This window comes from Neopelma chrysocephalum, unplaced genomic scaffold (genome assembly GCF_003984885.1).
Source record: "Neopelma chrysocephalum unplaced genomic scaffold, ASM398488v2 Primary Assembly neopelma1_96814, whole genome shotgun sequence".
Lineage (NCBI taxonomy): Eukaryota > Metazoa > Chordata > Aves > Passeriformes > Pipridae > Neopelma > Neopelma chrysocephalum.
Window position 1 is genome coordinate 712,910 of NW_020925458.1, and position 144,179 is coordinate 857,088.

General features: G+C 38.7%; 1 protein-coding gene across 3 annotated transcripts; it reads left to right on the forward strand.

The window, feature by feature from the left end:
• The first annotated feature begins 2,541 nt into the window (after positions 1-2,541).
• On the forward strand, positions 2,542-121,309 carry SMARCA2 (SWI/SNF related, matrix associated, actin dependent regulator of chromatin, subfamily a, member 2). Of its 3 annotated transcripts, none has more exons than XM_027709658.1 (34): positions 2,542-2,704; positions 15,101-15,361; positions 23,171-23,294; positions 33,862-34,191; positions 35,066-35,167; positions 37,374-37,623; positions 46,089-46,215; positions 47,538-47,711; positions 47,937-48,110; positions 53,278-53,448; positions 57,293-57,346; positions 58,832-58,962; positions 59,143-59,203; positions 60,564-60,664; positions 60,961-61,108; positions 62,728-62,891; positions 64,356-64,422; positions 64,995-65,105; positions 66,509-66,751; positions 67,057-67,170; positions 68,413-68,520; positions 70,882-70,968; positions 71,874-71,920; positions 73,359-73,525; positions 76,738-76,901; positions 77,286-77,513; positions 80,953-81,030; positions 83,695-83,913; positions 100,749-100,966; positions 112,265-112,370; positions 113,597-113,698; positions 118,340-118,472; positions 119,594-119,736; positions 120,365-121,309. In XM_027709658.1, the coding sequence occupies exons 2-34, from the start codon at positions 15,137-15,139 to the stop codon at positions 120,398-120,400; spliced, it is 4,707 nt and encodes a 1,568-aa protein (XP_027565459.1). In that variant the 5' UTR covers positions 2,542-2,704; positions 15,101-15,136; the 3' UTR covers positions 120,401-121,309. The 3 variants fall into 3 exon arrangements, with proteins under 3 accessions (XP_027565459.1, XP_027565461.1, XP_027565460.1); XM_027709659.1 differs by lacking the exon at positions 2,542-2,704 and adding an exon at positions 4,031-4,144 and having other exon boundaries at positions 120,365-121,266; XM_027709660.1 differs by lacking the exon at positions 15,101-15,361.
• Positions 121,310-144,179: the final 22,870 nt, after the last annotated feature.

The window sequence follows — 144,179 nt, forward strand, 5'->3', positions numbered from 1 at the left end:
GCCTGCATCTTTTTTTCCCTTTGCTAAGCTAGATAAATTAATAGGGGGAAAACCAATTTATCCTTTAGCATGGGATTATTCATCACATTTAAATATACATATGCACGAAGCTTCAGCTACTCAAGTCTCATAGGGATGCCTTATTGACCCTACCAATTAAGACTTTCATTTCAGTTGACTATGCGACCCTTGAAAAAAAAAAAAACATACGCGTTCCCATCCCCTCAGTACAGGTTACAACGAGATTGAACGGTACTTCATCAAAATGTAAAAAGCCTTCAGATTGACACCAGCAACATCCATGTTCATGTTCTCCCAAAATTAAATTGGATGCTGCAACCTTCCCAAAAACACACATAATAATTAAATAAATATATGCGGTTTTATCCCAAAGTCAAGTGAACATTTTTTCTTTTGCCTGAAAGATTTACTTAGTTTCTTCTTTCTTCTCTGTATGCTTTCTAACAAAAAGAATGGCTTGACCTGGTTTAGAATGGTTTGAGTGCTGCCGAGTCCAACAAGCAGTTGAGCTGTCTTGAAAGGAAGCTTCCCCTCCATTATTTAATGTTTGTTTTCTCTTCTGCAGGCAGAAAAGGCAAACAGTCCTCAGATTTACTCAAGGGAATAGAGAAGGAAAAACAAACCACAAACTCAAATGACTGCCTAATGAGAGTTTCAGTAGGGTATTAAGGGGAAGAAAAAAAAAAAGAGTTTAAAAAGGATCTCTTTACCACTTTCATTTTCATTAGCGTAATTTTCCGAGAACGTTAACTACATTCTTTTATCTCTTAGACGCTGGTTTGCGACTCATAGCTTAAGACAAAGCTAATACCAAAGCTATAAATTACACGTGGATCAAAAGATTTACATAATGACATAGACTATTTTGTATACACAGATTTGAATGTTTCAGTTTCTTTGATTTTGTTCCCAAGTAAATATTTTTCACAGACATGGGTGAACTGAAAATGTAGTCTTTTAAATTTTTTATTTTATTGACACTTAGTGCTGTCCAGTTAGCTCTGATTCTTACACACTTGTCTTTCCGCATTTCAGTAGTTGACTTTACATAACAAGTAAGATAAACCGAACGACTAAGTTGGAAAACTACAGAAACAGCAGTAATTAGGACTGTATTGCCAGCATTGTAACTTGGTGATTACTGCTCCTATTCGAACCATGAAAAGTGCTCCAAGCTAAACACCACGTAAACAATAGCTGTCACTTAAAGACCACAAGGTGTATTTGGTGCTTCCAGCACTGCTTCAGGTCCTTAATTAATCCACTTGGCCACAGCAGAGGAACTTCATGTTAAACTCAGTCACCTAAGCATCTGTTGTAACTACTGATTTTAATACTGAAGTTCCTACGAACATTTTTACTCCATAGTAAAAGAGAGAGACGCTAGCTTCAGAAGGACAAATACCTTTTTTTAAGACAAGGTCTTAAAAAAATATAACTACACGTACAGTGGTCTGGCTGTACTTTTTTTTTGTCTCTAAAACTGGTATTCAATAAAAAACCCCCTTTAAACTGGCGGGCTCAGTGCTTTAATGAAGTACTTAATCGCCTGTTACACGAACTGCTAGCTTATGCAAACAACGTGAGAGCTCTGCAGTCCCTGCAAACCAGGTAAACGATGTACACCATAAAAAAAACCCAAAACCCCAAAAAACCAAAAACCAACAACAACAACAAAACCAAACCCCATACACAAAAAACCCCACAACCACAACCAACAAAAACAACACAAAAAATCCACACAGAAATACGGCACCAGCACGCGGGGCAGGAAAGTGTACTTCTATATCAGCTGTAAAAAGCTCCGCGGACTAAAGCAAGCAAGACGAAACAAATATAACTGCACTATAAGGAGAGATCTCCCCTCTCGCTCGGCTTTACGGTCTCCGCCGACATTCCAGCAGCTGCCCCGGCGCTGCCGCTGGAGCCGCCGCCCGCCTGAGAGACCGGTTCAGCTGGAATGCTCTCAGCATTCCTTCTCTTGTCCACGACAGCACCCTCCGAGAGAGAGGGCGGCGGGTGTCTAAGTTTTTATTCCCGACTTTTTTCTTTTTTTAAAGGCAGGGAGACACCCGCCCTGCACACATACACACGCACACAGCCCAACAGCCAGGTACTGCAGACCTCAAGCCCGTCAGCCTGGCCCCCTGCCCCCTCCTTCAGCGGGGCAGGGGCACGGCGCAGTTCCGGCATCTTCTCCACCTCTTCCCCAAACTACTCCCGCGAGTGCCGCCCGCGCCCTGCTGCCGCCTCCGCACGGCAGGCGCTGCTCCCCTCTCTCCCCCCAGCATATACGAGACGGGGCGCGGCGGAGACAACCGGGGCACAGCGCCGCACGGCGCAGCACAACCTCCTCCCCCTATCCCCGCACCGCGGAGCCGAGCGGAGAACAACCCCCCCGGCCCCCCGGCTGAGCAACAGTCGCCGCGACCAATAGAACAGTCCTTTCCGCGCAGGGGGGCGGGCACTCCCTAGCCGGCGGACCAATGGGAGCGCCGCTTCCTGAGCAGTGGCGTCCGCGAAGGGGGGCCGGAGGAGGGGCAGGAGTTTAGGAAGAGGAGGGAATGGCTGTCACCAGTGAAGTCATGTTGGTAATCTAGTCCCTCGCTCCGGTTCCGGGCTCGGTGACTCACCGAGGTGGGAGAGGAGCGATACCAAGCACGGCGCTCCGCCCGGGCGGAAGGTAAATACAACTTACAACTCGGTCCGCCCCCCGTCCGCTCCCCGTGGCCGGCACGGTCTTTCATTGTGGGCGGCCGCGCCGGCTCGCACCGTGCCCACCTTCCCTCTCTCCGTCCCTGCCCTTCCCCGCGCACGGCCCCGCCGGTCCCGGCCGCCGCCGTGCCACCTGCTTCCTCTCCCCACCTTCCCCGGCGCCCGGCCCTCCCGAATATTTATATGTCCCAGTGGGTGGAGAGAAGAAAGTTTTGATCTGGTATTATTTTGGAATAATCATGATGCGGATCTCCGGGGCGGGAGCGACAGAACCCCCGCGGCGTCGCCGGTGGCTGACTCGTGAGTCAGCGGCACCCTCGGTCTTGCCGCCCAGCGAGCGTGTCACGGGCTGCGGGCGACGCGGACACGGCAGAAACAGATCCGTGGGGAGAGACAGCCCGCACGGACGGGCCATGGGGGCCCCGCCGCGCCTGCCGGGGGTCGCAGGGTGAAGTTCACGGTGTCCGGAGGCGGCAGAGCGCGGCGCGGCGGGGCTTTTTCTCCGCCGTGGCACACGCTGGCGCAGACCCAGCCGAGGAAGGGGAAGTGGGGAGGCACGGGCAGGGAGGAAGATGGTGCGCGAGGGAGCGGTGTAGCCTGCGAGGAGAGTAGCGGCGTTCCCCGGCAGAGCCAGGGAGGCCATGATCCGGATCATCTCCCTGCCTTTCTGTCACAAGCACTGCACACAGCGGAGAGGGGGGAGCAGCGGGGGCTGAGACTTCGGCCGGCGGACTGCGGCTCCTGTTGCTTTTAGGTCTCCTGTTTTTAACTGTGCAGTCACTCCTGCTGTAAAGGTGTCGCGGTTCACTTCCCAAAATAGCGTGTGTGTCGTCGTAGCCCTCCCGTTTCCCCTGCAGAAATCCCGCCCTCTCCCCCCCCCCCCCCAAGCGGAGTAGCACAAAACATGCGCTACAATTTTGGAATCGCCTGCCAAGCAAAAAAGCGTTTTATTTCCGGTGTGCGAGGAAATTTATTTTTTTTAACCGGGCCGGGCGGGAGCGAGGATGCACGCGCGCGGATGCTCAGGTATCCGCGGATCGGCTGCACCTATGTCGGGAGAGGGGACGGCGGCGGTTGGCACCTGGAAAAGTTCTGTGCCCTGCCGGAGGCAGGGGCGGGCGCCGGGGCGCTGCTGCAGACACTGCCGGGCGGGGCCCGTGGGCAACGGAGCCCGTCCAAGGGCCGCTGCGGGGCAGAGGGGGAGGTGGCAGCGGGGGCGGGGGGTGGCCTTTCCCGTCCCTCCGCCTGTGCGAGCGGCGGCGGATCAGGAAGTCACCGCCGCCACAGACAGGCGCACAGACATGTTTGGTCGGCGTGACATGGTGGCGGAGGGAAGGAGAGGCTGGCAGGCGGGCCTGGCCCAGCCCTGAGGCATGACCCGGCTGCCCGCCCGCCTGCCGCCTCAGAGGTACGGGGGCCGTGCTCGGGCACCGCCGCCAGCGGCGCAGCCGCTGCTTCGGGGATGGGCGGGAGAAGGCGGCAGCGGGGCTGCATCTCTAGGCAGGGGCGTTTTACAGCCTGTCGACCGGGGAGAAAACTTTCCAGAAAGGCCGGAGGGGGAAAACAGGGCCCTTCTGGTTGTGCGCGCCCGCCCCGGCGCCTCTGTGGGGGAGGCGGCGGGTTGCCCGGCGCCGAGGCCTGCGCGCCGCCCGCCCTGCAGGGCCGGACCCCCGCAGGCACAGCGGTGCGGCCGCGCACGGAGGGAGCGGCCGCCCTCGCCCCGCCGCCCCCCGGGGCTCCCGGGTCGTGGGTCCTCTGTCGTTGTGCCCACGGTGCGCGGAGAAATGGAGTTTCTTATGTTGTCTCCTCCCCCTGCCTCCTTTAAATTTATGATGGTGGAACAACAAACTGCGCACGGCTGGAAAAGTTACAGCTCTTCTAAACTCCATCTGAAGTTACAGTTAACTGATTGGTTTGTTTTTCTTTCCCCCCCCTCCCCACCCCAAGCGTGAGTTGTGGTCAAGTAAAGGGAGTGGCTAACTGTCTGCATGACTGCACAGATCACCCAGATTTTTTTTCTTGGTACCTGCTGCTCATGTTTGATATTCAGACTTAGAAAATTTTATGTTAACGCTGCTCTTTTTAGGATGTATTTTTATGAATATTTAAATATGAGTAAGTAAGTAACGAATTGAAGAATTGAAGAGATAAGGTTGTTGATGGTTTTTCGTTTGTTTGGATTTTTTTTACCGTTTAAGTATTCTGCGTGCTTTCAGTGAAAAAAATTGATCTGGGGTCTGTGACACGGCGTTGTTCCGTTTGCATTCTTTTCCGTTTTGCTTTACCTTTCTGAAGGGTTACTTGGTTTTAACCAGAGCCCTTAAGGCTCAGACGATAAACTCTCTACCGGAATTTAATTCCTTTGGTAGTATACCAGTTACATGTTCGGGGTGGAGCAGTCTCTTCTGTGTAAGTTACTATTGTTGTGCAAATACAGGCACACTTTCTCTTTGGGAACCTAATTGCCCTATTACTGTCTTTGACTTTGTTTCTTTTGTCCTTTTGTTATTCTAAGGAAAAAAGTTGTGTACCAGAAGGATAGGGTTGCCTTAAGGCGGGTTTTTATGTCCATATATATCAGTAATAGAAAGCAAAAAGACTGTATGGATAGTGAGCATTTAAAAATTAAAGAGTATCATACAGCATATGTGGACTTACCAGAGGTGAGAGTAAAAGCTTCATTATATGCAGTCGTTCTCTCATGAGTTATGTCTCAGCTTTAGGACTGGTATTTCTGTGGCGTTTCATAGAACGTGTGCCAGAAGACTGTGTTCAAAGCAGTCTTAGATCTTTTCTTTTATTCATTTCTGAAGTAGTCTGTGAGCGTTTCTTGTCAAATTTGAAAAATGCTTTCGCCAACATCTGAGGCCTGAAAATTGACAAGAGAAAACGTCCTCCAGCTAGCATACTTACATTAAATATATTCTTGACAAAGGCCTGTTTGAAATTACTATCTGCAGGTATATTTTCTCAGGTTTTGTTAGATTTTTGAAGCTAAGGTCAGAATGTGCACAGTAGCAACTTAAAAAAATGTCTCCACTTTTACCTGTTTTTCATAGTCCTAATTAGTAATATTGCTGTGAATTAGCGATCCTTTTCAGAAGCAGACTTTTCGTATGACTGAGAACATTTTTGCAAATTACTTGTCAAAATGCCTGTTACGTTTCTGTGTGTTTTGAGCTGCAGTTGAAGTTCTCTATGTGTAAAGAGTGTTTCCTGGAGCTCCCTCACTTTTGAAGTGTATCTGAGTAGTTTTTATTTTTTTGATCCTCTAGTGGAGTAGGAAACACAATATTGTGACATAAAGATCAGCTGCCATAAAATTGACAGCAGAGAAAACTCATGCCTTATTTCCAAGATAAAATAAGGATGGGCGAATAAGGGAAAGAAGTAAGGCTTTCTTAACACAGCTTTGGTAGTTTGTAAATGTAGCAGAATAAGAAGAATAATACTGCAAAGTTTCTTTGTTTCTGACACATGTAAAGTCATTACTTCTCAGCTGTAAAAATTTTCCTGTTTGTCTCCACTTGGCAGAGAATATTTCCTATGTATCACTTCAGGGTTTGAGCACCCAGATGCATCATTTAGAGGTAGGGCCTTTGAGAAAATGTTAAAAATAAGTCTGTTGTTACAGAATTTACACATTTTTCATATTTTCATTGGTATTTTACTGTAAGTAACTTGTATTTAAAACAATCTTCTCCCTTCTTTCTCCTCTTCTTCCCTGTTTAAGTAAAGGCAAGGCCTTTCAGGAATATGGTGCATTCCTTTACTTCTGCCTGCCTCTCATTATGGCTTTTGTTTCTCAGAATCAAATGAGAAGACGATATTCAATAACTGTGATTAATACCTGTAGTAAAGCTCATGGTATGAAAACTTAATTTATGACCACTCAGTGGTGTCATGTATCAGTTTTCTGTGCCTGAAAATGGAATTGACATATGTAGCAAACATGGGCTTGATCTTGGACATTGCCTGATGGCAGTTAAGAGTTCTCAGTGCAGCTATCTGCTCTGTTTTCCTCAAGGCTACTGTCTTCTGCAGCAAAGCCATCAGAAAGGATCGTATGTCTGTGCTGTAGTGTCTGGCAGCATAGCTTAGCTTAACTTGAGTGAACTCTGATTTGTGATTATGCCTTTTGACAGTCTGCAGTACATTCACCTCCCAGCTTTTAGGCAGTCATTTTTTGATGCCGATTTTAGCATTTTGTAAGAGGGTAGTCTGTAAGTTAGAGTAGTTGAGAAAAGTTGAGCTTTGTGAAAAGCTGGAACATCTACACAGGAGAAGTAAGAATTTCTCCAAGAATATTTGAAGGTGGGGAGTATTAGACTGTCGTCCTAAAGTAAACTCTGTGCATGCGAAAAGGGATCTTACACTACTCCACAATGAAGTTTCTGGTATAAGCACACCACTCATTTTGCTGCCTCTGCTGAGGTGCATGCAACAGTTTTTGGTAGATAGCTAGACAAGCAGCTAAAGCAGTGTGCAGAGGTTTTTTTTTTTCTCTGGCCTAAGTGTCTGGATAAGTAATCAAGGTGCAGCATTTCTGGTTCTATGTTTTGTAGTTTAAACTACAAATTCCGTTACAGAAGGTTTTCAGGTTACAGTGAAGTTACTCAGATGGGTATGGAAAGGCAGGATCTCAGCTGTTAGTGTGTTTGGCTTCTCTTATGTGAACTGAATAACTGGTATAAGTTAGTTGAAGATTTCACTCTTCTCCTCACAGGTTTTTTGTTGTTTGATGTAAACCTGTTTATTGATCAGATGACAATAGTTAAAACATGATAAAAGTTAATGAAGAGTGTTCCTGTGAGGTTGTACAATACAAAACACAAAGCAATAAAAATTTACTTCTAAGCGTGATAAGTTATTTAGTGATGATGAGCAGCTGTTGTTACTAACCAGTTCTTTTACTTTGAATGTATTGATTTGATTAGCAGATTAAGCAAGTAATACAAATCAGTGACAGTATCATTTTATGCTTTCTGTGGTAGTATAATAAAGATAACTCCTTTAGCCTGTAGCATATCACAAGTACACATATCTTTTCAAAACCACCTGTGAATCATGACCAGTTGGAGGTGTGTGGGAAGAAGTAGACTGTGATTATTTTTCCATGAAGACAAAGTTACAGTCAGCTTTGCAGTATCTCTGTAGCTGTTGTGTGGGTCCATATTTCCTTTTCATCAAATCTAAGTGGTACAGTTTCCTTACTTTCCACTACGTATCTGAGGCAGGGGATCTGGCCAAAACATCCTGGCTGAAGTTCAGTTTAGGCTGACAGGAAAGGCAGAAGTTATATTGGATGGTGAAGGGAACTAGCTAGAAGAATTATAAATACTTACTGCTCCATCTGTTCTTGGATTCGGTGTGTGCCCTGTCAAAGCAGTCTGTAATCCCTGGATCTGTTTGGGTGTACAGCTGGTCTTGAATTCCAAAGTAATGCGAATGGTTTGTTACCTGCTGTGTTTTAGTTTGGGATCTGCTAATATTGCATAATTTCCCATGTGAAAAAAATCCATACCTTTGTTACCTTTGTGTTTGTAGCAGGTTTATACCAAAATATATATGTAATAGAAACACTGAATTGATGGAGACCCTGTTGTACATTGAATTAGCTACATCTACAAAACTTTCTAGGTGCATATGAAATGATAATGCAGAAACATTTATGCTTAGGGAGTGTTATTTCAGATTCTTTGCAGATATTGACTGTCCTAAACCATTTGATCTAGAAATAGTTGAGCAAAGATCCTAAGTCTCCATCTTCAGCTCTTGGGTTTGTGGCACTTCTTTGTATTTGGATCTGGCTAAAGTTACCTTGACAGTTGATAGATGCTTTTTTCCCTTCCCTGTCTCAACTTTAGTTGTGTCCAGAAGAGGTGGAGAAATTCTCTCAGACCACGGGAAGAGGTGTGTGATTCACCACAGCTAATTCAGTTGCTAGTAGTTTCATTTGGGACTGTTTACAAAAGAGATTTGGTCATGTTGATTTAAATGAAAACTGAGAAGTGATAAAGGCTTACAGTTCAGGAAAAAATACATCCTTTTTGAAATCCCATGAATAACAGTACTCTCATGAGGGTTTTGAGGAAATTGTAAGATTGGACACTTGTGAAACAATTAAACAACATGTAATGCATTTGAGAATGAGGGCCAGCAGCCTTGTCATTTGGAACAATAAGATGGATTGTTTGTTTTTTCTTTATTTTACTGTAGCCTTTGTAATCTGTTGGAAACATTTACTTTTTTTTTTTTTGCCCCTTCTTCCCCCTCACTTTGTAGTTCTAACAGGCACTACTCATTAAAAAGTAGTCCAAACAAATAGGTCAACACTGACTTTGGCAGGGAGTTGACTTCATGCTGCTTTTTTCATTGCTGGCACCAGAATTTAGCCAAACTAATACCAATGCTATCTGCATGGAACCTGGCCAGTGTTGCACCTGTTGTCCTTTTGTAGATTTTTGCTTTGACTTTAATGAGACTTTGGTAAGGGCCTAGAGGAATTAGATACCTAGCTCTTACTGAATTTTAATGAGAGCAGGGCGCCTAGTTTCCATGGGTTTTTTTTTATATTCTCAGACTTAATAAATGGAAACTAAGCTATTTTTGAAACATATTAAATCATATTAAAAGAGGTACGTTCTGGGAGCAGATCCTTAGTTGAGAGGGCTATTTATGATGTGTTCTGGCTTAGAGCAGTGACTTTTTTTAATTTTGTGGACTACTATTGCCAGAGAAAATTGTCTTGTCTCTTTATTTCCATGGCTGTCTTCAGATAGGATTTATTACTTGCAATTAAGTAGTTTTTTCCAATGGTTTATGTTCCTCTGATATAGATCTTATAAATTACTTTTTTTTCATGAAGTATGTTCTTTGACATACAAAATCTCTGAATACGTGGGTGTTTAAGACAATTCAGAATTATGTGAGATGGGGTGAATTTGTCTTCTCTCAAAGAAAGATGGTGAAGGAACTTGGTCTGGTGTAAATGGTGCAACATTCACCTCTGGTAATTATTGTTTTTTACAGTTTGTGCACTTGCTATTCCTATGAAAAAGAATTTAAAAATTTTCAACTTTGTGTACAGAACATGTTTAATGTGTATGTAAATGGCAGTGTAACTAGTGGAGCTGCAACTGGACCCAGTTTTTATGGAAACTGGCAAGTTGATTTTGAAGTAGACATGAATAGAGGAGTAGATTTTGATACCCATTTTAATGCATAGGTGTAGGTAGATGTCGTTTGTGAACTAACATTTTTTCGGATACTATATACTGATAGCTTTGTAATTTATTGTGCTGTGGTTCTGGATACATTTTTCTGGGGGGGGATGGTGCTAGGTATCTGCCTTGTTAAATGGATTGAATTTGGCTTATAACATGTAGAACAACTCAGTTGTGAGAGTGTCAGTCTTAGATTTTGCAATGTATTGTGATGATTGACTCATGTAAGAACTATTTGTTGTTTGGAAATATGTGTTGTCCTTCATACAGCTGAACAGTAAGTCTCTTAGAGGAAGTTATGGCATGGTATTTGCAGTTGTGAACATTTGATAACTTGATTCCTTTTGTGGTAGTGTTATGGGGTTGTAGGGAACTAATTAGTGACTGTAGTGTTTTGAACTGAGAACCTTCACAGGCACCTCCATGACTTACCTTGCAAGAAAACAGGATCCCAAGGTTTCGAGTCATAGAAGTACACGATCATAGAATATCCTGAGTTGGAAGACACCACAAGGATTATCCTGCACAGAGCAGCCCCAAGAATCATACCATGTGACTGAGAGTGTTGTCCAAGTGCTCCTTGAACTCTCTAAGGCTTGGTGCTGTGACCACTTCCCTGGGGAGCCTGTTCCAGTGCCCAACCACCCTCTGGGTGAAGAACCCTTTTCCTGATATCCAGCATCCAACCTTCCCTGACACAACTTCATGCTATTCCGTTGTGTCTTGTCACTGTTCCCCAGAGAAAAGAAATCAACACCTGCCCCTCCACTTCCGTCATGAGAAAGCTGTGGATTGTAGTAAGGTCTCCCCTCAATCTCCTCCCAGCTGGACAAGCCAGGTGACCTCAGTTGTTCCTCATACAACTTCTCCTCAAGGCCCTTCACAATCTTCATTGCTCTCCTTTGGATGCTCTGTCATAGCTTTTTGTCTTTCTTATACTGTGTCTCCCAAAACTGCGCACAGGACTCGAGGCTGCCCCAGCGCAGAGCAGAGCGGGACAATCCCTTCTCTTGACTGGCTGGCGATGCTTTGCCTGATGCCCCCCAGGACAGAGTTGGCCCTCCTGGCTGCCAGGGCACTGCTGACTCATATTCAACTTGCCATCCATCAGGACCCCCAGGTCCCTTTCCATGACTCTGCTTTCCAGCATCTCATTCCCCAGTCTCTATGAACATCCAGGGTTGCTGCAGAATCTAGCACCTTTTTTTGTTAAACTTCACATGGCTGGTGATTGCCCAGTCCTCTAATTTGTGGAGGTCTCCGTAGGGCCTGTCTGCCTTTGAGAGAGTCAGCAACTCTTTCCAATGTTGTGTCGTCTGCAAACACTCAGTCCTGCAGCCAAGTCCTTAATGAAGATGAGCAGTGTGTGCTTGGAGCCCAGAAAGCCAAGCACATCCCGTGCTGCATCAAAAGAAATGTGGCCAGCAGTTTGAGGGAGGTGATTCCCCCCCTCTACTTTGCCCTCTGCCTGGGCACTACCTGGAGTGCTGTGCACAAGAAAGACATGAACATTGGAGCAGGTCCAGAAAAGGGCCATGAGGTTGAGGAGGGATGGGTGGAGCACCTCTCCTGTGTAGACAGACTGAGAAAGGAGTGGTTGTTCAGCCTTGAGAAGGAGTTTTGGGGGCACCTCATTGCAGCCTTCCAGTACCTTAAGGTGGCTTATGAAAAGGAGGCAGAGTGACTTTTTATATGGGCAGATAGTGACAGGACAAGCAGCAATGGTTTTAAACTGAAAGAGGGCATGTTTAGATTAGAGCTTAGGAAGAAATTCTTTATGGTGAGGGTGGCGAGGCACTGGCACAGGTTGCCCAGAGGAGTTGTGGATCTCCATCCCTGGAAGTGTTCAAGGCCAGGTTGAGCAGGGCTCTGAACATCCTGATGTAGTGAAAGGTGTGCCTGCCCACGGCAGGGGAGTTGGAACCAGGTGGTTTTGAAGGTCCCTTCCAACCTAAACCATTCTGTGATTCTGTGTTGAAGAGTGCTGGGCCAAAGATAGAGCCCTGTGGAACTCCACTAGTGACAAGTCACCAGCCTGATGTTACCCTATTTACTGCAACTCTTTGTGCCCGACCTGTGAGCCAATTGCTCACCCATCACACGATGTGTTTATCCAGCTGTGTGCTGGATATTTTGTCCAGAAGGATGCTGTGAGACACAGTTTCTAAAGCTTTACTCAAATACAAAAAGATGACCTCACCTGGTTTCCCTTGTTCAACTAGGTGGGTGGTCATAAAAGGAAATTAAGTTTGACAAGCAGGACTTTTCCAGCATAAAGCCATGCTGGCTCTGACCAGTGACTGCGTTATCCTTCAAGTGTTTTTCAGTACCTCTCAGAATAATCTTCTCTGTAATTTTGCTGGTCACTGAAGTGAGACTGACAGGCCTGTAGTTTCCAGGATCATCCTTCTTGCCTTTCTGAAAAATCAGGATGTTAGCCAACTTCCAGTCAACTGGGACCTCTCCAGATTCCCAAGACTGTTCAAAAATAATTGAGAGGTGCCTTGCGATGTCAGCAGCTAGCTCTTTGATTAATCTCAGATGAATTACATCAGGCCCTATGGCGTTATAGGGATCCAGCTGGAGTAGCAGATCCCTCATTAACTTCAGAGTCATCTGGGAGTTTATCATTCTCACAGTCTTGGTCCTTCAGCTCAGGGCATTGTGACCCCCCCTTAGTCCATCATCAGTGTTGAAGGCAAAAAAGCATTACACATCTCTGCCTTGTCTCTATCCCTGTTCGTGAGGTGACCATCCTCATACTGTAACAAGCATCAAATCAAGGAGGGCATCTTTCCTAGTCAGCTCCCTTAGTACCTGAACCACTAAGCAGCATCCAGCTGTTTTAGGAATTTTCTGGACTTGTTTGTGCCAGGTGTGTGGTGTCCTCAGTTAACATCTGGCAAGTTGAAGTAACCCATAAGGACAAACTTGGAGGTGTCCCTTAGTTCCTTGAAGAATTGGTGTCATTGTCTTGGCTAGGTGTTCTACAGTAGACTCCCACAATGACATCTGCCTTATTTGTTTGTCCCACAATCCTAACCCAGGGGCTCTCAATTGTGCCATTGCCAGCTGTAAGCTCCATACATTCCGGCCCCTCCATTACAAACAACAGCACCCCTCGCTTCACCCACCCTGACCTGAGGAGCACGTGACCATCCATCATGGCACACCAGTCACAGGACTCATCCCATCAGGTCTCACGCCAGTGATGTCATATATCTGGGCCTACACTTCCTCTTGCTCATTCCTCATGCTGTGTATGTTGGTATAGAAACATCTCAAGTATGGTTCATTGTAGCCAGCACTTCGTGAAGCAGATTGGTCTTATTAGCACTCAGTTCCTCAGCTTTTGGCTTGCCATCCCATTGCTTATCACTGGCAGACCTGGTTTTGCCCTTTCCCTCCTTCCAACCTAGTTTAAAGCTCTGTCAATGAGCTGTGCTAGCTCTCATGCTAAAATGCTTTTTCCCCCTTTGAGAAAGTTATATCCCTTCAGGTATCAGAAGACCAGGTGTTGTACAGACCATGCCATGATCAAAAAACCACAAATTCTGCAGATGACACCAGCTTTGGAGCCACATGCCCCTTGGAGGCATCAGACTTCCCTGTGATTTTGGTCCAGTCTGTATAGCAGGCCCTCCGTTCCCCTTAGAAGGGAGTCACCTGTGACAATTACCCTTCTTATTTTTCCTAATAGGGACAGTTGTGATGAGGGGGGTAGGCTGTCTTGCCCCAGGTGGCTCCTCCATTGCAGAAGGACCTTTGTCTGCCTCATGATTTGACTGTTGTTCCAGTTCCAGGGCCTCATGCCTGTTGTAAAAGGTATCAGTCCTATCTGTCATCTTCAAGTTTTCAGGAGGAAGAGCCTTCCTTCTGCTGTGGGCAGTAACCTCTGACTGACCACATCACAGGATTCTGAGTCCACCTGTGTCTTCACCTCAGTGGAGGTTTGAAACTCCTGAGACTGTAGCATCTCTGAGAGTTACATGTCAATCTCTCGCTAATTCTCACGAATACTGCGCAGCTTTTTCACTTTGTTGTTTGGCTCCTTAACCTGGCAACACAGCTCATTGACAACAGCACATCTTCTGTGAAAGGAATGATTGTCAGCCACAGCCTAATGGAGAGGCATTAGGCACTCCTAGCAACCTGGGTCCCAGAGAGCTACATCTACCATGAGGCTGACTGGAGGGTTCTGACACTGCTGGTTTAGTGACTGGTGCAGTTATGGGGAAATGAGCTCTGTGGCATGTCAAAACCATACTTGTGGGAATGGTTACTTGTAGTAAGACTGCACTCTTCTTCACCAACTGCTGGGTGTGTTCAGAGCCCTGCCAGTGTGCCCTGGTCGCTCTCACTGTCTCTGGGCCCCTTATGAGAGTGGGAGCAGCCACCATTCTTGCTGGCTCCACTCACATCGAGTTAGCCGTTCTAGGGCAAGCTGCCAGCTTCACATGGGTGTTGGCGCTCTCCTGTGCTTCTCCTTGCTCCAGCCATGCTTGCTGCGATCCATGGCTCTGCACCAGAGCTGTTGGCCTTGGTGAGGGACGGCTGGGAGCGGTTAGGCCATGTTTAAATCTGCTGCTGTCAGTGCTGGCGCTGTGTGGGTCTCTGGGGCAGACGAAAAAAAAGATCAGAAAACAGTCTTAATAACCCTCTTAATGCTGGTTTTGCTGCATTACCGTGAGTTTTATAAGTATGGATTTCAGGGCAGTTGTCGCTTTTCAGGGAGAGATTTTTGAACGCATGGGTCACAGAGGCGCCCAGCTCTCTTGCCTGCTTTTAGTAGTGCGGTGCTTGACCCCACATGACGTGTCTGATGATAGCAAGTCAGTTCAACTGCCGTTGTTTCTGGTAGATGTTTCTCATAGCATGCCAACTGTTTTGTTCTGTGAGTAACATACAGACATCGAGAAATGGATGGAACTGTCAGGATCCTTATCCTTCTATTGAGCTTGTAGAAGAATGAGCAAGCCAGTGGGCAACATTAAGGATCATTTAAGCATTTTCTGCTGATGACAGCTTGCATGTGTGTGTGTGTCTGTGCGTAACAATTTTATTAAATTTTTTTCAATGCCCCTTATGTCACATAGAAATTGTGGTTTTGTTTTTGTTTTGTTTTCTTTTGTTATTAGACCTATTCTGCTAATTGAAAAGGAGACAGAAAATAGATGTCCACGCCTACAGACCCTGGCACCATGCCTCATCCTGGTCCTTCTCCTGGACCAGGACCTTCACCTGGACCAATTCTAGGACCTAGCCCAGGACCAGGGCCATCTCCTGGCTCCGTTCACAGCATGATGGGGCCAAGTCCTGGTCCGCCCAGTGTCCCGCATCCAATGCCAACAATGGGGCCTACCGATTATCCACAGGAAGGCATCCACCAAATGCATAAGGTAATAGCTTACAAGTGAACCTTATTTCCCTAAACTTCTCTCCACTGATCAAAAAAACTACTTACTACATTTAGAACCTGCATAACTGCTGTTACACATTGTGTATCACCTGCAAAACTTCAGCTACACTCCTACTTCTGTTTTTATTACTAAATATTAGTCATGTATGAGATTAAATACAGTTTCCTTGTTCTTAGTAGACTAGTTTGAGCTATAGTGTTAGTAGTTTGCAAATCTTCATTTGTAAACTGTACTTCTTAGTAAGATAGACATTACTAGGGAGAAAAAATGAATTACAGTGTTAAAACCCTAAGGTAGACTATTCTAACCACTTTTTTTTCTTTTTTTCCCGCTTGTCTATTTGTACATACCATGTTTTTTGGGATGGTTTTTAGTTTTGCGTGAAATTGTTATTCTTTAAAAAAAAACCCCAAAACCAAAACCTAGTATTTTCGTCTCTTAAAGGGTTTGTTCTCTACAAATTTGTTTACTCTTCCCTACTGAAAATGTGGTTTAAAAATGTGGGTTTCAAGCTATTTTATGAAGACTCCATCTTATAAAGGATTATGAAACTATGTCATGTAAAACATGTGAATAATTGGACTTCAGTGGTGGTTGTTAAACATTTAAAATTGCATGTGTGCTTAGACTGTCATTAATCGTTTTTTACTTTGAGGAAATGCTTGCTTGTGTGGAAATTCTTTTGTGAGAACAGTCTCTTTCCTCTTGTCATTTTTGTTTGGTGTATACCAGAGATTTAGAGTTTAGGAGAATTTCATTTGCGATGTTGTTCTACTCAGAAATATGTATTAGCAGCTTACAGAGTAAAGATATTGAAAACATTTTGGTAACTATTGTTGATTCCACTTAGAATTGTTTGTGCATAAAGAGAAAAGAAATTTATAATAAAAATAGTTTTAAAGTACTATGAACACATTTTAATTTTCCTCATGAACTGGCATCTTATTCATGTTGACATTTTCACATACTAACCAGTTTCATATATTAAAACAACGTTCAGTCAGGAGGGACTACTGTCTTTTACATGAAGAACTATGTATTTTTAATAGCACAAAGACAGCTGAAAGAAAGGAGGCCATCATCCAGCTGCCCATTTGTACTGAACTGTGTAATCTCTTGAGAGTACATGCAGTAACTATAACTTTTTCATTTGAATCTTGAAGCATGTGATTTAGCTGTTAGCCAGATTAGACATTTGCAATTGGCATTTCTTTGTTTTGGGGGTCAGTTACAGCCCAGCTTTCCAGAACTCTGTCTTCAGACTTCATAGCCAGGGTTCTTACACCCTTCAGTTCTCTCATTTCTTTCTGTTTTTAAGTGATTCCGTACCTGTAGAAGAAGAGGGTGGCACCAGGAATTTTCCATAGAATGGTTGAATGCCCCACACATTATGTTTTTAACTGATACATCCTGTTATATCAGCCATTTAATCCTATGTCAGAATTAGAAACAAACCAACAAATGTCATCCCACAAAGTTCTTTCAGAGACTTCAGAAGGCATCTCACAAGGTTCTGTGAGCCAAAGTAGAAATTCTTCCACTGAGGTGGCACTGAAATGTTTTGAAAAATGCTCCACAAAGAGTCTGGATAGCTAATTCAAAGATCATCAGTCAGTATAGCTGTAGTAAATTACTCTACCTTGATTGTGATATTGGAACGAAGACTGTAACTTCATAAGTCTCGCTTCACAGCCTTGCTGCCCTCTAAGATTGCCCATTCACAGGTTCCAGCATGTCTTCATGTGTATGACTGAGCAGATGGGTCTGTTGAGGTGATAGAAGTGAAAAAAAGAAAAAATGAAATAAAATTTTGGTTATCTTTTCAGTCTAGATGAATTTTCAGGTCTGTTTTCCTGTGCAACCCCAGAAATAGTGTATTGTGATGACTGATGGAAGGGTCTGTTTAAGAAGTGCTGTGGAAGGGGGCTTCTAGACTAATTTGCAAATATTATTTCAGTGTTATTCAATGTAATTAAAAAACTAGTTAGCCACCTGCAATTTGACCAAATAAATGTTTTTTTATACTCGGTGCTATGTAAACCAGTTTGACTTCAAGTCATGATGTAACGTAACACTTTTTTTTTCCTAGTAAGATGCAGTAAAAAATGGGAGATGGCACATAAAGCGTGTCAGTTACACAATTGCTTGTGGGGTACACATCCAGTATATGCAGTGGGATGTGGTTCTTTTAAAATGCAAAAACTAAGTAGTGAAACAACTTTGTTCTGCGTTAGATGTTTGTCTAGCTTAAAAACAATAATATGATGCATAAAAGTTTTAAAAATAAATCTAAAGTATCAGTCAATAGCTAAAACACTGAAACAAATTGATATTAATAAATCATAATTCTCAAAGTATGTTTACTTAACGACTGTTAATATGAAAATGAAGTACTGTATATTCACTTAGTAACCAGAAAACCCTCCACAGGAAAATTTACTATAGATTTACATAATGCAGTTTGGATAGAAACAATAAAGTAACTATTTTTCTTGATAGTTTCTTAAGTAGTCTTTTGACTAGCAATCAAATTTTCAGGAAAATACTTACAGTTCCAAATTTTACTGAAGTGTATCTTGGATGCATGACAACTACATTTAAGGAGAAGTACTTAGGAAGTCTCTGGAGGGTACCACTAAATGGACAAACCATAACAGTCTCAGAGAGTCTTGTGAGGAAAAAATACTTGGAAGCATGAAGATATTAAAAGAAAACATTGTTACATTGGTTGCCCTAGTCTTACTTTTTCTCAGCATCCACATAGAAGTTCCTCTGGGGGCAAAACATCAGGTTATATGATTTTAGTCTGAACTGATCAAGCCTTTTACACAGTACCCCACAACATCCTTCTTTCTAAATTGTAGAGAGATTAATTCAGTGAGTGGATTGTTAGATGAATGAGAAAGTCATTGGACAGCTGCATCCAGAGGGTAGTGATCAACAGCTCATTAGGGACAAGTGATGTCCCTCAGGGGCCCAGTGTTACTTAATATCTTCATTAATGACATAGAAAAAGGGAATGAGTGCACCCTCAGCAAATTCGCAGGGGACAGCAAGATGAAGGGTGCAGTTGTCACACCTGAAGGATGGGATGCCATCCAGAGGGACTTGGACAAATTCGAGAAGTGAGTCATGGGAATCTCGGGAGGTTTAGTAAGACCAAGTGCAAAGTGCTGCACGTGGGTCAGGGCAATACAGGTATCAATACAGGCTAGGGGGTGACAGATCAAGAGCAGCCTTACTGAGAAGGACTTGGGAGTGGTGGTGGATGAGAGGCTGGACATGACCCAGCAATGTGTGCTCACAGCCCAGAAAGCCAGTTGTATCCTGGACTACATCAAAAGCAGTGTGGCCAGCAGGAGAGGATTCTGCCCCTTTGCTCTGGTGAGAGCCTGCCTAGAACACTACATCCAGCTCTGGAGTCACCAGCCCAGGAAGGACAGAGGCCTGTTGGAGTGAGTGCAGAGGAGACCACCCAGATGATTAGAGGGTTGGAGCACCTCTCCTGTGAGGAAAGGCTGAGAGAATTGGTTTTGTTTAGCTTGGAAAAGAGAAGGCTTTGACGTGACCTCATTGCGACCTTCCAGTAGCTGAAGGGAGCCTACAAGGAAGGTGGAGGGGGGCTTTTTACAAGAGCATGTAGTGACAGCGCAAGGAGGAATCATACCAAACTGAGAGTAGGTTTACATGAGATAATAGGAAGAAATTCTTCACGTGAGACTGCTGAGGCACTGGAACAGATTGCCCAGGGATGCCCCATCCCTGGAAGTGTATGAGACCAGGTTGAATGGAGCTCTGAGCACCCTGGTCTAGAGAAAGGTGTCCATGTCCACAGAAGGAGGGTTGGAACTAGATGATCTTGTAGGTCGCTTCCAACCTGAGCCATTCCATGATTCTATGATACAGCCTTCTGTATGCTCTTTACACAGTAGCTGGGCCCCACGATTTTAACTGCTTAGTTATGTCTTAGTTATGACAAAAGTATAGCTTTTTAAGTTGCAGGGTTCTCACTTGAGGGTGGATGTAGCACTGTGAACTCTTGGTTTATTTTCTCTTTCAATTAATTGTAACCTGATGATAATCACTTCTTTTATGAATTTGTAAAGGGGTGTAAATGATTACTGACTGCGGAAGAATTACTGTGATGTCATGGACAATATTACTGGTTTTGGTGAATGAGAGAAAAGGGGAGAGAAAAAGTTGTTCACAAATACGGTAGTTTTTAGTAAATACGTTAGATGTTCCATTAAAACAGAAGGCAAATGGTTTCTCATTTCAAATATTGTTGGCTAACAGATGTATGCACAGTAGGCGTTCTGAGAATCATAACAGTTCTGCTGTGGTTCTGGAAGTAACACCTTATTTGTTAGCAGACATGTTCCATGCATTGTTTTGTTTGTGTCTACATTAGTGAATAAAGAAAGGAAATATCAATGTCAACTTCGAAAAATCAAGAGAACTCATGTAAAATGGTGATTCAGTGATTTGTAAGAGGTTAATGGAAATGTTGACCAATTCCCTACTGCAACCACAGTCAGACTGGTTGTCCATCAGTGATGCATTCTGTGTAGTTATGTGTAGTTATGTGGCAGTTACATGACAATGCATTGCTGTTTGATCTGTGTAATTTTGTTTGTTTAGAGATGATTTAGAAGAAATCTAGTTCAGTACTCAGTTTTTGATTTTAAGGCTGTTTTCTTGGTTGGTTGGTTGGTTTTTAAGAAGGTGGATGGAAACAAAGAAACCGTAATCAGACAGTTTACCTGGAAATAGGTCAAACCATGATGTGGTACTGTCTGTTAAAAGACCTTTGTTACTAAATTCAGAATAAAAGCACTGTAGGCAGAATGCTTCTTATGCATTAGACATTGTGTAAGTCTACCAAGTATGTAGGTGTGTGCTTGCATTCAGTTGAAGTTCATCCCTCACTCTATTTTCTAGAAGCATTGTTTATATATCTGGCCTGTTCAGTGCTTGTCCTTACTGGGACCAATCAAAACAGTAATGTCTACTCGAAGTTGAGTATGTCTCACATTCCTGTTCTCCTTCTGTCATATTAAAAGAATAAAATAAAACAAGTATCCCAGTGGGCTGGTAGTGCTTTATTGGTATCCCAACAGTGTCATTGTGGAAGATAGCTTTAATAATTCATAGAGGACTGAAGAATTTGCAGAAATTACATCGTGTGTAAGGTTCCTTCTGTAATTTTTAACCTGTTACATAGATTTGAAGTTATCCTCTGACTCTGTAACTATACAGTGATTCAAAAAGTTACAGAAAATAACTGTTTTTCAGTTCTTTTGGTCCACTGCTGTTCCCTACTGAATTGTCTTCCCTATTTTGGATGTTTTGTCTGTAGTCAATAGAGGTGCTTTTAGATGAAATATATTCTTGGAAATACCAGTCTCTGCATACACTAGGAACAGTATGATCATTAAAACTATTTTTGTCTTCAGAGAAATATATGCTATCTTCATATTTTGTAAAAAACTGATTAATGAGTTCTAATTAATTTAGTTTTCATTTTTTTTACAGCATAATTTTTGCAAACACACAGAAGCAAACCCCTTTCTTCCTTTATTTAGACTCCTTTCTATTAGACTTGAAGCATTTCAGTTTTCTACAGTTTTTTTAATGTGGATAAACCTTATCTTACAAAATCCTGTCCTTTTGATCAATTCTTTTCATAGAAGCATTCCTTCAATTCATGTTTTATTGTATGATCATGTTTCTTTACCTCTGTTCCTGTTCGATTTTTTTTTTTGAGTTCTCTTTATGAAAGGCCCCATATTTGTTTTTCTCTTCACTGCTGTTCTTTGTTAACACCAGCTCCTTTCCCCACCCTCTGTGTGCTGGTACTTCTGATGTATGCATGCTGTGTCCCGTCGTAGTCCCATCCAGAGCTGCCAGGATTCACAGAGGTTTCATGGCTGTCACCTACTAGTGCCATGAAACCCATCCCAGCAGTCACACCACAGATGTGTCCAGCTAGAGCCTTCTGTTCTGGAAATCAGATCAAATTTCCCTTGCAGTTTTCTTCTCCTCTTGATGGCTCTAAAGATTTAGTCCTCGACACATACCATGACAAAATGTATCCAGCTTTACCGTGTTTTGGTTTCTGTACTACTCAGCTAGTGCAGGCAGAATGTGAACTGAGTGTTCTCTTCTGTGTTGGTTATCTTTGTAAGTCAGGGCAAAGAGAGGGAGGGATCTTCATGCCTCAGAAAAGGGCATTGGGATTTACTTGGTTAGCGAAATGGAACTATTTTTAATGTGTCAGTCATCTGTCTCAATGTTTCTGCTCTGTATCCCTAGTTCTTGTAATCAAAAATAACTTCTTGAGTAGTGGGTGTTTTTCAGATACAAGTTCTTTTCAAAAATATTTTTATACTGTCATGACAACTAAATGAATTAATGAAACATGAAAAATCCATTTTACTTCTCCTTTTTCGTAACTTTCCTCCTTTTAACCCATAGTTCTGATACAGAAAAATTATAGTGAAATCCTTAAGAAATGTTGATAAACAACAACAAAAAAAATTCCATATGTTTACAGGTGCTTGCAGTCAAATCTGGAGATTGCAATGGAAAGTAGAAAATTTATATGAAGGGTTTACAAATTGAAATTTAGAATTTTTTTTTACTTTGTAGAAAGCATAACCTATGCTTAGTTCTGTTTAAAGTGAGTCATGTGAAACAAATTACTCAAAAATAAGAAATGTGTCACTTTTTTTTCCTGAGTTGACATAGATAGCTACTTGCACTCTCTTTTGGTTAGCTCTCTGTATTTTCCACTGTAGTAAGTTATTTTATCTCTCATTTTATAAAGAATTCTCAATAAATAGGTGTGCATTTAGATGAAATAGACAGCAAGATCTCCATTAACAGTAGGGTTTAGTAAGAGCAATATTTAGCGTGAGTTTGCGCGTGTGTTAGAGAGAGGCAGAGCTGCGTATTTCTCTAGAGAGTGATGTCAGGCTGTTCTTTCCTAATGCAAAGCCTTGCAGAGCTCTAAGTTAGAAGTTCAGGAGCTTAATCTCTTCCCTAGTTAGGGGTATGATGTAATTTTTGCTTTTAGGTAAAACTTAATTATTTTCTTAAGACATCTTCTTTCTGTTGATATTTTTCCCCTATTTTCACTTTCAGATTCCTTCAGTTTCTGTAACGGAGCCTTTTTTAGTGCCCAGCATGCATTCAGTGTGTTTTTTGGGCACTTGGACCTGTTTTGCATTTCAAGTACCTTGGGAACTGTAATTTTTGATGAGTGAATGGGGTGACAGGAGCTACAGAGAGCACAAGTATTGTTTTCCCTTCCTTGACTGCCTATCCTTGTTTTTGCCGGTAAAGATGAGGTTGTCTCCTGCAATGTTCTCCTTGTTTTTGAAGAGAAACAGTTTTTGGGACATTCCAGTAGAGCAATGACTGAAAGGGCAAAGTTTGTGCTAAAAATAACTCAAGCCAAGCCACAGGCTGTACTTTCATAAGTTAGTGTGTGTTACACTGCTTTGTAATATGAGCCCAATACAGTTTGTGTGTTTGTATTTGGACACTTTGCCTCTCTGCCATTGCCAAACAGTTCATAAGGAGAGAAAAAAAAAAGGGCAGAAAAGAAACAGGAACAAGCAGTCTAATGGTGTTCTGTGCTTCCTCAGATGTCTGATTCCAGGGTAAAAGTTTTCATTGTTTTTACTCTTCATGTGTATGTTTAGATTTTGAGTTAAAGTCCTTCCAATTTTTATAGTGGATTTGTATATTATCTCTGTATAAATACTTATTTTGTTTTCACAGTCTATTGATGGCTTGCACGAAAAAGGAATGGTTGAAGATGTTCATTGTGGCTCCATGAAGAGTATGCGACCTCCTCATCCTGGAATGGGCCCACCTCAGAGTCCAATGGACCAGCATAGCCAAGGTTTATCCTTACTGTGCATGCTGTGTGATTTTGGGGTCTCTTTGCTCCACAAAGAGCCTGTAGTTGCATGTAACAGATTTCCAATTATTTCCTTTCAGCTTTGTTTGGAAAGGCTAAACAGGGCAATGAGAATAACTGAATCCCTTTGCTTTCTGGAGTGTCCATCAGTCATGTGGTGGAAAATAGCTAAGGTTCAAGCCTGTGGCTGGGACAAGTAATTCAACAAAATCTATCACAGATTTCAGTTCACATCTCTAAAAAAACCTCCATCTAGTTATCTCCTATCTTATGTGGCTATCTTAAATGTAAATGCATTGAATATGATTAATGCTTTGGTGAAGAAGTTATGAGAGAGAAGAACTCAAGCAAACCTGGAGAAAGTTATTTTAACACTTTGTTAAAGCGCTGATCAAAGTTCTTTCCAATGTTTTTTATGCCAGAAAATAGAAACTCCTTTTAACACATTGCTACATGCCTTCTTTGTGTCTTATAGTCTGCAACATAAAAGGACATGAGCTGCCTGGTATGTTGGAAACACCTGCTACTATTAATAAGTTCAGCAGATAAGGCTTTGTATATTGCATGGTTAATTATGTTACAGCAACATCTGAAGAATCCCAAATGAAATTAGGCTCTTGGTGTGACACACTCTACACAGATGTTTGATGTACTTACATGTTTGTATTACATAGGATAGGAGAAATGTTGAAAGGAAAAAACCAGATACAGATCAGCAAAATAACTGAGCCTGAACTGCTTTGTGACTTTTCAGTGGGATGTGACTGAACCACTAGACTTTAATTGGTCAGCTGAATCCCATTCTGGGACCTTGATAATTAGAAAGTAAATTTTCTATTAACCCTTTCAATATCAGTTAGGTAAAACAACTGACTTTGCAGAGGCAAATTCTTCATCAGGTGAAATTTTCTCATTGATTTCAACAAGATGCAAGCATGATCATTTGAGAGAAAATTTTACTTGGCTTTGCATTCAGAGGACATTTTACATGTGATGAAATGAAGAGAGCATTTAGTCTGATGATGAAGATGGGTCAAATTCAAACATTATGTGCTGAAAATACAAGAGCATGAATTGTAAATGCTTCAAATACAAGCAGCTTCTGAGTTGTTTTCTTATCTGTGCTGGCTGAGATTAGACTGCCAGGTAGTTTTGCTCTGCAAAAAGGTGATTGTATTTGTAGCAGCTCTGCCAGGCTAAAGACTGCAGATCCCTGCTCTCTTTTTGGTGTATGCTGTCAACTGTTACAAGGTAAATAGACATTACTGTAATGTGGAGCAGGCTTTTAAAAGAAATGGTCAGAAAAGCCCCCACATGTTCTAATATTTCAAATACTCTTCTTGGCATCATAGAGGAACGTTTTAGCTTTCTTTGCCTCTGTGTCTCCATTTTTTATTCTTACATAATTATCTTTTCCACAAAAAATGGCGATGGCACTTGAAGCTGTTTTGATACCAGTTGGGCAAAGTCCCATTTGCTGACTTCATATTTTCTCCCCGTTAGTTTACAGATCCAAGACAGAAAACCAGGTTCCTTAATAGACTTCCAACCAACTGGATACTTTTTGTCTGATATCCCACAACATTAGGGTTGTGTAGGACACTTGTGTTTTTACAAGTTTTGTGGAAATATGCAAGGTGGTAAAAGAGAGTGAGTTTAACGATGCCCACGCTCATGGCAAAAGGACAGTATCAGTTCTTTGAGAATCCATGGAAAGGTGCCTGGTAACTCTTCAAATCCTGACAAAATCTTAAGTTATGTATGGTACATTCTTAGAAAACAAGATTTACTATAAGGTTCACTTTCTTAGAAATATCTGATTGTTGAGCTTGCAGTACACAGTTATGTACAATTTTTAACAACATGCATGTCAAATAGAAATTACACCTTATTAGTTCAAGATCCATTTTTTTCATGGCTTATTGTTTGCAGGCCTCAAGTTGAAGTAGCTAAATATGCACCAAGTAATATTTTTGGGGTGTTTTGGGGAAAGTAGATGAAGAAGTTTAAAACCTCAGGAAATAGATCACTCTAAACTTTGGCCATTAGTTTGGAAGCATAAGCAGAATGGCCATTTATCAGTTAAATATTCTAAGTAAAATCAAAGAACATTGTCTTTTAATTTTATGTGGCATTGTCTATAATTCAGGTATTTGACAATAGTTTTATGGAAAAATCACAGAATCATAGAAACATAGTATGGTTTGGGTTGGAAGGGGACCTTTAAAAGTCATTTAGTCCAACCCCCTTACAATGAGCAGGTACATCTTCAACTAGATCAGATTGTTCAGAACGCGTTCAAACTGACCTTGAATGTTTCCAGGGATGTGGCATGTACCACTACTCTGGGCAACCTGTGCCAGTGTTGGACCACCCTCATTAAAAAAAAGAAGTCTTCCTTTTAGCTAGTCTGAATTTACTGTCTAAAACCATTCCTCCTGTCACTACAGGTCCTTAAAAGTCTCTTTCCATCTTTCTTGTAAGTCACTTTAAGTTTTGAAAGGTCGCAATAAGGTCTTCCTGGAACCTTCTCTTCCCCAGGCTGAACAACCCCAACTCTCTCAGCCTGTCCTCATAGAAGAGGTTCTCCAGACCTCTGATCATCTTCATGGCCCTCCTCTGGACCCACTCCAACAGATCCATCTTTCCTCTGCTCAGAGTTCCAAAGCTGTACGTAGTACTCCAGATAGGGTCTTAGAAGAGCAGAGCAGAAAAAACCTTCTGGTCACGCTGCTTTTGATGAGCCCAGGATGTGGTTTACTCTATGGGCTACAAGTGCACATTGCCAGGTCATGTAAAGCTTCTTGTTCACAAGCACCCTCAAGTCTGTCTTGGCAGGACTGCTCTCAGTCCCCGCATCCAGCCTGTATTGGTCCTTGGGATTGCCTTGACCCTTGTGTGGGACCTTACACTTGGCCCTGTTGAACCTCATGAGGTTCTCGTAGTCACAATTCTTGAGCTTGTCCAAATCCTTCTGAATTGCATGAAGTCAGCCTTTAGATTGACATTTACTATTATATATTATGTAAATATAATATTACTATATTATTTTATATGCTGATCAAACAAATCTCTTATTTTTGAAGAGATCATAAACTAAATTGATTTATTAACCTGTAGACAGGTGTGATACATAACTTAGTGCAGTACAGTATTTGTACAGTTGTCCGGATAAAGGATCCTGGCCTGTGAATGGGCTTCTCTATTCATTGTTAAAGCTAGTAGCAGTAAATGATAGAAAAACCTTGACTGACTGATAGAAGTTAGATAGAGTTATATAAAGGTGCTTGGCTTGTCACTGTATATCGCTAGGTATCACTAGGTAAAAGCAATATAATCTACACTAATATATTAAGCTAGTTAAGTGACAGATTATAAGCTTAACTCTAACTAGATGATAATCATCTGATTGTGGATTTTCTAGTAGTCTTTCAGAAAGGTTCTGTTTTGCTTCAGTGCTGTTCCATGTATTTGTGATCTGGAAAAAAGTTTAAAATCAATGCTGATAGAATTTGCAGATAGCACAGGGGTTTGGCACTAAATAATGAATAAGTTTGTTACAAAGGCTGATCAGAGCCTGAGGAGAATGTGCTTATTTTTCTAGCATACATTTTAGCACAACCAACAACATTGTATATCTAGGAGCAAGGTAGTTTACTGTATAGTGGTATAAACTCTTATCACACAAATGAGAAAGATTGAAAAGAGTTTTGATTATTTTATCAGACTTAAAAGAGTATTGTCATGTACAGTTTTTCCAACCATGAGGTGGAATGTACTACCTGCATACAGAATCAGGAGGCTATTAATTAAGGAATTGCATCATCTTTTCTAATGAATTAGCTGAGGGCTGTACTTTGGTATTATATTCCATTCTAGTATCTGCAGTTCAGAAAGTTGTTGAGAATTGTTTAAAGTAGCATCAAATATGTGAAGCATCTTTTGTATGAGGAGAGACTGAGTGAGCTGAAACTGCATAGCCTGAAAAAAAGAAGACTTGGAAATATCTGATGGGACAGAGTGACAAAGAGGAAGCCAGAGTCTTTGCAGTGAGTATCAGTGACCAAAGAATAGAAAGTGGGTATAAACTGAACACACGAAACTCAATTGGGACATATGAAAACACTTTTTTTCTGTAAATGTGACTGAATAATACAGTAGGTTGCCCAGAGAGTATGTGTAGTTGCCGTGCTTGGAGATAGATAGTCAAAACCCAACAGGTAGCTGACCATTTGAGCAGGGGATTGGTCTGAGTGGCCTTGAGAAGTCCCTTCCAGTCCTAATGATTCTGTAAAATTGCACTTTACTTAAAAGACAAATAAAGAAATTACTTGAAACTTGGAAGATGGGTTTCTTTTTAGTTTTGGGTTTGGGTTTTGGAGGGTTTTTTTGTTTGTTTGATTGTTTTTTTTCCTGGAGAATGTTAAACTCTATTTTTTATTCTTTTTGAGAGAGAATTAAAAGAAGATTTGATCAGTCTGCGCATTCCCAGATGGTAGAAAGGCTTGCAGTAGATGGAACCTTTATCTTTAAGGGAGAAAAAAGTGTGTGTGGAAGGGGAGTTGGGGGGGATAGTGTAATTCAGTTCCTGCAAAGTTAAATTAGGTGAATTCAGACTGTATTAAATATCTGTATCTCAATGAAGATAATTTAACCTTTTTGGAGAAAGATTACCAAAGTATTTGTGGTAGGTTTTGTGTCATATGAAAGTTAAGTCAACACTGAATGTCTTTCTCTTCTGTTCAATAGACCAAAGGGAGAAGTTTGTTTAGAGGCTAAAAGTCTGGTCTGTTTTAGACAAGTTAGATAGACTGTTGTAGCTGTAAGGGTGCCTTTTTGACAGAAATCTTCCTGATTACAGGCTCCAAGATTCTGAGAAGAACTGGTAAGTTAGAGTAGGAAACAATGGAAAGAATACGAAGATGGATAGTCTTCATAAAATGCTCCAGTTCTTAGAGATTTGAGTGGAACAGTTGTGATAAATGTGTAGGCCGCAGTCCTTCTGTATGCAGTTTACAGTTGGAAGTGATCGCAAAATGAGATTTCATTTAAATGTCAAATGTTCCAATAACAGTCTTTTTAGTATTTTTTTAAAAGAAGAAAGTCTTGCAAAAGATTGTCTCTAAGTAAAAAGCAAGTTTTTTTATAAAATATATGCTCACAAATTAGTGAGTGATAAATTAGAAAGAAATTGGCAAACTGCACGTACAGTTGTAGGTATGATTTATGTAAATCAAGCATTCAGTTGTGAATGAACAGCAAGAGAAAATTTTGGAAGTAGTGATTCTTATGGTCTATGTTTTTTGAGGTGAGATGAGTGATGAGAAAATCAGAAACACTTCAGAGGTTAAATCTGCAAAAATTTTGTAATTTTATTTAAGTGCTTTTACACTGTTTGAATGACAGTTACTGTTCTGAGATTTTTACCTTTTTTTAACAATAATTACTAAGTTAAGGTATGCAGCTTCATTTCATGGATTTGTATTTTCTTGGTGCTCAGTGAGATGCTAGTCATGCAGAAAGAAAGTGTTACTATCTCAGAGAGATTGGTACATTTTTATTGCTTACTGCAATAGGATGATTTTCAGGAGTCTGATGTTAATTTATGGGGAAAATACTATGAATTGGTATCTTTCTCCTCAACAGTTAATCCTTTCCACTCCTAGTGCCAAATTGGACAAAGGGTAACATTCCTGACTGGTTTTGGTAGCAAATTTTCATTTCTTGAAGTTACACACGATGTCCCTGTTGAGTCTTAATACCTTTCTTTTGATGCTAATAGGTTAAATGGAAGGAAAATCCATCACTCCAACTTCATATTTAGCTGTTTAAGTAGTAAACTTACTGCATTTAACTGAATCTGAATTGTGTTAGAAACTGCCTTCAGCCTCTGTGAATCAACTGTGCTGAAATTCACAGTATTTATATGAAAAATATGAAATTTATGGTAAATTGTTAAGCTGTTAAACAGTTATTCAGAAGATTAAAATTATGGTTAGACTTGACTTTGTAAGAGGACTGGGAGAAAAAAGACAAGCCAAATATTTATATTTATATAAAATAAAATATATTTTAAATAATTCATAAAAATATATGAATGGACTGAAATTAACAGTTTCTGTATTTTTCCAGGTTTTGGAGCAAATTAAATAAAATCACTGTGATATAGCAGTGAAATACAGCACAATTTGAGTTGTTTGGCTGTCTTTCCTTGCTGTTTGTACGTGGAAACATAAGGGCTGCATAAATTTAAGATTCTGGGACTTGATCTGTATTTATTTTTTATCATCTTGCAGTATGTATTAAACTTTTCAAAAAAGTTTAACTTACAGAATTCACTAAGGTACTGCTACTTCACAGACAATGTTCATTGTCCTTACTTAAATTAGTTACACTTTCTCTTCTGAATTGTTTCAACCTTTTAAAGATGAGAAAAGATCTGTCACCTTATTCATCTGCCTGCCAGTGTAAGACCCCTCAACAGTTTATTTCTACAGTCCTAATTTTAAGTGACTTGCTCACATGTGACCTTTCTCTTTGTTCAGAGTTTCACAAGAACTGTTAACCCTGGCCACACTACAGACAGGGAAATGCTATATTTTGCTTACCTTAAGAAACTTTGTAGCCTCAGTCCAATAAGGAGGTATTTTCCACTGTGTTCCAAAATGTTATGCTTTCCTGCTGTGTGTTGTGGAGATGTATTTGGTTCCTTTTTTGTTGTTTATACTAACTTCAATTGATGGTTGAAGTGATTGTTAAATGAGTTACATGACTATATTTCTTCAATCCCATCTGTATCTTCCTAATCCACAGATTCTCTTATGGTCACATTCTTGAGTAAAAATGTACCCTTGCTAATGGTTTTAGCATAAAAATGTGACATATATGATCTTCAGACACTTTCATTGTTTAAATCTTCTTAATTTTTAGTGGCAAGTCAAGATCTATGTTCAACATTCCATGTTGGACTACTAAAACCTTGACTCCTTCTGTGTCATACTCATTACCAAGGTCTAGAATTCATTCAGATGTGTTCTTCTCTGTTGCATTATAGTATTAAAAGTGAAGAAAAAGGTCTCTCAGTTTTTAACTCTCTGGTTCTTCAGCTTTAAAACAGATAAGAAAGATGTTACTTGTTTCTGTTAACTAAAGTGAGAAAGCAGTTAGAGCAGAAACTTTGCATACAGTCTTCCCTCCAAAAATACTTGGGTTTGGTAATGTGTTAGGACTAGGATTTCTGCCAGTGATAATATTAGAAAGAATATGCATTGTTTATGACATGCTGTGATAGTGTGTTGAACAAGTTGATAGCAAGGGATAAAAAGAGTGATTATGTTGCTGATTATGCATACAGTTAAGAAAACAGAGGGGCTTTTACTGCTGAAAACCTGAGATTTCTGATGTAGCCTCTTCTATGACCCATTGAAGCATTGTGGAGAATGCAGACCAGACTCTCCTCAGAGGTGCATAGCAAAAGCAGAAAAGTAATGGTCGCAAATTATGTGAGTGAGATTCTGATGGGACTTAAGGGAAAGGAAATTCAGAGTGATTAAGAATCACTGTCATTGGAGGTTTTTAGAAGTCAAACAAGAGAAACCTGTTTCTGGAGAAACCTGGTACAGCTTTAAACAATAGGTTGGACTGTTGGGCCCTCATTTCCTGGGTGACTTCTACTCTCTATATTTTTCAGAATTATAGGTTATGTATTGTCCTTTGCAAGTGTATAGATTTCTTCTGTTCTGTTGTGCACGTTGTCATTCAGTGCTTTTGCCATCTTCCTTTCTGAAGGTTAAATTAAACAATGATTCATGCAGAATAGAAGAGAAAAATTTCTGTGGAAGATGTAGAAGAAGGGGTGCTTGGCAGTTCAGCAAGTAATAATTAATTAGCTAGGTATTTAAAAACCTGCTGAATATTTACTTTGGAAATTCATGTGTGCCACAGAAAAATGCATTTGAAAATCTTCATAGCAGATGAAAGCATGTTTGCAGAGTTCGAAAACCTCTCTGTCTTTACCTGTATATTAAGCATTCCAGTGGACTGTGTCTTACATTTTTTTCATTTATGGTATATGGTGGTTAAACTCAATATTAGTGGATCTTTATGGGTGCATGCTCAGCTGTATTGGAGTATGTGTAATAGGACAGGAAAAAAGCAAGTAGGATAAACACTTTATTAGGACAAGCTTATGGCTATGTGTATTATCACACTGTCTTATGAAAGTTTTCAGACTGTAAAGGAAAATTTCCATATGCTATAGCAAAATTTACATTTTGTAAATGCCACATTTTAACACCTTTACAAGAAGTTTGGAAGGTTCTGACGTATTTTATGGGATTTTTTTTTTCATTTTTCCTCTTGTCAAGCATAGTTTCCTGTTTTAGGAATCCTAATGCAGAGGACTTTGAGGGAGAGAGAAAGTGTAAGTAATAAGTATATATCTAGAAAGCTCAAAAAACTTCTGAAAACTCCTCTTTGCAAAACATAATCTCAGACTTGTGCCTCAGACTATCAGGACTGAAAACAAACACTCAATATCTTACACCACTGTTCTAAATTTTTATAGTCCAGATGGATTTCAAGATCTTGGGTCTGACATCTGTCAATGATTAAGGAATTTATAACTTGGGCAATATAACTTGAGGAGGGAAAGAAACCATTCTTTGAAATGTAGTTTAGAAAACAATGTAGTTTGAATTAGGTGCCATTTAAAGTTAATCTTGAGATTTAAAAATGTAATAATGGATAAACATTGCAATAAACCCCATTTTATACTATAAAACAGTAATGTAGTTGTATTTTTTTGTTGTTGTTTTTGTGGCATAGAGGTTGTTTTTTTAAAGCAGTGCGCTCGCCAAGAGGAATCTGTAGGTTTTCCCCTATTTTCTTTTTAAAAAATTAGGAGAAAAAGTAAGTTAGTGGAAGGAGATGAATAAATGGAATAAATTTACAATTATTTACCATTCCTTTTATCATCACCAAGGGATGTATAAACAATTTTTGTATTGAGCTAGTAAGTAGCTTCAGTAATTATAACTTTCTTCCTTTTTTTTGAACTCCTCCCCTCACTTTCTCCTTTTTCTCTTAAACTGTATAATTTTTCATACCCTCACCAGAATCTTCTTCCTTTCCTGTCATCATCTTCTTTAAATTGAACTCACTCTGTTTCTGTCTTGCCTGGTCTTTCCCCGGGACAAAACTATTTTTTTCCTACTGCACTTCCATCTCGTTTTCCTTTTTAGAAGAAATGAAATCCTCTCTTCTTTGTCTATGTTATATTTACAACCTTTACTTTGTTACATTTTTATCCCCAGACCTCAGCATCAATTAGCACGAATATCAATTCTCTAGGACTCTTATTTCTCCACTTCTTTAAGTTCTAGTGACTTACAGCTCCTGTCATCCCAGAAAAGCTGAAACTACTTTGAGATTTTGCCTGTGTTAACTTTACTGAAGGGTCAGTAGGAACAGTGAAGCTAAAGAGAGGGCAAAATTTCTTTCTTCCGTGATCTGGACCACATATAGATGAAATTGACCTAGTTTCACTTGAATGTGACAGGAAGTGTGAGGGAAGATTTGTTCTAGATTTGGTGTCGCAGAATGTGGCATGAACTTAAGAGTTCTGTTATCTGTAGCTTCCTAACATGGAATATGTAAATAAGCCAGAAGATTTCTAGATTTTTTTTCATTATTTTGTAGGCTTTTCCAATTTTTAAGAACATTATTTGTGTTCCACAGTATCAGAGTGGAAGTGGGTAAATATCATTACCTCTTTTTCACTCTTGGTGGACGAAAAAAAGCAAACTTGCTATCCGCTATGCATTGTGAAGCTTGAGCACATACATAGTAAGTGTAATTAAAATTCAAGTGCTTTAATATTCCAGAACTGTAATTGCTCTTCTGGAACTTTATAGAGTAGCATAGTCTTCAGCAGCTTTTTCAGAGGGTGATTTTTGTGCTTGCAGTTGATGTCCCAAATTGTTGAGCACCCAGATGGCAGAAGGTATCGAGTATTCTTTGTCTGGCTCAAACATTTAATCTCTATATATTAAAGAGCAATTTTATAGAAAGTGAATACAATTTCTTTCTATTTCTGTATGTTGGTGAGTTTTGGCCAAGAGGGCCTGTAGAAGTGAGTGGGTATTCCTTAATGTGTGTGCATCAAAATAGAGTATTAAGCTGTAAACTAGGCAGACTTCTCTGTATGTGTTCCACAAGGAAACACTTATTCAGAATTCTAGTAAACAATACCATATCCTTATGCTTCGGTATTGTATTTCATGTTGTAGTTTGTCTTATTCCAAATGTAAGACAAAGGGTAATTGTTATTTTTAGGAAGTATTGGACTAAATAACTGTAGTTCTTTTTAAAGAATAGCTCCTGAGACTATCTTGATATCCCAAGACTGCACCTTGTCATTGCAGAAAATACTACAGCTATCCTGACTTGAGACAGACATTTTTATACTCTGTGTACTGTTAAAGAAATTTGATGGAATTTAGATTGAACTAACAGAAAGGTAAGTTTGTGATTCTTTTACTTGTTCTAGGTTATATGTCGCCACACCCATCTCCACTAGGAGCACCAGAGCATGTGTCCAGTCCAATGTCTGGAGGAGGTCCAACACCACCTCAGATGACTCCTAGTCAGCCAGGACCCATTATACCAGGAGACCCACAAGTTATGAATCAGGCTAACAGAGGGCCTTCCCCTTTCAGCCCTGCACAGCTGCATCAGTTGCGAGCTCAGATTCTGGCATATAAAATGTTGGCTAGAGGTCAACCTTTACCAGAAAACCTCCAGCTTGCTGTTCAGGGCAAGAGGACTCTGCCTGGCATTCAACAACAGCAGCCTCCCAGTGCCTTCAACAGACAGTCTGGTAAGTGAATGCCTGGTAAGAGTCATTGCTCAGGTAATTCTTGAAGGTCTGCCTGTGGTAGATTAAAAAATGGGTACTGTACAGGGCTATAATATGGGACTGTACTCCGGCATGAAAGTGAAAAGCATGGCCCTTGATTTTAAGTTTGAACAAGTTCATAAAACACATCTATTATTAATAGGGTATTGTCAAAACTGAAATAGAAGTTATTTCACTGTGCAGTACTGGGTCTGTCCTAATTATGCTTGCCAGAATGTTAATCATACTTTACTGATAGCAATTTCACTGTTTTTCTTAGAGTGAAAATTCAGTCTCCTATCTTTATGCAGGAAAGTAGATAAATAATCTGGAATGAGTTGCCTGATTATTTAGGTTGTTGAAATGAAAACAAACTATCTGTAGTGTGCTGTCAAGTGAAAGACATAAGGAAAAGAAAGTGTCCTTATTTTTTTCTCCTAATGGTAGTAGATGTTACACTGTGGTAAGCAAGCACATTGCTCCTAAGAAAACTGTTACATTAATCACCCTGCACCTGTTAGTTTCAGAACACTTCCGTTAATGACTTTGCATTAGAAGTCGAGGGTTAAGATAATACTATTTTCTTTTAAATAATTGTTTTAATGATTTCACCATTCACTCAATTTCTGTGGATATGGCTTTGCTACCACATAAGTTGGGATTTTTTCATAAAACATGATTTTAATATGCTTCATTACATATATTTTTTCACAATAAAAGCTACTTAAATCCTTATATAATGAAGAAAAGTACTAGTTGCCTGAATAGACTGTCATGTTAGAAAGAAGAATGACTTTTGAATACTTGAAAATGCTTTGTGTCTTAACAAATTTTTTTTTCCTCTGTCAAATTGCAGGTATTGGATTACATGCAATGAGTGGTGCTGCAGCTGGACCAGGGTCTGCTCCAGGGATGCCTGGACATACAACCGCCATTACCCCTAAAACTTGGCCTGAAGGTATAGTGGGGAAAAGGTGCAGGGGAAAGAAAAAACAGAAGGTAAAAAGGCACGCAGAAAAATAGTGTAACCTTTACCGTGTCTAAGATTTTAATCAAGGAGAGTCTAACTTTTTATTCATCTGTGAATAACCCACATGAAATTACTGCAGTTTTTAGGCAGACTGAACATGAAGCATCTTTTTGCAATCAGAATGAAATGTGTAGGCTGCCTGTGGGACAACCAGAAAACCTACTTGATAAGTAGTTTTCTGAGCATGCTTAATTGCAGCAAGCTTGTCTTTCACCTCTAGTCTTTGCTACTGTAAACAAAAGTTTTCAAATCATGATAGAATTAGGCTGCTTTCTTTTTTTTTGTCGTTTGTTTGTTTGCTTGTTTTGGACTCATGTAGCTTTGAATGATCAGTGTAGTCTTCGAGATCAAATGAGCAGTGTAACCTTTTCCCCCATGTGATAATCAGGTTTTGAACCAAATCATTCAGATCACATTTGGGTTTATGGGCTGATTTTGTTGCTTTAAAGTAGAGTGGAAGAAGTATTGCATTTAAAAGAATTAGAAATCCTAGAAAAACATAATGTTTGAAGTTGTGGAGGATATTTTAGAGGCATTTGAAAAAAAGTATAGTAGTGCAGACTTGTGAATAATGCAGGCTTCTCATATGGTACAGGTATTATGTACGTAATGTTTCTTGTGGGTAAATCTAGGGTCAGTGGTGACTCTGTGATAGTTAATGTCATAACAAAGTCTCTGTCATTAGTTGGTAACTTAGGGCAACATAAAAAGAAAATGAAATAGTAGTGTGTAATCAGAAGTAGAATTGCTTTTCTTGGAGTACTCCCAATGAATACTTAAAATTTGAGTAGAATAAAAAAAGGGGTAGGTGTTTCTGGAGAGGTTGTGTATATGAGTTTACAAGGCACAGGGCCTTCTAGCTCAAATGCTGCTGCTAAGAAATGCTGGCAGATACACAGAATTGCTAGATGGATAGTTGTAGCTAAATAATCCAGTATGTCATCATAATATGTCTGTCCTGTTTAACTACAAGCTGCTTAGTGCTTGTCTTTTCATTACTGTTTTTTTTAAATAAGAAAAAATTCATTTGTCCTTGCTATATCTTTTTGGAGGTTTTATTTGATGTATTTTTAAAGACTGTGCTTATGTCTTCAAATTTATTTGTCACTCATTACACAGTCATTCAACTTGCATGATTCCCTGAAAACCGAGGCTGCACAGAGGCTTTTGGTGGGGTTGCTTTTTCCTTATTTTTTATAAGCTGAAGTGCAGTGTTGCTAAATACAGAATCTACAGCTTGTGCTTGAGTTCCTTTTGTGAAGTTTGATTCAGATGTGTGAATGACAAGTGGTGATCTTGAAGAAATCTTTTCATGCAGATTTCAGGATTCTGGGTTTGAATTAAGGTTGATTACAAGATTGAGATGTACTTTGTAATTGTTTTCCCTAGCATTAAGTGACTATGACTCCTCAGAAAATTAAACTGCATTTTTATTTTAGCAATGTGTGTTGTTAGTGAATTTGTGAACATCTGAATACATAGGTAATTCGTCATAATAGCATACTGAAATCTATGACCCTTAGTGTCTATAAATGACAGGTACTATTTTTGTGTTAACTGAGGTGTTACTTTTCAAGACAATTAGAATAATTGAATTCCTAGTATATGAAATAAGTACAATTAATAGGAGATCATAATGAAACGCAAGCTATTTATATCTGGCAGTTACTTCCAAATACAGTTGTAGAAATTTTGGTATGGTTATCAAGTTCTGATAGAGCTCTAAAGTCAGACCTACTTCTGCTTGTTGTCAGGTTGCGGTTATAGATGCTTTCTTCTAAGTGGTGTAGGGATAGTGAACAAGAGGCAGAACAAGGTCTAGCATTTGCAGAAAGTAATTTCTATAGCTGTTTTGTCTCTTCTAGAATTTAAAATCCTCAGGAATGGCAAAAGAAACAGCCTTCATTGTAAAGTTTCAGGTGTTTTGTTTTTCTTTGGGCCACTTCTTGCAGTGTATGGTATACTTACGTTTTAGTATGTCTATTTTAAAAACAGAATGTAGTCTATCTCAGTGTGCTTTCTCTGGTGATATTGAATGTTTGTCTTACCTTCATGTTCTGTGTTCAGAAATCATCTGGATTTTGTTCCTGCTTTCCATAACTCATGTTGTGAATCAGTACTGTTACTGTTTCAGGCCAAGCCCCAGATATGAGTGTCTCCAATGCACAACAAAAGCTTCCGGCGCCCGCCCCTAGTGGGAGGCCTTCTCCTGCCCCCACTGCCACCCAGCCTGCTGCCACCATGCCTGGGCCCTCTGTACCACAGCCACCACCTGGACAACCTTCTCCCATTGTCCAGCTGCAGCAAAAACAGAATCGCATCAGCCCTATCCAGAAGCCACAAGGATTGGATCCTGTTGAAATACTCCAAGAACGTGAATATAGGTAAAAGCAAATAACAAGATTAAAATGCATATGCAGATTCTTGTTTTTCATATCCTCAACTGAAACTCCTTGCAATCAACTCCTGTAGTACCAGTAGCATAAAGTGAGTTTCCAGAGAGAAACTGCATCACAGAGAAGTACACAAACCGCAGACCAAACAATGATTTAATTTTTCCCCAAGTTATGAAGTGGTAAAATGTGCTGGCAGTATCATTGCAAACCACTTAAGTTTAAAACAAGCTCAAGGGCTCTGTTGGGTTAGTGTATTACTTGGATGGTGCAAACAATGAAAGTTGGGAAATCAAAATCCTTATAGTCTACAGAGAAATCAATTTAGTGCAGAAAGTTTTCAGTATTATAAACAAAAGGGAAGTTAGAAAAGAACAGTGAGGGTGGAAAGGCTGATGAGTTAGTGGCTACAGCAAAGTCAAATTTTATTAGGATGATGTGGTTGGCTGGCGACCAAAGAGTAGAGAGAATAATAAGAAAGCATAGGCAAGATTAAAAAATGTTACCAGGAAACATAATTATTAAAAATTGCCTCCTGAGTGAACTAGATAGATGGTGGAGTATATTTGTTAGGAAGTATAAAGGATGACATTTCTTTTGGAGTTAAAAAGGGACTTCCTTCCTCTTCTAATCAACAAGCTTCTTAAACAACTGACCTTGAGAATCTACTGGGCAGAAGGATTTTGACCTGCACTTAACATATGTTCCTGATGATCATTAATCAGAGGGAATTAATTGCACTTAGGGTATTTACTTGTTTTGGACTAATGATGCATCTTGCAGTTACTTTAACAATGAGTTTCTAGGGAAAGGTAGCCAAGGGGATGATGATCTCACAGAAGACTGGTTTAATGACTTTTTCTTTATGAAGATAAAACACCACAAAGTGTTTTGGAATGTCCAGAATTGAGGCCTTGATTCCAGAACAACATTTTGCATCAGATAATGCTTACGTAATTTATCAGCATGTTTTTGTTGTTATTCTGTCAGTCTTACGCTTATACCCTAGGACTGAATTGCTGTAACTGTCTCAGTGTGAGCAATCCCTATTTTCTAGCATCTTTTTCAGAAAGCTTGTAGAACACACCATTATACGGTCTACACTTGCTCTGACTGAAGAATTGTAGCACTAAATTCAACAAAGGATCATTTGACCAGTATGATATAACCTCAAATTGTTACTCTTCCTGTCTTTCCAGCCCTGCTCTTTTGCACTATTTGTGCCAGTCTATTATGCCTTAGTATGCATAAATGTAGGAAAGTGAAGAATGACAGAAAATAGCGGTGATGCTTTTAATAATTTAGAGAACTAGTTGCAGATACAGCATATCTATCAGTTTCTAAATACACTGACCTTCTTGGCAGAGTAAGTGAGATGAAAATTTAATAGGGATTCTGCAGCAGAAGAGTTTTATATTTTTATTTTTTTATGCCAGCATGTAGATAAAGATCCAAGCTTTTTTAATGTTGAACAACAGTGGTATTTGGTTTTGTTTTGAATACAAGAATACGTAGAATTCCATGAAGTCTTTTCATTAATTAAAACTGTGACATCAGACAAAAGCTTTGAAAGAAGCAGTTTAACAGCTTTGAATGGTGTTTTATTTAGGTTTAATATAGGCAAGTTTAATTCAGAAACATGATGCATTCACAATTTTTTAATGAAAAAGGAGTAGGAAAAAACCAATATAAACATTTGTATTCTGAAACCAGTGAGGTTATTGAAAGCTTTATGAAACAAGTGGCTCTTGAGATCTCATAGTAAAATGTTTTGATAAAGGGGCATTATACTTGGAAGTACTTTTTTCTAAGTACTTTGAAGTACTTAGAAAACTGTTTGAATTACACATTTCCATGAAAAGACAGAATTATCATGTAGGTATTTTAGAGATGCATATTTCAAACATACAGATAGACCCAAAGAGTAAAATTTTGGTCTGCTGCCTTATTATGGCAAAGTGTGAACTTCTAATTGGATGAACTTGGGAATTCTTGAAAGTTGCACATTAGATGTACTCAGTGCCTGAGCAGGGATAGAGTTACATTTTTTCACAGTAGCTTGTATGGGGCTGTATTTTGGATTTGTGCTGAAAATTATGTTGATAAGACACTGATGTTCTGGTTACTGCTGAGCAGTGCTTACACAGATTTGAGTTCTTGACACCTCCCCATCAGCAAGGAGGCTGGGAGTGCAGAAAAAGTTGGGAGGGGACACAGTTGGGCCAGCTGACCCCAGCTGATTACAGGGATGTTCTATACTTTATGATGTCATCATGCTCAGCAGGAAGAAGGTTGGCGGGGGCCTTGAGCTTAGGAACTGGCTGAGCATCGCCAGCCAGTGAAGAATTGGTGGTGAGCAATTGTTTTGATTTGCATCACATGTCTTTCTTGGGAAACTACAGGCCTGTCAGCCTGACCTCAGTGCCTGGCGAGGTTATGGAGCAGATCATCCTGAGTACAATCACACAGCACCTACACGATGGACAGGGAATCAGACCCAGACAGCATGGGTTTAGGAAGGGCAGGTCCTGTCTGACCAACCTGGTCTCCTTTTATGATCAGGTGACCCACCTGGTGGATGACGGGAAGGCTGTGGATGTGTCTACCTGGACTTCAGCCCCACAGCATACTCCTGAAAAAGCTGGCAGCCCACAGCTTGGACAGGGGCACTCTGTGCTGGGTTAGGAACTGGCTGGAGGGCCAGGCCCAGAGAGTGGTGGTGAATGGTGCTGCATCCAGTTGGCGGCCAGTCACTAGTGGTGTCCCCCAGGGATCAGTGTTGGGCCCAGTTCTATTTAATATCTTTATTGATGATTTAGATGAGGGGATTGAGTCCACCATTAGCAACTTTGCAGATGACACTAAGCTGGGGGGAACTGTTGATCAGCTGGAAGGCAGGAGGGCTCTGCAGAGGGACCTGGACAGGCTGGAGAGTTGGGCTGATTGCAACAGGATGAGGTTCAACAAGGCCAAGTGCTGGGTCCTGCCCTTTGGCCACAACAACCCCCTGCAGTGCTACAGGCTGGGGACAGAGTGGCTGGAGAGCAGCCAGGCAGAAAGGGACGTGGGAGTTTGGATTGACAGGAAGCTGAACATGAGCCAGCAGTGTGCCCAGGTGCCCAAGAAGGCCAATGGCATCCTGGCCTGGATCAGGAACAGTGTGGCCAAAAGGTCACTTCCCTGGAGGGGAAGTGAAGGGACTCGAGCACAAGTCCTATGAGGAGAGACTGTTTACCCTGGAGAAGAGGAGGCTCAGAGGAGATCTCATCACTCTCTACAACTTCCTGAAAGGAGGTTGTAGCCAGGTGGGGGTTGGTCTCTTTTCCCAGGGAACTATCAGCAAGACAAGAGGGCATGGTCTTAAGCTGTGCCAGGGGAGGTTTAGGTTAGATATTAGGAAGAAATTCTTTACAGAGAGGGTAATCAGGCATTGGAATGGGCTGCCCAGGGAAGTGGTGGATTCTCCATCCCTGGAGGTTTTTAAGATAAGACTGGATGTGGCACTTAGTGCCATGGCCTGGTAACCATGGCGGTGGTGTTGGATCAAGGGTTGGACTTGATTATCTCGGAGGTCCCTTCCAACCCAATTGATTCTATGATTCTATGATTTTATGGTTCTCTTCTTGCTACTTTTTTCCCCTCTCTTTCCTTACAATGTAGAAAAATTATTATTTTAAATTATTAAACTGTCTTTATCTCAATCCACAAGTTTCTTTCATCATTACTCTTACCCTTCTGATTCTTCCCGCCATTGTACTGGGAATGGGGGAAGAGTGAGGGAGCTGTCTGGTGGTGATTAAATTGCTGACCAGAGTTAAACCATCAGTGACTTGAACATGGTTTTCTGGACTAAGAATGTGAAGTGTGCCGCTGAAAAGACAATAATTTAGTGCCAGCTCATGGGCTATGTGATAAAATGTTAATTCTTGATGTGTTTGGCCATTTCTCTTGTTGTATGCACACCTCTAGTGCTTAACAGCAGATTTTTGTGGGAGGATCATGCTACCATATATACATTTTCATTTCATAAGGGATCATGTACATGATTTATATGTTAGAGCATGTTTTACACACAGAACAATATTGTAAACATGAAATATTTTAATTTTAGCTAAACTTTTGTAATTTTCCAAAATTGCATTTAATTTTTTTTCAAGTGATAGCTATTTGTTTTTCCTTTCATTGTTACTAGGGAGTTACATGGTTTGTTTCATCAAACAATTCATCAGATAGGCATTTAGAAGTACTTATAAGTTTATGTTTGTTAACCACATGTTAAATAGACGAGTACAGATGGAGAAACAGTAATGCAGGTATTAAAATATTGTGGAATCTGAAAAAGCTCTGAATCTAATGAAACATCGGCAGACTTTTTCTCCCTGTAAAGCCTTGATCTGACTATAAAAAGGGCCCCAGCGTATATTAACAAAGAGAAAGAAAATGAAAGTTAATGTTCCTGTCAAATTCACAGTTGTCCTGTGTTGTTGTGAAATGAGATTATATGATAATTGTTGTTAGTCTGTCTGTGACTAAAGGTGGATAAAAAGAAACATAGATACTTACAACTCTTATCAGTATAAGAAGTTTAAATGATTCTTGTGTGGAGAGCTGTTAAAGTTGTGTTCCTTTAAATCTGGTCAGAATGAAAAATTTGTATCATGCTGTAGTTGGTTGACCCTGGCTGGATACCAGACACTCACTGACACAGCTCTATCACTCCCTTTCTCAGTTGGACAGGGGAGAGAAAGTATCACAAAAGTTCATGAGTTGGGATAATGACAGGGAGAGATCACTCAGCAAGTACTATCACAGGCAAAAACATAGTCAAATTGGAGATACTAATTGAATTTATTACTATCAAAATCAGAGCAGGATAATGAGAGGTAAAATAAATCTTAAAAGCAGCTCTCCCCCATGCTTCCCTCCTTCCCAAGCTCTTCCTCCTCTCTCCCAGTGGGAAATAGGGATTATGGTCAATTCATCACAGGTTTTTGCTGATGCTGCTCAGGGAGAGGAGTCTTTCCCTTGCTCCAGCCTGGGGTCCTTCCAATGGGCGACAGTTCTCCATTAACTTCTCCAATGCGGGTCTATCCCACAGGCAACAGTTATCCATGAACTGCTGCAGTGTGGGTTGCTCTTCCATGGGGTTCCCCGCAGGGTCACAAATCCTACTAGGAAACGTGCTCCATTGTGGGCTCCTCTCTCCATGAGTCTGCAGGTACCTGCCAGGAGCCTGCTCCAGCGCCCATGATTTCACAACCCTGCCTTGAGCATCCACCTTCTCCAGCGTGGGTCAGCTCCACGGGCTGCAGGTGGATCTCTGCACCCCTGTGATCCTCCATGGACTGCAAGGGGACAGCCTGCCCAATAACTTTTTTTATTTCCTTCTTAAATATGTTATCACAGAGGCATTACTATTATTTCTGATTGGCACACCCTTGGCCAGTGGCACATCTGTCTTGGAGCTACCTTGCATTGGCTCTGCTGAATGTGGGGGATGGTTCTGGTATTTTGTCACAGAAGCCACCCCTGGAGCCCCCCTCACTACTAAAACCTGGCCTCACAAACCCAATATGCATGCTTTTATAAAACTTTCCTTAACACTTTCTTCAAAATAAAGTGCTGCTTTCTAATCTCACTGAATAGCTGTCTTAAAGATAATGATGTCTGTCATTTAAAGCTGTTCTATTTTGTTGAAAGCCTTTTTTCCACCTTCTCATTGCTAGTTAAAAAGTAATGCTAGTTTAAAAGTCCTGTGTAGATTGTACGTGATTTCTTTCTGTTACCTGCAAAGTATCTTCTTATGTATCTTCCTGGCTTACTGCTAGGCATTCCATGCCAGACAGATTTGAATGTAGAACCGTAACCTCTGCTGTTGACCCCAGTTAATGAGGAAGGGATGTGCCTCACTCGTTTTGCAAAGAGATCTCTGTGTAGATTCCCTAACCACTTTCTACATGATGAATATAAAATCCTGAACTGCAAAGATTAATTAAGTACATCCTTTAAATGGTGAGGTTATATCCTTCAAATAATTACAAAAAGCATCTAGGAAAATTTTTTCTTTGGATTCTCTTTACCTAATAGCTATTAACATTTTTCCATGAAGATAGCCACAGTCCAACAAACTGCAGTGATTCTCTTTAAAGACTACAAGGTGGCTGTTGGGAGAAACACCTCAATGTCTGTTACAAAATTCTTTTAAAAATCCTACTGACTACTGAAGAAAACATGATTACTATTGCTACTATTGTTAGTAGCTTAGAAGTATATATTATATACTAGGAAAGTATGAAATTAAACTTCAAAATATGTTCCTTTTTTTTTTGTTTGTTTCATTTATGTAACCCATCCAGCTGCCATTTTTCATTATTCTTCCATAGATTTTCATTAGTAGTAAAAGTTTTTTGTTCATTTTAATAGAGAACTGGCCTGATTTTCACTCAAGAGTTTTCTGAAGTAATATCTCTACTGACTTAGAAATACTGATTTTTTTTTTGTTCCCGTTCCTTCCCCCTCCTGGGTTATAAAAGCATAGAAGTGTCGTTGTTTTTAGTTCAGTGCAGAACATTTCAACATATGAAGGAAAACAGTTGAAGGAAAGTTACCCTGAAAATACTAATCTGCCTTATAATTTAATAATTAAATTTCATGTGCATTTATTTCTGATCAGCTTTTTTATAAACTCAAATTGAGAAAAACAAAGAAAATATTAGCACTGTGAAGGATCTTTTTTCTGTATGGGTGTGGACTGCATAGTGTGATGATGGGACATAATAAACACGCTCTATGAGCTTTGATTATGTTTAGCCATATCTCAAGAAATATGTGTATTTGGATTTTTATTAATAATTTTGATGACAGAAATGTACAACCCAACCCAACTTTGGCAATTGCTTGAATTTCTACTGTGTAAACTTTTACGTTAGCAGGCACTTCCACATATTTTGTACCTGGAGTTAAAGTAACAAACCAATTCTGACAGAACTAGTAAGTCATTTCAGTTCCATGTTTGTTTGGAAGTGACTCTTACTGTTAGTTACCAAAAATGGTAAGGTGTGTTGGAAGAACCTAAATTAACTTTTTTGTGCTCATCCTCATGTATAGTACAAGAAGAAACACTCAATGCTAAGAAGAATGAAAAAATAAATTGAAAATTGAAAATTTTGGTTGCTTTACTAAGTTCACAACTCAAAAGAGAGGTTTGGAAAGGTTGTGACTGCTCTCTTAGGGTTTCACTAAAGTCAGGGAAACTGCAACTTGGTTATAACTGTTTTGTAGGTGATAGCTTCAGGAGAAACCTTGCAGCTGTTTGGGAAGGGAAAAACAGTAATAAATAATTGTTGTGATGCATGGTTGCATCCATGTGTGGAGAAGCAACAGGTAGAGCACGCATCAGCGATTTAGAACAGCATTCTTCTCTTACATCTTGGCTGCTTTTATATATGAATGTACGCTGCAGAATCAGAATCACAGAATATACCGTGTTGGTACATTTAGTCTGCAAGAAACCACTTAATTCTCAAGACTTTGCATCCTTAGGTGCACTGAAATCTGTTCTTACTGACTGGAATGCCCAGTGACAGATGAAATTGTACAAAATGTGACCTTTTTTTAGTGTAGTACATATACTGGAAATAAGAAAATAAGCCAATATCATTTTCTGAATGAAGACTTCTGCAAGAATAATGGGTCTGGACAAATATTTGCAGCTTTTAATGGAACTTTCTCTAACTAGGAACTAACTCTTCCTGATTCATTTTTCAGTCTCTATGAAAAACATTACTAATGTAATTCTGCTTCAGTTTTTTGCTCTCTTGAAGACAGCAACTTTCTGTCCTGCAGTAATGCAGCATTGCATCCTTTTTGTTGTTCCAGGAACTTAAGAATTCTTCTGATAATATTAAAATAGAAAACCCCCCAAGTTCTGTCTGTCTTGTCGATTACTCTCTCTTTCTCTCTTGAATTTGCAAATAAATGCAAAAAAAGCTGGTAAAGGAGTAGTGTAATAGAATTTGATTTATAGTGTAGCAGTTATGTAGCTGTGAATACTAGCAAACTTTTTGTTTGTCAATAAAATAATGAAGTAGAATTCCAGATATTAAGGGAAGTGCTCTCTATGTCATCACTGACTACAGTGTGCATAAAACAATATATCAAAGAAGCTTGAAAGCAGAATCCTGAATAGTATGTGTAAAATGAAATTCCCAAGTTTCTTTTCACATACCTAGTTTTAGTGAAAATGAAAAGAAAGGCCAAAGGACCTATTCATTATTTGATAATTTATTTTCATAGTGAGAAAGGATACCCAGTGTCATTTCTGCAAAATCTGTTGGTTCAGACATATAAATGTTTAAGATAATTTGTCTATTTTTACAATATAATTTTTATCATAAAATTTTAGTAACAACTTGCATATTTTTCCTGGTATCTTATCCAATTTTCTATTTGATTAGGCTTCAGGCTCGAATTGCTCACAGAATCCAGGAATTGGAGAACTTGCCTGGTTCCCTGCCTCCTGATCTGCGAACCAAAGCTACAGTGGAGTTGAAGGCACTTAGATTACTGAACTTCCAGCGCCAGGTAATGCCTTTTACTTGAGAAAAATTTTCATAGCAGTCACAACCAAACATGTTTGTGTAGCAAAGAGAAAACTGGAAAGAGATTTTGCAGCAGTGCTAAACCTAAGGCGATTTTCCATGAGAGCAAACTTAGCCAACAACCAAGTCACAGAAATGTTATATTTTATTTTTTAATTAACTCAAATATTTTTTTGTTAATAAAAATGTGCAAGTATTCTTTTCACTTCCTGCTTTATCACAGAATCCCACAGAATCACAGAATATTCTGAGTTGAAAGGAATCGCAAGGATCATCGATTTATCTTCCAGTCTGAAGTATAACCGTAGAACTGTGTCTTTCATAATGAACATAGCATTGGCACAAAACCAAAATAAGTGCTGGACAGGCTGCAAGCTGGTTTTAGCACAGATCTCAATAGACACATCTTTCTGGACATACTTCATATATGAATCTCCTTGTTTTAAGAAGAGTTGTATGTTGGTGGGGTGTTTGTGGTATTTCTCTGTGATCTGTTTTCAAGATTTCTGCTGTGGCACAGACTTTGAAAATTAGGCATAACAAGATCACATGGAAGATTTAAGTTGTGTGTTGAGTGCACGTATCAGCAAATGAATTTTAGAAAAAGAATCACACTGCCAGACTCTTCTGGGCCTCTTGCTGTTGGCTTTTACAGCTGGTTTGGAAGAACAGAGAGAGATGCAGTTTGGCAAGTCAAGCAAAATACTTCTGACAGAAGCCTTGGCAGTAGTTATACCGTGATGTCCAACTCTTCCTTCCTTCTGCCCTTGGCACTCCTTTGTAATGAAGTTTTGTCAGAGGTCAGATGAAAAGCAGCAGGCTTTTCCCTGCTCCACTGCTGGCAATACTCTTCCAAGCCCTTTATATTTGCCTCTCTCACCTGTCTTCTTTGCAACTGGCAATGAAACAAGTTGTCAGCTGTGTTCAGGTGCAGCACTAGAAAAGGTGTTATGTATCTGGTTCATTTGTGTTTTACATTGATGGTATAAGATCTTGGCTGGCCGTTTTCATTGCAGCAGGACAGTTGTTTCCAGCGTCTTGTAAAGTGGGAAGAAACAATGATTAAGAGGGATTAGCACCTTTGGCCGTTCTGTGGAGGCTTAAGATTTCTTTAGGGAAACAGAAGTAGCTTTTGCAACTGTATAAATGCTGTATCTTTTCAGAACTGTAATGAAAAGGGAAGAGGAGGCTGGGATATGTTTAGGACTATTATTGTTCTGCCATAACAGTGTTTAAAGTTGTTTCTCCATGTATTAAAAATTATTCTGGTTTTTGAGTGATTTGGGTTTTTTTCCCCACTGGTAGCTAAGACAAGAGGTAGTGGCCTGCATGCGTCGTGACACAACACTAGAGACAGCACTGAACTCCAAAGCCTATAAACGAAGCAAGCGCCAGACTTTGAGGGAGGCCCGCATGACAGAAAAACTTGAGAAGCAGCAGAAGATAGAACAGGAGAGGAAGCGTAGGCAGAAGCACCAGGTATTTTAACTTAGTAGGTGTTTGCCCCATGGCAAAAATGCGCCTTGATTTGTGATGTGGGTCTTCCCTTTCACATATCTTATATACCTTTGGAGTTTTTTGACTAAAAAAACTCCCAACTGATGTGATAAGTAATTGGAAAATTATAAGATTGGAACTTCTTTATTTCTGATGTCAATCCAGTGCTATGTCAAAGTGCCTGCACTAACTTGTTTCTCTTTCTAGGAATACCTGAATAGCATACTGCAGCATGCTAAAGATTTTAAAGAGTACCACCGATCAGTCGCTGGGAAAATTCAGAAACTTTCTAAGGCTGTGGCAACTTGGCATGCCAACACTGAACGAGAGCAGAAAAAAGAAACTGAGAGAATTGAGAAAGAAAGAATGAGGAGACTAATGGTAAGGAGTAGAGGAAGGAATATGGTTATTTTAGTTAAAATTATGTACTGTATTGTTTTAATATCCTTATACAGTCTCAGTCACACCCGTGTGTTTCCTTTGCAAAGTACTCTGTAATGCAAAAAGTATAAATCTAAAACTGGCACAGTTTGTTTATTTATGTTTCTGTTGATGGTAATGAATGTGATATTGTTCAATTTAGCATATAGCTCCTTCTTCTTTAAGGTTTTTGTATAGGAATAATTGGAGTTTTTTAGTGACATGAAAACAACACAGCGACTTCTGAATAACGTCAGCTTAATCTCATTAACTTCATATCTTAACACTGTTATATAGTTGCAATGGTATTGGTCCATTTTACAAATACTGGACTGTGTTTTAATTCTAGGTTTATAGTTTTGAAGATTCCATATGATTCCATAATTTGTTCCGCAATTGCTCCGCAATTTTTACTTAAAGCTTTTCCCGCATGTGAAAATACCTAACCAATAGCGGTAATGCAGGTATCGAGAGTGAACAGTAGTCAGTTCTACCCGTTAATGCTTCAGGACCGTAGTCATTCCTATTTTATAATTTTCCTATCCGTAGACCTGCACAGTATCAGTTGTGTCATTGGACAGAGTAATATGGGCTTATGTGTAATCATGTCTTTGCAGAACACTGTGGAAACAGTCAGGGGGCTGTCTGCATTTCAGGAGTTAAAATAATTCCAGAATTTAAAGTGTAGACAGATCAATGTGTACACACAAATACATTAGTGACTGGGGTTGGAAAAATTGCTTCATGACATTGGTTAGCTCTATTTTAACATGTTATTAACATTTTACCAATATAGAATGGAAAGGAAATTGACAAGCTTACTTCATAACTTGTGGCAGAAAACATTGAGTATCTAATAGAGGTGCAGATGTAAAGCAAAACGCTACTCCCTGTCCAGAATCTCTTCCCACCATGAACATGGACTGAACAGTTTGGTTTTAAAAATCACAAAATGAAATGTGGAGATAATTAAATGTAAAAATGATAAAAACCTTGAAATAAAAGTTCATGCAAAATGTAAGTTAAGAACCTGCATAAGAGAATAACAAATATGTAGACCCTAGAGCATTCTTAAAAATTACATAGTAATCAGATCTATAGAGCTTTTCTATAATTGGAGATAATCACCAGCAGTTTGTCTAACCCAGCTCATAAAATTGTTAATTATTAGCAAAAAAAGAGCTGATTTAAAATAAAAGTAATATTGGTATTTTAGAAATATTTTTGTACATTGTGAGGTTGAGCTTATATCAAATCAAATGTGCAGTATGATAAGTAATAAAGATATCCACTACTGGAAAATATGAAATAGATTTGAATGTCCAGAAATGGCGCAGTATACTAGTGCTTCCAGATAATCAATGCTTTCTCCTAAATAGCCTTCACCAAGACTGTGGTTAATTTCTTACCATACATACAGGACTTCACAGACATTTTCAGTTTAGTGTTTTGCATCTGCTGCTCAATTAAATTCTTCTGCAAAAGCAGTCTATGTGTTATGTTATTGGGGTTATTTTGCCTATTTAGTTTTAGTCCAGTAGTGATAAATTTTGAATTTGCAGATGTGTACTGGCATTTTTTTTAAAAATATCATCTGCTCTCAGATGCCTGGTATGGTTTGTGACAATGTGCTGTGTCTAAAACTTTTTGCATATCTTTTCAGGAATGTTGAAGTCATTCCACAAATTGCCCTTCATTTTCTGTGATTAGAAGTGGTGATTGTCCACAGCTCATTAATACTAATATATATATATATATATATGTCAGGTACAAGAATGGGCATTGGTATAATTTAGAAAAATACTGTCAAGACAAACTTAAATGTGTAGAAGAAGTACCTTGGCTAGATTACAAAGACTGTATTCAGTAGTATTAGTAATAACAACAATAGTAATGATAATTTATTTTTTCTGAAGACTTGGGTTTTGAGCATTGTAGTTTTGGTGACTTGAACATTACAACAGAATTTTGCAAACAGTTTTGCAAGCTCAGTTTGAACATTACAACTTTTCTTGCTAACTGTCTGCAGCTCTCGTGTCTCTCTAGAAAGGCAGGAGATCTCCAAGAGTGCTGTTTTTTGAAGTATTTCTTGCTCGTGTTCGTTTTTTTTAAGGCTTTGTATACTTCCCTTATTTGTTGTTTTAGCCAAAATTGAGAAAGGCACCTCTGCTGCTTTCCGTGTATTTTTCTGACATGCTACATTATATCTTCACAGCACATGAAAATAGTATTCCTGGTATGTCTTACTTCTAACAACACACACAGTTCCATAAGGATGCAGAAGTTGGCAGGAAGACTTAGAGATAGAGGTTATCTGGTGAATCATGTTTTTGATAGTGCCCTCTATCAAAGATGAAATAACACCAGAGTAGAACGATGGTAGATAAATCTGCCCCCAAAAATATTTTCACAGGATGCCTTAAATAAAATGGTCTGTATTCATACTGGAAAAAGGACTAAATGCAAGTTCACATCCAGCTCCCATATGGGTTCTTCCTCTTGCTGGGCTACCCGTCTTCATGTCTTTGAAAGGTCATCTCTATAGGAGACTCATCAAGCATCTCCATCTGCCTGATGGAGCATTGATTTTATTTTCCTCCCTTGCCTGTCAAAACTGCTGTAGATTTTTTCAGTCCTGAGAGTAGGAATTATGTAGAATTATGGAGTCTCTGAATCTCAGAGTCACTCAGGCTGTCAGGGAGCTCTTTAGACCAACCACCGTCTCAAAACAGTGTTAACATCGAGTTCCAAATGGGTTTCTCAAGGCTTTTTTAGTCATGTCTTGAAAACCTCTAACATCAGAAATGGCAAAACTTCTCTGCCTGTTCAGGTCCTTCTGAGGTGCAGCCGAACCCTCAAGCATATTGACTGGTATCCCCCAGTTTCATTTCATCTGCAAACTTGACTGGAGTGCCCTCCATCCCTTCCTCTGTGTCACTGATAGACATGTTAAACAAAATGTGACCCAGGATAGACCCCTCTCATTTCCCTCTTACTGTTTTCAGATGAAGTATGACCCTCTGCCACTGCGGAGAGGGACTTGGGGGTGTTGGTGGATGAAAAGGTGAGCAGGACCCAGCAATATGTGATTGCAGCCCAGAAAGCCAACCATATCATGGGCTGCATGAGAAGAAGCGTGGGCAGCAGGTTGAGGGAGGTGATTTACCTCCTCTATTCTGCCCATGGGAGACCCCATCTGGAGTACTGTGTCAGCGTCTGGCATCTCCAGCATAAGACAAAATGTAGACCTGTTGGAGCAAGTCCAGATGAGGGCCATGAAGATGATCAGAGGACTGGAGCACTTCTCCTGTGAGGAGAGGCTGAGAAAGTTGGGGTTGTGCAGTCTGGGGAGGGCTCTGGGGAGACTTGTGGCAGCCTTCCAATCCTTAAGAGAGCCTGTAAGAAAGCCGGAGAGGGACTTTTTACATAGGCATACAGTGCTAGAACAAGGGTTAATCGTTCTTTGGCACTGTCCCCCACAAGATTGTCCTGGAGAAACTGGCTGCTCATAGTGTGGACAGGTGCACTGTTTGGGGGTGAAAAACTGGCCAGATGGCCAGAGAGAATGGTGGTGAATGGAGTTACATCCAGCTGACAGCTGGCCGCCAGTGGGGTTCCCCAAGGCTCAGTACTAAGGGCAGTTCTGTTTGATACCTTTATCAATGATCTGGAGGAGGACACCCTCAGTCAGTTTGCAGAGGACACCAAGTCAGGCAGGAGTGTTGGTCTGTTGGTGGTAGGAAGGCTCCACAGAGATATCTGGACAGGCTGGATCAGTGGGCCAAGGCCAGTGGTATGGGATTCAACAAGGCCAAGTGCCAGGTCCTACCCTTGGGTCACAACAACCCCAGGCAGCACTACAGGCTGGGAGGGGAGTGACTGGAAAGCTCCCTGGTGGAAAACGACCTCAGAGTGCTGGTCAAAAGCAGCTGAACGTGATCCATCAGTGTGCCCAAGTGGCCAAGAAGACCAGTGACATCTTGGCCTGTATCAGCAATAGTGTGTCCCGCAGGACCAGAGCAGAAAGTGTCCCTTTGTGCTTGGCACTGGTGAGGCTGCCCTTCAAAAGCTCTGTTCAGTTTTGGGTACAGTGAGGTGCTGGATTCTGTCCAGAAAAGGGAAATGGAGCTGGTGAAGGGTCTGGAGCACAAGTCTTAGGAAGAGCAGCTGAGGGAGCTGAGGTTAATTAACCGGGAGAAGAGGGAGACTCAGCAGAGTCCTTAACCACCTCAAAGTAAGTCGTAGCAAGATGGAGATTGGTCTCTTCTCCCAGGTAACAAGTGATAGGACAAGCAGAAATGGCCTCGAGTTGTGACAGGGGAGGTTTAGATTGGATTTTAGGAGAAGATTCTTCACTGAAAGGGTGGTCAAGCATTTGAATAGACTGCCTGGGGAGATTCAAAAAACATCACTCAAGACTTGCATATCTACTGACTTCCTTACCCTCACTAGTACGTAAACAGAAAGCTGCTTTTGTTGAAAGCAAACAGACTTTCTGGAATCACAGAATATTCTAAATTGGATGGACCCACAAGAATCATTGAGTCCAACTCTTAAGTGAATGGTCTATAGAGGGATCAAACCCATGACCTTAGGGTTCTCACGGTCATTCAAGTGTGGTGCTTGGTGATATGGTTTAGTGGTGGACTTGGCAGTGTTGGGTTGATGGTTGGACTCCATGATCTTGGAGGTCTTCAAACCTTAATAATGATTCTGTGATTCTGTGGAAGAAAGTATGTTTTGAATAGGTATTAGGAAGAAAATCTTTGCTGTGATAGTGGTGAGACACTGGCACAGGCTGCCCAGAGAAGTTGTGGATGCCCCATCCCTGGAAGTGTTCAAGGCCAGGTTGGATGTGGTTTTGAGCAACCTGGTCTAGCAAAAGGTGACAAGGGAATTGGAACTAGATTATCGTCAAGGTCTCCACCAACCCATATGATTCTGTGGTCTGTTGATACAAATGTATCACCCTTTGGGTCTAATCATCCGGCAATTTCTTTACCCATCTAGCCATCCCTCTATGCAGATCATACTGACCTAAGATAGCACTTGCTTATTGAAATAGGAGTTAGATAGTGTTTCTTTGGAACCATGTCTGTCATGACTGACATCTATTTTGTATTGCTAGGCTGAAGATGAAGAAGGCTACCGTAAACTGATTGATCAAAAGAAAGATAGACGCCTGGCCTACCTCTTGCAGCAGACAGATGAGTATGTGGCTAACTTGACTAACCTAGTATGGGAGCATAAACAGGCACAAGCAGCCAAGGAGAAGAAGAAGCGGAGGAGAAGAAAGAAGGCAAGTAGATACAGCTAGTATTTTCAAGCCATTTCTTTTTCAAATCCAATTTTAACATTAATAAATATAGTGATGCCCAGTTGTCATACACATACCAACCAGAGTGTCTAAAAAATCTACACTGCCAAATTCTTAACACTGAGGGAACTCATCTCTCTCTCTCTCTCTCTCTCTCTCTCTCTCTCTCTCTCTCTCTCTCTCTGTTAAAATATGTATATGCTGTTGTAAACTCAAGGTGAGCAGGAGGCAGGAGTGTAAAATTCTGAGCTGTTAACATCAATTTCCTCATAACATTAATTTGCTCATAAAGTTTCTACAGGAGAAATTGAGACAGATGTGTAAGTTAGGATTAATGTAGCCAGAAAGGGTCCTGTGTATCAAAAATATATCCTATGAGGAAGGTGGGAAGAGTCTGGTTTGCTTAACTGTTTCGTGCAGGGCAACTATGTTACACTTCCGCATTCTGCACTTGGCTCAGTCCATTTTGTAGGACCATTGGAAATGAATACAGAGAAAAAACTTGGGTAGTTTTATATAGTAAGTGGGTAATTTGACAGTAGGATTGTTCGTTGTGCATTTTTAACCTTTAATTGAAACTTTTCAAAATTACCTTTCTTGGTATGAAATGTTTTACTCTGCAAGACAGACTTGTTGAAACTGAACCAGTGCAATTTTCAAAAAAATAATTCTGTGTGTGAAATAGTCATTAAGGAATGTTTTGACATTTTTTGTGACCTCAGAGTACCTTTCATCTCTTGCAGTATGGCTAAGAGGATTTTTATAATCAATTTCTGTGCCTGGGTTGCTACTAATTACCAATTGAAATATAAACATTATGTTTACAGGGTTTACTAGCAGCACTCAAAATATGCTAGTAAAAACCAGCATGTAAAAAATACTGATTTTGAACATTAATGCCTAAAAAAATAGTTCATGTTTTCTCCTGCCCTCTCAAAAACCTCTGTAATTTTTTTTGAGAGTATGTTCTTAACATAGAAACAATACCCTATGTACAAAGTTAAAATGTCATTTAAATGAGGTTCTTGACCTGTGCTACCAGTGAGAACAGGCCTGATTTAGTGTATAGAGTGCGCAGTAGAGATAGTAATTAATGAGACAGCATGTGGAATAAATGCACTCCTCTAATGAAAAGTAAGAATTTCTTTAATAATCTACATTTGTGATATGGTTCTCTTTCTGTGTCAGTTTAGTTGAAGTAACTCTGTTTCTGAAGAAACAGAGTATCTTCTGGCCACATCAATAAAGACATAGCTTTCTGTCACTGAAGTTAAAGGGAAATATGCCCCATATGTATTCAGTGTTTATAAAACCTAAAACCTAAAGGAAAATTAGCAAATAAAAATAAATCTCTGCTCTGTCTTGGTCATCTGCAGCTTTTTGTTTGTAATTACCTTCTTTCCAGCAATCTTCTGCTCATCTGTGAAGGATATAGGAGTTCACACAAATATGACCCTTTATTTTAATTTAGAATTCTGTGAATTTGTCATTGCATGGTGCAGAACTCATTGAAGTTAGTGGGCACAGTGCCTTTTTTCCAAGTCACACCATTTAGTCCTTACGCTTTTATGTTATGTAATCCACATAAAAGTTTGATCTACTGACACCAGTAGTTAATATTTTGCACTTACAGAGAAATGAGAAAAGAGAGTTCTTAGGATTTCCTCCTTGAAATGGCAATGAGGAAGTAGATGGTGAAGAAATACTTCTAATATTTGCCAGACTGACATTATAGAATATCCAAGTGAACCCTATGTTATTACTAAAACAAAATTTGAGATTAGTCCATTTTCCCTGTGGGATACAGTTTCTGGAATCTTTGATAGATTTTCCCTCTTTACTTTTTCCACATTTCTCTACTTGCATTTTCTGTCTCCAGCTCCCTACTGTAGTCATGGATTAGAAAAAAATATTCCATATGCAATTTTCGTCTGATAGGCGAGTTCAACTTGCTGTGCAGCCTTTCAGTATGGAGCCTATGCAGTAGATTTCCTGTTATTATTTCTCGTCAAGGATTAAATTGTCAATATTAAAGATACGTTTACATAATCCAAAATAAAAGTATGAGATATCTGTCATTATTTACATTTATCTTCTTAGTTATGTATGCTTCTACTTTCCAAAATTGTTTTTTAACTATAGGTTGTAAATGTTTTTGTTCTCCTAGGTTCTAGTCTTTGCACAGTGAACAGCACTGATGCTTACTGCTTTTCTGTGATTTGAGTTGTAAAATTCTTTGCCATTGCCTGTAGCTAAGCTGTAATAATCTGTATATTAGAGAGCAGTCTCATGTGCAAAAGAGTGGACCCCTGCCCTTGTTCGTCCAAGGAAAAAGTATCATCAGTCAATGTAGTGTGTTCAGCCAAGGCCAGATATGTGCTTTCATAACTTACTCTGCCCTGTTTATTTGAAGTCTTCAGTTCTGGTTCCTTTCTTTGACGGTAGACATACCTGCTGCCTAGAAATGCTGAAGCAAGCGGCCTTAAAGCTCATATTATTATTGTTCCTACGGGGTATCAGCTGTTGTGTTGATCAGAACCAATGACATTAGTGGGGCATGGTGAAATGTTTATAAACCTCTCCTGTATATTAAAGAATGTTACACTTCATAAACATTTTAAAGATTTTAGACTAGAATTAAGCCTAATCATGTCTCCATTTTTGGTAGTGCTAATGGAAGAGTAGTTAACAAAGATAATTAGGCATGTGCCCTGAAGTGTGAAGGCTGTGTGAAAGTAATAAGAATAACATTTTGTAAAATGAGGAATTGAATGATACCTGTTGCTACATGTTCATTTGAAGTTCATGCCTTGGATAGTGGACTTCAATGGCAAAGAAAAAGGCTCAAGACTTGGTCTGAACCAGATATTAAGGATTATCTCAATATTCAGAAGTCCAGCTATTCCTCAGATATACTTCTTAAAAAAAAAAGAAATAACTAGATAATCTACATTTATCACATACGTTAACAGTACTTGAAAGTTGTTTATCTCTAAAACACAATTTAAGAGATCTGTTCTTGTTTTTAGCATGATCTGTTTACATTGGTATCCAAAATAATACTTTGCTGTAGTGCTGTGAACTCATCACTGTGTAATAAGCAGAAGCTGTATAATATCCTTTCTTTCTCAGAATTGTTTGAATAAAGAGGCAGACTATGTCTTTCATTTCCTCATTTTTAAGTAGGGTAAATGAGGACAGGCTTTGAGGAAGATACTGCTTATTTCCTAGGGGTGTGCCTGCGAAGAAAAAAAATGTAGCTTACTCCAGTGAAGAACTCTAGGATTCTTTTTGTTTGTAATTTGAGTAGTTGTTATTTTCACATAATTAGGATATAGTGTAAAAAACTCCCAAAATTCTCCTTCTAATTAGTTGTCAGACCAAAAAAAACCAAAGTATGTACCCAAGATAAAAGTGCCCTGCATGAATTTACAATCTGTGATATCTGCCGACACTTTCAAAACAGAGATTAAGGCAGTTTAGAGGAAATTAATAGTAAATCACATGAAAATAAATACATATTTTATTTACATTAGAGCAATGTATAAGCAACTGAACTCTAGGTCTGAACCAAAAAAATCAGTGGGCTAGCCACTTCTTAACATGCAGATTTATGACACTGACTACAGGTGTGTAGGTACCCTCTTAATACTAGTAAATGATTTATGTGTGGTAGTAACTCTATGCCTATCTCTATCCATATCTGTCACACCTTAAATAGTATGAATCCTAGGCTGTTCAGAAATATGTTGCTGACATCATATATCGTATTATTTCTGTACTTGTATTCTGACTATGATATTTTTCAAATCTCCATTTGTTGTAGAAGGCTGAAGAAAATGCAGAAGGAATGGCATCTGGTCTTGGTCCTGATGGAGAGGTATGAATTTTACAAGGGCTTTTTTTTATTGCTGTTGCTGGTTTTTTGTGGTTTTTTTTTTTTAGAAAAAAACAACTTCCTGGTGATTTTTTTTGTGTGTCATTGCTATAACTTTAAAAAAAAATCATGACCACAAATGTTATAAAAGTTGTTGTTTATAACCAGGAATAAAATTACCTAGATTACATTTATGCTAGCCTGTCACTATTTAGAAAGTTGAAGACTAAAAGAAAAAATATATTGAGTCTATCACTGTGTATGCTGAAGTCTCCCTCTTAACTTTGTAATATGCTTAAAATAAGTGGTTTTCTTACAGTCTATGTACAGGCAATTTACTTCCTCATACAAGACCATATAGTCTGTCTTCTCATCTTTATAAAAATACATTGTTGACATTGCATGTAATCACCTTTCAGTCACAATCCAGAATATAGCATTATGATGGATTAAGACATCTGAACACTTTCTTCCTCAGAAGCGAGTGGAAATGAATGATTTTTCTCTGTCATTCTTTGAATAATATTTTTCATTCAGTAGCAGAGCATATGCTAACAGAACTATTCTGTTAGTGCAGTTTTTGTATTTAATTTAATTTTTCTATAAAGACTTTAGAATTGTATTTATTGTTTTACTTCTGGTCTTTTTTGTACTTGCAAGTGGTACTTATAATATAGTTAAAGAGTTTTACCGGAATACTTTAATATACTTATGGTTGCACAAGGAAAATGCACATAACATTCCCATAACTTTAGTATTTATGGAAATGGCCTAAGTTTTATACTTTGTCAGTCAGTGTATTTATAACTGTTCAGAATTAGTATTTGTTGCTCATGAATGTATGTATTTGGACAAGATTCTTCAGCAGAAACAGTACTAAAGGCAAAAAGGTTTCAAAGTAAAAAATCTGTGATTAAACAGGACAAAGAAATAACAGAAAAATAATTATACTGCTCTGGTTTTGTTAGAGCACCAGAATAAGTAAAAGATTTTGTTTGTGCAAGTGCTTCATCAGCTTAGTTGAATAAGCTAGGACAATGAATCTTTAAAATAGGCCTTTACTTAAAAAGTTAACTAAATTGTTACAGCCTTGTTTCTCAGTAAAAAGCAAAAAGGTCATAAGGTCACTGTATGTTTTCTGTTACAGATGTCCATTGGTATAAATAACAGGATTAAATGCCTGTAAGAATACATACCTTGTGTCTTGAGTCACAAAAACCAATAGTGTATTCTTTTCCATGCTGGTCTTACTAATTTACTTGGAATACTCTGATATATTTGTGGCTGTCACGTAGAATATGTTTCACACAGAAATACTATGACTCTGTGTTTGCTTGATAGTCACAGGCAAAAGTGTGGCTTGTAGTAACAAAACTTTACTGGTTGTTCAGAACTGGAATTTTGGAAGTCCTGTTAGTTCTTTTTGTTATGTAATGTAGGCATGAAGTTCAGTTGCCTTATGGTACAAAATTTCATTTGAATTTTTAGCCTATAGATGAGAGCAGTCAGATGAGTGACCTTCCTGTCAAAGTGACTCACACCGAAACAGGCAAAGTTCTTCTTGGACCAGAGGCACCAAAAGCAAGTCAGCTGGATGCTTGGCTGGAGATGAACCCTGGGTAAGTAGTTACCATACCAAGTAAGTTGTTTTTTTCTATTTGCATTGATATTTTTCATACACTTTTTTCTTGTTTACCTATTCTATTCTTTGTTTTATGTAAACTGAGTAGGAAATGTATTGAACCTAATCCCTCCTCTTGTTAACTGTAATTCATAATCTTTCTGTCATCTTTGTACAGCTATGAAGTTGCTCCCAGATCAGACAGTGAAGACGAAAGTGGCTCTGAATATGAGGAAGAGGTATGTATCTTTAAAAAAAAGACTATGACAAATAAAACAGTAAAAACAAGTACTTATTTCATGTGGTATTTTCCTGTTTTTCATAAGGAAGAGAGGGGAAGTGATAGCAGGTGTGAAGGTGCTTTAAGACTAAAACAAACAGGAAAATTAACTGATTTTGTAATTCTCCATTCGTAGCAGGTGCTCTTTATACATGCTGTAAATGCCTAACTGGTAATCATGGTTAAGAGTAATACTTTTGACTGTTAATAATTGTAAACCAGATAATTACGCAGATTCCTATATTAAAATATATCTCAGAAAAGACAGCATTGTGGCTTTGTTCTGAATAAAGTCAACACCTTTAAAGTTTACGCAATGGAGGTTTCTATGCAATTCTGAATAACATGGTTATTATTTATATATTATGTTCAATAAAATGTTGGGAATTATAGCAGGGATTTTACATTCAGGCTGTTCAGGGTAAGCTTATGTGGTTCAGTACTTTAATGGTGATTTAAATACTATTGTTACAAAAATTCTAAAAATAATCCTAAAATTAACACACACAAAGATCCCAATCTTGCAGGGTCATGAATAATGAATACGGATACTTACATAGCACTTTTCAGATAAGTGCTTTCTAAAAGGAGAAGAGAAGTAAGGAGTAGTGAAGATCCATGTTCAATAACAGTCTAGTAGCAGAACTAGGTAGAGAGTTCAGGTCTCATAAGTTTAGCAGTCTTTACAATACTAGACCAGATGATCTCTGAAACTGACTGGACTGTGTGATATACCTTTGTTGGGCTAATTTCTGCTGATGTAATTCTATATGATTTTCAATATTAATATAGGAGAGGAGGGCCTCAGATTTTATAATCTTACTTTTTTAGTGAGGTTTTAAATTGTTGGCAATCTGTTGCAACTATAGCCAAAAGACGGACTATCTTAAAAAGAGTAAAAATAACTGGGTTTAAAAAGTTAAGAAACTAGAAGCCTAAAATAGTAGTCCTTGACGGTTTTTCAAGCTTTATTAATTTATCACACATCTAGAATATGATATAGAAATCAACTTGGTATTAGTACCATGAACATGGTACTTAGAGAAAGCTTTTTGAAAGTAAGATCATTAAAGGGGAAATAGTTTTTATTTCAAAGTAGCATGACTTTCTGTTGTTTAATATATGTCAAAAATTAATCATCTTGCTATGCTGCACTGCAATTTCATTGTAGAATAGTTGTAAGCTGAACTTTGTGATTCAGTTGTGTGTCATAAAGCATTGACCAATGAAAGTTACTAGGATGTGAATGCCAGTTGAAGGTATGACTGAGGAACATATTGCGCTTCCCAGCACCTCTGTTCTCTTTCTGTATTCTGTAGGATGAGGAGGAAGAATCAAGCAGATTAGAAGCAGATGAGAAGATACTCCTGGATCCTAACAGCGAGGAAGTTTCTGAGAAAGATGCAAAGCAAATCATTGAGTAAGTGTTCCTTAGATGTGGGTTTTTGTTAGGAATTGTGATTTCTTACAGTGGCATTTCCCAAGAGTAACTTTCTCTAGATTACAGTGAGTTGTGGTAGCTTCTCTGGCATGAATATCTGCAAGAGAAGGAACATGATCATTTAATTGTGTACTGTTTATAAAGAATCCTGCACCCTTTGATGTACTCATCTCAGTTGAGGACTTTCACTGTTTCGTTAGGCATACATATGTAAGCTATGGTAAAAAAAATATTTGTTTGTGGGAATTCACCTGAGTTCTTTTTCTGCTTTCCAGGACAGCCAAACAAGATGTGGATGATGAATATAGCATGCAATATAGTGCTAGAGGGTCTCAGTCCTACTACACTGTTGCTCACGCAATCACAGAAAGGGTGGAAAAGCAGTCTTCCCTTCTTATTAATGGCACACTAAAACATTATCAGGTGAGAAATCATTAAAATACGTAACACTTGGAGTTACTCCCAGCATTTCAGTGTAGTATTTCAAGTGGCAAACTGAAAATTTGTTAAGATATACAAGATCTCTAGTAGGTTAGAATTTGGCAATATGGACAAAGCAATGACAGTTATCTATCATAGATAATTTTTCATACATACTGCTTGAATAATAATACCAACTTTCTGCATATACCTCTACCTTTTTTTCATTGCACATAAGTAATATATTGATTTTGCTATCCTTCTCATTGAACTGTAATTTCAGTTCTTATTGTTTTAATTTGTGGTGGATTAACAATATTTTCCTTTTTCCAGTATTTAGAAGTTTAGGATTTTATTCTTCAATTAAAATCCTAGTACTTCAGTGCAGTGATGATACAATTTGGAAGTAAGAAAAATAGTTTACTGTGGAGGTCAGTGTAACATGTTCTTTACAGACTTTCACTGGATTTAGTAACTAGGAACTTCTGTATCAGACATAAGCTAGATTCAGGTGTGATTGAAAATGTCTTTGATGCGTGTTTTCAACAGTTCTGCGATTGTACAACTTCATAGGAAACTAGACCTGCATCTTTTCTCTAGTCAGAACATTATTTCTATATCCACATAAAATAAAGAATAATGATGCAGACACGATAGCTTTCCTATTCTTGATTCTGAAGCTACTTTGTAAGTGGGACGTGCAGTGGCAGTACAAATTCCGATCAACTCCTGCTAGTTTAATACATAGATATGAATCAGTCCACATGTGGGTAAAGCCAGTGAATTGGCAACATTGTTTTGGAGACTGTCTCCCAGGGACAGCAGAATGTTACATGAGGCACATAGAGTTTTCTCTTTGAACCTTCTCAGGACGCTTAATTTTCTGCTTGCTCCGTGCATGAGACACACCAGAAGTCTGGATCTTAGAAGCAGAAACTTATTTTCCATGTCCATCGGTAATGTGATATACACATATGTGGAATTCTGTCTGACAAGGGAATAGTGCTTTCTAGCAATACTCTTTGGAGTGTGAAATTCTGATACGTAGACATTGCCAAGCTAAAGTACTCTGGCTTCCTTCCAACTCTGGAATTTTATACATAAGGCATATTTGGATGAAGTTGTCGTACTCTGACGTGTGGAGGTTTGGACAGCAGGCACTAAATGGACATGTGCTACAAGTGCTTTAGCATACCAGTAATGCAGTTGGCAAGGATGAGACTTACATGTTTTGCACAGATTTGATGGTGTTGGTTTTGAAAGATTTTAATTGACACAGGCAAATGGCATGCAATACGCGCAGAAAGTTTTAGCGTTTGACAGCTGAAATTGAAGAACAAACTCTTGCAGTGGTGTTTATCAGCCCTGCATGTGGGTGCCTCTGTCGCTTTGTCTGCAGTACTAAAACCTCCCTGTATGAAATTCAACTTCGTCGTACAGACTCTGCTAAACAGGAGTGATGATTTCCATGTAAAGGTAGACAGGGGGCCCTATGCATATAGTATTACTGCAGGAAATGCAGGATGTATGTAAACAGGGACATCAGAACATTGGTTCTGTACTGCTGATGTTAGTTACCTGTGTGAGTTTTAAATAACTGAAATTACTATTCTTCATTTCAGCTCCAGGGACTGGAATGGATGGTTTCACTCTATAATAACAATCTGAATGGAATTTTAGCTGATGAAATGGGACTAGGAAAGACAATACAGACTATTGCACTCATTACTTACCTGATGGAGCACAAAAGACTCAATGGCCCCTATCTCATCATTGTACCCTTGTCGTAAGTAATGGATCTCTTTCTGGCATTAGCATCCTAAGCATTGCAGGTTGGTTTATTTGGAACGCAACACACTGACAAGACCAGAAAGCTGATAAAGCACTTGATTCTACTAATTTTGGCGAACTGGTTTGAATTTACTCTAATTCACTCTTAAGCCACTAGAGGGGGATGTTTTTTCTTTCCATGCATGCAGTTTTCCATTCATCTTTTAACTCTGATATTAAAAATCTGTTGCTTAATTCTTTAAACAGCTGACTCTTCATTTGATACCATGTAAGCATGCTTTAATGAGGTTGGATGATCTTTTAAGTACTATATAGCTAGCCCTGGATATATATAGCCTTGATGAGTGATATTCACACTTTTGTCAGGTGTCCAGATTATGAGTGTTTATTGCGCTATCCCCCTTTGGCTTTTCCTTAGCTTTCCAAGATGATGCTTGTTTTATAGATGACTCGTAATGCATTTTTCTTTCTCTGAAGGTGTGGTGTGGGTTTTAGTGATCTGGATAAAAAAATGCAAGGCACTGTAAAACAAATGTAGGAGATTGAGGGGTTGTTTGCTTTGTTTTTCTGTAAGTGACTTGATTGATGTGCAGAAGCTCCCTGGCCTTTTCACTAGCTGATTTGTCCTCCAGTTGTGCTGCGCGTGCAAATCTGTTGCAGGATTAGGAATAATTTGATTTGTGGTCGTCTCTTGATTTCTTTTGAGGTGTCCTGCCTTCTGGCAATGCTGCAGTAGCAATTGATTGACTAAGATAAATGCCACAGCTGTGCCTAATTGTAGAATATGAATTATGAGCTCTAGTGTGAAAAGAAACATCTGGGAGAAGATCTATAAAGTAAAACAAAGTTAAAAATAAAGGGAAAGTGTTATTAATGTCAGTTTTCACATGGGTACAGTAAAAATACCAAATTTCTCATAAGTACTCTGTAGTGATTTTTTTTATGTTTCTAGAAGAGGGAAGCTGAAAATTCTTTCTTGCATACATTTCAAAAGCTGCCTTTCTCTGCCTTTTCTAAATAGCTAGTATTGCTGCCATCACAAGTCCAATAAGAAGGGGAAAAAAACCCCAAGCAGCTGAAAAACCATGAGGTTCTTTTTTGCTGTTTTGGATCATAAGTAGTATAAAAGAACTTATAAATCTATTTTTTTCTTCAGAGCAATTGTTCTTTTTCTTATTATGTTCCAAAATACAAAGATGCATGTAAAACACTACTCTTACTGGTTTCAGAGAGGCCCCTGAATATAAACTGAAAGGGTGTTTCATACATTTTTTGTGCTTACTTCCCTCTGAGGTGCTTGTATTTTATTACAGTATATAAAGTGCATATTTAAAAATACGCTGTTTGTGGTGTTGGATTACATAAAATGTGTTGAGAAGCTGGCAGCCACTTGGAAACATTTATGAAGTTTGACCTGCAAATGATGAAACGTTACTTTTTTTTATAATCTCTTTGATAGGACCTTATCCAATTGGACATATGAATTTGACAAATGGGCTCCTTCTGTGGTGAAGATATCTTACAAGGTTTGATTTGCTTTTTATATGACAATAAAATTAAAGGAATGAGACTAGGGCCGGTTTTTCTACAGTCTCTGCATGCATTTAAACTGTTTGCTCATCAGATTTTGTAATGTATATTGGGTACTAAGCATGAAATTAATCACACTTAAGAAGACTGTAATAAACTGTAAAAGACTAGAGGAAAATGACTGTAAACAACTGTAAAAAGTGCAGAATAAAATTGTTAATTATCACATTACAGGGCTTCTGGTGAGACTAATACAAATGGTGACTACTTCACACTTTAAACATAGCTGAATACTTTCTTGTTTGCCTACTGTACTAGTGATATGGCCAAACAGTTTGTAAGGAGGCTAGACCATTGGCTACATATTTTCATGGCCGCCATAAACAGCTTTTCAGTCTAGCAACTGTTTAGGGAAGGCATTCTGAAGAAGTCTGGAATTTATCAATGTATTATTTACAGAACTGTAGGATTACAAGTTGATGTAGTTATTCATTGTCTGCTAATTCAGAAAAAAAGTGTTTTCTTCATCAGAATAAAGAGTAACTACAAACTTCTGTCTCTCTTTTAGGGTACACCTGCAATGCGCCGCTCACTTGTTCCTCAGCTTCGAAGTGGAAAATTCAATGTTCTTTTAACTACTTACGAGTACATAATAAAGGACAAACATATCCTTGCTAAGGTAATAGACTGTCCTTTCTTTACAGCAAGACCAAGACACCTTCCAATGGCGCATACCACAAAATACATTTTTGTTTTATTGGGAAGGTCCCATTGTTCTGTCCTGCAGTAAAAGTTAACCCTTCTTGGTCACAGCTCTTCCTGTGTGAACAAAAGGAATTTCCTGAATGTGGCCAGGGGACTAATTCCTTTGTGCAGTTCTGTTGTATACCTGCCTGTCCGTGGAAGAACATGACTTTTCTCACCTCTGCATAGTATAATATAGCCCGATTTTGCAGCAGTGACTTTAACTTTTTCTGTTGTTTCTGACCTGAAGCTCACTCTTACTAGACGCTTTCCAGCTATGTGGTGACTTTGTGACTAAATAGTTACCAGTATCATGAATTTGCTATCGCTCACTGACTGTCTACAGGTGTGCCTCAAGTGTAATGAATTAAATTGAAAACTATTGTACTGTAAGACTATTTCATGTACACACAAAACAAACTAAGGAAGTATTTTGCTATACAGAGAAATCATATGGTCCTCCTGTCCCATTGTTGTTAATTTTCACTTTTATTTCTGTTACATACTGCATAATTAGATTACTTGTTTGTCCTCTCTAATACAAAAGCAGTGCATTTTCTTAGTATAATTCAGAGTGTTTGAAAACAGCTTGAGACTGCAGAGTGTTTCTTTTCCTCTGGTTTTTCCCACTCTTGCTGAAAGATAGGAAGGACAGCCACTCAACCTGTCCTGGGAAATGGAATTAGGTAGCACCTATAAAAGGACAAACCGAGACCTTCCTAGTTATACGGTCCGCGTGGCACTTGTGTTGACTATCCATGTTGTAGTACAGGTGGTAGGAGAGAGCAATATCTTTCAATATCTGCTGTGACTGCATTTAAACTTTCATTTTAAGTAGTAGAAACTTTAGTTGAAAATGCAGTAACTGAGATGATTTTAATTATGCTGCTTTGTTCTCAGTTGAAAATATAGGATTAGCTGAAAAGAAAGAAAGTTCAGGGTTGCTGAGCGTACTTACTTTGTCTAAAAATACTTTGTCCCCTTTCAAAGTTCTTGTTTGGAGACAGATTTATTTGGACTTATTGTGGTCTCTTTTTTCTCCTGCGAACCATCTTCTGGCCTTGATTCTAATCTCTTTCCCAGAAATGGAAAGAATCTGCTGTTTTCTGTTGCCATTCCAGTCAGAATTCAGCATCAGATTGAGCATACCTAGTTTTTGTCTCTGTGTTTGCTGCTTGCAAGGACACTGGTATTTGCATAATTCTTGATTTGGCTTTCCTCACAACTGAGAGTGACTAGTGTCTCAGGCTTGAAATATTTTTGTTCTACACCTGTTGGGAGGAATTGGGAATGTCTGACCTGCTGTAACTTTGCCAATTTTTCTTCTTTTTCCTTCAGATTCGGTGGAAATATATGATAGTAGATGAGGGCCATCGAATGAAGAACCATCACTGCAAGCTGACTCAGGTCTTGAATACTCACTATGTGGCCCCTAGGCGAATACTGCTGACTGGGACTCCGTTGCAGAACAAACTGCCTGAACTTTGGGCTCTTCTCAACTTCCTCCTCCCAACCATTTTCAAGAGCTGTAGCACCTTTGAACAGTGGTTCAATGCTCCATTTGCCATGACTGGAGAAAGGGTACTGTGGCAATTTTTTTTAAAAGATCAGAAACAAACCAGTTTGAAGCTCCTCTGACAACAGAAAGGAGCTTATGCAGAAGGATTAGTGTTTAATCTCTCCCTGGTACTTAGGGAGTTAAGATAACTAAAAGTCTGGTATCTTTTATAATACCAGAAAATTTTAATATCACTGTAATTTTTGACTCAGAGTCAAAAATTATCATAAGATGCAAATAATTACTTCGCATACTTAACCTTTTAAGTGAGAGAAGACATTGCCTAATATACTAAGTTGCCTTGTAGTGACTTTTTGAACTTCTGTAGGTGGACTTAAATGAGGAAGAAACTATTCTGATCATCCGTCGTCTCCATAAAGTACTTCGGCCCTTCTTGCTGCGAAGATTGAAGAAAGAGGTTGAGTCTCAACTGCCAGAAAAGGTTTGCAGTGAGAGGAGTTTTGGAAAGGGTTTAATATTCCTTTTTAAGAATTGAATAGCGTTCCTTTTTCAGATTTATTTTTCAGAAGAGGACTTCTTTAGCATTTGTTATTACTGTGATTGGTTTGTTTATAACTCTTCAGAGAAAGCTGGCCACTGAGGAAGCCTGAATACCTCAAGTTTCTGAATTCTCAGGATTCCTCACCAATCTTACAGCTTTAATTCTGTTTGTTGTCATCATTGTAAGACATGCAGCCTCTTCCCATAGAGTCTGGTTCCAGTTTGTGAGTCAGCCATAGACTGAGGATAAGACTGTCCTGTCCCATCCTCCTTGCACTCATTGAACTTTGCTCCCGTGGCTAGTTCACTGAAATTCCTAAAGGACTACTTGACTTTATAAAACAGGCAGAATTTGATCCTGCATTATCATTCTAAAAATTGTGTGAATTTTCTTTTTGAAATTGCACATTTTTTTTTAACTAGTAGCTTTTTAATTCAGAACATAAAGTTATCTTCTGATTTGAAAGGTCATTGTTTTTATATCTAGCCAATAAAAACACAGTGACTGTAATCTGGAAATGGGGCAATGGAAAAAGAAATGGGTTAAATTGGGTTATGAAATCTTTGTATTACTGTGTTTAAATCTAGTGTGCAGTTAAAAACTACTTTAATAAATACAGTTTTACAAAGCTGAACACCATGTCAGGCTGAATGTAGGGGTCATACAGTACTTGATTAATTTACTGTGTTTTAGTGGATATTGAGAAAATGGCATATTTCTATGACAACCTAGGTAAGCATTATGCTAATTAGATACTGTGAGGGATGCTTATTTGCTGCATATACAATGATGATATTTTTATAATGTTTAACTCAATAAAGTCAACACAAAATACTTTTTTAATTACATGTTAAACGTAAAGTAAAACAAAATTCATTTTTAATTTTTTTTTAAATTTTAAAAATTACAGAATGAGAAAAAAAATACGTTGGGTAATCCTGCAGTTACATTCTTAGGATCCAACTCTCTCATGATAGTATGACTCACAGATAATCTTTTGAGATGCTCACTGCTGTGCTTGCAGTTGGATTGCTGGTTACAGAAATTTTATGTGGTGTTACAGTACAGATAAAAGATGAGTAGTTACTTTTTTTGTGTTTTCAAATGACAAGAACTTGCAGTTAGATCTTACTAATACTGTTACGTTAGTGTGTTTATGGTTGGGTTTTTGTTTTACACTAGGTGGAATATGTGATCAAATGTGATATGTCAGCCCTTCAGAAGATCCTGTACCGTCACATGCAGGCCAAGGGAATCCTTCTCACAGATGGTTCTGAAAAGGACAAGAAGGTACAAAAGAAAGACTAAAATGTGTAGGAAATACTGTATTATGATTAAACATGTTAACAATATTATTTCTGTTTTATAAAATCAATATGTAGGCTCTTACTGCAGGTTTCTTATGGGAAAAGAAATCTCTATTAGGCACGCTTTTCAGTTACAAGACTGCAGCTTGTACTCTTTTCTCACAAAGGGAAGATATTACTTGTATTCACTGTAGTTGCAGTGCCTTTCTGCAAACAGGGAATGTTTGAGAAAAAAACAGCATTTTCTTTGGCCAGGTTAATTCAATAACGTACCTGAATAATTGTGATTGGGCAGCGATGGCTACATTCATCTTGTCTTTCAGAGTGATTGGTTAAGTCTTTTTTCAGCCAGCTAGGGCTGTACACTTGCATTCATACTTAGAGGATCTGTTGATGACAGAGTTTCTTTAAGAGAACTGTATGATTCAAAGTCATGTAGTTAGATTTAGACTATGTGTTAGTAAATGTTGATTATGCCATCATGGGACTTCATGCAGTCAATACAGAGTAAAGAAGTTGACATTCATCAACTTTCCACATTATAACAAATGTGAAATACTGTAGTAAATGTGAAATATCTTGAACAGGCACTGCAGAACACCTAGTGTGTAACAGTTTGGGTTTGCACCTTCTTGTGTATATGTTGCTGATACAGTGCATCAGCACATACAGTCTTTCCATAATCCTTTTTCAGATTGCCTTGGTACAGTGGGTGACTTTTTCTATTCAGTATCTTATTTCACCATCCTAGTTTTGTGCAGTCAAATTGTTTTCTTTGCTGGTTCTTAATTAGAACCAGACAAAACTGATTCTTTTCACTGGATATTGGAACTCATCTTCATATTTCAAATACCTTTTAGACATTAATTTATGTTCCTTGGTTGTATTTGTAATGTAATTCTACAGTTTAATTTTGTCCTAAAAATTTCATTTTCTTTGAGTCTTCTTCCCTTTCTGATCTCTTTCTTTCACCTGCTTAGAAGCTTCTGTCAATTTTGTCCTACCTGCTTCTCCACCCAGCTTTACACTTAACCAGTTCAAATTGCCTTTGTTGTCTTCTAAACACTTGCCTCTCCTTTCTCTCTCCCCAAGGGTCTACAGTTTTTCATCTCTTGCCACCCTCTCTTAAATAATCTTTTTCTTTAGCTGTTTCATCAAGCTCTGTTATCTCTGCTACCTGTTGACAGCAGAGGGAGGTGGTTGTTAAGACCGCTTGACTTCAGTGATCAAACAACTACTGTGTTAGGAAAAAATCCTGTCTTTCTGCAGCTCTGGCCTGGACCCAGCTGAGATTAGAGAGAATTCATTAAGATGGAAAGCTCTAGGGAATTACATTTATAATAAATATGAACTGCATTTTGGAGCAAATTGGAGAGGATTTTGAAAAGAACAAAACCAAGTTTTGGATGTGTGGAGTGCCCCCTTCAAATGGACAATCTCTGCCATAGATGAAAGTTATGATTTCAGCATACTTTCCAGAAAAGACTAGAATATTACTAGTATATGACAAGTTGTGTATTCTCCCCTAGTTTTAAGATTCGAAATTGCTAAATTGTTTTTAAAGTCAATTTGAATTACTCATACAATAATCTTGGAATATTGCTGCCACTCTGATTACATTTGGCATCTGAAAGTGGCAAGTCTTTGGCAATGTTACTATGATAAGATGTTCTCAAACTTTTATTCATCAGTTGCAATTAGTTGTAACCATACAGTTTGGTCTAGCGCAACAGCCTCATGTGTGTCCTGATTCTGAAGAAAGGTTAACTGTAGTGTAGGTTTTGAGAATATACTTCTTTTAACAGTAAGATGACTCATTAATTTGGTGATCTGTAGCTTTTTAGCACCTGTGGCACTGTGTTTTACTTGGCCTAGAATGAGAAACCCATTATGTTAACAGACTGGAGAAGATACTGTGGAGTTGAAAAGCATCCAGCTAGAGTTGTTTCCTGTTAGAGGGTTCAGACCAGATGGAGTTTGTATGGATTCAAAGTAAACAGTATAAATAAGGAGGACAGTGGATGCTCTGCTTCACACCATGAATACTGCGGGTAGAAACATAATGCACTTTATGGATTGCTTCTGGGTCCTCCTTTTTCATTGCAGAGCATCGTTAGGACTTGTGAATTTATACAGCAAGACAACTGCACAATAGCTTCTGGATTTTTGTAGTTTTGTTTGGTTTGGGGTTTTTTTTTATTATTTTTGGGGGGGTTGTTTTTTGTTTGTCAGGATTTTTTTTAATTAGTGATGCAGTGTTTAGGTTTCAGATAAAAATATTTTCAAAAGTTTTATTCGTAAGCTAAGAAATTAATAATTTGTTTTGCATTGTTTGTACCCATAGGGAAAAGGTGGGGCAAAAACTCTAATGAATACTATCATGCAATTGAGAAAGATATGCAATCATCCATACATGTTTCAGCACATTGAGGTAAGACTTACCGGTTTGATTTTGAGGGTTGTTTTTATTCAGGTGGCTATCATAACAGAAAACTGCTGTAGAAGCTTATGTGTGTGGGAGGGAACATCTCTCTCTACATAATTTATACTGGAAAGGACAAATTTGAAAAAAACAGCCAACAGTCAACAACTCTCAGCTTTTTATTGTTAATCCAAAGTCTAGTTTAAAAGCATTTAATCTTGTGGAACAGTGTTTTTAAAAAGTGAAGGTTTTTTTGTAAATTTAAGATATTCCAGAGCAACTTGATCTCCACATAGACTAAATTTGTGATGTATAGACACTAGTTCAAAATGTCATGTGTAGAATCTTTGTAACTGCTAATTAAATCTGTGTAAGACTGCTAATCTTTTACAATGTCAATTAAATTGTCCTATTCCATCCACCTTGTTTTTTCAGAAAAAATGTACTATCTATATAGCATCTCTCAATAGGACCTTAAGTACATAAATGCAATATATCTGGAATGATAGAAACTGTCATAAATATCTGGAATGTAGCTACGTATATGAATGAATAATTAAGTTCCTACTGTGATGTATTATCATTGTAGTTTTCACTCTTTGCTCTCTTGTATGCTGGTTAAATAAATGAGTAATTTGCAAATGGATCTTCTAGTAATCAGTATAAATTAATTAGAGTCCTACTGTATTTGTAATCTGGTAAAATGCAGAAGTTACTTCTGCAGACAATGAATTTCAAATAATAGTAGAGGAAAACATGAAGCAGAGCGCTGGTGCTGCAAGGTGGTTTCTAAGAGTACAATCATCATTAAACTCAAACCCCAACATTCATGTATTTAATTTAATTTCCATAAGAATGCAAAATTTTTGGTTCCTGTGTAGTTTGTAATATGTTTATTGCTTATAACTCTACAGGAGTCCTTCGCTGAACATTTAGGCTACTCAAATGGTGTCATCAACGGGTAACTGTTTCAGTTTTTCCTATGTGGTATTGTGTTGTATTGCAGCTAATGATCACATCCTTTTTCTGGAGGATGCATACTAGCAAACTCAAGCAAACTTATAGAAAGGCAGAGGAGGCACAGGGTAGATATGTAAAGCAAAACACACTAGAAGTAGTACTAGAAGTCTTCAGGATCTTTTTGTGATCTTCCATCTCTTTTAGGGTAGCAGGCAGAAAAGACTATCTTCCTTTCCCCTTATTTTGAAATAATTTAGATACCATCTGAAATTCATTGGAATGACTCTTCAGAAATATCAGTTGGGATTTTGTTCTCCCTCGTTACTTTTGCCTTCTACTTTTTCCTCTTTACCATCTTTATTTCAAATTAAAGTAGCATTTTTTGCATAATCTAAAATGAAATAAATTTATGTTTTTTTTCTTGACACTTTGTACAACTGTCAAGTTAATGGGTGCTTTCTGAACAAAAGGTGTGTACTATCCACCTGTCTTGCTTCTTGTTCAGGTGTTAAGGACATTTCTTCTTTTTTTCCCCTTAACTACTGTACCAGACTGTCTCCTTAGTTAGTATACCAGAATACTTGTCTCCTAAAAAGTTTTGTCTTTTGCTGATTACGGGTTTATGCCTATCAGAAGGCTATGTGTCTTCTGGACTTTATACCATTGCTAATGATACATCATATTTTGCAAATACAGACTCAAGACTCAACATTAGAAAAATGTTGCATGAAATTTATTTTTTAAAGTGTATCACTGTGGTGCTGATTTAGACATCCTGTTTACTTTTATTCATTTTCTCAGTTATGGGTTGATTCAGTGCTAAGAGCCTGTTTTGCAATCCTTAGCACAGGAGACAGAAGGGCTGCTAACCAAAGCAGCTAAACACTGTTCAGAGTCACCAAGGTTATATGGCTAAAGAGTATATCCTCTGCCAAATTCCTTCTGTTATCTCTATATATTAGTTCAGTTTGCAATATTTCAGTGCCATGTGCATAATAGTTGAGTGGAAACAGAGTTTCCAACATGTCCCTGATGAATACAATTTGCAACTACAGTTGCAGTTGAATGCCAGTTTTCAATGCCAGTTGAAAACAAAACTAGGAGGTGAATGTTTTAACTGATAAAATGCTTATCTAGGTGAGAAATAATGTTTGTTTTGATAAATAATGAAAATAATTGAATTTCATAAAGGAGAGTATTCTGTGTGATTGAAAGTCTGCACAGTTTTTGTAATTGAAGAAAAATCAGGAAAACGGGAATTCACGTGTGTGTTTATTTTTTTATTTTAATCATCATAAGCAATTTTAAAGAAAGAAAGGTGCTATAATCTTGCTTGGACTAAGTAAATTAGTTTCTTTGTTATAGTCTGACATGATAATGGCTACAAACTTTTAAATGTAGGGTCATTCTGGCACTTACTGTGCTGCTTCTCTCAACAGAGCTGAACTTTATCGGGCTTCAGGGAAGTTTGAGCTACTCGATCGCATTCTGCCAAAGTTACGAGCTACTAACCATCGTGTGCTTCTTTTTTGTCAAATGACATCACTAATGACCATTATGGAAGACTACTTTGCATTTCGAAATTTCCTTTACTTGCGTCTCGATGGTAAGCTAAATGGAAAAAAAAAAAGAATAAATAGCAAGATAGGTAGCATTCTTCATTAGTTTGGGCATGGAAGCCCTGGGTTCTCTTCATGGTGTCTTCCTAGCACACCAGTGCTGTGATGTGACTATACAAAAGTGTAAACAGGTTCAAAAAATTACTTTATAAATCTGCAAGGATATTTATCGTGAAATTATGGCAGTAGACCCTTAAGCTGCAATTTACTGGAATTTTCCTTTTTCTTCCAGACGAGGTACTGAGCAAGATATGCTTTTGTCTCTGTTCATAGAGTTAAGTAGTTTTCCCTGGCTCTTTCAGCATTTTCTTTCATGTGTTTAACCTGCAGATTATTTGGTTAAGGGATTGTTTTGATGAGCACTCAGGTCTGTTCATGAAATGCAGATTATGTAGAAATTTGATGCTTAGGGGCTCATCTCTTTTTCACAAAGGGTTTAAAATCCAGGGTCCCAATCAGTCATCACTATCTAAGTTGTCTGAAGATATTCTCATGATAAGAGATGGTAATGCCACTGCTGTGCCTACATTCCAGTGGAATTCATTGATTTTTATCAGTTTAAAGTTCAACTGCTATTCTCCACAGTCTGAATTTCAGGGACAGGTAAATTAGTACCTGTAGCTTTCTTCCTGAATTTCACAGGAAAATCAGAAGCCTTGATTCCTTCATATGTAGATAAGTTTTACTACCTTGGAATGAAAAGATGATTTAGAAATATTGTGGAGTATTGTTCAATATCTTTGTTCAGTATATTTATTGAATATTCAGTATGTTTATAGATTTTCTAGATGAGGAGATCAAGTATACCCTCAGTAAATTCACAGTGACACCAAGTTGGGTGGGAATGTCGCTTTAGTCTGCTGGAGGATAGCAGGGCTCCACAGAGGGATCTGGACAGACTGAATCATTGGCCAAGTACCGGGTCCTGCCCTTGAGTCACAACAACCCCAGACAGCACCACAGGCAAGGGGAGGAGTGGCTGGAAAGCTACCCAGCTGAAAAGGACCCGGGGATGCTGGTGAAAAGCAGCCGAACACGATCCAGCAGTGTGCCCAGATGGCCAAGAAGGCCAGAGGTATCCTGGCCTATATCAGCAATAGTGTGTCCTTGCAGGACCAGGGCAGTGATCGTCCCTCTGTCCTCAGCACTGATGAGGCCACACCTCGAGTCCTATGTGCAGTTCTGGGGAACATCGAGGTGCTGGAGCATGTCCAGAAAAGGACAGTGGAGCTGGTAAAGGGTCTAGAGGATAAATTAAACAAGAAGTGGCAGGGGGAGTTGGGGTTATTTAGCCTGGAGAACATAAGGCTGAGAGGGGACCTTATCATTCTCTACAGCATCCTGAAAGGAGGTTGTAGCCAGATGGTGGTCAGCCTCTTCTACTGGGCAACTAGTGACAGGATGAGAGGACATAGTCTTAAGCTGCAACAGGAGAGGTTTAGGTTGGACATTAGGAAGAATTTCTTCACAGGAATGATGATTAAACTTTGGAATGGATGGAATAGACTACCCAGGGAGGTGGTGGAGTCACCTGGAGGTGTTTAAGAAAAGACTGAATGTCTTGTTGATGTGATGGTGTTCAGTTAAAGGTTGTACTTGATCTCAGGGGTCTTTTCCAATCTAGTTGATTCTGTGATGGATTCTGCAATTCTGTAAAAGGAAAACAGGGTATCCCACCTGAGTTTTAAACCTGTTTGCCACATAATGTCTTTGTCATAACTGTCCTAAGAACATACTAGCATGCTAACAAAGCCCTCTTCACACCTCTGGCCTGCAGGTATTTTAATGCTTCCATTCAAGAAAGATTAATTATATTACATTGTAAATGTTTTAAATAACCTTACATCACGTGTTTTTAAATGAATTCTTTTTCACGCCAGGATGTTTACGGCAAGATGTGGTATGGTAAATACACCTCCTTGTTTTAAGATTTTCCAGTTAGTTCATTAAATTAGATGAACCGTTTTTCTTCTTTTCCGATTTTGTAATTATCTACCATACTGGAATGCAATGTTTATGTATATTCTATCCAGCTGTCTTCTCATTTAGAGTGTTTTCTACCCAATTGGTGTAGGTACCTTACCCAGTTAAGGGGTTCAGTGGGCCAGCAGTTTGGCTATGTGGTTGTGGTGGCTCTGGGTGGGATGGAGTTAACTTTCCTCCTGGCAGCCCATATAGTGCTGTGCTTTGCATTTGTGGTACAGCAGGGTTGATAACTCTCCGGTGATACCACTCCAGTGTTTTGGCTATTGCTGAGCAGCACTGCAGAGTGTCAGAGCTTTCTCTGCAAACCACCCCTCCACCCCAGAGGCCAGTAGGCTGAAGGTGAACTGGGACCCAGATGAGACAGCTGACCAAACTGACAAAATGGGTGCAAACAGCAATACAAGCTGAGGGAAGAGGATGCAGGGACATTCCTTGTTGTGGCATTTGTCTTCCCAGTTACTCATTATGAGTGCTGAGACCCTGCTGTCCAAGAAGTGGGTGGACATCTGGCTGCTGATGGGAAGTAGTAAATACATTCCTCTTCTTGCCTTGCTGGCATATGCACCTTTCACTTTTATTAAGCTGCCTTTTTATCAGCACGGGGGCTTTTCTGTCTTATTTTCTCCTCATGTACTGTTGAGGTGGGGGGGGTAAGGGTATCTGGCAACCAGCTGAGGTCAACCCACTGTAATAATAAAAAAAGCTTGATCTTCTGTCCATATATCACCCTCAAGATAGGACATTTTTAGAATTTTCAGTCCTTTAGTATTAATTATGACTCTGAAGGCAAACAGTGACATTTCGATAAATCTCTGTATAAGTAGCTTTTAAAAATATTTAATGCTGTTACAGCCAGAAGGCATTAATCAAAGCTAGAGCTCTCTTCTGTTTGTGTATAGTAACTTCAGTTGAAATTTATGTGAGTCATGAAAATGTATAACAATGTTAGCCAACATTTTAAGATTTACTTTTGAAAATTCAAGATAAATACTTTTAAAGAGATATTTAGAAGTCCGTCTCTTACATGTGATAGGCAGTTGACTAAAACATTTGTGGCCAGTGTTTATTCTGTGTGACATAAAATGTGGCAGAGGTGTCAAAGAGCAGTGCACTAAAATTACCCTTCCACATCTACTTTTAGCAACTGACATTGTATTTATATTATTTCAGTTCACATCTTTGTTATAGGATATTCATATTTTTTTCTTTTCAGGGACAACAAAGTCAGAGGATCGAGCTGCTCTGTTGAAGAAGTTCAATGAACCTGGATCACAATACTTTATCTTCTTGCTGAGTACAAGGGCTGGAGGGCTAGGCTTAAATCTCCAGGCTGCTGACACTGTTATAATCTTTGATAGCGACTGGAATCCTCATCAGGTTATTTTTATTTTCTTATCTTCATGAAATGTGCAAAGAATTCATGATTCATTTTTGAATTTAAATAGGAGATATAGCCTGGGATGAAAGGAGAAAGATCCAGGTAAGTACTGAGAATGGATCACCAGGAAAAGAGGGATCAGACCACTTTGTCTTATTTAAAAAAGCCAAAAGATGTAACTGAAGTATGTCTTTTCCACCTTTTTTTTTTCCTTTTTTGTTTTTAAGAACGGAAGTGAGATATTTCTTGGAGTACATAGCCATATGTGTGTTTTCAGTGATGTCGCTTATCTGTGCAAATCCCATCATAGCCAATGGCCATGTGTAAAAGTAAGGGAAGAGAGACTAAAAAGAGTTTTACTCTCTCTCTGTTTTACCTAACAGGACTTGCAGGCGCAAGATAGAGCTCACCGAATTGGTCAGCAGAATGAAGTTCGAGTCCTGCGACTGTGCACTGTGAACAGTGTGGAAGAGAAGATACTTGCTGCTGCGAAGTATAAGCTGAATGTAGATCAAAAAGTTATTCAGGCAGGAATGTTTGATCAGAAATCTTCAAGCCATGAAAGGAGAGCCTTCCTACAGGCTATACTGGAGCATGAAGAGGAAAATGAGGTAAGGTAGTTAGAAATTATTAGAAAGAGGATGTTCCAGGAAGTATGGAGTAATTTTTTTTAATCATTTACAAAGATTTTCATTTCCTTTGAAATTAGAAATGTCATCATATTCTTACTATCAGTCAGAGAAATAACTTAATTTTTCTCTTTTTTATTGTCTCAGTAATAGGTTATAATGTAATGGTTATGAAGTAATGGTTACGATTAAATCTTAGTGTAGAATTAGGCATTGTAACTTAAAACCCATTCTGCCCTTCATAATTTTGGCAAATAATTGCATTCAAAAAAGATTTTTTCCAGAACAATTCCTAAATCCTATAAACCAGTTCCTAAATCCCATTTATATGTAGGTAATTTGATTTTCAGACATGCTGAGCAATTAGCACTGCCTAGGTTCAGTCATGAAAAATCAGGCCTATTGTGCCTCTTTTGGAAGATCTTAAGAGTTAAGGTCTGCTTTGATGTGCTTTGGGCTTAGGGCAATCCAGCAAAATAACTGCTTCTTTCGGGGGCTGTGTCTAGCCTGGACTTCTCATCACCACTTCCCCTTCAAGAAACAATTAGCTGATTAAAAAGAGCCGTCAAGTCTTCTCTTACAGTAGTGGACAGTGAAGTTACAGAATTACTCACTGTATGTCCCTGTCTCTTCATTGTCTTGTTCTATGGAACTGTGAGTGTGGAATGATGAGCCTATTCTTTTGCCTGTCACTGCAGATTCTTCTCTTAATTTGAAGAAAATTCAGCATTTGGACAAAAGCAGTATTTGGGGGAAAGCAAATAAATGTATCAATTGTACTGGTAACACACACACAAAAAATCCTGTTCTGTGGTGACTTTTTCTCAACTTGAAAATACCTTGTACTAGTTAAAGACAAAGAGATTTTGAGACTGATTTTGCCTCTGAGTATGCCTTGTATATCTGAGTATGGTGCATACTGAAAGAAAGAAGGTTCTATAGCCTGTGTTTCACTGGCATCCTTCATTACATGGTGTAAAGTTTCAAAGACTGAGGAGTTTACTTCTTCAGTCATTAATCCTTTTGTGTAAACTCTGTCTTGTGCATTTAGAAAATATAGTGCATCATTAAGGTGGAATTTTGTATTGTTTTAGTATTTTCCTAAAATTAGAGTGATAAACGTTATCAGTAATTGTCTTTTATTTGTGGTGTCAAAGCGTAACACGGTGATACATATGTACCATTTTTGATTAAATAAAACCGTAGTTCTAAAGCAGCCAATGCTATCTATATTAGTAGATAGATTAACTTGAAATGAGCAGAAATATTGAGTAAGCCTATGTTTTGGTTTTTTTAATCGATGTAAATTTGTTATGTTTTCAAAGCCCTAGAAAATATTTATCTAACTGGTTCTGAAGTCAGACCTGTAGCTCAGGGACTACTTGACTTGCGTTATTTCATAGATAGCGTCAGAACAATCTACTTCTTGTGTGTTGTTCAGATACATTTGGTCTGTCATCCTGAAGCAAGCAGATTTGATCAAGGTTTGTTTGCCATAGCACAGCATCAGTGTTTAAAGTAAGCATTGATGTTGGTGTCTGACTTCTAACAGCAGACTGAAGCTTTGAAGGAATACTTCTTTGTGAACAGAGACTATGCAAAATTTGCCTAAACACTAAAACTCTTGAGGGACTAAGAGGGATTGAATTTGCACCATCCTGCACATTGCTTCTTCATTGCAGCAGCACTGAAAACAAATTTGAGTATCATATGAGAGATTGACTGGAAAAAAGTGAATCTCTCAGTTAAAGTTAATATATCAACAGTAATATCATCCATATTAAAACAACTTTGACTTGCAAATATATACTAGCACATCTAAAAAAGAGATTGTGTAGCGATCACCTAGTTAAATATTCCCATGCTAAGCATGCTTTAAACTTGTCACACTTACATGTAGAGCACTGTTTGTACTTTCTTAGTAGTTTTTGTAAGTTTAGCATTGAAACTCCCTTATTTTTCTTTCTTCTTTCCTCTTCTTTTTGCACTTTTTTCTTTCAGCAGTGCTAGATAAAGGAAAGAGGTAATTTCTGTGTATTTAGAAAGATTTTTTAGAATAACAGCAGTGTATTGCAAGTGATTAGAAGTAACTTGTTCATGGAGTAATTTTGTATTAGCACTGGTATTTATTTTCAGTTTTTTCTTCTGCCAAGTCTACCTGGTTGGCAACAGTATTATTCAGATTAACTGCAGATAATACGGACACAGCTTCTGCTGTGGGACCCCTGATTTTTGTCAGATCAACAATTATTTTGAGATGGTAGGAAGTGTGTGAAACTTTCAGGATGATCACCTTCATAAAAGAATCTTTTTTTCTCTCTGTATGTAACCATGTGACTTTCTTTTTTTTGAACATTGAAGGAGCAATGAGTAGAAGAAGAACCAGCTATCACTTTCCAATTTGCTTTGTTCATGTTAGATTATATGTTCATTAAGGTACAAAGGTGTTCTCTGAGAATTGCATCAATAAGAACTGGGAATTTTTTCTGAGTTGTAGAAATCCTGCCACTGGAGGGAAGATAGGTGGATATATAGAGGCCTTTTTTCTTCATTTTGGAAAAAAAAATAGCTACAGGATGTTAGGTTTTGGGGTGTTATATGCAGCATCCTATACTCTCATTACACTGGGTTCAAAATATGAGTTTTCGTGAGAATTACAGGTCTCTGGTATACTGTAATAACAGGTTTAGAAAACCCTATGAAGGAATCACTCTGTAGTTTTACGGTTTTGAGTGACCTGTTGTCTGGGCTTTCATAGTAATTCAGGGAGGGAAACTGAAATTGTGGACTCTGATTGTGTTAAAATGGGTATCATAAGTGTTCAGCTTTAACATTTTTCATTGAACACTACAGTTGTAAATTGTTTTTCAAGTGTCTGTTTCTGTTTTTATGGCATAACTGATTTTGTCGAAGTAAAATTTTCACATCTCAATTTGTAAGCAGACAGTGGACAAGAGAAAGGGATTCAGCAGTGTTATTTTCCAGTATAAAGACATATTTCATTTTTTTTTGTTTAATTAGGACTTCTTCATTCTCCTTGCTTTGGCAGCAAAGACCTCAAAATGTAGAATAGTATATCTGGGGGAGCAGTGTAGAACAGCAGAATGAAAATACATTTTAACCAAAGCACTGACTATGCTTCTGACCCAGGATAACCACAACCCAAATTTTCCTCATTGTGTATTTGTTCATTTCCAATTCTTGAATTAAGAAGGTAGTAATAAGTCCCAATTGTCTCTCTGATTGTTATTTTTGGGTTACTTCTGAATAGCTGAACATTTTAAAAGTTTCAGTTTCACTTTTGAGTGTTTCACACATATTGTCAGAGAGGGAGGGTCAGTGGAGCTCTGACTTGATGGAGGCTGTTACTTCAAATTGCATGTAACTTCTTTCTAATAATTTTATCCATCTTTTTAACCAGGAGGAGGATGAAGTTCCTGATGATGAGACTCTGAATCAGATGATTGCTCGACGTGAGGAGGAATTTGATCTCTTTATGGTAAGGATGGTGTGATTATAAGTAGATTTTCTTCTCTAGTGTTTTTAACTAAGGCTTTAACCTTTCGTCATTAAATTTTGGAAAACTTTATTGGAGGAATATGCTTTATTTACTTGCATTGTTTATCTGAGGAAGGAAGTGTAGTCTGCTTAAACACAGACTTCCTCACATGACAGAAAGACACAGAGATCCTTGCTGTCAGTACAGTGAAACAGTGACAATCTGGAGGAAGAATCTGACGCAACCTGAGAAATTTGTAGAGCAAAAACTGTAGTCACAGTTTGGCTTGCTAATCCTACAGCATCCTTTTGCTATTCAACATTTTTTCTTCCTTTTGGGCTTTGATGTTGGCAAGGACAACTACAGGAACTTAACTAGATAGCAAATTAGTAGACTTAACTGTTGTTTTCTCTGTGAGTTAGCTGGTGTTTGCTGATGTTTTTTTCAAGGGCCCAGTTTCTTGCATCTCTGCTGCTACAGCTGTTGAACAGTTACCAAAACAGAGCTAGTGACAGTAGTTCAAATGTAAGCCACTCATTTTTATTACTACTTCCCTTTTTGTTAATGCTACTGCAGCACCGATGGAATAATTACTAGAATGTCTGTATAGGCATGGCTCTTGGCTTATTGAATGTTATCTCAGAAAAACTGAAATCTCTAAAATCAGGCTGCACAGAAAATGAGTGCTTACAGACACCTGTCTTTTTAAACTTTGCATCAGTGATTCGAGTGTAAGGAGATTTACGTGACAGAAACCAAGAGGTGGCCATTCAATCCAAAACTCAAAAGAAATAGTTTCATCCGAATTATTGACTGAACGTACTCTGCTTTCTGTGAAAGTAGATTTGTGCTGGTAGTAGAAGAACTTCTGAGTATTTCTTCTTCAGACTCAGAAGGGAAGAACTAATCCTTGAATTGAAAGTAGCTGATGAATTTATGTCTATTAGCAGGAAATTTTAAAAACTTCATCTTTTAGTATTAAATTTGAAGGTTATTTTTGTAAAACTGTTGGTGGGCCTAGAGTGAAGACAGTTTTAGGATTCTGTGGATTTAATTTATGTTTTTCATATTAATTGACATGGAAGTTTTTAGGGGAAAGTGAAGAATTGCAGTAGGTAATAAAAATTTGAAAAGGCAAAAGTATGCTTTGAAAGCCAGAGTTTGAAAATAGTAAGACAGATAGAATGAAGTTAAATATTAATGGATAAGAAATAATTTTAATTGTTCATAAAAAATGGTTTTAATTTTAGTAAACTGTTTAATTATAAAAGAAAAATCTGAAAAGAAAATTTGGCAGTCAGGGCTCTTTGTCTTCTTTTTATCAGTATTTCAGGTCTTGTACAGTCAGATAAAAAGCACAGGCTGTATTCTCCCTACCTTAGTGATACCTGTGTCTCCCTAGAGATAATACCTCTGAATTGATGCATCTGTGTCTTGGCTAGGGTTGTACAAGGATGACATGTCTAGTTGGCCTCCTGTGTTAAATGCAGCATCATGCATACAAGGAAGGGGTTTGCACATAGTTGAAAACATTTTTTATGAAGGTTTACTGGCCGAAGCAGTAGCCTGTTACAATGCTACAGCCAATTCTGATGCTAGTCTATTAATATTATTTTTTTTCAAATATGAAATTAAATGCTTGGTCACCATCTGTTTGTTTTCTCTGCTTAGCAAATAATTACTGAGTAATAAGTACTGTATGACTCTTCAAAAGGCCTAATTGAAATGGGTATTCATATTACCTGATTTGGGTACTTAAGAAAATGCAGATGCAATTCACAGAACCATAGGAAACTTGATCAGCATATAGTCAATAGAGAAAGGTGGATGCTTCCCCAGGAGGATTATGAAGTATCTCACTGGTGAGTAGGTCATGGGAATGTATCCTGGTATCCATATCTGTTTTCTGAGGTAATTGCTCACCACACTTGAAATTAATTTATATGCTTATTCAAATTTTTTAATTATTTAAATTTCAGCTGAAAGTCTTAACATTACCTTCTAATGTTCTTAACACTTTATCCAACATTATCTGGTATTTTTGTGTTTTGTTTTTTGTCTAGTACAGCAGTATGATCAGGAAAAATTCAGGTTTAAGCATGTTGGCTTTCTGGCACTGTAAAGCTTGCACTGTAGGCAAGCTCTTCTCTGAATTTATTAATTCTCTTTTGATTCTTCTTTTCTAATACGAACTTCTAAATTTTCTTCTACTGATATTCAGGCACACAAAACTGTGTGTTTTCAATTATTCCTTTTAGTTACATAACACTAACACCTTATGGGGACATCGTGAGGGAATGATTAGTATTTGCAGATCACATACAAAAATACAAAAAGCCTGTGCAAATAAGGAAGAGTTTTTTTAATTAACAGAACACAGCAGTGTTCTTGTGATCTGCTTTTTGTCACTTGGCTGCTTCGTTGTCTTAGTTACTTCAGTGAAAGCTAGTTGTGGAATAGTGAATATGACTGAAAATTAACAAATGAGTGTAGCTTTTTCTTTTCATAGTTGCATTTTAGAAGTATTTAGGAGTATCATGAAAGGCAAATACCTGTGAAGGACTTGTTTAACGTTTCAGGTATCAGTAGATAGGTAGACATTTACATAGTAAGCTCAATAATTGCCCTTAAAACTTTTTTATCCTTTCTCAATTCCCATTGCAGCGTATGGACATGGACCGTCGCAGGGAGGATGCCAGAAACCCTAAGCGTAAGCCACGCTTGATGGAGGAGGATGAATTACCATCCTGGATTATTAAGGATGATGCTGAAGTTGAAAGGCTTACATGTGAAGAAGAAGAAGAAAAAATATTTGGTAGAGGATCCCGTCAGCGCAGGGATGTGGACTACAGTGATGCTCTCACAGAAAAACAGTGGCTGCGGGTAGGTTGTGCCTTCTAGTTGATTGGTTGGTTTTTTTACATTTGAAATTTAGTCATTTGTGGTGGGGTTTATTTTTTTTGCTTTGAAGACTGCAGCAGGGAAAACACAATGTAGTAGTTAGGCCTAAAATATCCTTATTATCCGGGTTTTGCTGCAGTGTTGAAGGCATAAATAAGTTTTGAACTGCACTGCAGAAAGTTAAATCAGTGTTTTTAAGTGCTGAATCAGGACTATGGTAGCATTCAGTTGGAACTATTCTATTGCCATGGATCTTGACATATTTCTTACATCTTTAGACACTTTCATATGTGTCATCTTTCAGATATGCAAAGAATTCTTTTGTGGTAGAGGAGACTAGTAATCAATGTATATTACAACTTTCTGTGCTGCAGAAGCTATGTTTTTAAATACCTGAATTTAACCCTTTTAAGAATTTGGAAATTTTCACATAAGTTTCCTTTCTCTCAGGCTATTTCATTTCCAAATCTTGAGCATGTCTTGGCTCCACTAAGATCAAAATACCTGATTTAAGAATTTAAGGCCTGAAAGCAAAGATTCTAAACTTAACTCAGACAAAATTTGTGATTTTGTTGTACTTAAGGATTCTTGCTGTTCTGTGAAATACACATCTAGTGAGTAATAATGCATGTGTCTTTTCAGAGTGGGAGTAAATATAGGAAGGAGCATGGTGAGGATTGATTGTTGGAAAGTCTTTTCAGAACAAGGAAATTTGATAATATTATGATTTCGAAAACTTATAGATAAAGTATTTTAAGAGCAAAACTAAGCTACATGATTTGACTGAGTAAGTTTTATTGTAGAAGAACAACAGACAATACCAACATGAATATACAGTGTAGTATTTGTGTATAATTTACTAAAGATAGGTAAAAATCTTAACCTACTTAGTTTCAAATGTGATGTTGGTGTGAGTGCATTGTGTAATACTGTGCTAGGAGCTAATCTGGATTGTGCTGCTTTGGGGAGAAAAGCTTTGAATGATACATCAGCTGTAAATTTAAGCAAGTCTGTAAAACTACGGGAGTTTTATACTTAGCATTTTCAAGGAGTCTGTGGAGAAGAAATACCTAGAAACATAAACTCCTGTCTGGATTCTTGAACATTTACCTTATCCTACAGTGGAAGTGCTTAGAGTATAAATCAAGGCCATTTTAAGCTAATTTTTTTAAATGATGAAATACTCTGGCTGTGGCGACATAGACGTTAGCTTTGTCTTTCATGTTTTGTGTCTTGAGTTGGCTGTAATACTTGTGTTAAGTGTTTTATTTTAAAAAATGGCAGCCGTAAAAGAAATCATCTGCAGGCAGAATCATCCAGTCCTATGTCGTTTATAATAGAAGATCATCTGACCTGTTCTTCTAGGCGTTCCTGAGCAGTGAATTTAAAAGTCCAGAGGGGAATGTTTTTAACTGTTTGAATTTTCCTTATATTTTACCTGAATTTTCCTGTTGGAATTAAAGCGACTTGGTTCTTGTCCTAATCACTGCTCATGCAGAACAGGCTAGTACCTTTGTTTTTTTCAACATTTTGTGTCATAGAAGAGTTGTCTCCCTGTTCAGTAAATTCATAAGATTAACAACCACTGCTTATGCAGTCTTTCCCCATAGTTCCTGTTTTCTAGCTTTTTTGATTGTTTTCACTGATTTCCCCTAGTTTTTCTACTTATAACTGGTGTCTTTCTACGGGTTTAATTGAAAGCTAGACATCAGAATTCCAGATGCAGCCTCATTTGAATAAGGAGGAGGAGTTTTCACATAATTTCTAGGAAACTTACCCCTCATAATCCAGTATTTCGTTTTCTTAACATGAAAGGTATTGACTCATGTTAAATTTTTGATCCAGTGTAAGACCTTAATCCTTTTCTGTGGATCTACTTCCTTGCCAGCTTTTTAAAATCATGTTTCATATAGTCGATCTTTCCTTCCTGGTGAGAGGATTTAGCATGCACCCTCGTTGAATGATATCCGAGTTTTCTTCACCAAAATTACTCTGAATTTTAAGCCTATCCTTAGGTGAACTTCTGGTCAGCTTGATGTTCTTTTGAGATTTAGTGGGCATACCTTCTATTCTGTGTTTCTAAAGACACTAAAAACACTGAAAAGTGCTAGACCATTTGATAAAGAATCATTAAGGACTACTATGAAAACAATTTCTTAGCAGGTCTCCATATACTTGGTAGTGGTTGTTTTCATTGTTTGCTTCTGAATCTGTTTTGTGAGGCCAAGTTAGAAACCTTGCTAGTCAAGATGGTATATATACTAACCCTTTCACACCATGGCTTGTTATTCTGTTGAGAGAAATTATTTTCCCTTCTCTCTATTGTGTTATTAAGCATGTTTTCAGATTAGCTGTTACCTAAGTCAGATTGCTTCACAGTGCATGCACTAACTCTACTGCATACACAGTTTAACATGCTTTCAGGTGCCCTTGAGAGTGTGTTGAAACAAATACAAGAGTAGGAACTGCCAACACTTTTTAGACTCCTTTTGATGGAATTACATTTATAGTGTAACACTGCTTATGCACATTCAGAGTAAAACTCCTAGTTGAGTAGATAATGAAATGTAAGCAAAGTTTTCTGAGTTTTTTAATCTTATTTTTCATGTGTGTAAAATGGAGTTCTTTGTCACGCCCATTGGCCTTTCAGCAGAATCACTTTTGTCTTCTTTGAAGATGTGTTTGATTTTTCTGTAATGACATCTCTAGAATATGTCATAATAATTGTGTACAACATATTCAAGGGAATAATTAACTGTATAAACATTAAAAAAATGGTGTTATATAGTTTATAAGCACTTGTTTTTTGTGGCTTTGACACTGTAACCTATAATAGTCTCATGCATATTGCATGAAAACTGTAATTAATTGTTTAATGCTAATTTGGATGCAGCAAACTACTTATATCAGTAGTTTGCTGATTTAAGATAGAAGCAGTAAGTTCTGAATTGACTGATACTTTAATTCATAAGATACCCTTCTAACTGTGTTCTGTCTCATGCTGTTCTCCAAAGACAGGTCTATTGTTATTGCAGAAGGAGATTTATTTGCCAGCATCAAGGGATGCCCCTTATTTCTTTCTCTTGCTGTGGCTGCTGTTACAGCTTTATAGCTATCTTCTCATGAGGTTTTCTGAATAAAACTTTGCATTTCTAACCAGTAAATTAGTTTCATAATATCAATATCTAGTCTTCAGCCGTCTCTTTTTCTTTTATGTCTTATGGAGTTAACTAGATCTTTTCTAAGGAATTTTACCTCATTCAGCAGCCACAGCTTTGACTGTGAAGATAACTACTTACCCCTTCTCAGATGGACTCTGAACCCTCTGCTGACACACCCAACACTGAAAAGTGTAGTTCAGATCATGGCAGATGCCCACAGGATCTGCCATACACTTCAGGGTCTGTATGCATGCATGTATACTGACAAGTATGTCAGCTCCCTTGTTGCTAGGAGGTCAAGTACCTGAATTTGGAAGCAAGGGACGAAATAATTACAGAAGCCATATAATCATAGACAGTATTTAGTGAGATTGTACTGCTGCCCCAAACAACCTGACAGCCTCCCAGAAAATTTCTAAAACACAAACAGGCTTCATCACTAGCTGTCGCTGCAGCTTGCTGTTCTCTAACAGTTGGCATGACAACCGTACTTCCTTAAAAAAAAAAATCTGTAAGGAAGAGATTGCTTCCTGATTCTACAAAGCATTTCTATTCTGGAAGTATTTCACGCGTTAGCAGGTTCTGTCTCTGCACGACTTCTGACAGAACTACAAAATGCTTTACTGGATCCCATGGCATATTATTTTCTAGAGGGGTCATCTACTAAGAAGTCTATTGCCTAGCACAGGTTTCAAGAAACAGAGGATTTTTTTCTGAGTAGTTACAAGACCCTTAAGACAGTTGCATCTGGTTTCAGCTTCTCATTCAACTTAATTGCTGACTAGGTGATATGAATAAAGTTTTAGTCCCTAGTTGTTCAACTGAAATAGCTTTGCATGTTGGCCAGGGAAACATATCTGAGTACAAAATCAGCAGTATCTCATTTACATCATGCAGAATTGCAGAATTCATGCTTGTTTAGCTGATCTGAAAATTGTAAGTGAAATTCTGACATTTGGTTTGTAATTAATCAGTCTTAGTTAAAGAAAACCAGTGCTGGCTTTCACACATACAGAATATCTGATGAATAGTGTTTAACATAATCATGACAAATTTTATTTGTTTATATTTACTGACTGAGATTATGTTGTATAATAAATCAAACTACCTAGTGGGAAAATTGTTGGGCACATTTTCAAATACTTTCTCATCAGATGGAATTTTGCATAACTTTTTGATTTTACACACTCTCTAATAGTCTATTAGGTTAAGTTTGGCAGCAGAGAGTAAAGTTGGGCCAACTTGTGGCTACAACTTGGTATAAATCACTAAAAGTTTTTCAAGTAGGTTTGTGTTTTCTGTGAGACATTCACTTTTATGTATACAGCTTTAGAATCAATACTAGGAACATAATTCTAAGACCTGGTTTTGTAAACTGTGATGGTGGAATTTGATTTTACAGTAGTCTTCATTAGATACTGAAATAACTGAATGGAAAAATAGCATTCTATAATTGTTTTAGTCTATATTGGAGGCTGAAATTCTGAGAAGGAGAAAAAAATTAACTTTTAACCCATTGCATAGTTTATCTGAAAAGTTCATGTACATAATACCCCTGCACTCGTGTTTTTTTCTCTTCATTACTCCTCTATACCATTTTTGGTTACAATTGCAAAGTTTCCTGACTTGCCGCTAAACCTTGGGTATTTGCCCACAACATTTGAAGAAAGTTGCATTCTGACCTAAACTCTGCTCTGTAGTATTGAATTGTAATTCCAATTGATTTTTTTAAGCTGTAGGGGAGAACAAGTCACATTCAAAAGACTGTCACTGTTACAAAGTCTACTGTCCCAGGGTGTTATCTGTTTTGTGACCAGCAATCATCAGAATGCCCTAGGTACTCTTTTTTAGTGTGCAGTTTGAGGCCGATAAGTTTTATGCACGTGGAAGCTGATTTTTTGAAGGATTAGAAAGTTGGACGTGACTTTAAGGCCTTACTTAACCAAGTAATGACTATGTTCTGCATATTACTATGTATCTTTCGTGTCCTTGTCATGAAATTCAATTCAGAATCTACTTATGGAAAAAAATAGGTAGTTTTAAGTTCCAGTGAAATTAAAACTAATGAAGCAGTTTAGATGAAATGGGGTTTTCTTGGCTTTTCGTGGATGAGAGGGCATTTAAATGCATCTGCCTGATACCTTCAGTTCTCTGTTTTGACAAGATGATATTGTTAGTATATAAAGAAAAGGGCCTGATTTACACTCTGAGTGACTTTCTCAGAATGTGGAATCAGGATTGAGAGTATTAATTTTGGAAACTAAAAAAGTACTTTGAAATGCTTCTTCAATATTTTTGAGATATTCTCTGCAAAGTAATTTTTAGTGTTTGAAATGCATTCTCTTTGTGAGAAAGACCTCAAGTCAGGAAATCTGAACAGCTGTTTATGAGGAATACCAATCAGTAAAACATTGCCGTATTTTCATAGTATTCTTTTTTTTTAGTCTGTGATTTTGACTAGACAACGTTATATGTAAAGTACCATAACAAATAATAACATAATTTCAAGTGGAATTGTGCATCTATTCTCCTCTAGAAAAATTTTTACATGTAAGTCCCTTTATGTATTTTTTAAAAATGTGAGGAGTATTGTTAGTATTAGACTAAAATAAACTGCATTTTCTTTAACATAGCTTTAGTTTCTGACGTACCAAGTTTATATAGCCTGGAAGCTATGAGCTAAAACTCGGGGTTTCAGGTTTTGTTGTATTATTACTGTTTTGAGTGCAAATTTTTTCCTGACAAAAAATAGGTCCTGTGGTTAAGATGCCAGAAATACTGTTCAAATCAGCTGCCTGGAGAAGGGGAGAGTGAGGGGAGACCTCATTGCAGTCTGCAGCTTCCTGGCTTCCTCAGGAGGGGGAGCAAAGGGTAGGACTGATCTCTCTGGTGACCAATGACAGACCCAAGAGAATCGCCTGAAGTTGTGTCAGGGGAGATTTAGGTTGGATATTAGGAAGAGGTTCTTTACCCAGAGTGCGGTTGGACACTGGAACAGGCTCCCCAGGAAAGTGGTTATAGCACCAAGGCTGACAGAATTCAAGAAGCGTTTGGACAATATTCTCGGGCACATGGTGTGATTCTTGGGGATGGTTCTCTGCAGGGCTGGAAGTTGCAGTAAGTGATCCTTGTGGGTCTCTTCCAACTCAGGATATTCTGTGATTCTAAAACTAAAACCTAAACAACTGTTAAATAATTCACAAAATCTACAAGAAAAGAAGTCTGCATTAAAAGTGTAAAATATTATTGTTGCTGGGGCATATGGCAATGGAACGAGAAACAGCAAACATTTTAATACTTGGCTCCACTGGTATGTTCTCTGACATGCATGAACATACTGTGTTCATTGCTGTGTTCTCTGACATGCTTTGACAGTAACAATGATGGGTGATGTGCAGTAGCTAACCGTTTGTCACCTATTGATTTTTTAATAAAGACAGTATATTTTAATATGTTGAAAAAAGTAAATTAAAAATAATTAATAAAAAAAAAAAATGTTGCATTTGCAACATGGGCAAGAAGTTACCCATACCTTTCCAAGTGTATATTGTGGCTGAAGTATTTATTCACTAAGCAAACTGAGACCTTTTTTGTAGAAGGCCATCTTCTAAAGGCAGATCTGAGGTGATGGGAACCTTCATGCTGGCGTTTTTCATGCAGCAGGTGTGACAGGAAAAAGTAATTCTTCTGATGGATTGGCATGTGTGTAGAGCTCTGCTCCTTCTGTAGAAGTGATAGCAATTTGTGTCTTGTATGTAAACAAGTATGGAAGAACTAACAGCAAATACGGAAGAACAGGGAAGATTCAGACTGAATTTCTCAAAAATTACTCAGCCTATCCTTAGGCATGTCACAAGTAGCAGTTAGCTTCCTGAGTCATCTTGAAGTACCTTGCTTGATGAGTACAATAGTGTACTTCCTTACTCTAGCAGTAAAATTTTAATCTTAAAAAAAAAATCCCACAAAAACTTTGCAGTAAGCACAACCATATAATTTTGTCCTGTACTCTGAAATCATCATGTTTAGAGTGTTACAGTTTACGGTTTCATGGGTATCCATTATGTATCCTTTTCAGTTGCATCTGACATTTTTAGCTAGAATTCAAGGTCAGAACTAAGGACTTTGTTGCTGCTTAAAGACTTAATTTAGTTTTTTGTATATGCATCTGTAGTATACTATACTGTACATTATTCTGTTGGGAAACTTTGTGTCTTCTTAGCTCTCATTGGTTTTTTAGGAATCTTCTTTGTATTGTTCAGTTAGTATTTGCTCAGGTAATAGTTATTGCTTGTCAGACTGTGATTTGCATTGCAGTTTATCCCAGAAGACCAAAAAGACCTTCTAGACGGGTACTGTTCATGTTAGATTTTTACTTTTAGGCTGTGATTTGCATCTTCAAGGGTGAAACTGTACTGTAAGTCCTGCCCCAGTCAGGTAACTGCAGCTTTAGAAGTGTCCTTAAGACATGGAACTTGCTGCATCACTAAGCATCACAAAATACTGTTTTGGTATAAGATACATAAAAGATACACGTAACTAAACTTTTCTCAGCAAGTTATCCAAAGTTTGACTTAGTTGCATTTCATGTACTCTTCCTCCAAATTCTTCGAAGTTGTTAAAAAACTGCATTGGAAATGTCACAAAGGGCTATGTCCTGCTGTTTATTCTTTAAACACAGTCTTTCTATAAGCAAATTTTTTTTCCTCTGTTGGCATAGGAAGTGAGTTTTCTAACCTCTTGCCATATATTTTTCTCATACCGTACTCTCTTATGTGCTTCCCATTCTTAATTGCCTCAGAGTACCTACATTAAAAATGATAGATCTCTAAACCCAATTTCCCATGCTGTTAGAAAAATCCTTACCTTGTTTTCTGTGAATAAGAAGATACAAGAATTCTATGAACATCCACTAAAAAATAATTAAACTCTAATGGTTTCTGAAAGCTGTTCATTTTTTTGCAAGATACTTTTATCTGTTTTGTTTTGAGGTTTTTTCTTGATTTTGTTCCCATTTAGCTATGTTCTGCATTTTAAACTTGTAATAAAAAATGACTACTGAGAATGTGTGAATGTACTTAAATATAAGAGAGAAGAAGAACATATGAGAGGAAATATTTAATGGGATGACTGTTGGCAGGAACTGAGTTTACTTTGACATGCTTAAAGATGCCAGTTTAAGCTTTGTGCCATAAGCTTCTCATGTTGCATCATTAAGTACAGTAGTGTTTCAGGATACACATAAAATTTATGCTCACTTGTAAAATAGAAGTCTTTTGTTAGTCTATTCATCTGTTGATCAAAAAGAAAGAAAACTTTTACTATTTTTTCTAGCTAGTTAGAAGGCACCACTGGATATCTGTTTACTTGAGAGCCAAATAATTCCCTTATTCTAAGGCTATAGATTTGGCTCAAAATTAATGATTCCACACTGGAAATCTGCTAATCATCCCTTTGTGTTTTGGTCTTCAGCTGTGTTGCTTCCATAGTAGAAGAAAAAGCATCTTGTTCTTTATAGGAAACATTCTACTAAGACGTGGTATCCTGCTGTATGTTGCCAGATGTTGTTGTTACTCCCTGTGAGTATGTTCCAGAACAAGTGTTTGTCATGTCCACTTACCTTTTCCAGTGCTTAGAATTGTCAGTTTTATTTTTACCATAGAAAAAGATGCCTGTTGCCGCAAATGTTTTCAACATTCACTGCAAGTAAATGTCCTGGAAAGAGCCAAGACTGTGGTTTCTTTTTGAAGAGCTCATCTGGTGAGGATATAAACCCTGTCTTAGAAGAAAAAGGAGACAAATTTCTTTGGCTGAAGAAGGGCTAAGCCCTGGAATTTTTTTTTTTAAATAAATTTAAAAAGCCATTAATTTCCATTCTTAAGGATTGAAATTTGAGAATTTTTTCATAAAGAATAAAATCAAACATGAGAAGTCTGTCTTTAGTTGTTAGCATTATGAGCTGCAAAACGTTAGCCACACTGTTAGTCTGCCAGGAGGTTGACATTGCAAAGTAAAGATTTCCTACCTTCTTCCACAACAGAAAAATGGCATATCTTTTAAACAAGGTAAATGATAAGGAAAAAAGATAAATTAACATTGCTCAGAATTACTCATAAACCTGCAACAGTAACAGTATTTTGTGAAATACAAGGTAAACGGCAACAGGAATACTTGTCTCAGAACTGGGAAGAAAAGTCATTCTATGCACTTATTAGTGGTCAGATATAGATGTATTTCTGATTGGTTTTTGTATACATGATCTCCTGTGTGAAATAAACAATGTCTTACCTGTCTGGGAGACAGTAAATCCCTGGAAGTTTTTTCCATGGTTTTGGATCTGGCCTTTATTGTTGAGTATTTTCATGACTTCATTGCACCATGTTTCCTCCTGTTCTATGACATTTTGTCTGTGAGCCTGAGCGGAATGTAGGTTTTACCAGGAATGCTACTAATTGTCTTAAATATTGTTCATAATTTCTAAACTAATTAATCAACTATTGTAGAAAGTCATTAAAAATGGAAGGAAAAAAGTAATCTCAAAAGGCAGTAGAATGATATATCCTTCCAGTAAAAGATTTATTTTAGATCCAAAAAGGAAGATCTGGAAGCGAAACCCCCAGTACAAACTAAGCTATAACAAACTTGAAACTATTTTCCTTCTAAACTCTGAGATGCCAAGGTAGTAAAGAACATCTTCTGTTGCAGGACACGAAAGTGTTATGCTAAATTCCATGCTTGTTATTTTAAAGGAATTTAGGAAAAAACAAGAAAAGTAATCTTCCTCACCTCCCCCTGGCACCCATCAGAAAAGGTAATATTCTCAGGCAATTGATTTTCCTTGCCCCCTGTTCTAGGGAATATAATGTCCCTGGTTATGAAAAAGCATAACTCTATTGCCAATTCTCTCACAATACCTTTGTAAATATACTGTCCTCTACACTCCTGAAGTAGGCTTTCATGAATCAGAATTCTGGACAAGACGGAAAAATGCTGATAAAAAATTTTTAAAAAGGAAGAAATTTTCCCTTTTAACACTTCCTCACTGAATAACACCAGTCACGAAATGCTCCAGAATCCTGTCTAAGCAACAAACGTGTGTCTCTATGAGAGTGAACAAGATAAAGGGGAAAAAATGAGGCATCTCTGTCATGGTAGATATTACTTTAAGGTGGATTGCTTGTGAATCTGAAGCCGGGAAACATATCTGCAGTATTTTCATGATGGTCTTCCAGTGTCTTTCTTAAGTTAGTTACATCTTATTGTGTCTCTCGATTTTACTTCTGATCATACCTCCAAAGATACCTGCAACTGTTTCCAGTGCCAGTGCATTAATGATATTTGCTCTTCGAGTCATTAATATGTGAAAAGGCTATGAATGATCTGAAGGCAATCTTAAATACTCACTGTATCAGGTACTTGAGAACTGCTATTTTAACATCCCTTTCAGAATAAGTTTGTTTATCATCTGGCAACTTTCCTGCATACTATGTCACAAGTCTATTATAAATTGTCCTCCAGTCTTCAATGAGAGCCTTTTTTCACTGTGTTCAGAAACAGGCTATAATTCTAAGTGACAAGAATTCTTAAGCAGATGATACAGCTTTCTGAAATGAAGGGGGGAATATTTGGGAAACACAAAAAGGCAAAAAACCCAACCACAACAAAATGGTTCAGTGATAAAAAGTCAGAAGTTGATATAGATAGCTTCTGACATAGACTGTGTTTAGATTTCTCCCCCATCTTTTTGCTGCTCCTAGGTAAGATTGGCTTGGACAAGAGGTTGTTTAAATGCAGTCTTCTTAGCAAGACATTTTGAAAACTGTAGAAGACAGTTACAGGTAGTTCTGTAACACACATGGTGCTGTGTCATGCTCTCCAGAACTTTTAAGGGTGTGGCTGAGTAGATGTAGACCACAGAATATCAAGATTAAATATTAGGATATTTGACCTTAAAAAATTTTCTCAGATCAGCAAGAAAACACTGAAGATAAAAGCTTTGGTCCTATTAATACTTTAAGTAGATACCGTTTCATTTTTCAGTGTTATGCCCTGTTGCTGTGGTTGAGACCCTTTCTCTTTAAAGATAACTTACATTCTTGCCTGGTTTTATCAGGTCTTTTTGGCATCAGTCTTTAAATCAAAATGCAAGAAAAAACTACTTACAATTTGCATTGTTGCTCTCCTTAATGTCTAATTAAATATAGGCAACTGGAGTTTCAGTGCGAATAATTTTCAAATGCAAAACAGAAAACAATCTATCTTCTCCCACTTCTTAAAATACAAATTTTGGTGAAGTGAAGATGCAGATACACATGGCCGAAGGACTCAGTGTCCATAATTGCTGGAAGTTCAGCTTATCTGAGAAGACCATGTGTTACAAGTTGATGTGTTTTTGCAATAATTACACTGTATTCGAGTTTAATTAAAAAACAATACCTTTGTTTCTACTTAAGTGTTGGATGGAGACTTTCTGACCTATTCCTTATGTGGAAGAGAAGGAGTCACCAGCAAAAGCAAGGAAAAGCTGGATGTAGTCACGAATTCTTTGCCTTTGGCAGATTTTGGTCTACATTCTCTTTTCATTTTGTCCCAGCAAAACCAGTCTGGTAAATCTATTGCGCAATAATGTCCAGCAAGGAGAGGAAATTCAATTAAAATAGTTATAGTTGTCTTCAGGTATTTTGTCGTTGCACTGTTGATAGAATATCTTAAGCCCTTTCATCTAATTGTCAAGAGTTATGGCATCCTTCTTCACAGTCTTTATCTGTAGTATACTGACCTCTGTGATATAGCATAGCAAGATATATCTGCAGTGTAAAGGAACTTCAGAAAGCCAAGAAATAATTCTAACACATGGAAATTAGAAGCAGTCCCAGACATAGGAATGATACCGTTAAAGAAAAAGCAAGAGAGCTGGATTTTGAAGAGATCATTTTAAGAACATGAACATCAGGGTGGAAAGTTGAAACTTCATTGGTTGCCAGATTTAATCTGAGAAAAAATGTAAAATGAAGAGTGGTAGGGTTTCAAATAGACAGAGGGGAAAAAGAACTTCTCTTGGAATGTCAATGGAATTTTCCAAGAAGGATTATGTTGAAGAGAGAAATCGGTAGGGGTAGGTAGATGTCGTTTTAGTGCTTTCAGTTTTTATTATTAGCCATCCATAGGGTTCTTCTCTTCTAAATGGGAACTTCATTTTGCAAAGCAGTCATCTGTTGTTCATTACTGCACTACTGACATGTTTTTTGGTTTTAAGTGCTTAACAGCCCTTAAGTTTAATCATAGCCCTTAAGCTATGACTTGGCCATAGTAAGTATAGTGCCCAGTTAAGTTATTTGTTGTTCCCAGAAAAGCTTGTTCTTTTAGAAGCTTTGCATGATTGGTTTAGTATTTATGTTCAGGAAGCTGGGAAGGTAATTTTTTTTTTCTGTTCACCTATGTTTTATCTGCTTTCTATGGAAACATTGGGTTTAATTAGCATGCTAGCAAATCTCTTCACATGATAGTAGCTCTCTTCCAGCTTTGCCAGTTGGAAAGACACAGGGCACTGATGTTTGAAGGGAAGGGGCAAGTTCTCTAAATGTTCATTTCGTTATGATAAAATTGGAGAGGGACACAGGAATAGGTCTCATGTCCTGTTTCCCATTTTGTCTAAGCAGCATCAAGCAGACTTATTACGTGGCTCCCTGCACTTCTGGTTTGTGTGTCCAGTTTCCTTGACTATAAGTAGTAGCAGTAGCTTTCACTGTGCTTCAGCTTTCTCACAGCCATACTGTGAGAAATCAAAGGAAAAATAATTATATATTACAGTGTTGTGCCATCTAAACGAGTCAGGCTTGGACAGCAAAACTGATTTTAAGATGAGCACCTCCATTGATTCACTCTGTGATCACACTTGAGTGAAATTATATTAAAATTAATATAAGGCTTCCTGTGAAATTATTAACACTAATATAAGACCTACTCAATTGTTGACTTGCAGAAGGTAGTCCTGAAAAAAAACTCAGACCTGTAGCTCTTAGTGCTTGTTTGAATCTATAATTCTGAATTGAAAAGGTATTCAGTCATGGTGCTGTGTCATGCTCTCCAGAAGAAGTTAAGAATACATCTGTAACGTCCTGTCCTTCAAATGGAGAAACAAAACAGTTTGCATTTCATCCTTACTTTGTTTCTGTGGTTCTGTGGTTCTCATGTAGTGTATCCATATTCATTAAGAATACTTTCACCTCAAAACAGCTGTTTCCTTTCTCAAGGGAAACACATAATTGCAAGCAGCAGTAGGAAGGCAGACTGTCTCAGAAGTAACTTCTACTTGCCTCCTTACAAATACATTTTTGTGCTTGAGAGGTGGAGGCTTCTTTTTTGAGGAGCACAGTTTAATTTCCTTAATCCATGATCTGCGTGCTCTTTCTTGAAATTCTGGTGCCCTGAGAAGCCAGCGCGCTCTTACCTCTTACGAATGAAGTTGTTTCATGCACATGGACTAGGTTACAGCAATAAGAGAGTCAGAAAAGCAGGAACATTTTGTCAGTACAGAACTTAACGTGGGGTCCTCCAAGGTGTATTTGCCTTTCATGAAGCACTCAGCAACTTGCAAAATTTGACATTAAATTTTTACAGCTTTCTTCCAAGAAAATGAGGTTTCCAAATTTTTTTTTTTAGTGTTTTGTCCAGTCTCCTAAAGGGAAGGAAAGTGTTAAATTTTTGTTTGTGTACCATTTTCCTCAACTCCCTTGCTGTTCACCTCACTAATCCAGAGGCGTTTGAGCATGGGAGATGTCTGTGTTATTTTGCACTCTCACACAGCCCATCATCTGTCAGGAACTGGAGATTTGTGCCTGGGATTTGTATCATTATCGTACTGATAAAGGTTTGGAAGGGCATCTGTAGTTTGCTAAGAATTAATTTGCTACCTGCTAGTTACTAATTTTAAGAGTGCAGGAGTATAAGTTACTTGACTTGGGTTTTATTTTTATCATTTGTCTTTACTACATATAATATTAAAAAAAAACAACCCCAAAAAAACACACACACGCAAAAAAAAAAAAAACAAACAAACAAAAAACCAAATGACAACACAGCGTTTTTCACTTTTATCTTTTCTTTTTGTGGATATTTATTTTCAAAAATATTGCCTACTCCAAATAAGAATTTTATCCAGAATTTTAAAATTAGATGTTAGTAAACTCTGTGATGACAGGACCACTAGTGAATTTTTTTGGTGGTAGAAAACCTGTCAAGCAAGCAGAAATATAAATACATTGTAGTTAAGCGAACACCAGTTTTCTGAAGGACAACAAAATGCTACCAAAGTTAACAGAATGATAACTTGGTTTGGTTTAGGGGTTTTTTTCCTAATTTTTTGTAAATCAGAATATATTTTTTATCAGTTTCAGTAACCAAACCTGATCTGTTCACTGCAAAGCAACAGGAATAAATTTTCTGTAATAAATGCATCTTTAAAATGCATGCAACCTATTTCAGTTTTAAAATCATACATGAAATTTTCTAGTTGTGCTGTAATTACTAAAATGCTAACAAGAATCAGTAACTGCTCAGCTAAAGATCTAACTTGAATGCCTAGAATAATAAGGGGAGAAATATGATAAGTAGTTGTCAATATTAAAGCAGGCTGAAGGAGGAAGGCTTCGGGCCTTGTAGTAGGTAGAATGAAACAGCAGATTTCAGTATCCACAATCCTTTCAGTATTAAATTTTCAGTAAAATAAAATTACTTGTATATGAAAACATAGCCTTTCCCCAGCTCTCTTTTTTTTCCTGATCAGCTGATGAAGAGACTAGCAGCTCGCTGCTTTGCTGGCTTGTTAATTTTATCCCCACTAACTGTGATTTCCGATAGCCGGCCTGCTGATAGTGGTAAGGTAAATATCCTTTTTCATTGCCGTCTTGAAGATTCAGTAGAACTACATCACAGGCATGTGTAGGTGTGTAACACATCAAAAGTCAGTGTTCTCTGTGTTTCAGTGTACAACTGAGTGCTTGAGGAGAGCAGTGACATTAACTGCTGACAGCCTTGCATACTGTATTTATTATTAGCTTTTCTGGCTTCCAAGATATGCCGAGAAATTTCCTTTTCTTAATCTTTGTTAGCCTCAGTGGTTTATAGCGCATGTCCTGCTTTATCCAGATGAATATTAATGAATTTGTGTGCAGGTTTTTTTTTTTCCTTCTTTTTTCTTCATAACTCATTAGATCTCGAGCCTCCTTCGTAGTGTTTATCTGAACGCTGTGGAAGCATGATGTAAATTGTCTTTTGATTATTAAGGCCTAGTTTCAGGCTGTCTCTAAGGATTCTGCGTTTGTGTTTGTTCTGTGGATTTGCACATCGGAGGATGCATAGAAAACAGATTTCAAAATCCCACTGGTATTTTTAACATGCCAGGTTGTTTTGTGTTGTGCATTAGGTTTTGTTCACAAAATGTTTTTGAAGAGACATTGTACACAGTTGAGAAAAATTACGTCTGGGCTGTAATCACTTTTTAATATTGATTGTTGTGCTCACATGATCATAAATATTAGCCATGTTTGGTGCTGTGGAGAAATGAAGGTAATTGCCTTAGGATTAGAGCTCTTTCAGCTGCAAGAAAGGATTGATTAGCATTTGCATGTACTCAAGGCAATATTGAGGCAAAAGCAACAAATATCAACATCAGTTATATGAAGGCATTAATCAGAAAGCCTTAATTTTAAGATTTTTTATTTAATTTTTTTTTATTTTAATTTCAGTTCTCTTATGATCTGGTATTTTTATTTCTTTTCTTTTGTTGGCTTTTTCAAATCAAGAAAAGTTCAGCTTCTTGCTTTATAACATGGATCTGACAGTGTACGTGAACAGGTTCCCTTTATTCCTAGTTTGGTTTTTCGTAGCAATTTTTTTATCCCTCTGCGTAGAGCTGCTGTGTCTGGTTAAAAGCATACATCCAGGTAATTGAAACAAGTGTTCAATGTCTGTGACTGTGTGTGCAGTTTGGTTTTGGGGGTGGTTTTTTTTCATTCCCATGTTGTGAGTGCTTTTTACAGTAAATGCTGTACTGTCAGTGCTTCTACCTACCTTCTGGTTACTATTCTAGAAGAAAATGATGCATTTTAGAGATGGTTTTAACAGACCATTTAGAAGTTGCTTAAAACATTTGGAAGAGAAGTTGAGTTGTTACTGCATGAAGTATCTCTGTGTTGTTTTTATGCACAAAGAATTGTGTGTGAGCTGGCTTTGGGAGCTAAGCACAATTTAGATTATCCCGTTTGAAACATGTTATACCAAAGTCTGTTTGGCGTGGAACTATATAACCCAGAACTAACACTGATATGAAAAAATTAATGTTTGTTGTACGCTTACTGAGACAATACCACAGGCTGTGATTTGGTGTGGAATTCAAGGTTCAGATGAACCATGCACATATTTAGAGAAAGGACAATGGGATTCTTAAGAGAAATTAATGTTTAGTGTCTCTTTGATTGCCAGCAACTCAGTTTCTTGTACTCCTGTTTATAAATAAACTGAACATTTTGAGTTGAATTATCGGCATCCTGTGGAGTTGCATTGGGTTTTGTTGTGGTTGGTTTTCAATACAGTTTGTTATTTACCTTTGCAATATCTGTTTTGTTTAAAAATCTTACTTTTTGAATCCATGGTTGTCAGGCAATTGAGGACGGCAATTTGGAAGAAATGGAAGAGGAAGTTCGGCTTAAAAAACGGAAGAGACGAAGAAACGTGGACAAAGATTCTGGGAAGGAGGATGGAGAGAAAGCAAAGAAAAGAAGAGGCAGACCTCCTGCAGAGAAGTTGTCACCCAACCCACCTAAACTGACAAAACAAATGAATGCTATCATTGATACTGTGATAAACTACAAGGATAGGTGAGCTTAGAGACAGTCTCTATCTGTTGCATGTCCTCTCTCCCTCTCTACCGATATCGATCTCTGTGTTTTATAACAGCTTCATTTTTTTCAGTCTTCAGAAGGACTTGCTGACACAACTTTTCAGATAAGTAATTCCACTTAGGGCCTGATCCTGGAAGTCTCAGACTTAGGGTATTTTAAGACCCATCTGATAGAAATTTGTTGAATCGCAATTACAAAAAGTAAGCGTAGAGCTCCTGCTTAGGAGTAAAGTCATTCTGCTCAGAAGATGTACTTAAGAACATTTGGCTTGAGTGGGATTTTCCTTCAGTGTAGCATTTCAACATGTGTTGAGATTAATCTTTTCAAAGACACAGCTACAGATTTATTAATGCAAGTTTACATGGGTCTCACCATGACCTAAAAGACTGCCCAAAATGTGTGGGGCACGTATCAGGAGTGTCAGAGGTGCCAAAAGAAAAAGTACAGAACTACTGAGTGTAATATGTTGTCCACAGAAGAGATGGATGCTTGTTTGTCAAGCAATTCCTATTTTCAGCGTAACAAAATGCTAGATAGCTGGACCTCAGGAAAAAATATTCCTTCTGATCTGAAATGCCATCTGAAGACTTCTGTTTTGCAAGTTTTCAAATCAAAAACATCTGTACTTCATGGGCAAGAAATTGAGAATTAGTTCATAACATCTTTTGAGTCAAACTTGGTTGAGAAAGTTATATTTTAACTCAGCTTCTATCTGTCAGAAATCAGTAAATCCTTCTCATGTACTTGTCCCATCTTTGCTATACAGTGAATTATTTAAATCATATAAGCACTTTTTATAAAGTAAATTAATAATAAATGCATTCAGAGAAAGTGAAGAAGTGTTTGCATTAGGGACCTGCACAGGTGTAACAAAGTAATTTTTGCCTGTAAACAACTTTCAGTCTGTGACTTTAAATGGCAACTTGCACTTTGCCCTTTTTTGTTGGTACTATTTTGGCTCTACCTGTACAAGGGTGACTTCTGTGGTACTTGGTGAAGCACACACTGCTGTGATGCATGGCTCTTTTGGCACGTAACTGTTACAGTGAACCTTTCTGTGATCTGTGGGCTCTATCTAGAGTGTGTCCTAAAGTTTGTTGGAACAGCATTCACAGCAACAAACATGATGAGCAGGAAGCTGACTACCATCTCAGCGTATTTAGTTGGCTGTGAGTCCCAACTAATAAAATAGCTGAGAAGGGAGGATTGTTTAAGTTCAGGTATTCCAGTCAGGGCTGCAAGGATTTTGCGTTCTCGGCCTTGAGCCTTGTCCTGAAGCTAAGCACTTCTTATCAGGATGCCTATTTCTCACTTTAAAAATAGCAAGCAAAGTTACTTCTGCTAGCCTGATAGTAACTGATAGGTACTGGGGAGGTTAAAGATTTTTGCCCGACATTTGTGCCCCAGGAAGTTCCTATTTGATTTCTGTCAAAAAAATTAACCACTGATCTATTATGTAGTTACAAGGCATACTGTTCCCTCTCCCAGGAGCCCACATTTATGCGAGACAGATTGTTCCCAATTTAAAAACTGTATGAAACTCTATTCTGTAAGGAATTAAAGATGCCTGTTAAAGTGAGGTGTTCAGTGCTATGAGCTATACAGAGGAGTTCCAAGTTTCTGCATTCTGATTTTTTTGTGAGCTAACATCAAACCACTCAATCCCGTGAAAGCTGGGACAGAACAGAATTGCACATTGAGGCATCAGGAAACTTCAACGTCTTAAAAATCTTTGGAGCTAACTTTTCTTTAGAGTTCCATTACTATTTTCAGGATTTGCCGCTTTAGAAAAAAGTGGATTTTAGGTGTTGGAACCCCTCAGCTTTGTCGGGGGTTCATGTTTGTTCAGCTCTGGGCTTTTGTGTCTGTGAAAGCAATTGGGGCAAGTATAGAGGGACAGGTTAATTAGAAGAAAAGTAGGCCATGAGCTTCATCTGGGGAAAAAAATGCTTTTTCTTGTATTTAGTATTTGAATGCTTGAAGTCATCTTTCTCTTTAGCTAAAATTTTCAGTGCTAATAGATGATTCATCTTTTCTTCATGATAAGTCCAGAGGGCTGATTCAGACTATGGAGAACTGATTGTGTCCCAAAAGGTGGTCTGGTGATACCTATCAAAAATCTTACTGACTTTGGCCCAAGTTACTTTGTCAAAACCAATTCTGCAATCTTTAGTAAGTTTTGTTGCAGTTTAAAGGGCAGCATGCAAAAAAATCAAAGGAATACATTACTAAACTAATAAGTGTCTGCATGCTTTAGCTCATGTTTTCCCTTGCTTTTGAGAAGAGTTCCTTGTAAATACAGGATGACTTCTCTGTTCTTATTAAAATCTTTCTTTAAAAAAAAATTAAAATCCGTGGTGCTCACAAAAATCTGGAGTACCAGTTGGCTGCTTTTCTGCGGTGACACTGTGTAATATTCCTGCAGGGAAGGATTCTCCAGTGCTTTCCTAACTGTCTGGTACTTGACTTCTGTTGTAGGCAGCTGGGGACAAGTATCATCCTTTTCTTCCTTGTTTAAGAACCATGCAAAAAGATAGGCTGGGTTGTCTATGTCAAGGAGAGCTAAATGTTACAACAATACAAACAATAAGCTTTAGTAGATTGAAGTTTGAACCACACGATTATTATGTAAAGGTCAAAACGAGTTTAAACAGGCATATTAGCAACATTTGAAGTAAATGTTCAGTGTGGAGAAATACAGCATATCATTTTCTGAAAAGGAAGTTCAGAGGTGTTTGTAAACCTGAATTAAAGAACTCCATGCAAGAGAGTGGAAGTTAGCATTGAGGTTGGTTTGCTGTTTATCTTTGTTGTGTCCTCAGTGCAATTTCAACCTTTTATTTATATTTTTTTCTTTTGCAGTGCAGTATAGCAACTCAGCTATTTCCTTTTATTCCCATCATGAATCCCAAAATTTTAATGAAACGTTACATTGACAATGTGTTTAATAGTTCTTAGAGAGCAATTTTTAAGTAAAAGCTGATTTTCTTTGGATCTTTCTAGAGAGCTAGGAATATACTGAAGGAGAGAATACTGCAGTGAGATTTGACTTGACCGGCAGCCAGTATTAGTTTCCTGGAATTATGGTACCTGGGGCTTGTCCCACATAATAAAGAAAATAGTTAAAAAAGAGAAGAAGTACAAAGATGCAAGGCACTGTGAAAATGTTCAACTTGGACTGCTTAGATGCCTTTGGTGTGAGAGTTGTTGAGGTCCTTGTCAAGTTGACTATACTTGCGTCTTGCAGCCTGTTTTGCTTTGGATTCCAGTATTGGGAGATGTGCTTCAAGCTTTTCTTCGTGTTGATAGGCATTTCTTTATCTTATCTGTATATCTGTTCTAGTTAACTGGAAACAGATAGTGATACCTCGGTCTGAAGAACTGTAGGGTATATGCTCCAAATCATTAAGTAAAAATCACTATTGAAGTCACTTTTTGAAGTGCACCTGTGCTTTTATTACTCAGTTTTCAGTATCAAACCATAAAATGTGTTGCCAACTGTAGATACAGAGCAGTACTTATAGATGCAGATCCTTTTTTACTCTTCTGTACTGCTTTGCTATCATAGGTAAAGCTGAATTAGTCTAGGTTTCATCTTAATGGTTTAGAATAGAGAATAAGTTCGTAATGAAGAAGAAGTAAGAGAGAAGATATGGTCAGCATGCTCTGACTTCTAGTTATCTGATCTAGTGAAAGATGTGCCTGCCTACCCACAGCAGGGAAGTTGAACTAGTTTATCTTCAAAGGTCCCTTCCAACCCAAACCATTCTATGATTCTGTGAGTTTGGTAAAGCACTTTTTAGGCCACCCCAGGAAAATTATAAGATAATATGAAAGAAAGTGTAGATTAATGAGTAAGCCCACTAATCTGAGTGAAAACAAGCAAAAATATGTAATTGAAGGCACTGTTAAAAAAGGAGCTGTTAAACTGGAAAGAAGATACCACAAAAGTTCTTCAAGCATTGATGTTGGCTTACATCACAATATATTTATGATATTTATTAAATGAGGAATGTCCCAGCCAAAGTCTAAAGTGCTATAATATCAGTATTGGCATGATACTCACAGCAGACTAGACACAGTTAAGTCTGGAGTAAAAGAAATGGCATGAAATACAGTACCTCAGAGTGCATTATATGGTACTTACAGACTAAGAATAGGGAACTTCTTTTTTGGCTCAAGTATCAGTTCAAGTGGAACTGACAGAAAAATAATTACCTGGGCAGAGAAATTACTGATCAAAGCCAACTACAATCCATCAGTATTGTCCAGCCATAAGAAGATAGGAGCTTCACACAGACACTATTGCCTGTGTGGTTGTGGAAATACTCGTTATATATGTGTGTCCTTATATGTGATGCTGTTAATGCTTCTGAGTTGCTGTGCATAGTACTTGAATGCTTTTCCATTCAAAAAAGATTAGTTTACACTGAGACAAGTGTAAATAATTATTTCAGTGATAAGTAGCATGGGAGAGCCTTGCAAGAGGAAACAGGTTGGTTTGTTTATCCAAACATAGCACAGTCTTGAGAGGGGAAGATGATTGCTCTCAGTAAATTCACTGGAAAGAAGGGAAGCATAAACACAAGAAGAGTCTAGAAATATGTAAAAATACAGGATGGTGGCCACAAGGTTATATGAGCATATATAAGCATTCCTTAGTTCATACAAGTTATTAATTAAAAGTTGTGGAACCTTTCCATATGAAGTAGTGGAACAGAAATAACTAAGTAGATTTAGCCTTGGATCCTTGATTGAAAAACTTACATATGATTTTTTTACAATACCAAGACCTTAGATTCAAGGTCCTGGAAGCACCTTTCCAATTACACATTGATTCCAGTTCTCCAAAACAAAGCATATGCATCATCTTTGCAGACTGCTTTTGCAATAATACGTATTAATCCGAGTTTTTGTTGCAGTTATTTCTTAAACTAAGATTTAGGTGCCTCTACAGCCATGTACCTTGTTGTAATCTTGCAGTGTAAAACACCTTTTTAGAAGAGAGCAAGTTGAAATGCATCAGTCCAGCATTATTGTCACATGTTTTTCCAGTTCCGATGCTTTTAATCTGTCTTTCCTTTCCTCTAAAATTAGGAATGCCCATAGAAACAATTATTGTAGACTCATATGTGTAATATTTATGTTATGCTTTCAAAAAGCAAAATCACAGAATCACAAAATGGGCCAGGTTAGAAGGGACTGTAATGGATCATCTGGTTCAACCTCCCTGCGCAAGCAGGATCATCTTAGAGCACATGGCCAGGATTGCATCCAGATGGTTCTGGAATATCTTCAGTGAGAGAGACTCCACAACCTCTCTGAACAGTCTGTTCCAGTGCTCAATCACCCACACAGTAAAGTTCTTCCTCATGTTCAGATAGAACTTCCTGTGCATCAGTTTCTGCCCATTGCCTCTTGTCCTGTTGCATGGCATCACCAAATCAGTTTGGCACACAAAAAGTAGTTTGCATGTTCAGTAAAATGCTTGAAAGCAGGAACAATTTTACTGGAATTTTTTACAAAAACCTTTACATTTTTTGTATGCCAAATTTGAGCCCCAGCTGCTGAGTTTACATTATGCACATGCAGACTTAGTCTCCCAAACAATCTTTTTCCTCTTTTGAAGTTTTTTCTTTAGGTTTTATTTCAGAGGAAGACAAACCGTTAAGTGTTGCTTTCTTTTTCTGATTATTAAAATTAAGTGGAGAAAATGAATGATACTTCATTCCAGCAGGACTAGGAATGTGATTGACCCCATGTACTGTCAGCACTGGTGAGGCCACACCTCGAATTCTGTGTTCAGTTTTGGGCCCCTCACTCCCAGAAGGATACTGAGGTGCTGTACTATGTCCAGAGAAGGGCAACAGAGCTGGTGAAGTCTCTGGAGCACAAGTCTGTTGAGGAACAGCTGAGAGAACTGTGGTTGTTTAGCCTGGAGAAAAGGAGGCTGAAGGGGGATGTTAGCACTTTCTACAGCTACCTGAAAGGAGGTGGTTGCAAGGTGGGGACAGCCTCTTCTCCCTGGTAACAAGAGAACAAGAGCAAATGGCCTCAGGTTGCCGCAGGGAGGTTTAGATTGGATATTGGTAAAAACTTCATTGAATGCGTGGTCTGGCATTGGAACAGGCTGCCCAGGGAAGTGGTTAAGTCACCATCCTCAGAGCGTTGAAAAAGCATTTGGATGTGGCACATAGGGACACGGTTTACTGGTGGACTTGGCAGTTCTGGGTTAATGGTTGGACTGGATGATATTAGAGGTCTTTTTCAACCTGTGAGTCTGTGATTCATAGCTTGTAATCATTCAGCTTCCTTACAAACCCACTGTTCTCTTCTGCCTTGCATCAGAGTTTGATGTTTCCTGTCTAGGTGCCAGTTTGATGCTACCCCTAGTTTGCATTAGCTTTGTTTGAATAGCAACAGCTGAACTCAGGACTCCCAGGATGCTGATAGCTCTATGTCATACAGAGTGATTTTCATTTGTGCTCTGCTTGCTGTTTGCTCTGTTCATAGGTTTAAAGTAAAGACTTGCATGGTGTACTGGTTAACTTCACAAAGCCTCCTCCCAGTATTGGGTAGCTGTTGACTGCATTTTAATAAAACTGATAAGAAAATTGGAAGGTGGAGTTGTTATGCCTTTTTCCTGCTTGGCAAGAGACTACCCTTGTCTGTGGTGCTTAGTGTTTTGATCACTGCGTCGTTAAAGCCAACATGTTTAAATTTGTGCCCATAGTACTCTGATTTTGATGACATAGCTCGGGGAGAGAGTATTTTTCCTGTATGTGAAATGGATTTTATTCAGACTATTTTCAGCTGTTTTCTCAAGTTGCCAGTTTTTAACTGTTGTAAAATGAAGAGTAGTATAATTAGCCATCACTAATCTAATGAGTAATTAATTATGCCAACTGGTACTCTTGAATATTCAAACACACAAAGTAAATAATTCTTATTTATAGCCAAGCCCAAGTTATGGAGTACATAGCCATATGTCAATATGGAATTATATGTTTAACTATTTTCATCTACTTCCATTCAATGATGGGTACAAGTCCACCATGTATTACTGCAGTCAGTTCCAAAAAGGAACCATTAAATACATTTAATGAAAATTAGTAATCTCCCTACATAGCTGGTTTACTATTGTTGTTAAATAGAAAGGAACCACCTCACTATGTCAGCTCTTCTAATTCTCTTCTCCCACACTCGTTTTGGTTTTTTTTTTAAATAGCATTCTTGTGAGTTGCATTTGATTTAAAGTTGTACTTACCAAGCCATGGTTCTGGTTGTGAGCACTCTGACTCGGGCAAGGGTGCAGAATGCTTCATTCTATCCTCTCTAAATTGAATTTCAGTATTGTTAAAAGTTTGAAATTTGCCAGAAGTACAAGAACATGTTGAAGTTTCACCTTTGTAGTTGTCTCTCCTTTTGATTTCAAAGGCGAAAGAATGTTGATAAGTACTAATACTTCTGTCAGGTCTGTGGCAGCTTATTTCTGGCCAAATACTGCTAGGGAAAATAAATACAAAAAGAGCCTCGTACAGATGGCGTTCCTGCATTTCATTTCACTGAAGACAATACTGACTAAACAGGTAGAGTTATATGCTGATATGCACCTTGTAAGCAGTTTGACAAAAATGAGAGAAAATCAAAACACTGAGCACAAATATTTTTCTAACCAAAAATATTTTTAAAGTGAGAAGTATTTTTTAATGATTTTTTAACTTGCACAGCATGCAAGTATTTTTAACGTGAGCAAACACAGGACTAGCATGGTAAACTGATGCAGTAGCAGTGAACTGTCACTCACAGTTCTTTTGCAGTCAGGTCTTTTAATTTATTCTGGTCCTTCTTCCTTTCAGCACATAACCTGGTAGTTGCTAGGCAACCATAAGTGATTTTTACTGCGCATGATTTCTGTGTGGTAGTTGTTGTGGTTATTATTTTCTAATTACATAAGTGGGGACAAGGATTAAAATCAGAGTTGCATTAATAATTACCAATTTTCTCCTACTGTATCTACAACACAGCAGTTTGAGATTATGTTAGAAAAGATCGCTTTTTTTTATAGTATGGATGCACATGTACAAAGAGAGTGTAAGATAAATAGTACTTCTTTGTGAGAGTAGGTTCTATAAAAACGATAGAATAAGCTGTTATTGATATGAGTAGACAAAATCAAGCTGTAGTGTTCTGTCTGTTGTGTATTTCATGCCCTTAGTGCTTTTTCTTTCATTGTCTTAAAGATTCTCAGTAATTAATTATATCAAGCAAAAGCTTGAAGGTTTTTTTCTCTGACATTACTAGTTTAGTAAAATGTGTGAACAAATCACAGTTGGCTGGTTCTGTACCAAAAAATATTACTGTTTAATAATTTATTACTGTTATGTTATTAAAATAAAATACAGTATGAAGGCAATTGTGTGTATGTAAAAAGAGAACAAAATACAGCCATGACATAAAAAGCTGTAATCATCAAGAGCTCTTTCAATAGGACAAATATACTAACATGTTTTAAAATTTGATCAAAATTATTTTATTAGTAGCTGTTTCCTTTATGCTGAAGTCATTCTGTTTTGTATTAGATTCTGAACTGCAACTGAAGAAACACTAGCTTCAATGGTTTAGTAATTTTTGTCATATAGATATTTCTGTTAAAGCTGCTGAAATTCAAACAGAGCATTGATAACTCAGTCCTTCTGCACAGCCAGTCCCCATTCAAACTGTGCAAAGGTGCAGGAAGGTAAATTACAGTGTGCTGTGTAATGATGCAACAGGATACTGCTTTGCTTTGTTTTTCCTCAGGATCAGTGCCTTGCATATATAAGTTGTGCACTGATCACTTAATGAATAGCTGAATTCCTCCTGGACTTTTTTTTTATAATCATAAGTAGTCTGAATGTTTCGCAGATACAGAGCTTCTTTCACAGCATTTTATTCTCATTTTACAGATGGAGAATAGGAACTTAAATTTCAAGATACCATTTGGGCACCAGAGATCTGATTTCTGGTGTTCTTAGTGTTGTATATGTTCAGAACAGATTTCATTGATCTCAGTTGCAGCTGTGACTACTCAACATTTCCCTCTATTAATAAAATAAAATAAGAAAGGTCCTCAGTTTGCAAAGAAATAAAAACACATTGATTTAGCGAGTTGCACAGTGTGTACTTAATGCATTGCTTTTCCTTGTATTGCTTCCAGTTTCACTTTGAGAGGGCAGTCTGTGATGAAGAGAGGCTCTGTCATGTGGCGTGACAGGTCATGAACAAGATTGGTGCCTTTAAATCCATAGTATAAACACTTTGACAGGGGAAGTATGAAAGTAATGAATTTGTGACTGTACCAAAGATGGCAGGTGCAGTGGCCAGAATTTCACAATTCTTTGCTGTCAGGAGAGAAATAATAAGACTTGTCATGACAATTATCTGGTCATTTTATGATTTGCTCTATTTCAGTAACAGAGTGCTTCCCAAATAAATTAGATCTCTTGAGTGAAATTGCGAGTAGCTACCACTGAGGTGTGAGTGGCATCTTGGAGTATCTATCCCAAGAGCTCTTTGGGTTAGACCTCACTGTCATCTTCCCTGGCTGAGATGCACCGTACACCCACCGCCTTGTCTCACCCTGCAGCAGCACACCCCGGAGTGCCCTCAGGCATGTGCCATAAACTTGCTGGGATCGAGGAGTCACTGATGAGCAGGCAAGGGGAGCAGCTTCTGCTGCTGCAAGTCAGACAAAAGTTATCAGGATGAGACAGAGGCTTTTGGTTTCTCAGTCTGAATTGAATGAAGAAATATTCTGGCTGCTTGTTGGTGCCCAGGATATTGGTGGAACAAGAGTAATTAGCAGTCTGCAGTTAGAACATTTACACTGTTGTCCTCTCTGATGTAAGGAGCACCATTGTCCCAGGACTACACGGAGAACAATAAAAAATTGTGGATTAGGTGAGCACCAGCTAGTTAGGAAATTAGGAAAATCTGTTTATTCCTACTTATTCATTAGTCTCTCAGGTACATAAGAAAAATAGTACCTTCTCAAATTCTAGTGTTATTTCAGGCATTAAGAAATGCATAAGGTATAGTAAGCATTCATTACTTCCGTAAAGGGCAGAGCTGTTATGTGCTTTTTATCATCCTTATCCTCCATTGCAGAATTGCTTCAGTTAACTTTCAATTCAGTTTTAGTGTAATGTGTCTCATCTCACAGCACTCTGGAAGGTGACTGTGAGAGAGAAGCTCAGGTGGAGCCCAGGACTTGGCAACCTTCTTGCCCAACTCTGTAGTATTCCTGAGTTACCATCTGAAGATGCAACTGAGAAAACAGGGCGCTTTTGGAGTAGCTGTGAGAGAAGGAAGCATTTCAATGTGAACTGGGAAATGCTCGAGAATGCTATGTGCGGTGAACTACCATTCTTCACAGCATAGCTTTTTTCTGCTCCTTTGTGAGAAAAACGACAGGCACACGGGGAAAAAAACCAAAACAACAAGTCCATAAGTGCCTTCAACACATTTCCTCTCCAGGTGACTTACAGTCATGTATTATATTGGAAACCACAATTAAGAAGATTTAAAAAAGACCCTCAACTTGAAAGTGTTAAAATGGCTATTAAAAAAGGATAAACTATGAGAAATATGGGAATCTTAGAAATTCTGAACACCTGTAAATAAGTGATAGGCAATGGTCCTAGATTATGAAAGTTTTATAGATAACCTGTCACTTTGTTTCAGATGACTGAAAGAGTACAAATTGCGGTAGTGATTTTCGCTATAGTTGCAATGATCTTCCCAAAAACCCAACAGTAATTAATAGAAAAACTAGACTAACATCTCGTTAGTCTAATAGCAGTCAGCATATAGTATAATGGAAATCAGTATGAACAAATGGTTTGCTATGATGAGGAATTACAAAACCAACTATAAAGTAATCAAGAAGAAGATAAACTGAAGAGTCACAGAAGGGACACTTGCTAAAAATTACTGAACAAAACGGAGTAAAGGATAAGAGTGCAAGTAACTATGGAATTCAGATGCAAATCCTGATCCTGCTTCTGTAAAGCCTATTATACATAATGATCTCGAATGATGATGGAATGATGATGAAAACTGCTTAGGACAGCAGTTTTAAATTGTAAATTAATTATCTGTATCAAATTTAAAAATCAGGGGTCAGTTTCTCATTATTTGAAAAAAGTGATTTTATTTGTTTTTATTTGTGCTTGTGTGTTTTGTGAGAAAGTTGAAGTAGTTCTTTTCATTATGGTTTGTTTTTCTCAACAGTTCAGGACGGCAGCTAAGTGAAGTCTTCATTCAGCTCCCATCTCGGAAAGAATTACCAGAGTATTATGAATTGATTAGAAAACCAGTTGACTTCAAAAAGATAAAGGTAAGAACCGCTTTTGGAAGTAGAGTTTTCTCTTTTTGTTTTTATTATACAAAAAGGTGGGCATAAAGTCATCTTTGAAATGACAACATGAATATTGCATGTACCTGTATTTGTGGCATTAATTTTAAACATTGTTACACACCTTTTTAGTAATTTTGTTTAGTGTATATTGCAGTGTAACACTGTCATTTCAAAGTCAAATCAAACTGTAGCAGTGTGACATGAATGGCACTCTCAGAAGTGACATCTCAGTGCCTTTTTTGCGAAGACTTGATTATGACTTGGTAAAAACACTGTGTTTATGAAGCTTTAGTGGTTCTAGGGGAATATAGTCAACCCTAAATTTAAAATCATAGAATCATATGTATCCTGAGTTGCAAGGGAGACCCAAGGATCATTGAGTCCAACTCCTGGCCCTGCACAGGACCATCCCCAAGAATCACACTATGTGCCTGAGAACGCTGTCCAAATGCTTCTTGAACTCTGTCAGGCTTGGTGCTGTGACCACTTCCCTGGGGAGCCTGTTCCAGTGCCCAAACACCTGCTGGGTGAAGAACCTCTTCCTGATATCCAATCCAAAGCTCCCCTGTCACAGCTTCAGGCCATTCCCTCAGGTCCTGTCACTGGTCACTACAAAGAAGAGATTAGTGCCTGCCCCTCCTGGTTCCCCTCACGAGGAGGTTGCAGACTGCAATGAGGTCTCCCCTCAGTCTCCTCTTCTCCAGGCTGAACAGACCAAATTACCTCAGCTGCTCCTTGGATGGCTTCCCCTCTAGACCCTAGCTAGCATCATATCTTGGAACAGCCAGGTCAGATCCAACACAGTTTAGTAGATGAGGTTTAGGCAGCATGTTGCATGTTAAGCAATATCATAATTCTATAACTTTCATTTGTGTCACAGCTTATTTTGTTTCCTTGCTAGAAAGAAGAAACTGGAACTTCTTGTACCAAAAGAGCTCAATTTTTCTTGCTTTTAACCCTTCCAGTTCATGTAGAAATTGCTTCATTTTTCTCTGTTACCCTGATGCATTTTTTGAGTAATATGTTAACAACATGGTTGAAGACTTTGTTTTAAACAGATACTTGTTTTGATGCTTAGGTAAAATTTTTAAAGAGAAAATTTTTATGTGTTGAACCAAATATTAAGTCAGTGTCTTGTCTGCTGTTTTTCTTTCTACACCACTGCTAATCAATACTTGTCTTCATTTCCTCAACAAATGCAACAGGAAAGAATTCGCAACCATAAGTATCGGAGTCTTGGAGACTTGGAGAAAGATGTTATGTTGCTGTGTCACAATGCTCAGACATTCAACTTGGAGGGATCACAGGTCTGAATGAATTAATTTATGTTAAACGTACAGGTTTCCCCTACCTAATGTTTTTAGTGCTTTTTGATTATTATTTTTGTAAATAAACCCTATGGTTTAATTCTTACATCGAATAGAAAAAAATGCCCACATTGTTAGAATCATCCAGAATTCACTGGACACAGCTGCAATGTGTGTATGCAGAGAAATTGTTTTTTACTTTATTTCTGAGATCAGTTTTTTCTGATCTGTGTGTACTTTAAAACTGCAGTAAGACTATTTGAATGCATGGTAAAAGGTGATGTGTGTAGAGTAATACATCAACTTAGATTTCCACAGTGGATCACAGAAGGAGCAGATGTAACAATACAGCTTAGGACAGGATGTTGAGGAAATACTTCGTAGTGAGCTCTTCAGTTTTGCTAATGGAAGATACAAATTCAAGGTTTGTCCAGCAGTAAAGATGTGTGTATGAAGCTTTATACCCTCTGAATCCCCTGGTTTTTTCCAATTTTTTTTTTTATTGTTGAAAGGTCAGTGTCTGTTTTTAGAGACAATAATTATAAATCCCAGATGAGTCTTTTAGGTTTAGAAGGCAAACTCATCTCAAATAGATGTTGTACACACATGAATGGGCTTGGTGGTGTGAATTCAGAACAGGATACTAACACAGAAGGATACTAACGAAAAGGAAAGACTATGAAATCTGGATGAGAAAATAGAAAGTTTTCTCGCCATACAGTGAAACGTAGTCTTGGGTGATTATTTTTATAGACAAGGTCCAAAAAGTGTAATGCAAATATAGTATTAAATTGAAGCAGAGAACATGAAGACAGCTCCCATAATGTGCAAGAGGAAAAAAAAGATGTTAACAGAAGCCTAAATAAAGGTGAGCTGAAGGGTGATGCCTCCCATACTAATGCATCCTTCAGATTTCTAAACATTAGTGATTCCTTTAGCTGAACTGAGGAGTTTATATTAAAATTTGAGAATTAAAAATGAGTATGCAATTGTCATGGTTTGAGAGCCCCAAAATCCAATTCCCTAGTTCTAGCCCCCCTCCCACATCTCAACCCGGTGTGAGATGGGTTTTCCAGACACCACACGAGACTCAAAATGGGGGGAAGGGAATATATTACAAGACTGTACAACAGATAAATAGTATAATACATCATATACAATCTTAACTATCTCTACTATGATAAAGCAGTATTTACAATGGATCAAATCTCTTCTCCCTTCCAAATAAAAGTCCAGGAGGGAAGAAGGAAAAGATCCTTTCCTCTCTCAGAGCAGCAGTCCCTCTAAGGCAGTAGTTTCTCTCTGTCTTCCGTGCAGCAGCTGTAGCTGGATCTTTGCCAATACACACGAGAGGAGTCCAAGCCCCTCGGCCCTTCGTCTCCAACGAGGGTCTTCTCTTCCGTAAGCTGCGTAGCAGGGACAAGACTCGCTTCACCACATCATATCATGGGGTGTAAGACCCCCGTGAAGGTCCCTTCCTCAGGGGATTCACCCCTGAGTCAGAACGTCTCGGGCAGCTTTCAGTTGAAGGCCTTTTCCTCGAGAGTTCTATCAGAGCTTCTGTGCTCTGATCTCAGGCTGCTAACTTCTCAGCAGCAGCGAGGGGGGGGCCCAAGGTCACCCCCCACACACATTCCATCGGCCGTCCTGGTCCAGCTTCCAGGACGCCTGAGCTTTTTAACTCCTCTTTCAGCAGTACTGCTGCAGCAATTTAAGATTGTTGGATATAGCTCATAATTTTGTTATTATTTTTGATATCTAGAGGCAAAAAATGTTTTCTGTACATGTGGTATTTTTACTGTCTTCAGTTACATGGAAACAACCATAAATAAAGCAACTGAAAATATCTAAATAAGACAATTAATAATGGTAGAAAGCTTGGGACAAAGTTTTGTTATATGTCCAAATGTAAATTTTCACTCTACTGTTAGTCATATAGCAGTCAAACAGCTATAAATATCTAATTATAACAAGTGGGGGGAAAAAGTGAAGGAAAACAAAAGCTGTGGCTGAGACTTCAGAAAATGGTAAAAGTTGATAGAAAAGGTAAAAAGAGGTAAAGAAAAATTAGTAGTGAAATAGGAAAAATAATAAAATTATTTTCATTAGAATGACTGAAGTTGCTCATGGGACACTGGTCTCTTGTTAGGCAAAGGTGGTAAAATTGGCAGTAAGCCTGAGTAGATAGAACTGTTAGTAGATATTGTTACTCTGTTTGAAAATAGCCCAACATGTATCAGAGTGTTGTAGTATTATTTTGTGTTCCAATGAACCAACATTAATTCCCTGACCTAGAGTTTTTATAGCATGAAGCCCAAATAACAAACATGTAGCTAAGATTTTATTTTAGGGTTTTTTTCTCTGTGAAGTTCTCACACCATTCATTTTTATTTCCCCTGAGTTGCAGGACACTTCTGCAGTAGTCCTCCAGTTTTCAGGGCTACCTTGCTACCCTGTGTTCTTTGTAGTATTTCAGGTCTTTGCTCAGACATACCAATTCATATCAGTAAACTAGATTAGTTGTGTGTGCACTCAAAAACAAAGGGCTAATTGAGGTAGTGGTTTAAGCACACAGTGACTTCAAGTGTTCTCTTAGTATGATGGATGCTGCTTTTCCTTGAAGCAAAGCAGTTACATCTGAGATGGAACCTTATGAAGGGTTTTCAGGGGTAGAGTGTCTTCGTGGCTTAAGGCTCTTGTCCTCAATGCAGCCTCAGTGTTTTGGAAAGTTTTTTGTGTTGTAATGGCTGAATGAAACAGACGCATGGTTAAAAATACTTTATATCTCTTGAAACAGATATTTGTCATGAATGTTGTCATTTGTCATGAAGTTCTGTTGTCATTGCTTTTCTCTTTATGAAGGGATTTATTGGAACCTGTTGGGTTTGGATTTTCATCAAAATAATAAAATTTGCACAGCTTTTCATGAAGCAGCTCCAGGTTTTTTTGTGTATCAAAAGAGATATCAATATTAAAGATAATTCCACATTAAGAAGGTTAAAATAATTTTTAACCCCCCTCAATTTCCTTGGGAAATTCTGTTTGAAAGTCTGGGTCATAGTTATTTCCTAAATATGTAGTGAACAGCATTAAAAAAGTACGATGTTGTACATTGTCTTTAATTCTTTTTTCTTAGAAAAGTGTTTTGTCTGAGAAAGAACAGAAAGTTAGTTGAAAGAGCCATTCCTATGAACAATTGAATATGCTAGGCTTATTCATATGAAAAATAAATGGTTCTCAGAGGAACTTGGCGGCTTCTCTCAATAGCTGACTTGAAAAGAGGTAGTTATAAGAGAAAGTCAGCTATTATTTGACTTCGAGGAAGGAAGCTCTGGAGTCTCACAGCTCACTAATGTCATAAGACAATATGAGAACAGCCTTTCCGAGGCATTCATGATTTTTTATTTATATATAATTTTATATATATATTTTACCATGATCAAGGGCAATCAAACATCTCGTAACAAAAAGTACAGCAGCACTTGCAGAATGGGGAAAAGTCCACAGTGAGAGGCAGTTTTTCTGAAACGGACTTGACAATCAAGTGAAAAAATAGGAATTGCATATTTCATGTAAAGTATTCTGAACAAACTTTTTCTGATTTGGTTTATTGAACCTACAAAATATTGGAGCAATTTTATCAAGTTTAGCATACAGATTGTATAATGGCAGCCAAAAATCCTCCCATTATCTTTTTTACAAATACCAAGTGTCCCTTTATACAAGAAAGTGTGTTATTTAGCCAAAGGAGTAGTATGACAGCCAAGGTTGTTGTTGATGATGATAAAATCAAATGCAGTCTGTGACTCTATACTCTTCTATTAACTATTCTTAACTGTTTAGTGCTGACTTGTCCAGTGCTTGGCTTCTGACATTTTATGAAACAAACTGTACAGGGTCATATGTTCGGGTGATTACAAAGAACCAGATACTCAGCAAGACAACAAGATTTTTAGTGTGTTAATCTGAGAAATGTGTTACAAGCCAAAAGAAGTCCTCTCGTTCTTGACAGTCCCCTCATGCTTGAGGTTAAAGAGAAAATCTGATGTACCAAAGATACTTTGGAAACTACAGAATGTTTGAACACGTTAGGTTTAGAGCAAGCCCTGATTTTGTTTTTCAGACATCTTAGATCTGAGAGGAAGGAAGGAATGAGCTGCTTGGAATAAATTATTTTCCTTGTAGCCACTTTGGATTTCAGAAAAAAAAACTAAAGATAATTACATGAGGGTTAGCCGTTTGTCATTATCAGCTGTATTGCTAGACTATAACCTGTTTTTTAATTAAGGTGCTTACTGCTGAAGTCTGTTCCTTTGGTAGTTTTTCAAGGCTGTTATGATCTAATGAAAATCACAATAGTTCCTGTGGTAATAGAAATTATAAGAAAAACACTCTAACTGGACATTTGAGATGTAATACATTGTAACAGTTGTTTGCAGCTCACTACTGACAAATTTCTTCACTTAGAGCATGAAGAATTAATGTTGACATTTCTTGTACAATTCATGTAACAGGCACTTTTAGTCGGTATTTGAAAAGGCCATATACTGTGTAGGTTTGCACTGAAAATTAAGGTGTATGCTGTGAATTTTTGATATTGCTTGACTTTAGTTGTGACATAGATTTGTATCTGTACTGTAGATCTATGAAGATTCCATTGTTCTTCAGTCTGTGTTCAAAAGTGCGCGACAGAAGATAGCCAAAGAAGAAGAAAGCGAGGATGAAAGCAATGATGATGAAGAAGATGAAGAAGAAGAAGAATCGGAATCAGAATGTGAGTCCCCTGCTAAATACTGAAAAGAAAGTGTATCTGGGGGTGGAAGGAAAGGTTTTCCCATTTCTGCATGGAGACTGATTGCAAGGTTCTATTTTCCAGTGGTAGAAGTAATTTCTTACTAAGTTTGCTGCTTTTTGTGTTAACATTCAGTGTAAGTCTTTCAGCTCAGTTTTCTGGCTGTACTTCTTAGAGTACAGTAAACTGTATTTAAGCCAAAAACAAATCACGGAAGTGCTTTGTGGACTGGCCATGAGTGTTTTTAAAGCTTTTGGGTCCTGTTCGTGTTATTTGTAAATAGAAGTACCTGGAAAGGCCAGAGACAATCTTTTTCCATGGGTGGTCAACCTTTGGGCATGGTGTGACATACAGAGTTCATCACCTGGTTGAGAACCACGTGATGTTGCAAATACCCTTCAGTGTGACAAGGACTAAATGAAGCTCCGATTGTTTCAGGACATTCATTCAGTCCCTGCGGACTTGGAAATATGATGAAGTGGAAAAGCAGGGATCCCTTCGTTGCACTTTGTGCCATCCAGTACATTGACTCAAACTCTCCAACTACCTTTTCTCTGGTTGAAGAAGCTGTAATACTTGGCTCTGAGCTACTCTTCCAAGTGTGTCACATGGGTGTGCAAAGCATGCAACTTTAGTAGCTCATTTGGAAATGAGCGGATATTCTGGAATCAGAAATTTAAAAGGGATGTCAGCTCAAAATTTGCTGGTCACCTCCACATAGCATTTCTGTAGTTTAAAATAAAAAAAAAGTCAATGTTTGTACCAAGGCTAAACATCTCTGTGGCCAAGGAAGAAAGTATTTTTAGATGTGTATCTTCTCACAGGACCATATACTACCTGTAGACACTGTGCATTCTGAGAATGAAAAGAAAGGGCACATGGTCAAAGTTAATCTTTATAGTTTATTACAAGCTGTTGTTAAAACTATCAAGAAGTAGAGAAATAAAAGCAAATAGCTCTGTTTCATTGTTCCACAGTCCATATAAGGTCAGAGGGGAATATCTTTCCAACTTGCTACCAGAGGTGAATCTCTGCGAACAGAGACAGCATATAAAAATTGATAAGTGAAAGTTACATTAATATATGCTGTTAACTTTTTGCAGCAAAATCAGTGAAAGTCAAAATCAAGTTAAATAAGAAGGATGAAAAAAGTCGGGAAAAAGGAAAAGGCAAGAAGAGGCAAAGCCGAGCAAAAGCCAAGCCTGTCGTGAGTGATGATGATAGTGATGAGGATCAAGATGAAAATGTAAGTTTTGTTCAGTGAGACTGTGGAAGTGATTACAGTGATTGCATCTCTGCCCTGTCCTGCTTGCTGTCAGAATTCTCAACTATTCATGCTTAAGCACATGTTTAATCTGTAGTGATCATCTTGAGAGATTTGGGTGGGGGTGTTAACTGTATCTGGGTGTGCTTATGAGATCTGGTCCCAGTGCTGGAAGACAAGAAGTCTAAGAAATTTGGAGCTTATTTCTTCGAGCTGTTACTACATCCATTGAACCTTTAAGTCTCATGGTCTGCTGTTGTCCACAGATGAAAAACTTTTAGCTTGATGGGTTTTTTTTGGTGGGTGCTTCTGCTATTTCAACAAATGAAAATAGATGTCTTCCCAGTTGTTTTTAAATGTCTGGATAGAAAGAAGGAGCTGGTGTTTCCTGACTCTCTGTCTTTCCTTCTCTAAAGGAATCTACAGCAATTAGCTGAAATGTCATGAAATAGAACTATTAGATAACATAGTAACTTTCTTTAGGCTAACTTGATTTGTCAGTTTAATTGTCATTTTTCTTCCTTGTACTTCCTTTTTTTTTCCTTCTTTTACAAATTCCACAGAATAGCTGGAAAGAATTTCTGACTTGTCTTGTGTCTCTTACCTCTAGGACCAGTCGGAAGCAAGCGGAAGTGATGATGAGTGATCCATAGGGTTTATTTTCTTGGCAGAACTGACCCCTTCCCCTTCTCTTCTCTTTACTTCTATTTTACACCCAGTGAATTCTTTTTGTCAAATAGACATTGGGTTGCTTCTGTATTCTCATTCTCTAAAAATTAGCTTTAGGATAGTGCCAGACAAACATATGATATCATGGTGTAAAAAAGAAAAAAAATGTAACATATTGTGACCAAATAGGCCTCAAAAAACAACAACAACAAAAAACTTCTGATGGAAAATGGGGGATATTAGTATATTTCTATAGGCTAGTTTTGACTTCGTAATTATTTGATTGTGCCTGGTTTTATCATTTGATAAGGTGTTTTTCAGTGGCCTCAGAAAGACAAAAAAATAAAAAGTCTTTTGTAGCATTGATAACCAGGAGAAGTCATTAAAAGCCACTGGTTATTTTATTTTTCATCAGGCAGTTTTCAAATTTTTAATTTGTTCTGTATTGTTTTTTACACTGTGGTACATATATGCAACTTTGTTTAATAGCTCATAAATGTTCAATAGTTAGCCTTCATCCACCTTGTCCCATATACGTTTTTCCACTTTACGCTTGACGATCTTCAGAAAAATGCTTTTTGAATTGTATCAGATTTATGTCTACTGTAAACTTTGCTTAACTTTTTTTTCCTCTATTAAAAAAGTTGGGTTAAAAAATGCTATTGAATATTGCAATCTATATAGTGTAATGTATGGCTTCTTTCATCAGACTGATCTTCTATGTTACCAATGTGGATTATCACCTTTTCCCTTAAGTGTACTTAATCTTTGCTTTCTTTGCACAATGTCTTTGGTTGCAAGTCATAAGCCTGAGGCAAATAAAATTCCAGTAATTTTGAAAAATGTGGTGTTGGTGCTTTCCTAATAAAGAGATAATTTAGCTCAATAGATGCGGCCTTGTGTTATGAGTTCCACACAAATCTTTTTATAGGAGGGTCAAGGGCAGAAGTGTCTCCTGTAAAATTCAAGTACCTTAGAAGTATCTTCTGAAATGCAGAGAAGATACACAATACATACTAAAATAAGAAAAATAAAACTGAAGTAGTAAATACCTTGAAGTAAAAGCATAGTTCATTACTTAATTACAATTAAAATAATTAAGCAATAAAATAAACATTTTTTTTCTTTTAGGAAATGTGTGTCCATATGCCCTGATGGGCGTGAATACAATTAATTATGCAGGCAACTACCTCACCTAGAAGTCTGTTTACTTAAAGTATTATCTTGAGGTATCAGAGTGATGATGCAATAAGATGCGGTAGTGTAAACATTTGAACTACATATCTGCAGTTAATTTTGCTGTTCTGGATAATTTAAACTTCTTAGATTTGAATATATATTGTGTAAAAAATGTACAATCCTAGGAGCCTATTTGCAAACAGTACATTTCTGTCTGGTGTGAACTGCATGGTTCTCAGAGTGTGTCTACAACAAATCTCTTCTTACTGCGTTGCGTTGTATTTGGTCTGGCTGAGCTGGAGTTCATTTCCCCACAGTAGCCCTCACAGTGCTGTGCTTTGCATTGGCAGCTACAAGGGTGTTGATAACACACCAGTGTTTTGGCTACTGCTGAGCACAGCATCAGTGCTGTAACCTTCCTTCCTTGATCAAGGGTAGGATCCTGTGAGGGGACACAAGTAGGCCAGCTGACCCAAACTGACCACAGGGATATTCCCTACCATACGATGTCAGCTCAGATATAAAAGCTGAGGCAAGGAGCAGGAAGGGGGGCATTCATTGTCTCCAGTGGCTGCCTGCTGAGGAACCATTACACATGCTGAAGCCCTGCCTCTTGGAAGTGGCCGCCCATGTCTGCTCATGGGAAGTAGAGAATAAACCTTGTTATCTTTCGGTTCGCTTTTGCGTGTGCAAGCTTTCACCTTGCTTCTGCTTTAATAAGCTGCCTTATCCCAACCCACGAGTTGTTTTTCATCTAACACTCTCCCTTTTCTGGCTGGGAAGGGGAGTGATAAAGCAGCTAGGTGGGCACCTGACATCCAGCCAAGGTCAACCCACCACGAGTGTGTTAACTGCTTCAGATTTTTGTAGCTCAGTTGAAAAGTGATCAGTAGGTGCCCATTTTTGTACATTGGCCCTGCACTGGAGTATGTCAGCTTTGCTTAGTTTCAGCAATTTCAAACATAGTATACTTAGTGTGTGCCCCATCTGAATGGAAGACCCTGTATTTCACAGAGAGGTGCCATTGATCTCAGAGGCTTACATTGATGAGACCGAAGCTGAAGCAGCTTTGCAGAAAATGACATGATGGTCCTGGTGGACACCAAGTTGAACATGAGCCAACAGTGCATAATTTTGGCAAAGAAGGTTAGCAGTATCCTGGACAGCAGTAGGAGGGGTGTCACCAGGAGGTCTAGAGAGGTGATCCTTGCCATCTCCTCAGTCCTGGTGAGATGTATCTGACATGCTTTTTCCAGTGGTGGGCTCCCCCAGTAGAAGAGAGACGTGGACGTACTGGAGCAAGTTCAGCAAAGGGCCACTAAGATAAGAGACTGGAACACATGACACACACAGGGAACCTGAGAGAGCTGGGACTGTTCAGTGTGAAGAAGAGTAGGCTCTAATGTACCTTGTTGATGTGAATTAATACCAGGAAAGGGAAGGTGCAAGGAAGGCAGAGCCAGGCTTTTCTCAAGATGGGACCAGAGGCAATGGGCATACATTGAAACATAGGCAGTTCCCTCTGGACATCAGGAAACACTTTTTTACGATGAGAGTGACTGAGCCCTGGTGCAGGCTACCCAGAGACCTTGTGAAGTCTCCCTTGGAGATAGTTAAAAGCCATCTGGATGTGGTCCTGAGCAACAACTGAACAAAACCAAAGCTACTTTCAATTTTAACAGAAATGTTGGGTCTTCTTAGTTAGGTAGGTGGACGTACTTGAGCAGGGGGATTGGACCAGAGGTGCAAGGCAACCTCAGCCGTTCTGTGATTCTGTGATTTGGGATAGTTTGGTTCGGAGAGACCATTCTGTTTTCAGTGAGAGTTTCACAAGACCGTATAAAAATGCTATTTTTTCACTGCAAAATGAACTGAATTCTAGCAACCTCTTATGCATGACAAAAAACATCTGGCAGGAGGCTTCAGTCACTGCTTACCTAGACTGGATTTAAACTGGCAACTTGGATATAAGAAGCACAGGATCACATTACCCATCCCCAGAGTCCCAAATGACTTTGCAGTGACCCAGTTTGATTTATTTTTCAAGAACTCATTATTTACAGATGAGTGTTTAGCTGAAGAAGAAAAATTAACTAAGAAAACCCAACATTTCTGTTAAAATTGGAAGTAGCTTTGGTTTTGATTAGTAACTGTAAGTCATATGAGCATATAGGTTTTCCTGAAGAGATATTTTTGAATTCTTAGCTGCAGTTTGTTTTATTGGGTTTAAATAGTGTCAAAATATTTTCAATTTCCCCTCTGAGTTTCAAAAAGAAAGCCCACAATTATTTTTTAACATTAGAATAAAGTAGATTTATGTCTATAAGTCACGCCTGTGCTCCAGTGCATTTGATCCTGTTATTTTGCCTAGGATTTGGATTCACTTCTACCCGGAGTAATATTTTAATTGTTATCTTGCTGTTTCTCTGTATAAATTTACTGCATTTTTCAAGATAAATTGTTTTTTTTGTAATCTCAGCACACCACTATATGAAGAAAAAGGTATTGGGAAAATTGTCATTTGTAACCTTCCAAATCGTTTACAAAAAAAGAGGAGACAATCTTTACTTAAGGTATGTACAAATCTATGTTAAAGATGGAAACACTTTCTCTTTTACAGAATTCCCCTTCTAGTACAAAGTGGCATGCAAAACACTTGAAATACCTTTTGGACAGTACCCAAATAAAAGCACAATGCTACAATCTATATCGAGGGAAATTAGCTCATTTCCTACCTTAATTTTGGAAAATTGTACAGTAAAATTGGAAACTGCATAGCTTGAGCACTGAGGAAGACAAGTGAAGTAAATAGCAGGAGGTTTTCTCGATGCATCTCTTTCTCCTGGGAAGTAGGCAGTAGTGTAAGTGGGCCAGAGGAATTTAACATTTAACAGCTTTGATATGTTCCAGATGCTATTAATGTTTCTTTTCCCCTCAACCTGAAAGAAACAAAGAAAATGCAAAACCTTTTACTCATTGATATAAATGGCTTCCTCCTTGAATATGTCTGGTTCTCAATGCAAAGTATTTTTCATTCCCTTAGCTCTTGAATAGATCTGGCGATTCAATGATTGTGGAGGCAGAGAGGCACAGCAAATACTGCCACAGCTTCTGTGCATGCTGAGACAAAGGCATAGCTGATGCAGTGGTAAGCTTCAAAGTTTTGTGCAGTTACTGAGTTTTTGGTACATGCTCAGTGCTGTCAACTACCTAAGCATTAGTAGCTTTTTTCATAATGCCCAACCTGCTGTCAGTTTTTCATTAACACTTGGGCATTTGGATTTACTGAACACGTTGTCTAGTCTAGAAAACAGGACACATGTTAAAAACAACATTCATTTTTGTAAAGGGATTTTTAGGCTGGTCTCTTGTTTTCCCCTCTGCTCATCCTCTGAAAAACCTCTGAAATGTTTTTAAGTTCCTGCAGTTTATGAATAGGGACTTGAACTGTAAGCTGAAAAATGACTGTAAATCTCGTTATGTAGGTTCACAGAAGCAGCTAGCAAAAATTATTTATGTGGGTGAATTAACCTTAAGGAAGAAGGGGAAGTAGGTTCAGGGTAGGCAAAGAGGTGAATGATACAAAATTTTTACTCCTTTACAATATTACAGTGTATCATTCTAGGAGTTCCTCATGCTAATCTTGCTGTGCTGTTGAAACTGGGCAGCCCATTCAATGGGTACAGAACTTCAGAGCTGTGTAGTCATATGTATTAAGGGTTTAGAGACCAAGAGCCATGTTTGTGCAGGGAGTAACTTCGTCAATTACATTAAAGTGAAAATGCCATGAAGGATTATCCAGATGCAGCCTGCTTGTTCTATGCAAGGAAGGTCAGTTACTTGAACATGATATAAAACAGAAGTTAACTGGAAGTTGGTGCATCACTCTCTTATTTCCGCCTAACAACCAAGAGCTCAAATAAGCGCAGGTTGGTGCGGGCGTATGACCTCATGCGGAGGTCACACCTGCTTTCCAGACACTGGTCCTTGTCTCTCCATTAGCTTTACTCGTGAGGGTTGTGAATGTGGCAATGTTTACCATATTTTTGGCTCTATGTTCACACAGAGATGTGTGTGCTGGAGAACATGCTAAAGTCTCTGCCTTGATCTAACACCGTTATGTGGTAAAATAGTTTTCTTACCCTGCCTTTGTTATAAAGAACTTGTATTTCAATCTGTGTGGTGTTTTACTTCTCTCTTATTTTCATGACCACAGCAGACACAGTAAGAACAAAATTCGCATCCAATTAGATGATGACAGCTTCTGTTTTCTTCCCGTCTATGCCAAGTTGCTGTCAAAAAGGCTGAATCACAACAAAAAACTGCAACATGAAGTTTTTACAATTTCAAAGGGACTAAAAGACTTGTATTGGAAATTATACACAAGACAAGTACCGTTTTCATGACAACTTCCAGCTTGGGCAGCTGCTTCCTGGGCTTGTGTGGGCTTGGTATTCAGTGTCATGTTTTCATGCACAATCCATTGCTGTTGTGACATATACCAATGCTTTCTTACATTTACCATTTTTTATGAGATCAAAGGTTTTAAGCTATGTATTGCATCATCTGCTGCCTGTAAATAGAAACTTTGCAGAGGCTATTCTCACACCAGGAGATGGAGATCAAAATCAAGAAAGGACCCCAATACTAAGACATGAATTCACTGCAAATGAAAGAGAACTATTTATATGCCAAATATTTCTCTGAAACAGATGTGGCTTCTGGTAGAGGAGAATTTATATCCACTCATGGTATTTGTATTATGGTTTATTCCATTTTTTGTAGTAGTATCTACTATGTGCATTCTCCCTTTGGGCTTCCAGCATAGTTTCTCTTCATCACCTTCCACTGGAATACATTTTGTGTGTATTTGGATGCCTTACAGACTCAAAGAAGTTAGTGCTTAATTGTGCAGCATTACTTCCCATCTTTGTCTTTCTAACATGAAATACAAGAAGGAGGAAAAAGGAGTTGTCTGACCATTCATTTAGGGCTTCTCTTTTTCTGAGATCGGGACACCTTGTTGCTACTAGTGCTGATTGTCTGCTGGTGTAACCCTAGGGACACATCAGTGCTCCTGCATTTCTTGAAGTGTATTTGAGCTGTTCTTAAGGTCAAGGAAGAAAGCAGTGAAGCTCAGCATGTCTGACATTCTGCAGATGTACAAAAGATGGTAAGTGTTCCATGTCACTGCACTTAAGCACTTCAAAGCAGTAATTAGGTTTTTAAAGCTTCACAATTAATTTCAACTGCATAAGGGGCAATCTTATCAAAATAAGAACATTTTACTTCTGCTTTAGAAAACCTTAGACCAATTTCCATTGCTGCATCACAGAACATAACTGTCCTGTTTCTTCATGCCATCCATCTATCCTACTCTGTGATAGTAAAAACTTGACTAATGGTCATCTTGAGTGATTATGGGAAAATCATTGACCCTGGAGGTTGGCTAGTGTGACATCCATCTTCAGTAGGGGTCAGAAGAAGGATCCAGGGAACTACAGGCCTGTCAGCTTGATCTTGGTGCTGGGGAGGGTTATGGAACAGATGATCTTGAGTGCAATCACACACCATGTACAGGACATCCAGGTAATCAGGCTCAGCTAACATGAGTTTGTGGAAGGCAGGTCCTGCTCGACTAACCTAATCCCCTTCCCTGACCAGGTGACACACTTAGTGGATGAGGGAAAGGCTGTGGATTTTGTCTATCTGGACTTTAAAGACTCCCATACTGTCTCCCATGGCATTCTGCTGGAAAAGCTGGCAGTCCGTGGCTCGGACAGGTGCGCTCTGCTGGGTAAAGAGCTGGCTGTATGTCCAGGCCCAGAGACTGGTGGTGAATGGAGTTACATCCAGCTGGTGGCTGGTCACCAATGGTGTTCCCCAGGGCTCAGTACTGGGGCCAGGTCTGTTTAATATCTTCATCAACGACCTGGACAAGGAGATTGAGGGCACCCCCAGCCAGTGTGCAGACAACACTGAGTTGGGCCAGAGTCTTGCTCTGCTGGAAGGTAGGAAAGCTCTTCAGCAGGATCTGGACAGGCTGGATCGATGCGCCAAGGCCAGTGGTGTGAGGTTCAACAAGGCCAAGTGCCAGGTCCTGCCCTTGGGTCACAACAACCCCAGGCAGTGCCACAGGCTGATGGCAGAGTGGCTGGAAAGCTGCCCCGCAGAAAAGAACCTGGGGATGCTGGTCAACAGGGGCTGAACATGATCCAGCAGCATGCCCAGGTGGCCAAGAAAGAAAATGAAATCCTGGCTTGTACCAGCAATAGTGTGGCCAGCAGGACCAGGGCAGTGATTGTCCCTCTGTAATCGGCACTGGTGAGGCTGCACCTCAAACCCTATGTACAGTTCTGGGCCTCTCACTCCAAGGAGGACGTTCAGGTGCTGGAGTATGTCCAGAGAAGGGCAACGGAGCTGGTGAAGGATCTGGAGCACAAGTCTTAGGAGAGCAGCAGAGGGAGCTTCGGTTGTTTAGCCTGGACAAGAGGTGGCTCAGGGGGAACCCTATTGCTCTCTACAGCTACCTGAAAGGAGGTTGTACTAAGAAGGGGGTTGGTCTCTTCTCCCAGGGAACTAGCAACAGGACAAGAGGACATAGCGTCAAGCTGCATCAGGGGAGGTTCAGGTTGGGCATCAGGAAGAATTTCGTTACTGAAAGGATGGTCAGGCATTGTAACGGGCTGCCCATAGAGGTAGTGGAGTCACCATCCCCGAAAGTGTTAAACAAACAACCAGACATGGCTCTCTGCCTTTCCAACTGTGCTAAGTCCTATTGAAAGTTCACACCTGAAAGATATTGCTGGAAAGATAAACATGAAATTTCAGTACACTTTTTTTAACCAGAAAACTACAGAAAATAAATTTCTGTGAAGGCTGCATTCACTGCAGGTGTAAACATTTTCAGGAAGGTCACACATTTATTATCTTTTTCCTCGTGGAATGGCTGACATATATGGAGCTTACAGCTGTCAGTGACACAGTTGAGTCTGTTGTAGACCTTCCAGCCAGGATGATGACACCAACGAATTATTCTTTGAGGAGCTAAGAGACACCTCCAAATCAACTGTCCTTGTTCTTATGGGGTGCTTCAACTTGCCGTATGTTAACTGGGGACACCACACTCCTGGCACAAACAGGCCCAGAAGATTCTTAAAACATCAGGCTGCTACTTCATAGTTCAGTTACTAAGGGAGTCAACTAGTAAAGATGCCCTCCTTGGTTTTGTTGCTTTTGCAGAGAGAGTCTTGTGAGTCAAGTGGCAATTGGTGGCCTTCTTGGCCACAGTAATAATAATAATGGCCCATCTTCGCGAACGAAGATTTGGGGAAAGGTCTTTTACCTTTCCAGCCTGCGCAATGGATTTTTTAGGTGAGACACAGCCTGCGCTGAACTGAGCCCACCCTTTAATCCTAAGGTTCATCTGCCGGGGCCAAGCAAGCTTGGACAATGGCAGTGAGGTCCTCAGGACGTAGGTTTGTTTAGAGTATCCTTCTCATAGATGGATGGCCTCACAGGGCTAACGGGTTCCATCTGCCCGGGAGGGACTGGGAATCGAACCCGTGGTCGCAGCAGTGAAAGTCCTGCACGCTAACCACTAGGCCACCAGGGGTCCCTTTGGCCACAGTGACCACAAAGCAATCCTCTTGGTTTAAAATCTCTGTTGACAGGAGGAAAAGTGACAGCAAAGCTTCAACTCTGGACATGAGAAGAGCAGAATGCAGGCTGCTCAAGGCACTAGTGAGGAAGGTCCCCTGGGAAAATACTTTTGAAGGTGCTGGGGTCCATCAGTGCTGGTCACTTTTTAAGCACCACCTCCTAAGGGCACAGGAACAGGCAATGCCTAAATGTCACAAATCAAGCAGGTGAGGCAGAAGGCCAGCTTGGTTGAGCAGGAATCTTCTTTGGGAGGTAGAGGCAAAAAAGTAAGGGGTATGCTCAGTGGAAACAAGGTCAGGTGACATTGGAGAGATACAGAGGTACTGCTTGCCACTGTATGGAGGAAACTTGTGTAGCCACAGCTCAGCTGGAGTTGAAGCTGGCCAGAAATGTGGGGGACAAAAAGAAGAGGTTTTTTTAATATGTTAATAGCAAAAGGCAGTGCAGAAATAACATCAGCCCATTACAGGATTAGCTCACAAACAGGGACAGAGAAAAGGCAGAGGTGTTTAATGCTTTCTTTGCCTTTGTCTTCAACACCAGTGATGGACTAAGCACCATGGCTGTGAGAATGATAAACTCCCAGTTGATCCTGAAGTTATGAGGGATCTGCTGCTCCAGCTGGATCCCTATGCATCTATGGGGGCTGATGGGATTCATCCGAGAATACTCAAAGAGCTTGCTAATGTCCTTGTGAGGCCTCTCAATGATTTTTGAGCAGTCTTGGGAATCTGGAGAGGTCCCAGTTGACTGGAAGCTGGCTGACGTCCTAAACTTCCAAAAGGGTGAGAAGGATGACCTTGAAGACTACAGGCCTGTCAGTCTCATTTCTGTGCTTGGTAAAGTTATGGAGAAGATTATTCTAGGAGGTATTGAAAAACACCTGAAGGACAATGCAGTCTTTGGTCAGAGCCAGCATGGCTTTATGCTGGAAAAGTCCTGCTTGTCAAACTTAATTTCCTTTTATGACAGGGTAACCCACCTAGTTGATCAAGGAAAGCCAGTTGATGTAATCTTTTTGGATTTCAATAAAGCTTTCAATACTGTTTCTCACAGGATCCTTCTGGACAAAATGTCCAGCACACAGCTGGATAAACACATCATGTGGTGGGTGAGCAATTGGCTCATGGGTCAAGCACAAAGGATAGTAGAGAATGGGGTAACATCAGACTGGTGACCTGTCACTAGTGGAGTTCCACAGGGCTCCATCTTGGGCCCTGTGCTCTTCAATATCTTCATAAGTGACTTGGATGCAGGACTGGAAGGGATACTAAGCAAGTTTGCAGGTGATACAAAACTGGGAGGAGCTGTTGACTCCTTCAAAGCACAGAGGCCCTGCAGAGAGACCTTGACAAATTAGGGGGATGGGCAATCACTGACCATATGAAGTTCAACAAGGAAAGGTGCTGGATTCTGCACCTGGAATGAGACAACCCCAGATGTTCGTACAGACTGGGGAATGAGATGCTGGAAGCTGTGCCACAGAAAGGGACCTGGGAGTCCTAGTCGATGGCAAATTGAATCTGAGTCAGCAGTGCCCTGGCAGCCAGGAGAGCCAACTGTGTCCTGGGGGCATCAGGCAAAGCATCGCCAGCCGGTCGAGGGAGGGGATTGTCCCACTCTGCTCTGCACTGGGGTGGCCTCACCTTGAATACTGTGTGCAGTTTGGGGCACCACAAAATAAGAAAGATATTGAACTCTTAGAGAGTGTCCAAAGGAGGGCCATGAGGATGGTGAAGGGCCTTGAGGAGAAGCCGTATGAGGAGCAGCTGAGGTCACTTGGTCTGTTCAGCCTGGAGAAGAGGAGACTGAGGGGACACCTCATTGCAGTTACAACTTCCTTGTGAAGGGAAGTGAAGGGCAGACACTGATCTCTTCTCTGCGGTGACCAGTGACAGGATTTATGGGAATGGCCCAGGAATGAACCCAGGAAAGGTTCAGGTTAGATATTGGAAAAGGGTTCTTTACCAAGCGGGTGTTTGGGCACTGGAACAGGCTCCCCAGGGAAGTGGTCACAGCACCAAGCCTGACAGAGTTAAAGAAGCATTTGGACGATATTCTCAGGCACATGGTGTGATTCTTGGGGATGATCCTGTGCAGCACCAAGACTTGAACTTGATGATCCTTGTGGGTCCCTTCCAACTCAGAATAGTCTGTGATTCTGGGATACAGTCCCTGGAGTAGAAACTAATTTAAAGCAGCTCTTCCAGGTGAACATTCTTCTCTGGATGAGGCATGGGGATTAATAAAGAAAGCAACCTTTGGGTAAGCCCAGCTGTGTGAATGGGCAGCTCATCACCTCTCAGCTCAAATGAGCTCATCTGTCTCATCCCTGCCTATGGCACCCCTGCTGAATTCACAAAGTAGCCTTACTGCCTGTTCTGCCTGTGTCACTGTTCCTCTGAGTACTGCCTGTTTCCTTGAGAATGTTTTTTTAATGGCTTAACAACTGTTTGGTAAGAGATTTCTGGCCCTGAGGAACAATCCAGTTACCTTGCTGGTTAGAGACAGTCGTGGCTGGCTTCCTCACTGCCTTCCAAGAGTTCACAGCATTCTCCCTGGAGGAGGCCATCTCACTCTTTCCCTTTCTGTTGCTTGCTACTGTAACCTCCTTTAATGTAACTCTACAGGATGAATCAGAGTAATATCAGATAGCTAAGGTGAATCACAGACACTAATCCTACAAAATAACAAAGGCATCAACTACACTGTGTAATGGTGTGTCTCTCACCTCCAGCCACCTCACCTGCCTGAAGCCCAAGAAGTGGTCAACCAGGGGCTGTTCAGCCTCTGGAGTTACTATGCAAAAAACAATCTCTAGTTTTACTAGAGATTAAACTAAATGACCTTGCACAGTGAAATATTTTTAACTCATCCTAGAATTGTTTCTATTCACACAGAGGGTGACCAAATACAGGGCCAGATGGTGACAGCTTCATGGAAGGATAATTTCAAACTCAGAAAAATACCTACCATAAGGAATTCACACAGCTATCTTTAAAAAAAAAAATTGATTGTTCATATAAGACAACTTTGCACTTTGCTGCTCAAAAAGAGAGCAAAAGGTCCTCTTTTGCCAGGAGAGGACCAGCACATCATGCCTCCTAATTTCCTGTCATCCTTCTCAACCATCAGCCCCCACCTCAGTCTAATGGTATCCTTCAAAAATAAGCACTGGGATCCATGAAATGATAGCTCTGTTTGAGTGAGCACAAGGTCTAACAGTATACCATGTGATGTCACTATTTGACTTCACTATAGAGTTCTGTCTTGAAAAATGCTGTAAAGATAAGCATGGAATTTCAGAACACTTTTTTAAACCTTAGTAGTGCAAAGAGGTACAGAAAATACTATTCTGTGAAGGCTGCACTCACCACAGGTGTAACCATTTTCAGAAAGGTCATGCATGTATTATCTTTTGCATGTTCACTGGTGGGCCTATTTTTCCCTCTAGTTTTACTTGAAAATACTCTCTGTCTCACATAAATGTACCAGCCGTCTTCTGATAGCCTGTACACCCAGCCTGTCGACGTAAAGGTTTGCACTGGACTCAACTGTATCAAAGCAGCAACCCATCAATTGTGTATTAAGAGATCCCCTTTACAGAGGATTGAATTTTGCCTTTAAGTTTTTAGATAGCAAGGACAAATTGACTTTCATAAGGGCAAATCTTGGAAGACTTCTAAGGGAAAATGAAACTCAGTAAGTGAGGAATGAGTGGGAAGTTTAAAAAATACCTATTTTCACGAGGGAGAAAGTAATTTTTGGCATCTCTGCTGAAGTCTCTCTTGCTTTGTGACACAGAAAATAATTTCACTGATTACAGGCCTTGCAAACATGCCTTCAGAGGCCTGTGAGGAACTGTGTTAGTTTGTGGAGCTTCTGAAGGCCACCTCTGGTCACATAGTCTTTCCATTTTCCAGGAAGGAGCTTCTTCATCACTGCAGGGGAGAAAGGGGAGAGCTCAGGGAAATGTGCTTTCTCAAGCAACTGACGTCAAACAGATAGGTCCAGCAGCCTTTGCCAGGGGGACTCCAGGCTGGGACACAGGCAGGCAGAATTAATACTAAATGAAATCCCTGGTCCTATTTATCTAAGTATTAATGCTTGCATAGATTATTGTAAATTGCCAACAAAATATTTGTTGTGGGAGATACACAGCTGAATTTTCGTCTTTTACCTGTAAATGATCAGGTACCAATGAAAACCTTTCCAAGTTTGAATGGAGAAACCACTATTATAGGCTAAAGGAATATCTCTCTTCAGTCATGGATCTTTTTAGAGATGTCTAGTTCATCTCAATCATTGTCAGGTTTGCACTGAGGATACTGTCCAATAGGAATTGAGTTATGCTGTCAATATCTAATGTAAACCAGCAAGGAAATGACAAATAGTAATTCTTGTCTGAATAAATCCAAGCTCAACTTTTATTTCCTCCAGCCTGAACTGAAATTAGGCTACCAGGTTTCAGATCTTAATGTTGTTACTTTGAACCTTGTAGTAGCCTGGTTATATTTTTGCTGAAAAATACTTTCTTCTAATCCACATATACATGACTCCTTCTACTTTCATGTGAATAGCTATGTGGCCTAGGCAGTCCAAATTTCAGCATCACAACAGGAATTATTTTGGGAGTACCAGCAACAATAGGATCTACCTGCCAATATGTAGTGAGTGGAAAACAGGCTGGCTTTAATGCACCAGTGGAAAGAAAGGAAAGTCGAGCTCAATGAGATTCTCATTATAAAGAATAAATAGTATAATTTATTAAAGGAATAGAAATGTTCCTGTACCCTTTTGCATTTGTATCTCTGTAGCTCTAGCTTGCAATTTTTTATTAAACTTCTCAATCTGCAGATTGGGACTTACAATGGTCATGTCCAAACACCTCAACAAACTGTCCTTCAACATGGTAGTCACTGAAATCCTGATGTGGAAGAGGAGTGAATTATGGCTAACTTAAAGAGAAGCTTATATTATCTATATGGTCCTTTCTTCTGTGTCATTTATGGACTCATACAACAGCTTTGGAAGAAAACTGTCTCTAATGAGAGTTAAAGTTTGGTTTGGGCTTGGAATATATCCTGTCCCGAGATAAGCACTGTGCTCTTGCTGGTTGACATGTTTCAGTAGAATTTCACTGGATCCCAAACCTCCTGTCCAAAGTACCACAAGATTTTAAAAAGAACATTTCAAAGATACAGGAGAAATGGGAAAAAAATAATAGTCCATTTATAAAAATGCTAGAAAGAACAATCACTTAGAATGATTACTGAAATACATTAAAAATATAAGTTGCCTCAATTGGAAATAGAAATATTTACATGCATATATAAACCCCATTGCTGAATCATTCTGCTCCACTTTGGATACCAGATTTGCATCCTTTCCTTCCCTCTATTTATATTTTTGCTAAATGCCATGCAACTATATTTCCCTTCTCAGGCTTCCATGAACTTTTACAGCCCTCAAAATTTTGACTGATTCTTCTAATTGACCTCCTTTCCTCCGAATCATCAGAAGGCAGTTGCTGGTTCAATATGTCAGGCTTTTCTAAATGGCCAGAAATCCTTTGCTGCTACAACTCCACACACAGAGCGTTGTGTTTTTCATTGTAATAGAAATATACACGCTGGGAAGAAAAAAAGAAAAAAAAAAAAAAGAAAAACCAAAACAAAAAATCCAAAACCCTAAACCAAGCAAAAATGTCCACCAAACCCACAAAACCAACCCAAAGAAAGAATTACAGCAGAACTGCCAGAAACATTTATGCAGTGAACATTAGGACACGCAAACTAAGAGACAGGTGACATCACTAGATGCTAGAAAAGATATTTATCTTTTGCTTTAGAAGCACTTAATTGAAAGTTTTAAAAAGTAGTCAAAAAGTCTGCTTGCTCAGTTGTTAACTTTAATATTTTGCTTATGTTTCATTGCTTTCCACTGTATAAAATAGAACGGAATAGACTAGACTAGACTAGACTAGATTAGACTAGACTAGACTAGACTAGACTAGAATATTTCAGCTGGGAGGGACCTACAACAGTCATCTCACCCAACTGCCTGAGCATTTCAGGGCTGACCAAAAGTCAAAGCATTTTCTTAAGGGCATCATCCAAAGGCTCCTTAAAGAACAACAGGCTCAGCGCATCAATGTCGCTATCTAGGAGGCCTGTTCCAGGGGACCCTTCTGGTAAAAAAATGCATCTATTTCTTCTCTAAACTTTAACAGACCAAGGAAGAGAAAACCTTTCTCCAAGAATCCCTGTACACCACTGGTATATTTCAAGCCTGATGGGAATCTCTGGATTATATCAAAGTGCAAACATTACCAAAGAATATTGATTTAAGCAAGCAAATAAAAAAAAAAGTTTAGGCATGTAAGTACTTAGCTTTTTTGGATTTCAGTGGGAGAAATATGCTTTTCAATGATATTTCCTTAAGCAGTCCATCAGCTTCTTGGTTTTATGATAGAGATGACCCTGAATTAAAGCTCATACATAGTAATGGAGTATATTTATGCCTTCTCAGGACATTGGAAACACAGCCCAAATTTTGGTATGTTGCAACAACAAAAAATATTCACAAACTTACAAGAAAAATGTATAAAACAATGACTACTGCATGAGGATTGGATTTGATTAATGACTATGTACTTCAGGCTCTTTAAATTTTTTTTTCTCCTTGTAAATTAATGCACAGGAACATATTACTGGTAGAAATTTAGTCATAATTTGAAGTCTCTGAAACAGCCTTTTTGAAACAAACCCTTCTCTGGGTGGTAGCTGCATGTACCCACTGGCTGATTACTGCAATCCAAAACTTTGCATCTCTCTGGTCAAATGGACTGCATAGATGCAAATTGCTGTTCAACTGGTACGAAGAGCTGAGTTGTCTTTAAACATCAGTTTTTAGAGCCTGCTTCCTTCTTTTCATGAATACAGTACCTCTTTCCAGGGAAATCAAGCTTTATCAGAGAGCAAAAGCCAGAAGTATCAAAACCCTAATCAGCAGGGAAGTGTAGAAATCGCCAGGGTCAGTGTATGGATAAAAATCAAATTTAGGGGCTCTTAATTGCAGATTTTTCAGCTTGAGTTAGTCCTGGGCTGTTGCTGGCTACTTTCTTTCTTCTCTCTGTTGCTTGTCCTCGAGTCTGGAAGGAAAAGGTTTTCTCATTGGGTTTTTCTTTTTCACTGGCAAGACAGTAATAGTAATCATAGTGCCAAAGCCAGCCTGTGAAATATATTTAATTCTTAACCCAAATAGAAGCATCAATGACTTCTCATTGATGCAGACTTCTTCCTTTTAACTTGTAGCATACAGAATGCAAACCTTGACTTCATTTCCAAGAAACTCAAAGCCACTTCACTATGTCACTCAAAGCCACTTCACTGTATCAACAAAAGAATTAGAAAATAATTTCTTTCCTTACTTGCAGGTAAAAGCAGGCTAAAATATTTCTTCCATGACAGAATTCCAGGTGGTGGTTGACCAAGAAACAGCACACCAAGGCTGACCACTGTAACCTACAAATCTCTTGAACCTTTTATTGGTAGAGAAATCTGAAATTTCAGACAAGAAAGGGAAAGACAACCTTTTTCTGCTTCTGCTTTTTCTGCTCACATGCTCAAAAGACTGTAAGCAGATAAAATCCCTGAGGACATCCCTGCCCAGGACCAGCAGCCTACACGTGGATGTGGATCACCACCAGCCCTGGAGTCTCACCCCATGGTGTGACTTGGTACAGTCTGTTGAATCCTATGATGGGATCCCGCTGCATTCAGCAGGATCTTCATTCTGCCTGTGTCTTAATTAGTTGGCCTAATAAAGTTAGCTGACATTCAGATCTTGGAAGAGCCTGCTCAGGCTGAAAAAAGTTCCTTCCTGTCCAAGTGACCTGGAGTCTGGAAAGAAGTAGATCTGTTGTTTCCTTTTTCTTTTCTAGCTGCAGCAAGTCATTGAAATAAAGTGCTTTGTTTGTGGCAGTATTTTTGTCCCTTAGTGCCAACTGAAGCCTTTCCAGGAGGTCTGTAAGTTTTCTCCTGTATAAAGTTGTCTTTCTTGAATATTTATGCTTAGAGATATACACATAAACTAATTAAGAAAATAACTTAAGTCCATAAAAACTTGTTCTGTTAGGACCCACGATAGTCCTGAATTTTCACTATGTGTTTCTGCCCAAGTTTGGTCGGAGGGCTTAGTTTTGTTTTTTGTACGAGTTCAGCTGAATTGTTTAATCAGGCATCTCCTTTTGTTCCCCTTATGCTTTCTTGCAGCCTACCATTTCTCCTACTCTGTCCTCTTCTTGCAGTTTCCCATGAAGTGGCTTTGGGAATTAACTCACTTAGTTTGGCATCTTTGGTCAGCATCACAGCCTAGGGCCAAGCAGGCTTAGTGCTAAGTCCCTGGAGCATACACTAAACATCACCACCAGACTGTGACCCATTGAAAGGCACCATTGCGTACAGGCCCCTTGTTGGTCCTGTAAGAGGGAATTATACCTCTAGTGCAGCAAATTATCAGACAGCCTTGCTTTTGCCATATCCCCCTGTTTAGGCATTTTCATTCTTAGCACAGATCTTTAAATTTTCTTTCTTTGCCATATAGAGGAACTGGCAGTGTCTGAAAGAATGCTTTTTTAGCAGTTAAAGAATTAAATGGCAGGAGTATCCAGTCCATACTTCCTTCCTGGCACTTCACCAATCTTTTCTGTACCTGTTCAATTCAGTTTAATAAGGAATTGCCTTCCCACTAGAATTGCATACGATGGTTCAGTAACCTACAGCATCCTGTTGAGCTTCTGGTTTCTGTGTCCAATAAGGCTTTCTTTAAGGAAGCGGCAGCTCTTTTCTGATGATCAGGGCATGCAAGCTGGAGGAAGGATAACTGTTAAAGGAATTTCATCCCCAAGATAAGCAGTATTTTTGGTCAGTTGAAAGAAGTAAAACTAAAATTTAGCCCCTGTGTCAGAGTGTCTGACCAGCTGTCACATGCAGAGTCCAGTCCATATGCTATATGGATGCCTTAATTCTTCTAACTGCTCTGTATCTCTAATCCATTTTTTATTAAATCTATTGTTCTTTCTAGTCTGCAGTCAACCAGATTTAATAAAAATGCTGAGTTTATTGTGGAATGTGATCTCAAGAAAACCCTGCGCTGTCTCTATGGCAAAGTTAAGCCAAATAAATCCTAGAGTTGTTGTTTGAATGCAGATGACAAAGAGGTTCAGAAGATTCAAAGAGGTTGTAGCTGTCGTAAGCATTACAAGACCGACATGAAGAATTGACTTCTAAGAAAAATGGATTACTAAATGTCATTCTGCAACCAATCTAGAGCCTAGATGACAATAAATGCAACTAACAGAGGGAGCCAACTGAGAGCAGCATTTTGTGCAGAAGAACACGAGCTTTTTTCAGAACTGCATAACTGTGTCACAACAACAGCAGGGACACTGACGTGAGCCTGTGTCTATGAAGTAACAGGCTATTCTCTCCCAAAGAAAGTGTTCTTTATCTACTGTTTTTTGCAGCAGTAGACTCAATGTTGAAGACATTTCCAATGCGAGAACAAACAACAGCTTCCCAACACAGGTGATCAACAAGAAATGGAGCAGAGGTGTTCAGCTGGACCTGATACTTAGAAACTAGGAGGAATTGATCATGGATGTGAAGATCAGAGACAAGCTTGACTGCAAGGACCATGAGATGGTGGAGATTAGGATCCTGAGAGGATGGAATAAGGCAAACAGCAGAACTATCTTGGACTTCTGAAGAGCAAATTCTCTCCTGTTCAGAGCTCTGCTTGGAAGAGTTCCATGGGACAGCGGTGTGGAGAGAGGAGGAGTCCAGGAGAGCTAGTGATATTCAAGGGTCATCTTCCCCAAACTCAGGAATGGTCCACACCAACAAGCAGAAACCAAGCAAAGAGGGTGGGAAACCACATGGTTGAGCAAGGAGCTCCCAACTAGACAGATATAAAAAGGAGGTGTACAGGAGGTGGAAGTAGGGACAGGTGACCCAGCCTGAGATACTGTCTCACTGTGGAGGGATGGATTCAGGAAAGCCAAAACTCATCCGGAGTGAATGTGGCAACACATATGAACAGCAAGATGAAAGGTTTCCACAAGGACATCAGCAGCAAAAAAAAGACCAGAGAAAATGTGGCCCCACTGCCATGAGCAGGGAGCCTTGTGAACTCGGACACAAAAGTACTCAATGCCTTCTTCATCTCTCTATTTGCTGGTATGGCTTGTCCTTAGTAATCTCAGGGACCACTGGAAAATCCGGGGCAAAGTACTTTTACTCCCGGTGGAGGATGATCATGGAATATATAAACAAACTGTATCTACAGGCATCCATGGGCCTATGAAATGGACACACAAATGCTGAGGGCACTGGTCTATGTCATTATGGGCTGCTTGCAATCATCTTTAAAGGCTGTGGAGGAGGGAGTTGTGATTAAGAGAGATTCTGAGCACTAGAAGTCAGCAAGGGTCTCTCCTGTCTCCAAGAAGGGGAAGGGGAATCTGAGGAACTACAGCCTGTGAAGTCTCACCTCAGTACCTGGGAAGGGGGTGGAGCAGCTAATCCTGGAAACCAGTTCTGGGACAAGAAGGAGGCTGCAAGTAGTCACCAGGGACTTGGAAAGGGGAAAACATGCCTGATCAACCTAATGTCCTTCCACAATGAGGCAACTGGCTTGGTTTGTGTATGTACCATAGGAGAGAAAGACTGGGAAATAGTTACTGAGAGCAATGGCCATTAAAAAATTAGGTTCCTATTGTATGCAATAGATTGAAGAAATGTTTATGTAGCATAAATTTGGGTGTCTGTTGGGTAACTTTTACATTAGCGCTGACAGCTGCTTGCTGTAGCAGATGAAAGTACAGCGCTGCTGCCCTCTTTGTGTTTCTTTCTTGTTCTGGTACTGGGTCTCCATTAGCATTTCTGCAGGAGTAAATACGTTGATTGGTAAAAGATGACTTTCTTTTAAACATTTGACATGGGCGTGTTATCAAGACATCAAGAAGAAAATGTGAAGATAAAGGAGGTGCTGTTTGTCACTGTCTGCATCTTCAGACACCCACCACTACAATAAATCCGCTTTATTTTTAGGAAGAAGGATAATAGAGCTGGCTGCCACCAAGTGACATCTCTTTTATGAGTGGACTGTGTTCAGCAACTGAGGTGAATTTTACTGTAAGAACCGACAAAATGTTTCTCATTTTTGACCACCTCCTCTCTTTCTGCTTTGGTCACTGTCCCTGCCAGACAAAGAAAGGCATAAACATGAGTGAAAACTAGCCACAGATAGACAGACTGGGACCTGTTCTGCTGCTATGTTTCTGACTGAAGCTACTATTAAATATATTAGAAGAAAAGCTGTCACTAACAAGTCAGCACAAAAGATTTTTATTATTTTTATCATTCTCATGGTGATGGCACAATGATTTTTTGGCTAGTAATTATTCTTTGACAGCCATCTGTAGCAGGATGTCATGCTGCCAATATTTGTTATGCAGTGCTTCCATAATCCTCCTAAATTACTGATTTCAATTTTAATTTGTGGCAATGGATTCCACATGGGTTTGTTACCTGCATGAAACCATTTTCTGATATTAATCTGAAATGCTTTTCTTTTCATTCATGTTCTGTTATTACAAAGGCCAATTAAAGAAAGAGCTTTTCCCAGACTTATCACTCTTATTTTACCTTTCTGTGGATCCCTCTTGTTCATCTTGGGTGAAATCCTGCCTAAAGAGAATTACTGCAGTGACTTCTTTGAGCCAAAACCACATATCTTTTTCCCTTGATTCTTGAGCTACTGACTTTCTCCTTTGAAAGAAACTTTGTTTAACACCCCAGTGCTATGTCACTCCCTTTGTTCCTGTGTTACTGCTATATCTGTCTTGAGCTACAGTGAGCAAAATCAAATGTTTTTTATAGACCATGCCATTGCTGTGGCTATCTGTATTGTTTGCTTGGAACAGAAAAGATGAATGCCTGGGTGGGAGGTAAAAAAAGATAGATAATCAGGTGAGATATATTAGGAAGTATCTAAAAAGACTAGTATTTTCAAGTTCAAATTTTGATTTTCAGTGGATTTCTGAGGTATTACCTTTATATGCACCTAATGATGGTGCATATACCTAATGATGGTGCAGTGGAACACTTTCTATGTTTCCTTTCAAAAGTTTGATCTGTGCAAAAGCCCATCAAGGTCAGGTGTTTCTGACAGATTTCAATGGGTACAGGACTTCAGTTCAAGTACCCGGGCAACATCGGCATTTCTGACTCAGTGATGGGCAACATCAAAGGCACAAATTCTGGTAGCACTCTAAAAGCTGCAGATGCCTCACACTTTGGGAAGTTATACCACAGCTGCTCCAACACATATCATGGGAAACACAGGAATCAGTAAAGGAAAAGCCTTTGCCTGGAAATGAGGTATTACAATATGTTTTCAAGAGTTGGTTTTATTGCATGATATTGCCTTTGTGAAACAGTAGAAACATGTTCCTTGTAAGTACCAAACTTCCAGATGACTGGCATTTATCTTTCTCTCACCTATGTTTTTAGGATGAAGAACACCTACCAAAGGAAGAAGATGATAACTTGAAGTGTTTTGTCTTTGTAGGTGCTTTCAGTCCAATTAACGAATTAGGTTAATTCTGATTTTATCATTTTTATGATTTGTCACATTTATCTTTGTGACACAGCCAGGCAACCTAAGTAGGACAAGAAAAGTGATATACTTCTCTGTTTTTCTAAGCTGGTCCTGAGGTGACTAGCCATTCATTACATGCTTACCTACTACTTTCTATTCAAATAGCAAGTATATCTTTGGCCTCAGCTGACACCAATAAATGAACATTTCTGCTGTGACTAACTTGAAGTCTTCAAAACAGACACAAAATTCACAGGATGACCTAGGAAAATATTTTCCATGCACCTCTTCCTCTCCTCTTATGCAGTGCAGTGGTAGACAAGACATTTGACAGACAGAGGACCACAGCTATAAAAGCAGTGAAGTTCAGTAAACATCTGAGGGCAAGACCACGTTACACAGTATAGAGGACAAAAATTTTCTATGAGGTAGGTTTTTTAATGAGGATACATATGTTCCTCAGGCTACAAGTTAAAGAAAGAGAAGGATATCTCCTCTGTGTGTGCTGCTTGAGAAGCCTCTGTCCCGTCTGATGTGAGTGATGCTCTCTTTGCTCTGATAATGATAATCTAATGAGGAGGGATCAGGATCACAGTGTTCCAAGATTAGAAAGCTATGTGTTGTAGCAGGGACATTGGTGGGAAGGTTATAAAATGAACAAGATGAAAGAGATTGCCCAGTGTGTATCTTTATTAACAGCTTTGTCTTCTAGACTGCTTCCTTTCTTGAAAATTTATCTCATAAACTGCATAGAAGTCATGGTCATCTTAGGCACCACATCCTCTTGGAATCTTTTGTTTTGTTGATTAGATGCACAGAACAGTATTAGTTTTAGTTTTGATGTGGTTTTTGGTTTTGCCTTTGTTTTTGTTTGGGTTTTTTTTTGTTGTTTGTTTTTTTTTTATTTAGGGGAAATGCCACTCCAAAGGATTTTCATCCTGTGCAGTGTAATATAGCTGGATTTTGTTACCTGCTATTATTAAATCCTAACCTCAGAAGGTACTGCTGTGTCACTTACAGTGAGTTCTTGCTTGATGCACACCTTACAGTTCTGAACAGCTACTCTGTATGGAGTCTTGCAATTTGTCTCAAATGAAAGCATTGCCTTCAGCAAAAAAAAAAAAAAAAAAATCCATTCTTCACCAGGAGAGAGCAAGAACTAAAGGACCCACCATTTCTTAAGTGTTGATTCAGATATTTACCTTTGCACTGATTACAGTAGCATTACCTTTACCTTCATAAAATAAGAAAAAAAGGAATCCCATGTCAGTGAGCTTAAAAATTCCGTTTTGATTGAAAATTCAAGCAACACCTTTCCAGGGTAAATGTGTATGATCTGAAATTACTAGGCTGGATTCACTCTTGGAGTACAGTTCTGCTGAACCCTGCTGAGCAATACTGGTGATGTAATAGCCTCACAGACACACACTGCCTCATCTCTTGTCAGAACAAGTTATACCCAAGACTTTAATTCACACTAACCCAGCTAAAGTTTGACACAGCCATACAATAGTCCTTAGCTGTTGCCCAGTCAATCAGATTGTCATTTTCTCTGTTTCTGTAGCATAAGCTCATTGATTAAAACCTCAATTAATCAGCACATATCCAATGTAAACATCTAGTGATTTTGCCTTTAGAAAAATTGATCTGCTGATGCATCTATACCAATTGAAAACTACATCTTTCCCTTCTGATGCATGGAGGTGAGAAGGGGAAGAAAGTGTAATAGCATTAACATCCCTCTGAAAAATTATTAACATGCACTACACAATTGTGAAAAAATGAAGTTTAACAAAACACAACATTATCACAGGACTCATATTTTATACATTGCAAATAATTATGCCTTTCCTTTTGCACTAATCTAACAACAGAGAATGATTATTCTGTGCTAACAGCCAGTTGTATTAACATTCTCCCCGATTATGTCCACAGACATACATAACAACATGCTAAATACAGAAAAGACTTGCACAATGTTTTAACTTAATTTCATCTGTTTAGTGTTAGACTCACTTTTGAAACTGAGACAGGTAGACCAGTCCTGCTCTCATTAAGCTTAGTGATAATTTGAACATTGATTTCAAAGGAAGCAGCAATGGTTTCCTGTGGAACATGACATTTAAGATGAAAGTGATGAAGTAAGGCTCTCATTCTGTCTTGCCAGTCTCTGCAGTGCATGTATGAATAGAAGGTAGGTTACATAATATGTGTGTCACTAAGGAGAGAAAATTATGCATATCCACTTT

Coding starts and splice junctions, on each gene's coding strand:
- SMARCA2 (XM_027709658.1), top strand. CDS start 15,137: ATGTCCACGCCTACAGACCCTGGCACCATGCCTCATCCTGGTCCTTCT. Junction 60,665..60,960: donor GATGCAAAGCAAATCATTGA/GTAAGTGTTCCT, acceptor TCTGCTTTCCAG/GACAGCCAAACAAGATGTGG. Junction 66,752..67,056: donor TTGCCATGACTGGAGAAAGG/GTACTGTGGCAA, acceptor GAACTTCTGTAG/GTGGACTTAAATGAGGAAGA.